We start from the raw sequence: 144,179 nt of genomic DNA, 5'->3' as shown, positions 1-144,179 counted from the left end.
CTTGCCAGCACCTTGACCTTGGACTTGCAGTTCCCACAACTATGAGGAAACACATTTCTGTTGTTTAAGTCACCTAGTCTGGGGTATTTTGTTATGGTGGGCCTAACAAACTACGGTAACGTATCCGTAAATATTTGTGATATTTCTGTATCAGTGATCTCAGATTCACATTTCATAAAATCATCAGAGCTTCTTTAAACTCTGCCCTATTGACTGGCACTGACATTGACTTTGGGTTTTTGACTAATTCAAATGATGTTGCAGTGAATATTCCTGCACTGGTGTCTTGGCAGAATTTTATAAGGAAGTGAATTTCCAGAAGTGGAATTGTTGGCTCAAAGTATAAAAGCACACATACTTAATTTCAACAGATACTGTCCAATTGCCCTTCAAAATTTTCCTTCCATCATGTATGTAAAAATGACATTCCCCCCACATTCTCAATATATCTAGCTTTTTCATTGTTATCAATCCAATGGCTAAAACTTGGTGTACTGTTCTGGTTTCTACCTATGGACAAGTCTGAACATCTTAAGGGCTGTCAAGAGTACAGGCTCAGGGGGTTGAATTCTGGTGCTGTCTTTTCCTAGCTGTGAGACACTGACTAAGTTGCCTAACTTCTCTATGTATCACGCTTCTCTTCTGTCAAATGAAGTGGTGGTGGAAACTACCTTGTCTCAGACTCCCTATAAGAACGTCATGAGTGAAGAGACATCAGGTGCTTAGAACAATGCTTGGAATATAGTCATCTCCAAATTAGTGTTAGTTATTATTATTTCTACTTAAAAAAAATTATACATGTTTACTATTTGTATTACTCTTAATGTGCCCTGTCTAACAGACTGAATATTTACATCCCTCCAAAACTTATATGTTGAAGCACTAACCTCCAGTGTGGCTGAATTCGAGATGAGGCCTCTGAGAAGGTAATAAAGGTTAAATGAGGTCATAAGGGTGGGCCCCTGATCTGATAATTAGTGTCCTTATAAGAAGAGACACCAGAAAGATCTCTCTTTCCATCCCTATACTCACAGAGAGAAGAGATCATCTGAGCACACTATGAGATGGTGGCCACCTACAAACCAGGGGGAAGAGGCCTCAGAATTAAACCTTACCTTGCCAGCACCTTGATCCTGGACTTGGCAGTCTCCTGAAATACAAGAAATAAATTTCCATTTTTTAAAGCACCAAGCCTGATATTTTGTTATGGCAGCCCAAGCAGACTGATACTCCCTGTTTACATCTTTTACTCATATTTCTGTCCAATTAGTTTTTTGCTTATTGATTTGTACGAGTTTTTCTCATCTATACTACCTTAATTTGATTTGTAAGGACAGACGTGTTGACCAAAGGACCGTGATAGGGTGGTACCTGCTAGGGTCTTCCCACCAGGAAAAGATTGAAAACGTGAATCAGGCAGCATTTGAGGTAAAATTTGCAGGCTAAACAGTGTAGATTTAAGGAGGCACGTGTAAATGGTGTTCTCGACACCAGCACAAGTGTGGCATTCCATAATCTCGTCCAAAGACTAAGTACCAGGGGACCTTCACTTGACTTTGATTCTTTTTTTTCAAACACATCTCCCTCTCTTAAAGAAAAATACAGATGGTATCAGTTACTTCTTACCGTTGTTCATTTCCACATTAAAAATCTTGGGACTGAAATGCACTTTTTCAAATTAAAATCCAAAATTATAACTTAATGCAGAGCAATTACAAGTAACAGATGCTGGAAGGTTAGCACTTTTTACTTCCACAAGAAAGATACACATTGCATCCAAATTTTGGGATATGATATCCAAACTAACTTAGGAGCTGGCAGTGAGAGATCGCTAAATGTAAGCTCAAGCATATAAGCATTAGAGCTGGAAAGTATGGGGCAGCTGGGAAACCAGACACATAAAAACTGCACTGTATTTGACAGACAGCCCCCTCCACTTGATTGGCACATCAGACTCCAAAGGTAAGGTGATAGAATGTCACGGTAGAAGCATAAACCTCAGAATGGAAGTGCGGTGGATTCAAAACCCAGACCTACCATTTAACTAGCTATGTGATCTTGACCAGGGTAATTTAACCTCTAGGATTCAGTTTCCCCTGCTATAAAAGAATGATGTTGCCTACCTTACTGAGTTGTAAAAATTCTATAAGTTAATGACTAGAAAGCACTCAGTCCCTTGCCTGATAAATGCTAAAAGTCCTGCAAATGACTAAATGTCTCTATGACTCTCTCAATACCTGAACCCTTTTATTTTCTGAGTTTTTGTGATCCGTCCAACCCAATTCCGTATTCACCAATTGACTGTTAAGTGATTATGGAGTTCTAAGTGTCCGATACTACCCATACAAGGAATAAAAGAGTAAGACCCTCGAGAAACCTCCAGCCTCATTAAGGAAGCCAAATGGGTACCTATGAAACAATTCGTGAACCAAACAAGGCTGGCAAAATCAAGTACGTCAGACCATAAATGGCCCTGGAACTTGAGCCTGGAGGTGTTTGGGTGGAGCAGGAGGAAAAGTGGTTTCAAGCTGTCAAGGTGGGAATCGGTGCCCAGGTCAGCACTGCTAACGAGCCGTGGCCAGCCGCTCCATTGACTACAATACTCCATCCCCACCAACCACTCAGCAGGACTTGCTCCTCACAAAGAGCATCCCAGGCACAGAGTGGCCGTGTGGATTCAGGCCAGTTAGGTTCCCCTGAGTTTTCTTTTCCCTGTGGCCTGGGAGAAGGTGGATTTCCTTTCCTCTGAAATACTTCACAGATGACTGTCATGAGGCATCCTATGAGGTGACATTCCTTCTCCTTGCTGCACAGGTTCCCTAGCCAGGGGCAAGGCTCACAGAGGCAGGGGAGATGCCTCCTCTTCTTTGACTCCCCACAGCCAGGAGTCCTGGGCTCCCAGTGACTGACACAGCCACAGGTAAACACCTAAACAGATACACGAATGAATGCAGCTCATACATTCCCATGTGCCCTATATCAAAGTGGGGGACAGGTAGAAATGGGATAAAACGGGAAATAAGGAAATACAGCCCCCAGACCTGCTTGTGGGAGACTTGGACACCACTTCCCAGTAGTCTATCCCAACGAGACTTGGTCACAGCCATTCTTTGTTTCTTCCATGGCTTGGGTTCCTGGTAATAAAGCTGCAGAAGCAAAAGAACATTCCATTTGAAACAGGGGTTTGTTTTCAGAGGAAGTGGCAGGAGGTGGGGAGGGTATTTTAATTGTCATGGCAGCAAAATAGGCCCACCTTAAACTTGGTGGTTTAAAATGACAGCGTCTTCTCTCTCATGATCCTGTGGGTTGACCAGCTGCAGCTGGGCGGATCCGCCATGGGGACCCTTGTGCGGGTGCAGCCTGAGGACAGCTGGGGCTGCAGCCATCCGAAGACTCCACTGGGCTGTGTCCACGCAGGTGTCTGCCTCTCCCTCCTGTACCCCGTGGCTCTCTCCTAGCCCTGCTTTCATGTGGCATCTCCTCCTCCAGGGCCTCGCCATGTGGTCTGGGTGTGTCTCACACCTTGGTCACACAGGAGTCTCACTCTCTCCGCAGCAGCCGTCCTCCAAGAGGCTGAAAGTGGAGGCTGCCAGGCCAGGCAAGGAAGGGCCATCCTAGGAGTGTCCGTGTCATGCCCGCCGTATCCTACTGGCCAGAGCAGTAGAAGGACTCCAGGGGGAGAGAAATGGACTCCATTTTCTGATAAGGGAGTGAAAAATCCACATTTAGACGCGCATGCAGGACAAAAATGCTGCCGCAGCCAGTCTTAAAGCCTACAGTGTGCCACTGTTTGCTCTCGCCACTGTCACTGTGGATGCTGCAAGAATCCCTGCGCAGCCCAGAGAAGGCGGAGAGCACCCCAAGCCCGGTCCCACTGCTGTCATGTCTGACAGCTGGAAGGCAGCAGACAAAGATGCTCCTTGCAACAAAGATTCTTCTATGGGCCCCCAGGGCACCTAACCAGTACCCTCCACCAGCCAATGAAGCCTCTCTGTGTGGATTAGACAAAGGCACCCCTTCCTCCAGAGGGGTGCACAGCGTGGGAGGGAGGCGCCTCCCTAGGGCACAGCTGCACCTGCCACAGCCCTCCCTCTAGCGTGAGGCTCCCAGGGAAGCAGAAAGGCCCGCAGTGAACAGGTGATAACAGCTGAACAACACTGCCAACAAGGGGCCCACAGAGTAGGGCGGGGAGAGGGGCTGGGTAGCTGGATCAGAAAAGAGAATTCCCCTCCCGTGCCCAGCCCTCAGCTCCCATGAGGGCACCTGAGAGCCACACCCCACAGCATCCCTCAAGGTGACGAGAATAACAGTGCATTTATAACAGGACAGAATACAGTTACATTACAGCCAGGAACCGAAGCTAATGGCAGCCGACTAATCTAGGAAAATAAAAGTAAGAAGGACTGTGTTATTTATAACCTTAGTGAGGTGACAGGGCCAAAACAATAGTGTCTAAAGTATTACCAAGGAACATAATTTTTCAGATGCGTAGTTCCTTTTTCAGAAACATATAATTCACTAGGGTGATTTAAAAACACTGCCCTTTGCAGCTGTAAATTACCATTTGTGGGTGTTTGACTTCTCTGTCGGCTTATTAAGTCAGACCTTCATTTTCCCCTTTCCAAGCTACAGCTATCAGTGTATGACTAAACTTTGGCAGGGTGTTTGCTCTGTCTTCGAGACGGCTTACAAAACTACACAAGCTGCAAGTAGAAATTTCTAGAAGTTGCATTCCTTCAAAATTCCTTAACATACAAACAAGAAAATTAACCATTTATATATATAGAAAGAGAGACTGCGGCTTCCCTGTTGGCTCAGAGAGTAAAGAATCTGCCTGCAATGCAGGGGACCCAGGTTCGATCCCTGGGTCGGGAAGATCCCCTGGAGAAGGGAATGGCAACCTAAGTACTCTTGCCTGGAAAATCCCATGGACAGAGAAGCCTGGCAGAGGCTAATATGTGTATCTATATATCAATTCTCCCTCTGCTTCTATGATCAAAAACTTGAGGGACTGTTCACTCAAAGTGCCACAGGAGCCTCTATTCAAGTTCCCCCAGAGCAGGTGGTGTCTCCTGCACCCCCCAGCTAAAAATAGGCAGTAAAATGTGCTTTCCATGGAATCTATGTAGTATCAGTTTGCATCAGGTAAAGCAAAACCAGAATCCCCAAAGCCTTGTGGGTTTGGAAACCTACCAAATCACTTTGCTCTACCCACCCAGTACTGCTAGGTATGTAAAAATGTAAATATTTTATGTTATAGTTTATATGGTGTGTTTTATAGAGCAGAGAAATCAGAACATGCTTAACGTGACACCATAAACCCACCAGGCTCTCATATCACTCGGCTCTGTTCCTCTCTTTCCTGCCCTTATCAGGGACGAGGGCAGTTCCTGCACCCATGAAAGAGTCTGACATTCCTCACAGAAGTTCCTGGACAAAACTGGGTCATTAGAGAGAGTGTGTGGGAGGGAGAAGTAAGTCCTCCCTCTCCTAAACTTGTAAACGTCACCTTAAGAAGCTCACGTAGAACTGAATGCACCGTCGCACATGTTAAGTTGAGCCAGGGTTGTAAGAACAGCTGCTGAAATTCACCATGTGCCTGGCAAGCTCTCTCTCTGCTTCATTCTCACGTGGTCTATGAGGTGGGCACTAACGGCAATAAGGGCTTCCCTGGTGGCTCAGACAGTAGAGAATCAGCCTGCAATGCAGGAGACCTGGGGTTCGATCCCTAGGTTGGGAAGATTCCCCTGGAGGAGGGCATGGCAACCCACTCTGATATTCTTGCCTGGAGAATCCCGGAAAAAGGAGCCTGGCGGGCTACAGTCCATGTGGTCACAAAGAGTCAGACATGACTGAGTGACTAAGCACAACAGCAATAAAATCCACAGTAACAGCAAATACCCTGCAGTGCTCACACTGTGTCAGGCACCGTGCTTCTTGCATATCAACTTGTGTCGTCTTTACAACAGCCTGGTGATGTCAGCAGACTTTATTCTGGTCATCACTTGATGAGGAAACAGGTGCAGGAACCTGCTCAAACTTACAGAGATAGTAAGTGACAGAGTCTGACTCTGAAGTCAGTGCTCTTAACTATGATTCTACCCATTTCACAGATGAGGAAACAGTGGTACTGAGAGGCAATGAGACCTATGTTCACAAACCTAGCAAGGGATCAGATGGGGTTTCACACCAAGTATGCCTGGCTCCAGAGCCCACGTCTTGTTGGGACTGACAAATGGAGACAGAGAGCAACCCAACTTCCTCTTCATTGAAGAGTGATTCCAGTTGCTGCTGTTGGCCTCGGCTCTGCCAACCCTGACAGTGCCAAGCAGTTTGAAGAAACAGCTTTAAGCATGGGTGAGAGGGAGCACTGCCTTAAGTTACGTGATTCAAGCTGTAAAGCATCTGTCTGGAGACGTGGGTTCAATCCCTTGGTCAGGAGGATCTCCTGGAGAAGGAAATGGCAACCCACTCCAGTATTCTTGCCTGGGAAATCCTGAGGACAGAGGAGCCTGGTGGGCCACAGTCCATGGGGTCGCAAAGAGTTGGACATAACAGCACACACGTACACGTGCCTATGTAACATGAGTTCAAGAGCATCTAAAAATATGCTCCTTCCTACACTTAACGCGTCATTCCCTTGACTTTGGGTCTGTCTCTTGCAGATGTAAAACATTATGCTACATCAATAATCTGTGTCTGAAATGCTTTTCCTCAGAGAGGGAAGAAAAAAATAAAGGCTTTGGGGGGTTGAGGTAGGAAACGAGAGCAGACTCGGACCTACTAGGCATCCGAGACGGAGCCTACGCAGCAGCGATCACCGCTGGGATTCAAACACATCTAAACAGACTTAATGAGCTCGTGGGGCCGGGCTGCCAGCAGGATATTTGCATAAAGGAGTAAGAGGCCTTCTGGGAAAGCTTTCACTCCAGTTGCGAAGAGGGTTAGCAGACAGGCTTGGCCCAGTGACAAGGCCCTAGTCACAGGGAAGCAGATTCAGTTCTGGGCAGAGCACGGGGTTCCATCACTCAGCAGTCAGTATCTGAGCGTAAGGCGGCTGTGGGGGAGATGAGGAAGTACCCCACTTGAGTGGTAGCCTGACAATCTGAGGTGAGAGAGTGCTGACTTGCTACCCATTGGAATGGAGCATGACCTAAGGTGGGGAGGGGAGTGCTCCCCCAGGTGACAGTTTGGATCCTTGAAGACCCCAGTTCATCAGTCCTGTGACTGGGCAAAAGAGACAGGTACGCAGTATCCCCTGAGGTGGCAACCCTGTCCTGGGGAAGCCAGCACCCAGCCCAGGGGCCTGGGAAGAAGATGAGTAACGAGAACCCCAAAACTCATTCAAAGAAAAGCCCTGCAGGAAACACTCTTTTACCCTGTTACAGCCCAGCTTTTAGCTGAGGACCAGGACTGATGTCAACCTTCCAATTACACATTCATTCACTCAACAAGTATTGCCAGAGGATACAGCTGTTTCTCCAGACACACCCTTTGCTCCCCACCCTTCAGCCGTATTAGCTTTCCTTCAGCTCCTTCTTTCACCCAGGCTCCACATCCCCGAACCCCCTCGACTTACGACACTTTACGCCACCTTCCCATGGTTGACTTCTCTTTGTCTTTGGTCTCAAAGTAGAAGTCACCTCCTTACAAAGGCCTTCCTGGCCCACCTATCACATGGGTCCTCTGTTATTCCCTCTCACACCATATATCACTGATGTAAGGAGGAACAGATGTGCGTGTTTCCCTGTCTGTTCCTTTTCTAGATCAAAAGCTCTACTCCATCCTCAGCACCGGTTCAGTGGCTGGCACACAGCAGGAACTCTATAAATATTTCTAGAATAAGTGTTATTGCCTGAAACCCACTTAATAAATGATTCAAGTGCAGACCCAATGGCATTGGATTCTAGCTTATCTCGCCACCTCAAGGATCTCACAGTTCAGTAGTGAAAGAGACACAGAAACACTAAGTAGAATCATGTGACTCACGTTATCATAAAGCTCCATCCAAAGTGCTGTGAAAACATGGAAGACGGCCTGATGAATCTGGCTAGGGAATAATGAAAGCTTCTACAGAGATGACACCTGGACAAGTCTTAAAGGAAGAGGTAGCCTGGGGGTGCAGAGGCACAGTGGGAGCTTGTCCTTTGCAACAGAGGTGGAAATGGCTTGATGGTGTTCTCCCTCTCTTCCTTATCAGTAAGGGTTGCTTATTCTGGGCAGCTGCGCAAAGATTCTTCCCTCATTCATACAGTAAGAGTGAATGGCACTTAGCAAAACACTCATGGTCCCTGCTTTCTGAAGGCAAAGGGATACAGAAACATGGTTGGCCCGTAGGGTCCATGGACAAAGTATTGAGAAGGTTATCAGAGGTCATATCATGGAGGATCACACTAGGGAAAATCCAGGAGATCCTGCTGACAGCCTGTCAAGCCCTAGACATGTGAGTGATGCTGTTGCAGATCACCCAGCCTCCAGGCTGCCTGCCTGTGGTCCACAGGGAAAAAGTGGGGGATTAATGAGGCTTCATGTAAAGGTTAGCCATTATTCCAGAAACAGAAACCTCAGTAAGGCTAAATGATTTATCCAGGGTCATCAGTTAGCAAGAGAGAAAAGGCTAGAGCATGGGCCTTCTACTTATGAGTCCAGAATTTATTGGGAAAAGGAAAATGAAAACTATACAGAATTCAGCTAATCCATGATGTAAACTATAGACCACGTATATCTTCCTATTAAAATGGTTAAATGTACACAAATATAAATATATAAGAAAAGAACAGGTGGTAGAGGGGAACTCCAGTATTTATTACCATCAGCTGTCCACCTACAGGTAGCGTGTCTGTGTGTGCTAAATCACTTCAGTCTGTCCAACTCTTTGCGACTCTATGGACCGTGCCCCACCAGGTTCCTCTGTCCATGGGATCTTCCAGGCAAGAATACTGGAGTGGGTTGCCATGCCCTCCTCCAGGGGATCGTCCCAACCCAGGGATCAAACCCGAGTCTCTTACGTCCCCTGCCTTGGCAATCAGGTTTAGTGGGTTTAGCACTACCTGGGAAGTCCCACCCACATGTAGGTACATTCTTAACAGAGGCAGAATCTGAGTGTCAATGTCCATTCTCTAACCTCTCACTGATGTCAGCACTTGACAGTTCTGGCTGTTCTCAAAGGATTTCACCTGTATTTCACTTGCTGGAGTCATCACTATGCAGGTCTCCTTCCAAGACACATTGTCAACTTCACTTCTAATCTGCATCCCCTTAGGTCTCAAGATGATCTGCTCCATGGTTTCTGATCTATGCAACTAGCTTGGGCAATGTTATATTTATATCCATGGGCACCATCTGGATTTGGAGGCAGAAAGTGGAGGCAAGATAAGGAAAGAAAGACCAAAAAAAAACCTTTTTGATCTGTTACATTCTACTGTAGTGACCCATTCTCTCTATACTGGTGTAAGGTCGGTGACTAAATTAGACAAAAATTTAGAATGAGGCAGCCTGCTCCTAATATTTCCAGCAGCAGTAATGCTCTTGGCTTTCCTTTCTTCATGGGTTCGTTGCCAAGCATTTCTATCAGATGAGGTGAGGAGGCTTCCTCTTAGTCAAATGCTTCCTTTTCTTCCCCAGCTGCCAATCTTGTTTCTTTCTTCTCATAGTAAGTTCCAGGAAGCAGCCCTCTTGTGTGAAAACTCATAGTCATAAAAGGGCCATCCTTTATTTGATACAGCCAACAGTTTAGAAGCGCTTGGGCAGCGCGGACTAGATTATCCAATTATGGTCAGATTTGAGAAGCAGAGCAGAGAGGTGACTGTTGGTCTTACTACAGGACAAATGGAGACGTAAGTGGTTGAGTGAAAGACGCCTGCCAAGCATTATCACGTTGCCTGGCATGTTCTCAGCATGCCTGTCTGAACTCCATACGCTAGCACACCCAGCTCTCTTACAGCCTCGACTCTTGGTCTCCTCTTGGTCTCCACTACCTCTTCAGGGGTGATCTCCTGCAGGCCTGAGGCTCTAAATGTCCCAATGTCTTCACAGCTCCCAAATCTACCATCTAGTCCTGACCTCCCCTATTAGCTACAGTCATATATGCAGTTGCCTGACGCTTCAAGTTGTATCCCCTGCAGACAACCCCAAATTCAGCATTTCCCAACAAAAGCTCATGATTTCTGGCTCTGCTTCCGCAAGCTGCCCCTCCTCCATCTCAGTGAAAGGGACCATCATGTATTCAAAAACTTAGGAGTCATCCTCAGTTATTCCCTTTCTTTCATCACCCCTGCCCTTTCCATACACACATCCAATTTGTCACCTGGATCCATAGGCACGTTCTCCAAAAGATGTCATGAGTTGGATAACTTATATTCACCTCTCCAGTTACCCTCCTAATCCAGACCACCATTCTCTTTTCCCTGGACAACTATAAACTTGCAGAATGGGTCTCTCTGCTCCCATTCTTGCCTTCCCATGATCCACTCTCCACAGAACATCCAGGGCAAAACTCTAAAATAAAACTCAGATCATCTCACTCCCCTGTGTGGCAAATGCCCACAGCCTCCCCCTGCACTTCAGATAAAATCTAAACTCCTTGTGCTGCCCCTGGTGATGGAAGGCCCTAGACTGACTGGCCACCTGTTTCTCTCTCTCAATCACCCTCCTGCTTTCTAACTACCTCCAGCCACGCTCCCAGCCCATCCTTAACTGGTGAACTTCTGCTTTTCCTTTAAGACTCAGACACTGCTTCTTCCAGAAAGACTCTTCTGAGACCTGTAGCCTGAGTTGGATGCTCTTCCTCTGATGTCTGGTGACTTATTCTCTCTCTCTCTCTCTCTCTCTCACATACATATTCCGCTCACACTGCTCACATCACACTGGATTTTCTTCTCTGTTTAGGAATGATCAACCCACCATGTCGTGAGCTACCTGAGGATGAAAATCATGTTTTGTTCATCTCTGTGGCCCTGCAGAAGTGCTGTGCTATCAATGTTTATTGAATGGAAATTCACTCCTCTTCCTGGCAATATGAGGACCAGCATGCTGTAACAGAAAAGAGGGAATTAGGAGGGTAGCCCCTGTTTTGCAAACTTTATTTCTGTCTGGACCGGTCCCCATCGGAGACCCTTTCCTCCTGTACAGGACACCCAGGCTGAGCCCACGGGATTTCTGGTCTGGAGAACCCTGGGTAGTCACTGAGCAGAGGGCATGTGTGTGGCCCCTACGAGGCTTGAGTCTGTGTGAGTCCCACCAGGTGTTCTGAAGATCACATGTGAGCGTCAGACTCCATAGTACACATGTTTTTGTTCCCATCTGCCCTGACTCAAAGGAGCAAGCAGAGAAATATATGGAAATCCAACGATAAAGAATGAGCCACGTGCCTTTAGTTGGAATCTGCATAAGGTCTCACTTACTGCAACTTTCTAGAAAATGTCAGTGAGCTTAGCCAGCCATCCTGTGGGAAAAGGACAGGTGATGTGATTGCTTTGATCCCATGGTTTACCTTAGGGCTACATCTATCAGGTTCAAAGACTGGACAGATCTCTGTCAAAGGGCACCTCGATTGCTTCAACTCAAAACCCACTTTGAAGTCATCAGAAATGGAAGACTCAGAGTCGTCTCAGTTCCCAAACAGAAATATACCTATCTGCCTGTTGTTATGGTTGTTTAGTTGTTCAGTAGTGTCTGACTCTTTGTGACCCCATGGACTATAGCCCTCTAGGCTCCTCTGTCAACGGGATTTCCCAGGCAAGAATAAATAGAGTGGGTTGCCGTTTCCTTCTCCAGGGGATCTTCCCAACCCAAAGATGGAACCAGTGTCTCCTGCTTGGCAGGCAGATTCTTTCCCACTGAGTCACCTAGCAGGATGCACACAAGTTTAAACGGTATTTAGGATAAAATGGGTTGAGGGAGGATGAGTGCCCTGTGTGGTAGCCATGAGACCCTATCTTGTAGACCTCTAACTACAGGAAGCATCATTCACTAAAGGAAGCAGCTCTGAAATCCACTGCTGCTGACACCACAGCTGTGCTGAGGCCACAGTTCCCATGAGCTGCTCAAGCATTGAGCATATCAAGGTGAACCTACTTCTGGGAAACATGGGAAACTCCTGTTCTGGTTCAGAGACCTCCTAGCAGCCTTGTCAATGGCTCCTTAGGCTAGACAGTGGGCTCAGACATTTCCACCCAAACTTCCTCCCTGTTTTCTTCACTTGGAATCAGATGAAACAAACAAGAACATGCCTTATACTGCACCATATATGGAGCTAATTCAAGTCCCATATTATCTGATGTTGTTATGATTCAGACATATTTTTATAGTGCTTTCTCTTGGAGTCAAGATGTAAAGTCAGAACACGAGTGGGGCAGATCTGTAATACCAGAAATGGACAAGCTGTTCTCTGCACACCCCCTGCCATCCCCACCCCTCCCACCAAGACTGAGATGCTCTTACGACTCAGATTCCCTGGTCCTCATGTTCTTCACCTTCAAGATAAAGAGAGTAATGTCAGGACGGGCTAGCACGAGGATTAACAGTAATATTTGAAGCGCATCTATTGCAGGTCTGGCCCATGGCTTTGTGCTCAATAAAGGCTTTTCTATTTCTATATTGTTATTTCTGGTCTCCACTTCTAGGTAGAGGTTTCCAGAGAGGAAGAAGCTGTCTTCTTTGTATCTCCTCCTTTTTTGGTTTATTGAATTATAACATTGCAAAAAAAAAAAGGGGGGGGGTTTCTATTTTAAAAAACCTAGTAGTGTCCCATTTAACATTTTTAAGGCTACACGCACAAAGAAACTATTTTTAACAAAATGCAAACAGCCTTGGAAGGGAACTGTTGGGATAGCTACTTGCTTGTTCATTTATTCAATGTTTATTTGAGAACCAAGCATTGCAGACACAAAAATGAAAATGACACAGCTCTCCTTTCATGATGATTAATCTAAGAGGAGGCACAGACAGAACAAATCATGAGATGCAATAATCACTACAAAGAAATGTAAATAGTGCTATGGAGCATGGTGCGGGGGCAGTGATGCATGCCCAGGAGAGTCAGAGCTGCCCCAAAAAAGGTACAATTTGAACTGGTGTTTTGAGGGAGAAATAGGAGTTCACTAGATGGAAGAGGAGGGATTAATGACTAATCTCAAGTATTCGACCTAGAAATCATAAATAATCGGGAGGGAAAGTTTAGTTACTACACTGAATCACCAGATACGCAGAACGGTATCTAGTTAAAATAGTACGGAAATGGGGATTGTGGCTGTCGTTATTACCATCATCATGACCACTCTCTCTCTCTCTCACTTCACGGTTCGCAAGCCAATTTGGTGGCACCCAAGGCAATCAGCCCCTCACTAGGAAACAACTTCGCTGGTGGCTCAGCTGGTAAAGAATCTGCCTGCAATGTGGGAGACCTGGGTTCGATCCCTGGATTGTGAAGATTCCTTGAAGAAGGGAACGGCTACCCACTCCAGTATTCTGACCTGAAGAATCCCATGGACTGTGTAGTCCATGGGGTTGCAAAGAATCAGACAAGACTGAGTGACTTTCACTTTTCAGGAAACAGCACAAGAGCTGAGTTATTATTTACATGGTCTGAGTGCTTACTGGCAGAATGAGAAGACAAGATTCTTGAAAAGGCTTTTCAAGACGATGCCATGAAAATACTCACAGTTAAAACATCTTCTCAGTGCAGGGGTCCATATAAAAGCCCCATCCTACCAACCACCTTGTAGCAAGAAAAGAAGAGTCCCCTCGGCAGTGAGAGCTGGCCATGTGATCACTGGGTTCAGAAATGTGCTCCCACTTCCATAGTCCCACAGTTCAGAACACTGCAAACCTCTGGAGGAGAACAGTGTGTAAACTATGATATACTCTTTGAGAAGAAAGGCAAACCAACCAGTTAACACACATTCAATAATTTCCCCTATCAAATCCAGCAACTTGTGAAAGTGGAGGAGGTTCTCTGGAACTAGGAGCTGAGACAGTGCCATCTTACAGAATCTAGGGCTCTGCAATGTAGAAAAACCTTTCCTGGAAAGCCCCTATGCAGTGGATATGTCACACTGGGGCCAGCAACGACTCGTACCGTAGTAGAGGGTTTATCAGCTGGAGACTACAATCATTTAGGAAATCTAAAAGTCAGTTAACCCAACCAGCTTTTCTACAATGATGAAATAGAATGGAATGGAGCAGAATGAAACATGATGGATGGAATGAAATAGAATAGCACATAATGGGACAAAGTTGCATCAGGTTGAGTAGAGTTGAGTAGAACAGAATAATAGACTCTATGAAAAGTTCAAAACATGTAAAGCTAATATTGCTTTGTCAAATGTTGTGAACCCAAGGGCACCTGTGTGTGCACATGCGTGCGTGCACACACACAATCTGAGTATTAAAATGTATTTTTAACTTGGGTTTCCAGGCAAAAGAAATTCTATACCCACTCTCTCAGCATGCCTTCTCAAACTGCAGAGACTGAAAAACTAAAAATGGTATCTCCCATAATCTCTTGTAGCTAAAGGCTTCCCTGGTGGCTCAGCTGGTAAAGAATCCACCTGCAATGTGGGAGACCTGGGTTCGATCCCTGGGTTGGGAAGATCCCCTGGAGAAGGGAAAGGTTACCCACTCCAGTATTCTGGCCTGGAAAATTCCATGGACTACACAGTTCATGGGGTTGCACAGAGTCGGACATGACTGAGTGACTTTCACTCCACTTGCAGCTAAAATTTGAACATGATTTAGGTTGGCCAACCATATACACCTGCCTGACATTTGTTTAGTGTTGTTGTTCAGTCACCAAACTGTGTCCAATTCTTTGCAACCCCATAAACTGCAGCATGCCAGGCTGCTCTGTCCTTCACTGACTTCCAGAGTTTGCTCAGACTCATGTCCACTTAGTCAGATGCCATTTGATCATCTCATCTTCTGTCACTCCCTTCTCCTCTTGCCCTCAATCGTTCCCAGCATCAGGGTTTTATTCCAATGAGTCAGCTCTTTGCATCAGGTAGCCAAATTATTGGAGCGTCAATTTCAGCATCAGTCCTTCTTGAATCTTTAGGGTGGATTTCCTTTAGTAATGAAGGTCAAAGTCTCACTTCAGGTCTTTCTGATGTTGCCACTGATCAGCTTCATGGGGGCACTGTGTTGCCTGCAGTAGCAATGCCAGAAGGCCCAGTGTCCAGCTGCTGACCTCACAGAGGTAAGAAAGAGAGTTCTGGGGTTCTTGTTTTGCAGAGGGGGATCTGGAAGTTATAGCATCATTCTGAAGGCAGTGGTTGCCTTGATTATAACTCAGACAGTGGGTCCCTGGACCCATCATTGCTGTGTCTGACTCCTCATCCTCTAGCTTCATGACTATTGCTGAGGTGGCAGCCTCCCCAATGATCCTCCTCCAGGATCATTCTGGAGTCACTCCTGAAGTCTCAGGCCACTCTTTCAGACATTCACAGATTTTATGAGCACCTAATTCCCTTTCTGATTAAAGGGAATAGCTAGGTTGGCTCACGTTAGCTGCCATGGAAATCCTGTCTGATCATGGAAAACATTCATAGGCATTAATTAATTCACCCAAAGTCTCATCTCTGAGTTGAATTCATGGCAAGGCTGGTACTAGAACTAAGTTCTTTCAACACTAAGTTCTCTGTCCTCAGTATTCACTCAACTTTCTAGTCAAGGCTGTGGTTTTTCCTGTGGTCATGTATGGATGTGAGAGTTGGATGGTGAAGAAAGCTGAGCACTGAAGAATTGATGCTTTTGAACTGTAGTGTTAGAGAAGACTCTTGAGAGTCCCTTGGACTGCAAGGAGATCCAGCCAGTCCATTCTGAAGGAGATCAGCCCTGGGATTTCTTTGGAAGGAATGATGCTAAAGCTGAAACTCCAGTACTTTGGCCACCTCATGTGAAGAGTTGACTCATTGGAAAAGACTCTGATGCTGGGGAGGGATTGTGGGCAGGAGGAGAAGGGGACGACCGAGGATGAGATGGCTGGATGGCATCACTGACTCGATGGACGCGAGCCTGAATGAACTCCAGGAGTTGGTGATGGACAGGGAGGCTTGGCGTGCTGCGATTCATGGGGTCGCGAGGAGTCAGACACGACTGAGCGACTGAACTGAACTGAACTGACACACTGTAGGAATGGAAAGAAGGAGTGAAATTAGCCTAAGGGAAGGGCTTAGGTTTGGGGTGAGGTTTAGTATCCAAATCTTACTCCCAAAGTCCTCCTCCCCTCTGGAGTTGTTGGCTGAGAAAGCATTCACACAGCAACAAATAACAAAACACTATTGTTTTAAAAACATTAAAAAAGAACAAGCCTCTGAGATTCCCATTATGTGGCTTCTTAGGTAAATTGAGGCTTTCCTGTTGGCTCAGACAGTATACAATCTGCCTGCAATGAGCGAGACCTGGGCTCGATCCCTGAGTTGGGAAGATCTCCTGGATAAGGGAATGGCAACCCACTCCAATATTATTGCTTGGGGAACTCCATGGACAGAGGAGCCTGGCGGGCTACAGTCCCTGGGCTTGCAAAGAGTCAGACACAATTGAAGGACTGCTGCTGCTGTTGCTGCTGCTAAGTCGCTTCAGTCGTGTCCGACTCTGTGGGATCCCATAGACGGCAGCCCACCAGGCTCCCCTGTCCCTGGGATCCTCCAGGCAAGAACACTGGAGTGGGTTACCATTTCCTTCTCCAATGCAGGAAAGTGAAAAGTGAAAATGAAGTTGCTCAGTCGTGCCCAACTCCTAGTGACCCCATGGACTGCAGCCTACCAGGCTCCTCCGTCCGTGGGATTTTCCAGGCAAGAATACTGGAGTGGGGTGCCATTGCCTTCTCCGACTGAAAGACTAAGACTTAGGTAAACTAGAGAGGCGCATGAAGTTTAGGCTTCTTCCCATTCCAACAGAGATGGTAAGATCTGTGACTAGACTCCAAGTGTCTGACCTGAGCACCCAAATGGATGAGGATGAACCTATAACAGGGGTGCTTGGGTGTGGTTACCACCTGGGAACAGGACCCACAGGAGAGTTTACCACACACATGGGAATCAGGCAGAGAGAGAATGAACCATGAGCACCATCGATTCCTCAGGCTCTGACTATCCAGGTGCAGCTCTTTCTGCAGTGAGACAAAGGAAGCTAGAAAATGGGTGGAATGAAGAATGGAAGGGCAGACAGTTCTGCGCCGCTATTGGGCAGAAGTGAGAAGATCCTGAGCTTCAGCTCCTCTCCCTACAGAAAGGAGACCTGATGGGGAACTCCAGGTCCTGGGTACCCAGACAATCAGGGAAAACCTGAGGGTACCATGTTCTAGAAGAACTGGAGGAAAATGTTTGAGGAGAGAAAGGTTAACAAAAAAAAATGCAGGGCATTGCAAAGATCACTTGCCCTGTTTCACCATCACACTCAAGAATCTTTCAGAATTTAGAGCTCTCACATCCCGTGGCTGTAACACCACCTAAATGTGGAAACGAGCATCTTCTCTGGATTGGTGTTGAGGAATGCAAACCTCTTACACCTCTTGCTGGCCCAGTTTAGCTCCATTCCCTTCTAAGTGACGTTTGCTAATGGGCTGGCATTCATCTTACTCTGGTGAGTTTATTTTATCACAGACGCACTGAGGAGGGAAAAAATTGCAACTTACCACAATAAAGTAAATATCATAAGATAAATGATATTGTTGGAATGGAAACCACTTAGGGACTCAGAATGGTCAGATGCAAACAGTTTTTAGACTATTAGCTGTTAAAGGTTATGCCTTACGTCACCCAAAAGGGTTTTTCCCTAGATTTATAGTGTGATCTCCAGGAAGATTTATTGCCTTCTTAATTTTTTTCCCCCATTTTAACTTTATGAACCGTCAGCCTGGAATTCCTTCTAAGTCATTTAGGAATGAGGAGTTGCTGGTTTTAAGAAATGCTGGTGGTACATGTTCTGCAAAGTTAATATTCTTATCATGAAACTGATTATGATACCCTTGAGTAAGAACTGAATCATCTTCCACTTGCTACTCTAGATTTACTTTCCAATGTTTTCCATCCCACTGTCCTTCCCAGGAAACTGACCAGCAAAGATACAGAATAAGTGTCCCTGCCTTTGGTTTCCAGTAGGGTACAGACATAGGAAGGGCTGGCCAGAGATAGCAGGGAGGCAGGTGTTTATCCTCCCCCTCCCCTACCTCGCTGCTCTCTGCTCTCTGGCTGACTGCTCCCTTGCTGCAAAGTCACAGCTCCTGTCAGACAGCTGTCTCCTCATAGTTCTCTCTCTCCCTCTCTCTCCAGTTTCCAGTAATCACTCCCTCCCCATGATCAGTTGCACCGTTTGTTCACAAATTGTTTGTTTTTACTCTCAAAAGTGTAACCTTCTGCTGATGCTTTTGGACTTAGCCACTTGCTTTGGTCAATGGAAGGTGTACAGGTATGACATTCGTCTCATCAGAGCAGAGGCATTCTATGTGCTCCTGCATGGATTGGCTCTGCCCTTCTTATTCTGCCCTCAATCCTGAGAACAGTCTCAGTGAAAGACTACTCTCAGCCTGGGTTCTCAAATAAGAAGACATATGGAGGTCACCCAAGCCTAGCTAAGCTCTGTTGAGCCCAACTGAACCCAGCTGAGGCCAGCAGAGTCGAGCAGAAGCACCACCAGCCTACACTCTTCAGGGAACATGCTTAACACATGGACGCTGGTTGTCATAAGCTACCTAAATACTGAGGTTGTCTGTTATCACAGCAAAAATCAACTCATACTCCACTCTCATTGTTCCTTCAGGTCACGGGGTTTGAGCTAGTACCTACTGTTACTAGGTTCAGAGATTTGCCATACTCCTTGTGGTTGCCCTACACCCTGCCCAAGACTTTGTAGCTTATTTATTTAAAAATACCTCAATCTGCCTTATATGATTTACATGATGTTTCTTGCTGAGAAACTGGTACATGTCACATTTAGAGCTGAGAATATTTTTTAAAAATCACAAAGAAGCCTGATATGGAGTAATATTTACCATACTCTAAGAATAAACAATTAGGAAAAACAGACAGGTGAGAAGGGAGAAGAGGAGGGGAAGAACACAAGAAGTAGGAGGAGCAAGGAGAGGAGGGGAAGGAGAAGGAGGAGGAAAAGAGGAGAAAGACGGTGGCAGGGGAGGAGGAAGGCAAAGGAGAAAAACAGAGGAGAAAGGAGAGGTGGAGGGAGGGAGGGGAAGAGAAGGGGCAAGAGAAGAAAGCAATTACTGAGGTTTCACTATGTGCCAGACACTGCACTGAGAACTTAGAGATAATCGCATTCTGTTTCTACAACAATCCTGCTGCTGCTGCTGCTGCTAAGTCACTTCAGTTGTTTCCAACTCTGTGCAACCCCATAGATGGCAGCCCACCAGGCTCCCCCGTCCTTGGGAGTCTCCAGGCAAGAACACTGGAGTGGGTTGCCATTTCCTTCTCCAATGCATGAGAGTGAAAAGTGAAAGTGAAGTCGCTCAGTCGTGTCCGACTCCTAGCGACCCCATGGACTGCAGCCCACCAGGCTCCTCTGTCCATGGGATTCTCCAGACAAGAGTATTGGAGTGGCTTGCCATTGCCTTCTCCAACAACAATTCTAGGTACTATCAATTATGCCCTTTTACAAGTAAAAAAATTAGATGAGAAGAGAGAAAGTAGCTTTTTCAAGGTCACCCTCAGAAAAGTCCAGATAAATTCATCCATGGCCTCAACAAAAAAAGCAGAACACACATAGTAATGGGTGATGGGAAGGCCTCCTGATGAGAGCATCTTGGAGTGATGCAGGCTATCCAAAACTCTTGACCAAGGGAAATACATCGACAAGTATAATTTGCAAAACACCAACAATAAGCAAGCCAGTTCTTGTCTTTATAAAATGTAAGTCTCAGAGTAGAGAGACTCATGTAGATTCTGAGAATTTTGTGAAAGAAGTTCCATGAAACTGAATACGTACACAGGTGAATTCTTTGTGGTGCTGGGGTCATCCACGGGATCATCCACTGCAAAGCTAAAGAAAGTGAATCCCAGGGCTCTCCTCTGAGTGAGGGATTAACATACAAGCTCCAATTGTCCCTTAGGGCTTTATTTCTGCCCCAAGGGTGTCCTCACAGAGGTGACGGTTTGAAAGAGGCTTCCACTCTGCATGGAAGTCTGGTGGTTCAAACAGTAAAGAATCTGCCTGCAATGCAGGAGACCTGGGTTCGATCCCTGGTTGGCAAGATCCCCTGGAGAAGGGCATGGCAACCTACTCCAGTACTCTTGCCTGGAGAATCCCCATGGACAGAGGAGCCTAGTGGGCTACGGTCCATGGGGTTGCAAAGAATCGAACGCGACTGAGCACGGCAGAGCACAGCTGCCTCTAGAAATGCAGGCAGATCATTCAATTCCAATCCATCTTTCAATTCTAATAAGTCTTTTGGAGGAAGCCAGGCATAACTAGCTCTGCAGCAGCACCAATAACCACTTACAAACCATCAACATGTTATCTACCTGCGGATTCCACTGTTGGATCCTTTAATCTTTCATTCCTATCAATTTTGTCTCCTTGCCTGTAAAAGGGCTTTCAACTACCGGTACATCTGCCAAACTCCTTCACCTTCAAAAATGCAAACTCCTCCCTTGTTTAGTGTTTGCTGAGTTGGGATGAATGGCTAGTTGAGAAACACGACATTTCTTAACTGCTCGATACATGCAGCCCTGTATCTACAGTCTCCCATAATTCTCAGCAACGCTGAGAACAAAATATTATTACTCCCACTTTACCAGTGAAGAAGCAGGATCAAGGGGTTAAATAACCCCTTGGTAATACAGCTCTTAGTCTTAAGAAATCTGGCTCTCTTCCCGTCTAGTGTTTCTGTCCTGGTATAGACCACCTGGAACCAGCTATCTGCCAGCCATGCCAAGGCTAGAAGTACCTCAGGGAATGGTGAAGCCTCATGGATACCTGCTGGCTGTGTTCAAATATAATGATATTCAAAAGCATCCAATGCCCTCCCTGAGGGAAGATTTACTTCCCTGCTCTGCTGGCAGCAGCCTTGGCAGGACCAACTTGATTTTGCCAGAGCACAGTGATGAGCAAAGGAGATGTGTTCCCGTTTCCAAGCAGAGACTTGAAGAACCAGCTGAGAGTTTGCCACATTCTATTTTTCTTTCACTACAAGTAACACGACTTTCAAGGTAGAGGCTGCTCGCACAGTCTGAGTGACAGACTGAAGCCGCCCACAGTGGACACAAAGCATGCGTGCAAGATAAACCACTGGTTCACAGGTCACAGAGATGGTGTCACATGTCACTGCAGCATGACGGATGAGCCTGTTCAGAGCTCTGAAACTCCAAGGGGCAGGTCCACTGCCCCACGGTTGTTAGCTTTCTAAATGTGTGACAAATCCTCGAGTGGCCATGGGCCTACAGTCAGGAGTCGGGAGTGAATTCTGACCTTTGTCATTTACAACCTGGCCGTGTATCTTGGTGATTTGCTTAACTTTTCTGAGCGTTCCTTTCCTTCCCAGGTGGCGCTAGTGGTAAAGAACCTGACTGCCAATGCAGGAGATGTAAGAGACATGGGTTTGATCCCTGGGTCAGGAAAATTCCCTGGAGGATATGGCAACCCACTCCAGCATTCTTACCTGGAGAATCCCCTGGACAGAGGAGCCTAGCAGGCTACAGTCCATGGAGCTGCAGAGAGCTGGACATGACTGAAGCGACTTAGCATGCAAAACTGAGAATAATGAGGACTTCCCTGGAGGTCCAGTGGTTAAGACTCTGCGCTTGTCAACTCATCCCACCTTCTCCTTCCCCCACTGTATCCACAAATCTATTCTCTACATCTGCATCTCCATTCTTTCTCTACAAACAGGTTCATCAGTATCATTTTTCTAGATTCCATATATATGCATTAATATACAATATTTTTCTCTTTCTGACTTACTTAACTCTGTATGGCAGACTCTAGGTTCAGCCACATTAGTACAAATGACCCAATTCCATTCCTTTTTATGGCTGAGTAATATTTCATTGTACATAGATGGCTGTTGGAAGCTGCTGTATAGGACAGGGAGCTCAGCTCAGTACTCTGTGATGACCTAGAGGAGTGGGATGGGGGGTGGGAGGAAAACTCAAGAGGGAGGGGATATGTTTGGTTTCCTTTAGGCCTTCAGTCCTGTCTGACTCTTGTGATCCCATGGACTATAACCCACCAGGCTCTTCTGCCTATGGGATTTCCCAGGCAAGAATACTGGAGTGAGTTGCCATTTCTTTCTCCAGGGGATCTTTCCTACCCAGGGATCGAACCCGGGTCTCCTGTATTGCAGGCAGATTCTTTAACAACTGAGCCACTAGGAAAGAGGGAGGAGATATATGTATACATATAGTTGATCCCCATTTTTGTATGGTAGAAACTAATGCAATATCATATAGCAATTAATGATACTCTAATTAAAAAAAAAATTTTTTTCATGTTTCCACTGCTGGGAGCACGCGTTCTACCCCAGATTGGGGAATGAAGATCCCACATGCTGCTAAGCATGGACAAAAAAAAATTGAGAAGAATGCCTACCACATACACATTTGGAGTGAAATGTAAAAGAGATAACAAATGTCAAGACCCTCACTGTCTTTCTGGTCATCCGTAAGCATCCCTCCAGCCAATCGCCATCCTGAAGTTCAACCAGGACACAGATGCGATCACACGCACCCAGCATACCTTCTCCGAGTCCTCGTCGCATTCCCCACCCCGTGAGCCTTTTCTCCCGTTCCTGTCCTCATCCTGTTATGACCAGTGTTTAGACCATCCTGCCTTCCCTTACACATCTAGACGTTCTCTCCTTTTCCCCTTCCCTCTCTCCAGCACCCCGCCATCTCCTGCACCCACACCTAGACACTCACCTTCCTTCTGAAACCTTCCCTCCCTCCTCCAGTAACAACTGCCTTATTCAAGAGCCTCAACCTCCTTCCCTGCATCTGTAATCATCACTGACATGCTGAACACAGCTGGATTTTCAAAGCCAATGGTTAATTGCAGGGAGCTGAGGGTAACCCAATGGCGGTTTCAAGTATTTAGAGTGTAAAATAATGAAGGTACTAGTGAGCAAACAGCTGAAAATCATCGTACAACCCCCTGAACAGCTTCCAAGGGTTCTGATGAAAGTGCCTCTCCGCAGCTGGTGAGGTTTGTGCTTGAGCTTAGAGGCAGACAAGAGCCAAAGGCCACCCCAGGGAGGTGCACAGTGGGGAGAGAGTAGCCTCAGACCTACAGGAGGATGCTGATAACTTCCCCAGTTACCACGGCAGCTGGGCTCAGAAAGGATTACGCAGGAAGTAAGCAGCGAAGTCTTTAATGAGGTGATGACCTTGAGGGGCTGAGTCTCTCCTCACCAGACACAGCAGTCCTCCCCACCGCATCCCTATTAATGAATGACCCCCACTAACACCCCTCACACAAAGAATAGGCCTAGCCTCCCATGGATGAAGAGGGAACCTGATCAAATATGCCATAGCCCAGCTGAGAGGTCTTGAGAACAGCCATTCTGTGCCCCCACCATGCCATTTATTTAGCTGCTTGTTTTTGGCTGTGCTGGGTCTTTGTTGCTGTGCACAGGCTTTCTCTAGTTGTGGCGAGCAGGGCCTACTCTGTAGTTGCTGTGCACAAGCTTCTCATTGTGGTGGCTTCTCATGTTGTGGCACCATGGGCTCTAGGTGCACGGGCTTAGCTGCCTTGCATCATATGAAATCTTTCAGACCGGGGATTAAACCTGTGTCCTCTGCACTGGCAGGTGGATTCTTAACCACTGGACCACCACGGAAATCCCCTAGTATACGATTCTTTGCCTAATCTGCAAATTTTCAGACCGCAATGGATAGATAACATCCAAGAGTTATTAATATATTACTCTACCGGCCATCATGTAGTTGTATAGATTTATCTACACGGAGGGAAGTTTCCTGAAGAGTCTTCAACTTTTAAAATGCAGTTTTTTAAAGTATTTACTCTTTGTCAGCCCTGGGGACAAAGCAATGAAAAACTCAAAGCCCCTGCACTCAAGGAGTTTATGGTCCAAGGAGAAGAAACTGAAACAAGCAGTTTTAAAGTGAGGTAGGACCAGCAAGAGTAGGGAGTGGGGAAATGAGAAGTTCTTGTCTTGTGACAAGTGCTCAAAAAAAGATTTAATGTAAATGAATTTTTTAACTGTGGAAATAATCAACAACTGGAACAAAGCACCAGGTACCTCCCGAGGACAGAGCATTTGTACCTTCTGTTCCTCTGCTGGGAATACTCTTCCCCCAGTGACCGATGTATGAGCTTCCTGTTGCTGCTGTAACAAATTTCTATAGACTTAGCAGCTTAACACAACATAAACACATTCTATGACCGTTCTGGAGGCTGGAAATCTAAAATCAAGGGATCAGGGACTTCTTCACCACTGATCCAGTGGTTAAGAATCTGCCTGTCAGTGCAGGGAACACAGATTCCATCCCCGGTCTGGGAAGATCCCACATGCCGTGGGGCCATTAAGCTTGCATGCCACGACTGCTGAGCCCATGCTCTAGAGTCTGTGCTCCACAGGGAGAGAACCCACTGCACCGAGAAGCCCACAAACCACAGCAAAGACCCAACACAGCCTAGAAAATAAAATAAAAAATCGTTTAAAAGTAAATATTTTTTAAGAAAATACATAAAATCAAGGAACCATCAAGGTTGCATTCCTTCTGGAAGCTTCAGAAGAGAACCTGCCTCCTTACCTTTATCTGCATTCCTGGCCCCTCTGCACATCTTTCCAGCATCTTACTTTGGTAAGATCATATCTCTTACAGGTGACTCTGACCTTTTTGCTTCCCTTTACAAAAATCCTTGTGATGATCTTGAATTCACTGAAAAACAAACAAAAATAATAGCCTCAAGATAATCTCCCCATCTCAAATCCTTAACCATGTTTGCAGAGTCTGTTCCACCAGCTAAGGCAGCACAGTCCCAGGTTCTGGGGAACAGGGTGTGGACATAATTGTGAGGCCATTATTCAGTCTTTTGCAACCCTCATGACTCCTGTTCTTAAATTCTCTGCTTAGACACTATTTACTTTTGAGGGTTTCTTGGCCAATCTAGCATCAAATAGACATACTACCTGTACCTATGGCACTCCCTATCTTCTTTACCCTAATTGATTTTTCCTCTTTATTTATCCCCATCTGAAATACTATGTCTTTACTCATTTATTATTTATTGCCCCCCATCACCACCATCACCACTAAAATATAAGCTGCATGAAGGCAGGAACCTTGTTGACCCTGACCTCACCAGAGCCTAGAACAGTGGCTGGTACTCAATATGTCAAATAAATGAAAGACAGTAACCTACAGAAGAGATAACACTGATAATAAGATGTCAGCCAGACAAAAGGGTAGTAAAGAGAAACCAGGGGTAAGAGAAAACATGAACCAGGCAAGACGCTCGGTTAACTCCAGAAACATCACTCTGAAGTGGACACTGCTGTGCTCAGCCGCTCAGTCATGTCTGACTCTTTGCCTCCCATGGACAGTAGCCCATCAGATTCCTCTGTCCATGGAATTTTCCAGGCAAGAATACTGGAGTGGGTTGCCATTTCCTACTCCAGGGGATCTTCCTGACCCAGGGATAGAACCAGCGTCTCTTGCATCTCCTGCATTGGCAGGCAGATTCTTTACAACGAGCACCACCTGGGAAGCTGGACACTGATGGTTGCCCAAATAATAATCCATTCTTCCATTTCCCTTCAGATGGAGCCACAGTTTTGAGCATAACCCACTACTCAGGTACACACAGCCCGTACACATTGACGTGATGCTTTGCTCTTTGTCACACAGCCCCTGGCCCCAGGGAGCTGCATTTCCCAGCTTCCACATCAGCCATTGACTTGACCCATGGAGGTGCTGGTAGGAGATAGGAAGTGTAATGGATTAAATTATGTCCCTTCAAAATTCGGATGTTAAAGCCCTTACTCCCAGAGTGGCTGTATTTAGAGGTGGGGCCTTTCAGGAGATAATTACGGTGAAATGAGATCAAAATGGTAGGGGCCCTAATTTGATAGGACTGGGGTCCTTATAAGAAAGGAAGAGATACCAGAGTGCAAGCCCTCTCTCTGCACACACAGGGGAAAGACCATGTGAAGACATTGCAAGAAGGCAACAGTTGGCAAGCCAGAGAGAGGCCTCACTAGGAACTAATCTTGACAGCATCTTGATCTTGGACTTTTAGCCTCCAGGACCATGAAAATAAATGTCTGTGGTTTAAGCCACTCGGGCTGTGACATTTCCATTATGGCAGCCTGAGCTGACTAAGACAGGAGGGAAAGAGAAAGAAAAAGCCAGGGCATTTCTCTTCCTCCTTCCCTGACCCAGGCAGCTTTGTCTCATCAGTGGTTCCAACTGGACAGGCCCACATGGCCCCTGCATCTGCCAGGTGACTGAGGTCCCATCTGTGGCCTCTGTCCCTATACCTATGACTCTCTGCTAACCTCTGGCTGGCCACATCATCACTGTTGACTTTTCAGCTCTTCTTTACCTGTCTGATCAGTTCCCTGCATTGAGTCCCCTCTGTTTAAGAATGCACAAGGTTTCCTATCTCCCTGGTGGGGCCCTGCTTGACATCTCTTATGGCATAGAAGGAAGCAGCTCAGAGGATGTTAGAGGGCACGTGGGGGCCGGTTCACCCCTTGACCATCAAATTGCAGGGGGCAGTGTCAGAGCTCAAGGTGGGGCATAGCCAGGGAGCAGTGGGAGCCAACACAGAATCATTTGCAGGAAGAGGAGGGCCATTTTCAGGGCTCCATTTTAGAAAGATCACATTACAAAAGGCATCTACTCCTGCACCTGGAGAATTATTCTCTGTGGCTTACATGTTCCACATGGTTTTTCTAGCACTGCATAGACACTACCTAAGATTTCTCTTCCAAAAGGAATGACAGCGAGAAGGAGAAAAGAGACAACATATTGTTCCGAAGGTGACAGCTGGCCCTCCCACTGGCTCTGGACTAGGCATCTGACTCGTAAATTGTGTCTAACTCCTAAATCTTGCCTGAACCACAGCTGACACAGTAGGTCATGCTGTGGAAACTCTTGTGTCCCCATATACACCCTTCCTCACTTTGCAAACCCCAAATTCTTGTGCTTAAAAGCCAAGAACAGTAGGGGCTGAGACATGCAAGTCAGAAACTCCCCAGTCAGCACTTTGAATACAGGATTTATCGATTCCAAGTAAGGGGGTCATATGGGTGATACAGCACATACCAGCTGGTAGCTGTAACTCAAGGGCCAACATCTTGATCTGCTCAATCAATCATACGAAGCAAGCAGAGGCCTGGTTGTTCGCTATCATCCTTTAGCAAAAGTTCTCCAGCTTTTCTCCCTCTCTTCCCTCAACTCTCTCTTCCTTACTTTTTGTTTGTTTGTTTGTTTGTTTGTTTTTGAGTATTCTTGGAAACTCTTCTCTGCCAATCACTGTCAGCAGCTACTCAGGCCCGGGGAAAGCAACAGCAGATGCACGATGCGATGGACTGACTTGGAGATGAGCCACGGGGAGTGCGTGGGAGGCAGTCCTCCTTGGGAGAAAGAGCAGATAAAACACTAGACGCTAATCCAGCCCCAAACACATTCTAATCTAGTAAGACTCATTCTTCAGGTGCGCAGACAGGCAGACAACGGAACTGAACGCTTCATCAGGCAGAACTGATTTCTTGTAATATTAGAAACGTTATTTTCCTCCAAGAGAAAGCTGCTGAGATTGCTATGCGTTGCTAATATATTTGAGGCAGAAGAGGACAAGACAACAGCCTCCACCAGGGGCACGGGAAAGAAATGGAAACACACAGTGTCGGAGCTCAAGGTGGGGCCTCCTGTCCCCAGAGGCCAGGAATCAGCCGAGAAGCTCTAATGACAGATGTCCTTGATTATCAAGGTCAGAGGGTCCAGCTGGGGTGAACAGGTGAAGGGAAACAGGTTTTAAGGACACTGGCCTATTTAGAAATCAGCTAAGCTTTGTAGAGTTTAAGAAAAGCCATGGATTTCAGGAAGAGGTTCAAAGGAAATTTGGAAAATCTCCTGGTCCCTCTCCGTCAACACTGATCTCACAAATCTGTTTGTCAGAGCACAAGAGGCACGCTCCATTGTCTACACAGGGTCACTTGCATACCAAGGGCTCAGCAGGGCCCGTGGCTGGGAGCCAGCAGGCTTGGGTGGATAAGACATCATTGGTCTAATGCTGGGGCTTCTGCTGTCAGTTTCCAAATATTAGAGTGTCACAGAGCATCCCTGAGACACACTCACAGGACTAACTTCATAACCTGTTTTGGTATTTCATTAGTTTTAATACAGGAGAGGTGACTGGGACCTCTCCCCATACTGAGAGGCCCTTGATATCAAGGACTTGATAAGATCTCATCAATAGTACCTGCAAGTCCCAATGCTCCCCCTAAGGAGCAGATAGACTCAGGCTTCCTTGATACTTTATACATTGGGTTGGGCTTCCCTGGTGGCTCAGCTGGTAAAGAATCCACCTGCAATGCGGGAGACTTAGGTTCGATCCCTGGGTTGGGAAGATCCCCTGGAGAAGGGAAAGGCTATCCACTCCAGTATTCTGGCCTGAAGAATTCCATGGACTACAGTCCATGGAGTTGCAAAAAGCCAGACACGACTGAGTGACTTTCATTTCACATTGGGTTGGCCAAATGTTCATTCAGGTTTTTCTAGACTATCTATAGAAAACTTGAATTTTTTAGCCAACTCAATACAAGGTTTCAGTTGGGTCTCCTTAGAATGTATGCTTGGGATAGGAGTGGGGGTCTTTTTCCTGGAAAAAAGGATAGAAACATTCATTTCCAAAGGACAGAACATGAGGAATGAACAGGAATAATTCTTTTTTAAACCCTAGAATTTCTATGACTTTTTCAGACATTTCCACCACCCCTCTCCCTCTCTCTCTCTCTGGAAGGTCCATAGCCCCAGACTCTCACTCTCTCTCTCTCTCAAATACTCTTCTAGCCCCTCTTTCCCTGGCAACTACTGCTTGTCTTTCCAACCTGAGCCCCAGGAAATCCCTTCCTCCAGTGAGTCTTCCTGACTTTCACAACAGGCTCTTGCAATGTCACCCTGCGGCCTACTATACTTCTCCATGGCTCTCATCACAACTGCAAGTCACTGATTGCTTTTGTGGCTATGTTTAACGCCTGTCTCCCCCTCCAGACTGTCAACCCCAGGCAGGCAGTGACGGCCCCTCAGGTCTCCTGCTGCAGGAAAGGTGAGTGACCACAGGCCCCAGCAGCCATGCTCATCTGCATCCACCATGGTGTTAGGACAAGACCTCCTTCCTTCCCGTGGGCTGTTTCCAGCCACTGACCAAGGTCAGCTCAGAATGCTGGCCATTCCTGCCAGGTGTGGGACTCCTCTGACAGGCGACTTCAAGGGTTCCCTGTTCACTCAGCCAAAACTTTCTCAGAAATGGGCTGCAGTCCGAGACTTGCTACCCAGACTCCTTCCTTCCCTCTCCTTCAAAAGCTCATCGGAAGGCTCTCCCCTACCCTTTTTTCTCTCTTTTCCTCCCCTTCTCTTTCCTCTCTCTTCCTAAGGACCCGGAGGACTCGCGCTGACACCGGCAGTAATTTCTGCTTTTTCCCCAAGGCCTGGAACGAGGTCTGGTGTACAACAGGCACTCAGTTACTATGTGTAAAATGAATACATGCTCTCAGAACAGGGGAAGATCAGCCAAAAGTGTGTGGATGAATCAGCATGGATTGAACTCATTCTCTGGGAAAATGGCACCAGGAATACACCCTAAAGAATTGATACTAGCGCCCCATTATTCCTCAGAGCCGTTCATCATGCACCATGCAAGCTCCAATCATCATGCTTTCCTCAGAGCCTTTGTATTGAGACTGACCATATCAATGGCTAGAGAAAGAAAGCTGTTCTTAACACTGCATCAGCACCAACATAACTACATTTCACTGAGCATCTCATGTGTGTTGGGCATTGACCACACAATTTATAAGCATAGATTTACTGAATTCTCATGATAGTGGTACAACTTTACTCCCATTTTACAGATAAGAAAACTGAGGCTTAGTAAATCAGGATATGGTTTAAAAAAAAAGTTGAAAACTATTTTTGGCTTAAAATCATTGTATGTAAATACAAGTGCTATTCCTGACACTCCACGCTTCCTTCTAGCTTTCAAAGGAGCTGATAAACCTTTTGAACAGTATCAGGTGCTGAGTCTGACTTCTGCATCTGAGTTCCTACTTAGCTTGGACCTTGCATCAAACAGGAATACCCATGACTTTCTTGATGAAGTTGGGCTTCAGGGACCCCAGGTCGTAGCAACAGACATGCTCTTATACAGACACTCCAGTTCTTACCAGTTCCAGGAAAACTAATTCAGTTGTCTTTCCCACAGTACAAAGCCCACTTGCTAACCTTTCTTGTCCCTGATAAAAGCTGGCATCAGCCCTTTCTAAGATGAGGCATTTTATTATTTTTAGTCTTCACATTATCTCTGTGACTGCATCCAGAATCCCCTTACTCTCAGCTTACTGTTTTAGCCAGGCAACTAGGAAAGAGTCTATTTTTATTTCAGCTTTCCTTTTCTTTTAAAACTAATAAACATGAAAATCTCTCTATCTCCTGACAATTTTTAGACTGACTAGTTATCACAAGTGACCAAGAAGATTTGGTTGAGCTTCCCTTTCAGCAAATATCGAGATGGGCAAGTTACAAAACCAACAGATTCCCTTTTATTTAATTTCCCCCAATACAAAACTAAACCATAATATTACAAAGTGTATTCAAACAAAATCTAACACTCCCAATTCTCAAACCCCACTGTGGATACTGCTGGAAATCCTGCTGTGCCCACCCAGTTGGTTCCCACTCCTTAGTAAAACTGCCAGTGACAAGTGATATCACAGCCCTCCAGATGGGAATTCCCAGGTGACATTAGTGGTAAAGAACCTGCCTGCCAGTGCAGGAGACAAGAGATGCAGGTTCCATCCCTGGGTTGGGAAGATCCCTTGGAGTAGGAAATGGCAACTTACTCCAGTCTTCTTGCCTGGAAAATCCCATGGACAGAGAAGCCTGGCGGGCTACAGTCCATGGGGGTGCAAAGAGCTGGACACGACTGAAGTGACTTAGCACCCACACGCACTAGTGGGAATCCATTTGGTTCCAGGCTTATTTTGCCCCTGTGAGACCACCTCAATACGAGCCACTCAAGAGATGGAAGAAACCAGCTCACGAAAGAAAGGAGACCCTGTTCCCACATTGTCCCGCTGGTCTTTGACAGACTGCAGCCTTCCGACTCAGAGCTCTGAGGCTGCCAGACTTCTTTCGCCCTGAAGCCACATCTGGTTTCCTGATTCAAGTCTCTCCTTTGTCAGAAAGGGTTTCTCTCCCAGCAGGGTCTCAGGTCCTTCTAATGCCTCTTAAGCCTAATTGGAGTCGGGGGTCTGAGACGTCTCAGCCGCAGTGGAGAGTCAGGTAGTCCCAGGGAGGGAGACCTTGGTCCCATTCCTAGGATTCGCCAGTTGTGTTGGCCAGGATCCTATGACCAGTGAGGTGAGCCAATCCCATAACCAGTTTCAGTACCTCAGTTTCCCCACTCATAAAATGTAGCTCTGGGACTTGGGAGTCTTAATGAGCATTGGCCCTTCCTGGATAAATTAACCAGGTGCCGGAAACATCTGTGGCTGAAAGCAGAGTCTGCTGTATAAACAGAATATAGTATTCTTATACACAGAACTGGAGCTAAAGCTCAAATACCAACTAAGCCTGACTTCATCCTTAGTCCTATTTAGTGAGCCTCTCGGGAAAAGTCAATCGCTTCTCCTCTGGACTAGGTTATATTTGAAGAACTCACCTTCTCATTTAGCTCACTCTCTTAGACTCAGGACAAAGGGTTTTCAGTAAAAAATAGAGGAACCAGTCATAGTTACTGCACCACTCTCCATTTAAATCATATAAATATGTGTTCCAAGGACATGAAGAATATCTGTCTTATTCACCATGAAATCTGCAGAGTATTGATTCACAGAGGATACAAAAAAAGGATTATTTGAACAAATAAATGCATAGATAATAGCCCTAGAAAACGAATACTATACATGTTTGCATAGGAATTAGACTGGGCTTCCCAGGTGGTGCTAGTGGTAAAGAACTCGCCTGACAATACAGGAGACATACGAGACACGGGTTTGATTCCTGTGCTGGGAAGATCCCCTGGAAAGGGAAATGGCGACCCACTTCAGTATTCTGGCCTGAAGAATCCCATGGACAGAGGAACCTGATGGGCTACGCTCCACGGGGTCACCAAGAGTTGGACAAGACTGAGCGGCTAACACTTTCACTTTCACGGCATCTCCTTCCATGCTGTCTTCTGTTTATGACTTGTTACGGCAGAAAATACTTGATAAACCAGTGAAGGCTCAACAAAGTCAACTAGACACAGCCAGCAGCAGATCAGGTCTCCAAATACCCAATTCAGTCTTCTTGCCTTTAGAACTCATTGCTTTCCTTTGTCTAAAGTAAAGATCAGAAAACGATAGCCCTGGAGCCCAATCCAGGCCATTGCCTGATTTTTTTGTAAGTAAAGTTTTGTTGGGGCACGGACACACTCATTCCTTTACATATGGTCTAAGGCTGTTTTCCCACTACAGAGACCACATGGCCCACAAAGCCTAAAATCTCTATCTAGCCCTTCACAGACAAAAACTTGCTGACCTCTGCTCTCTAATGACCTTTGCCTGGAATCCCATCCGTCCTCAAGGTGCTGGTAGACAGCTGCTGCTAGACAGCATATTAAAAAGCAGAGACATCACTTTGCCAACAAAATTCTGGACAGTCAAAGCTATGGTTTTTCCAGTAGTCATGTATGGGTATGAGCGTTGGACTATAAAGAAGGCTGAGTGCCAAAGAACTGATGCTTTTAAACTGTGGTGCTGGAGAAGATTCTTGAGAACCCCTTGGACAGCAAGGAGATCAAACCAGCCAATCCTGAAGGAAATCAACCCTGAATATTCAGTGGAAGGACTGATGCTGAAGCTGAAGTTCCAATAATTTGATCACCTGATGCAAAGAACTGACTCATTGGAAAAGACCCTGATGCTGGGGAAAACTGAAGGCAGAAGAAGAGGGCAACAAAGGATGAGATGGTTGGATGGCATCACCAATTCAACAGACATGAGTTTGAGCAAACTCCAGGAGATAGTGAAGAACAGGGAAGCCTGTCGTGCTGCAGTCCATGGGGTCACCAAGAGTTGGACACAACTGAGCGGCTGATCAACATGGAGTTACTGGTAGAGACAAGGCCTCTGGGATCACATGATTCTAGTCACACAGCCCACACAGTCAATCCACCCTTCAGGAATGCTTGCTCCTGGGAGTGCAAGAAGCTTTACCCACGTTGATTTAAAACAGACGACCAGTTATTTGTCCAGCAAAAATAGGTTTATTTGGGATCAACAAAGAATTGCAATGCTGCAACCACAGAAAGCTGTAGGCAAGTCTCCACAGAGCAAAGAGAAAACTCTTTTACAGAGGGGGAAAGGAAGTTGGAACGGCTGTAGTGAACAGAGCCACTGGAGCAAGTTAAAGTTCAAAGTATAGTGGCTTTTCACTGGCTGAGTTTTGACAGCCTTATTGGCTGAACTCTGGCCAGGCAAGAAGAGGAAGTCCCTCTTCTTCCTGTTGCTCTATGAGAAGGCTTGACCATGATCCTAGGAGGTGACAGCCCCTCTTCCGACCTCCTGACTCTGAGGGTTCCATTTATGTATTTTTACACATTATCTTATTTAATTCTCCCAACTGCTATGAGGTATGCATGTGTGCATGCTAAGTCACTTCAGCCATGTCCAACTCTGTGTGACCCTGTGGACTGTATGTAGCTCACCAGGCTCCTCTGTCCATGGGATTCTCCAGGCAAGAGTACTGGGGTGGGTTGCCAGGACCTCTTCCAGGGGATCTTCCCGACCCTGGGATTGAACTTGTGTCTCTTCTGCCTCCTGCATTGGCAGGCAGGTTCTTCACCACTGGCGCCACATGCATAGTCATATAAAGACATATGATGCTAATACCACTGGACTGAGCAAAATGAAACTGCTAGTTTTTTGTAGGTCAAATGTTGGCAATTTCATGTAGGTCGATCAAGTCAATACTCTCCATTTTAAAAATGAGAACACAGGCGCAGCTGGCCCATTGGCACTCAGGCAAGTGTTCAGATACTAACCAGCTCTTTGGCTAGAGCAGCCACTGGCTATACTGCTTCTTCTTAAAACTACACTTTGTGTACCAAAGGTTGTGCTAATACTGAAGTAAAGAATTAGTCTAAGGCTATTTAAACAAAGCTTTTTTCAGATTTATTTGACCAGAAAAGCTCTGGGATCTTACACCCTTTCCCCCTACCACCAAGTATCACCTATAAACATCCCACAGAACTAGTCTTTCTTGGCAAAACACATTTTAGGAAACACCTCCACTCCCCCCATCCTTATCAAGAGCCCGCAACACCTCACAAGCATTGCCTTCCTCAGTATTCTGGCTGTAGCTACCTCCTGCCTCTTCAGAATGCCCACACAACTGCTCTGGGCATGCCCAATTTAAGACATGCTGTACCTTGCTCCACAGGCAAATGGAACTTCATTTTCACTAAAATAATCTGAATAGTTCTTGCTGTTGCAGGAATAGTTCTTTCCTGCTAATTCCATTTGCAGGAACAGTGACGCTCCATCCTTGGGTGACTTTGGATGTTCATTTAAATACACTTTCATCATCCCATACCTCCTATTTGTAATGCAAATAAACTGCATCTTCCATTAAAACTGCTTGCTCTCCCTCTAAATCCAAATTCTTTATAGGATTTATGTGCCGAATCAGGCTTTTTTCCAAAGGCAGAATCCAAAATCTGAGACTGCCTTTTAGTCCAGGTCAATCAAACAATGTGGTATTGTATATATACTCAGTAGAGTTTTCCTTTCTGCTTTTTAAAAGAAAATAATGGATAGTATAAAGTTTACAGTCAGGGCCTCATTATAAATTTTCTTCAGGAATACTATAAGTCCATAATTGTGACATGCATTCCTCCCCTGTCCCCTCTTAAAATATTAATTTGATGAGGAGGTTAGAAATCTATCATAACCAATGACAGCCATCAGGGCACAAAAATAGCAAGGCTCGAGTATAATATTTTATTGCCATATTTTGAAACAACTGGTTAGGCAGATGCTACTGTTATCTTCCAGTTACTTCTCATTTTTCCAGAGTTTTAAATGCAAGCTGTGACAAATTAAATTTCTATATGCTTTTCTTAAAAAAAAAAAAAAGACAATTTCAGAAAACACTGCACACACAAAAAAGTTGAAATAGAGAGGAAGAAAGGGACATTGGCAGCAAGCAAGATGAGAAATCTTTCAATGTCTCCAATGAGTTGCTTCGATGGCCCCAAGGCATGTAGATACGCCTTCCCCACGCTGGCCATGCAGTCTCCATCCAGAAAAGATTCTTTGCATCCTACAATTTGCAGTTGCTAAAAATGCACTCTGCTGGCTAATTTTATAAAGGTGCTTAAGAAATCCCATCACCAAATGCTGAATCTTTCTCATACTCTGGTGTAACACTTATATATTATATCATCAACTCTCAAAAGATATAATGGGTCACATTTCGGAGCTATTAGCTCAAACAGAATTGTGCATGATTTCAATTGACCATGGAGAGAGTATACAAGGTGGTTATTTTTTTCCCCAACATCAATATGCTTTTCATCACCAACTATGGGGTCACTGTTCAGCAATTATATTTTTGCTAGAAAAATATATTTGAATCACATTTTTTAAAAAAAATCTGACTCCTTGACCCTAATTAGGGGGAGTTGGGGAAGAAGGTAGAAAACAGATTATCACGATTCTTTTCCTTCCTCCTGCTGGGATTAAAACCAAAATTCAGTCACCCAGCCTTCACTCAGTTCCAGGATGTTAGGTGGCACAGGCTTGTTTCGTTTCTCTGAAGTGTTAATACCACTGCCTCTAGGTGGCCGCTGCCGTCGGGAGTCAGGTAAACAAGCCCTGCTATTGCTACCCTCTGAGCTCCCTGTGCATCTCACCTGCCTTTGTCTTCCATCCCTCTTCCTCCTTTTCCCCCACCACCTCCTTCCCCTTCTCTCCTACCTTCTCCTCTGCTGGTTCTGGCCAAGCATGGCTGCAGGCTTGGCTTCTCTCTGCTCTGTTCAGAATCCTTCTCCAGGACCTGACACCACTATTACTCTTAACCTCTAAAAAAGGTGGCTACTCTAAATTTATTGCATTATTTCTTCCCAAAATCATCTTTTAAAAAGTTCCCCGTGCGTATTTCAGACCTGAATTTAAACTCCCCAGGCGATAATGACACACAGCCAGATTCAGCCCCCATTGTTCCAGAGGAATCTTTCACAAGGCTCTGAATCCCCTGGATGCTTGTTAAAACACCAGTTCAGCTCCACCCTCAGAACTCCCAATTCCTAAATCTGGCGGGAGGCCTGCAAATTTGCATTTCTGACAACCTCACAGGTGATGCTCCTCCAGGGACTACACTTTAGAGAACTATTGCCCATGGCTAAGTCCCTTAGGGTCAGGACTGCCTGTAATTCCAGCCCCAGGGTCGAGCACCAAGTGCTACACCTGTCTGCTGAATGACCACCAGAAAGTGCTCCAACGTTCATATGTACAGTATGGAGGAAAACACACAACAGTCACCATGTGGAAAGTGTAAGTTTGTGATTCTACTTTCATCCCACAGTGATGCTCCATTGATAACGCTAAAACCTACTTGCCTGTGGTGCTGCCAAAGACTCTTGGGAGTCCCTTGGACTGCAAGGAGATCAAACCAGTCATCTTAAAGGAAATCAACACTGAATGTTTACTGGAAGGACTGATGTTGAAGCTAAGGCTCCAATACTTTAGCCAACTGATGTGAAGAGCCAACTCATTGGAAAAGACCCTGATGCTGGGAAAGACTGAAGGCAGAAGGGGATGACAGATGATGAGATGGTTGGGTGGGTGGCATCACCGACTCAATGGACATGAGTTTGAGCAAGCTCCAGGAGACAGTTCAGGACAGGGAAGCCGGGCGTTTTGCAGACATGACTGAGCAACTGAACAACAACAAAGTTAGACACAGAGAGGGATGCAGAAGAGCTGAACTGATGGAGTAAGGAGCACTCAATTCTTTTAAAGGAAAATGCCATTCTTAATTGGTTGGCTGGTTGACTTTTCTTCCAAAGGATAATGAAGCAGGCATCCAGGGCTAAGAGCATCAGGAGAAAAAAATCATTTTGTCCGAGTATGTTTAAATGGGGAGCAGTAATTTACTGCTCACGCTAAATATATTTGGAAGCTATGGAGGATGTGCATAGCCAGCCCCTGATCCCCTTTAGCAGAGCAGCCCACAGTTGCCGCAGTCCGTGCACACAAGATGGGAGACTGTCATCTGAGATGTGTGAGCAGGGCTTCGTCAAAATGCAAGATAACACCTTCCCTTTCTCCTTCCCTTACCCCAGATGATTTCTGAATTTCTGTACATTTGTGAATTCACAGCAGCAGCAGCAGAATGACATGAACATCACAAATGCAAATGTCTTTGTTTCTAACAAATTGCTCCAGTTCACTGCTCTCCCCTAAGTATAGGAGGAAGAGGGAGTGATCTCCACAGACCATTTCACCCTAAGATCTGAAGGCAAAAGCAAAGGTAAGTTGTGGCATTCCAACAGACACACACACACACAAACACACACGCCCTGTCAAGTATCCTTTTCTATTGTTGATTTGTACTTTTAATAAGACTGACGTCTGCATCTCTAAAGAAATATTTCACTGTCAAAAGAATCTAACTTAATTTTGTTTGCTTGAAGTGTTTTCATTTCAGACCAAATTTAGAATCCCCAGCCACCTGTTTACACCGCTCATCTCCAGCAAAGCGGCAAAAGCTCACCTCTGCCATCCTCTTCCGAGCTGGAACAGTCAGGTTGGGGGAGAGATAGTTATCAAAGGTTGTGAATTAGCCCCTAACATCTTGCTCTTTCTCAAGAATGTGTGACCATAGTGCTCCAAATGCTTCAGAGGACACACCTAAACTCCACGGGGCATCAGAGAGCATCTCACAAACAGCAAGGTGGGAACACGAAGGGACAACACGTAACACTCAAGCTCTTTTAAAAATGTCAAGACACAGAATAATACAAGAGAAGAATGAATGATCTAGGCTATTTTGGAAACAGTATTTAAAGCTCTTGGAGCCTGTCTCCTCATCAGTAAATAAGAGTGTGTGAGGTGGCCAACAGCTCAGGCTGGGTTCCCTCCTGTTCTAGAATATTATTAATGTATCTGCAAAAGAACTTTGATTCCTCTATTACCTTGCAAGGCATTCTCAAACCCACTAAGACCTAATAGCAAATAAGCCTTGGTATATACACGAGTTGGATTAGGTATTTTGAGGTTAAAAGGAACAGAAACCAACTCAAATTTGAAGAGGGAAAAAAGGCAGTGTTATTAAGAAGATTCAAAAGTGTTTTTCTAAGACCCAAGGGCAGGAATACAAACAGGCTTCAGAAAAGGACTGGAAATAGAAAATCCAAGTGTTAGGAACTTGGAAGCTCTTTCCCACCTTTGTACCTTTCTGCTTCTGCCTCCTAAGCTCCTCTCTGCTACTCACCATTTTGTAACCTATACTACAAAATGTTTAACAAGAGGTTAGATAGTCTTGTGAAGAAATGAGCCCAAATGGACATTAGAATCCTTTCATCTGTTACTATGTACCAGAAAAGGATCACTAATTGGATGAGGTGTCCACCCTGGTCTAATTATAAGGATGTGGGGGGTTCACCAGTGGGATCCTACGAATTTAGGGGGTGGGATAAATTAGGGGGAAACAGTTCCCCAAAATTGGTGGAAGAAGGGGAGAGAATGGCTTACCGCAGCAGAAGTGAAGATATCATACAAGCGGGAAGCTGTGTGCGTTGAAAACGATTTTCCTAGTGTTGTGTTGAGCAAAGAGGTTGTGCCAAGTACTCACGAGAGAGCTTAAGACCTGAGCTCCAGTCTTGGTCCTGCCACCTAGGAGTATGTGAGCTTTAACTAATCATACCTTTTTCAAGCTCGATTTCATCATCCCTGAGCAAAAACTACCAAGTACCAGATACATTGGCTTCGTAACACATTTGTACACCTTTCCTATCCTAAATGAGAAAACACACGAACAAGTACTTTGCAAACTGTAAAACAATTTATTAATGTAAGAAATTGTTTTAAAAGCTGTTTCTAATGCAATGTCATTAGTCTATTCACTTTCTTTTCCACGTGTCTGGAGCTTTCGCCTCCAGACAGGCAGGCATAGAGTATCAGAGGGACCAGAAGCCAAACACCACCACCCAACGATTAAGACCAGACTAGGCATCTTGTGTAGGAGCACATGCATTTTCGTATTTCTCAAGCCCACTGCCTCCTGAGAGTGCATTTGTGTTATAGTACAGTGGGCAAGAAGTGGGAATCATCAGCTGCAATTCTCTCTGTATCTCGTTAGAGGCCTAGTTTCCCCTTAATGCACATGAAGACCTTTCATTAGCAGTAATGGTGGCTGCACAAATCGACGAGAAAAATAGACCCTCACCATTTTGATCTAGGAGATGAGGTTACTGGGACACTTGCCCGACTGGAGAATTATGACATTCAGAGATGCATGATTCCATCAGGGGAAAAAAAAAATTAAAATCTTTAAGAATGAAGTGCAATTTTAAAAGCCTTAAAACAGAGAAGGGCAAAAATCAAAATCAAAGAATTACAAGCAGATTGAGTTTAGGAATGGGTTAAGAAAGTGAAAGCCAAATGACAAGATAAACAAAGGTGGGGAGAGATTACTCAGGGGATCTGACAAAATAAGAACAGTTTCCAATACATACAAAGTAAAACGTTGGCAAGACGACGACTCCGGCCCAAGAAGAAAAGGCAAGGACCATTTACCGTCAGGAGCAGTAAACACTGCTGAAAGTTAAACAAATCCTTTGCCTTCAGGTCTACAAAGGAAGATGGAAGATGCCAGAAATGGCTGCGCCCTGGAAAAGGGTCAATGAAAAAAAATATCACTGAAGGAAATAAAAGTGACATCTGGGTTTATGCCTTGAGGTTGACACAAATGCTAGAAGCAATAAGAATATTTTCCTACTGCAATCAACTGTAAAGAAGGCCTCTTGGAAATCGGACACCCTGCATTGTTAAGGGTCTGATGAAGCGGCCCTTTACCTTTGTCCAAATGTAAAAACAGCAATTTTTGGATTAAAACAAGAGAAAAATCATTTTTACCTTTCTTCACAGTACAGCATCCGTGTACTACAATTTCTTTATACAGGGGAATTAGAGGGTTGGTAGGGGAGAAGGCACATGGAAAGACACTTTATCTGTTCATAGGTTGCATCTAGTTCAAGTCCATGGGTTCGCTAAGAGCTGGACACGACTGAGCAACTGAGCTGATGGAGTACAAGTCCTAGAGTAAGCATGGATTCAGCATCCCACTGCCATCCCCTCAACTCACAAAGGTTCCTTGCAGTACTTAAGTTAGTGAGGTTCTGAGGCTGCACCCAGTCTTTGGCAGTCTGCTGGCCATTGATTTAATGAAAAAATTGAAAATGGGCTGCCTACCTCATAGTTGTAAAAAAAAAAAAAAAAAGGCAATTGACTTCAAAATCAAGCCCATCAAATCAAATTGGCAGTTCTATTAAACTGATCACATGAGTTCATGTGACAGCTTAACAGCCTCTGAGAACAAGGAGGATGTAGGTATTTAAAGAATTATCTGGGACAGACCAAATCCCCATAGAAAGGCCCAAACTCTGCAAGTTAGGGGTGGAGGCTCTTTGAAACCATTCCACATAGAGGGACTGTATTCCTAAAATGATGATGAGGTTTCAGTATAGCCATCGTGGGTTACACTGCAGAGCGAAGCAGGCTTACGATGCGTCTGGGGACTTCCCAGGTGCCGCTAGTGGTAAAGAACCCGCTTGCTAATGCAGGAGACTTAAGGGACCTGGGTTTGATCCCTGGGTCGGGAAGACCCCCTGGAGGAGGGCATGGCAATCCACTCCTGTATTCTTGCCTGGAGAATCCCATGGACAGAGGAGCCTGGTGGGAAACAGTCCATATGGTCACAAAGAGTCAGACACAACTGAAGTGACTTGGCATACACCCACATAGGGAGTATGCATCTATGTAATAAGAAAGCTCAAGGCAACGGGTATTAGGCCACACCTGTTTGCTTCCACAATCAGCAATTTCCCAACAGCTCTGGCTCCCCAGGCCTCCTTTTCTACCTCAACGGGCCACATCAATCCCTGTCCCAATTGGTCTGAAGAGGCTCACTCCAGTCTGGGAGTCACTGCCAGATAAGTAGATTCGAACTTCTCCACAGCACATTCTCAGGCTACAGGAAGCAGAAACCATTCATTGCTTTTCCTGTCTTTATTAATACTGACAGACTCAGATCTTTAGCCTCCCCTTCATTATGTACCTATTAACCACCCCTTCCATACATGTCAAATAAAGAAGGAATCCTCTGCTCGCAAAGATGACTTAGTCACGCCCTCTATAGATGGACACTTAAGTTATTTACTAAAATAAGCCCTAGCAACCATTTGAAAAGTTAAAAAGTCACACAGTCCATGTCTGACTCTTTGCAACCCTACGGAATGTAGTCCATGGAATTCTCCAGGCCAGAATACTGGAGTGGGTAGCCTTTCCCTTCTCCAGGGCATCCTCATAACCCAGGGATCGAATCCAGGTCTCCCGCATTGCAGGCAGATTATCACCTGAACCACAAGGGAAGCCCAGGAATACTGGAATGAATAGCTTATCCTTTCCCCAGTGGATATTCCTGACCCAGGAATCGAACTGGGGTCTTCTTCATTGCAGGTGGATTCTTTTACCAACTGAGTTATCAGGGAAGCCCACGAACTATACAGTCCATAGAATTCTCCAAGCCAGAATACTGGAGTGGGTAGCCGTTCTCTTCTCCAGGGGATCTTCCAAACTCAGAGATCAAACCCAGGTCTCCCACATTGCAGGTGGATTCTTTACCAGCTGAGCCACCAGGGAAGCCTCATCTTGACCCAATTTGAGTATTATCAGCCCCATCTCTGATAGAATTATGGTAGAAAAAGATGCCTAATGAGAAAACTGATGAATGGTATATTCATATTTAATTTGAATGAGAAATGTTTACTGTAAGATGGAATTTACAGCTTAAGTAAAAAATTCTTTCATGACATTCTCATATCCACACCAGAGTTTAATGCCAGCATGGTCTGAAAGTAAAGTTGACATAGGTTTTCCAAAGAATGTTATAAAAACATACTGTGAATAGTGTAGTAACATTTTAGAAGACACTAAAATTTAAATATTTAGATGTTGTACATGAGAAATTACTGTACATGAGCTCCATTAATGAGGTTAACATTAGATAACCACATCTCCATTTCCGAGCTTCAAAAAACGAAGACGAAAGTTCTTTTAGTTTTACCCCCATTTAAAAAGAACAAGGTATTTTGGGCAGGCTAAAAGATTCATTCTCTTAGGCATTTTTTAAGAAAAACGCCACTTTTTCTAAAGCCTTATGAAACATTATCTATGATTATGGGGTTAATATCAAACAGCTTTTGCTTTTCTTGGCTTATAACATTTAATTTTCCATTGATTAACATGCTAGCTTTTTCTGTTCTTTTTTGTTCTTGGGTAAGTAAATGATTTAGACCCGGTACTCAGTTTATGAGCTTTTCTCATTTCAACTTGAAGAAACTGCAAATATTTATAGACGATGAACCACATGTATTTGTTCCTGAAAAATGTCAGAATATAGCACTCAAGTCAAATGCTGAACAGAAGCTATTCCCTAACACTACATACTGTGGAGATTTAATTTCCATTGACATGTTTTCCTAAACAGTTTTTCCCACTACAGTAATTCCTAACTCAAAAACTACTGAAATCTCCTGTTAAGTCTATGCTCACATATTACTGAGTTATGGGCACCTAAATAGTCATACAGAACTTCAGAAAGATTCCCATCTTTAAAAAATACAATAATGAATGAATGAATCCGTTAACCATACGCCACAAGGGAAACATTACATAAGACTATGTTTGAACCAGCTTTCCTTCTTTTTAGTTTGCTCTCTGATACTTTAAGGCCGCTTCGCTTTTATTCACAAGGAAATTCTAAATCTAGGCAACAAGAATTCGGGAAATGAACCAACAGTCTACCATCCACAAAGGCAGGGACTGGCTCTATCAATAATCCCCTCTGCCTAACAGTCAAATTCAAATACATGCTCACTCAAATAAGGAATCACCATGGAGGGACTGAAAAGCAGTATAATGTTCCTGAAGGTAACATGGAAATAAAAAGCCTCAGAATTGTATATACCCTCTGACCAGTAAGTCTGCTTCTAGGAATTTATCCTAGGAAAACAAATTACATGTGAGCAAAAACCAATATCCTCAGTGGAGAGCCGCGGAGCACAGCCTTGTCAAAGCTCCCACTCAGGCTGCTCCGCACCCACCATGGCCCCCTACAAATCTACCGGTGCTCACACCACTCTACAAGTAACACACCTGCCTCCTCCTCTCATCTCCTCTGGACAAGCAGAGTCAGGCACAACCTGTCACTAGGCAGTATCCAACTCTTTGCAACCCCATGGACTGCAGGCTTCCCTGTCTTTCACCACCTCCCGGAGTTTGTTCAAACTCATGTTCATTGAGTTGGTGATGCCATCCAACCATCTCATCCTCTGCCGCCGTTTTCTCCTTTTGCCTTCAGTCTTTCCCAGCATCAGGGCCTTTTCCAATGAGTCAGCTCTTTGTATCAAGTGGCCAATCTGCCTAAGGACACACTAAAGGGAAAAGAGCCAGGGTGGAACCCAGCTGATTGATCCCAGGGTCCCAGTGCTGCCTCCAAAATAGTGTTGCAAAAAAAAAAAAAAAAATGTCCCTTCTTATCTGTTACCCATTCCTTTTGACTATCTTTCTAGAGGCCATGTCTTCAAAGGGAAAATCACAGCAAGAGTCTCACAGGCATACCTCCACCATCTTGGTGACTCACTGATTGTGGTATACAAATGGCAGGATTTTTTAAAATTTTCTTTCAAACGAAAAATTATTACAACAGTCCTTTCCTTCCTAATGTAGTACTTATTTCTCAATTCCTCTTTCTTCACTCATAAAACTTGCTATTAGCAGAATTATTAATACATTTCATGGTATAAAAAAATAAACATGAAGTCCTCAATTCAAACACACACACACAGAATGAATTTCATTTTCACACAAAACATGGTCCTTTAGCAAAATGATTTTTTAAAAAAATTCCTGTCCCCAGTGAACGGCCTATAAGCATGGGGACTGGCCAACCATCATCTGAAGAAATGAAAAGCCAGCCATCAGGAGTACACCAAGCGATCCCAGGCCTGAGAACAAGGGGTGCCAGGGCAGGAGCAGGAAGCCTGGGCTCCAGGTGCGCCCGCTGGCAAGCAAAGAAGTCCGAGAATTCACAGTAGGTGCCAGGGCCTCCAGGGCAGGAGTCAGGACAAGCAGCACTGGGCTGGGCGGTTGAAATGTGGCACCGAAAAGGTAACAAATGTGATGAAGCCTGTAGGTGTGAACTGGTGAAACTTTTGGTCGGGCCTGCTTTATCTTCGGAAATACATAGGTGAGAGCAAAACAAAAATAAGAAGCTTAATATAATACATATATATATATATATATATATATATATACACACACACACACATACATATTGTCTAAAACCAAATGAGCAAACAGTCAAGATTGGTTTATTTTTATTTTATTAATTGCTAGAAAGGCTTTCCAATATTCAAATGTGCTTCTTCTAGGAGTTGCCCCAGTGTGATCTTAAGAGTCTATGTTAACTTCTTTTTCTGGAAATTTCCTCTTCTTAGTTGTTGTATTCTTGAAGAGCCTGGGCCATGAAGAGCTTGCCTAAGTTCTGGGCAGTGAACTCCTTGATGTTCTGGCAGTAAGTGTTAATCTGGCCTGTGCATTCAGGAAAGGGAGAAAGAGTCATAATGTTCCACAAACTGCAAAATGACCTAGAATACTAGTCACATGATAAACTCAGCATAATACAGAATCATCGGAATTTTATTATGTTTTGAATCAGTAACAAAAAAGAAGCAGACTCAAAGATATAGATAACGCACTACCAGTGGAGAGAGGGAAGAAGGGAGCAGTAACACAGAGGTAAGGGAATAAGAGGTACAAACTATTAGGTATAAAATAAGCTACAAGGCTACACAACACAGGGATATAGCCAATATTTTATAATCACTACAAATGGAGTATAAACTTAAAAAAAAACTGAATCACTAGATTGCACACCTGTTACTTACATAATATTGTACAGAAACTATACATCAATAAAAATTGTTTTAAAAGAGTTAAGAATTCTATTCACTCATAAGGGATAATAAACAATGTCAGTTGTTTTGAAGATAAGCTATCTTCCATTCTCGGTTACATGGAGAATGAAGAAAAATGACAACTTTTTAAAAGATAATCAGCAGTTACTAGCACATGTTAGTTGTCAATCAAAATGTACTGACAGTGCAGATCAGACCAACACTGTAACTAAGAGAAGTGAGAAAACAGCACTAGCTCTTCTCAGTCAGGTAGAAAGGAGACACCGATCAACGCACGGTAAACTGACCAGATCCCCCTGCCCCAGATGTTAACAACTACAGGAGTTTTCAGTCCATGCTCTGGAAATATTAACAGCCTCCTGCTGCAACCCCAGAGCCAAGACAGAGCCAGAGCGGGGAGACCACGTGAGGGGAGGGCTCCATTACTGCCCCGAGCCCTCAAATGAGTGATCTGATCTGATGCGACAGTCACACATTTCTTAGAAGCGTAAGAAATACAATTTCGCTTAAACTGGACCTTAGGTAAGAAATGTGTCTCAGTTTTCCAAATTTAATTTATACGTGTACCAGGAAGCTTTAAGGAATTTGGAATTTCCTCCTGCTCTAAAATATGTCAACAGAAATGAGAAACTGTAGAGGATCAGCTTTTCTGTGAGTAGGATTTTCACACTAACAAATCTCTTGGACAACTGGCTGACTGAAACAAACAGTATTCAACCACATTTACACACAAACAAGTTATACAGCTAAGTAAGAGCATGAATGTTATACATTCAACATCAGGTCCTAGCACAGGACACAAGGCCTCCACTACCTTAAGGCAGTGTTAAATGTTAGGTATCCCCGGAGAAACTCCATCCAGAGTTACACTCATGTTGCTACAAGACGAGTCACAGTAAGGGAGACGCTTCTTCGAGTCAAAACTACAGTTCATTTCAGGCACCCACAGTCAGGCCAGGCTCAATCAGGCCACGGCACCAAAAGAAAGGGGTTCCAGCTAAATGGGCTTTTCCATTATGGGACAATAAGCACTTTTTCTTGGTTTCCATGTTAGATGATCCACAATAAAAACTTTCTCATTTTAGAAAGTTTATATAATCCCACCTCACCGAGGGGAGCACTGAAAGGACCTTAGAAATAACAAAGACTGACAAATTCTTAAATTTCAGAAATTACAGGTGCCAGATTCAAGTTCATCATTCCACCATTTTAAATACACTATCTTACTGTTAGTGAACCTCCCACCGTCTTCTGCTTCCTAAAGAATAAAGAAAACCAGCCATGCTCTGCACGGGCCAGCACTACCTGCAATGAGCAGAGAATCCATCCTGGCAGGGGGCTGGTGCGGTTTGAAGAGTTTGGACAGATCCTCCTCAGGGAGCGGGGGTTCTCCTCGGCTCTGCCGCTGCATGTTCTCCTGCTGGCGACGCTGCTGATACTAAAATTCAGACGGGGGACGGCTGGGTTACTATTCTCTACCCGAAGAGAAAAATAACACCTCCCTCACTTATGCGATCAGCAAAAATCCCACTGCTTTGAATTCCAATCTTGGTTTTATAAACGCAACGCTTTCTAATCCTTGCCTCTAAAAGGTTAAATATGGCGATGGTCGCGACGGTCAAAGAAAACTTTGTTATAAACTCTAGTGTCATTCTGAGTTCTAAGGGTCTAATCTAACTAATGATTTGGAAAAGCAAAGCTGGTTATGTGAGGGGGCTTCAAAGGCAAAGAAGCTCAAGATGAGTGAGCAAAAAGGGAGGAACTTGACCATTTATGACAACAGGGTAATAACAGCACAAGTACGATTCATCCTAACTTACAGAACTACGTAATGAAATACCACAGTGTAGAAGTTTTTCAACTTTATCTCTATTGACCAAAAGAACAAAAATACTGATGATGTTACTATTATAACATCACTATAACAACATACTATTATTATAATAGTAAATACTATTATTATTCTTAACAACAGATAATCATCTGTGTTTTAGCACCACAGCTGAGAATGAATATTAACTCAGATAACACTTCAAAAACTTTCAAACTCTGGATTCTATGATTTAACGCAGAAAACGAGGGAGTATATATAAAGATATAGACCAACTATAAACTTACATTTCTAATTACAATCAACATGCTGCTTAAAACAGCAAATGGAGTAAGTCCATGCACAGCCTTAGGTGGTCAGGCAATGGCAAACCAGGGTAGGCTGGTAAAAATTTTAAGTTCTTAGGTTCCTAAAGAAGGGAAGTAACTTGCCTGGAGAAGATTTCTATTTAGTATGAGGCATGAGAATAGAAGTTAGACAAATCTAAAAAGGGTTATGAATGGTGCTAAGAACAAATGTCAAGTGTAAAAATTTATGACAGAATTAAAAAAAAAAAAAAACTCTCTTAAAATTGGTTCCCAGAATCAACTGTCTCATTGGTGACAGATTCTCACAACTTGATCTTCCAGTGGAGCCTGGACTATAGGAAGGGCCAGTAGGAGAAAGGATCAAAATGGTTTTACTCTCCCCAGAGACATTCACCATTACCATCTTCATCACCATCTTTTCAGTTAAAAAAAAAACAAACGTATTTTATAGACATATATGTGCTTTTTAAAATTTTATGTATGCTGAAACAATGTATTTTAAATTTCAGTAAATATATGAACACTGAAATTTTTAAATAAAATACTCTCAGAACCACTTAGTTGCGCTTAGAATTCTATAGTTACCAACACCTAAAGTACATTGTAATGAACACACTAGTCAAACACTCGCATGGATATACATCCTGGAATCAACTATCTATGAACCGAATGCTAAGAATATTCTGGAGCAATATAGTCCAAAACAGTATTCCACAAACTGTGAGAATCAATCATGCGGCCTTCAGGCAACACTGACAAAGAAAAGTATGATTGGCCAGAGCACTATGGATGTGCATATGAGAACATCCAGGTAATCCTAGGGTTTTTTCTGTGTTATACTATCTATTTCACAGCAGTTGGTCTATTATTTCCTATCAAAATTGCCTGCTCTTAATCACAATTGCTCAGTTTTTTAACTGAACTGAAGATTGCTAACTGTACTGCAATAAGCCACTAGCAGACCTAATTGTTACTAAAGAAATGAGCTGTGACCCTCCAAAATCTCTCTGCCTGATTTTCTCAATAAATGTTGCCCTTATTTGCATAACCTTGGCATTACCATCTGAGCTTAAAATATTAGCTCTCTTCAAGACAGGTATTTTTAAGTACAACTTGCAAATAATCTATTAGGAACATACTATATAAAGAATAATCTTTTAAAATATGATACAGAGTTCCCAGCTAATAGTCAATGATTTATTAATTTAGGTCATTTTGAAGATGACTCTTCAAGCATCACACTTAGAAATGAATTCTATGTTAGCTGAATTTTCCCAAATACCAACCTGATGTTTCTGCTGCTGCTGTTTACTCGTGTTCCTCATGTATGTGTTATATTTAACTATATCTTGGCTCATTTCATCCACTCTGTCCATCAGCAGCTGGAGTGTCTTCCCCAAGTGATTGCTGAAATATAAAGTACAGATACTGACATGTCGAACTTTTAAAGTTAAAGCTCGGCCACTGCTCTAATGCGATCTGCCATTTGCTTAAAAAAAAAAAAAAGCACCCACATACAAGAAAGCAAGGCGGAGGCAAGAATGTGAGTCAGCATGTTATTAAACTTTTTGTATCAAACCCACAACTATAACTACAACGGTATTTGAAATAGCTCAGTTTCTTACTGTCAGAGCATACACACGTCAGAGCAGTAAGCAGTTAAAACGTAGCAGCAGCGGGTTATCTAAAATGTGTACTTTTGGAACAACCAAGTTTAACCTAAGCTCAGTACTCCTGAATGCACTTCCTTAACCCCACCATGGCCCTCCCAAACTGTGCTCCAGATATTCGGATCAGAAGTCACAGAAAGGAAGAACCAGGCAAAGAGACTTGAGACTTCTGGCACGTGATTTCTCTACCTAGCTGATTCTGAAAGAGTAACAAAAGCATTATTCTGCAAGGCCAAATGAAGAGGGCTCCTTTCCCTCTATCCTTCCTAGAATCTGAAATATAGTCATTTTTCATCTTTTCTTCTCCAGAAATTTCGACTGTAGCTTACTTACCAAAATCTTATAAAGTGATGCTAACAGTTTATACAGTGCCCATCATATTCACTGATTTCCTCCTGCAACCATCTCCTACCATGGTAAGGCCCTCTACACAGAGATGTAATCTAAAAATAACTAGCTGACAAACAAGATTCATTCATTCATTCCAAAAGACTATTTACTAAATTACTATTATGTTCCAGCCTCAGTGTTGTTAACAAATAAGGAGACAACAATGAGTGAGACGTTCCTAGTCTTGGTCTTCACTAGCTTACAGTTGACAGGAAGAAGGGAAGAGATGAGATAGACACTTACACAGTATGGTCAGAATATTTCTTTTAAAAGATGACAGGCTGAAAGCAAAGGATTAGAAGGCATCAGCCATGCAAAAAGTATTCTAGGTGGAAGAAAGCACAAGTGCTGAAGGCCTGAGATGGGCAACAACTAGACAGATTTTAAAATATGGGGGCCTGGCATGGGAGGAACACAGAGACAGGTTAGGGAGGCCAGACAAGCACATATGAGGAACTGTTGGCTGTCCATGCAACACTCCAAAAACATAGTGTGAATGAGACCCTGTGACTCTAACATGAATGGTGCCCTGGTGACATGTTTTGCCTTAAATTTTAAAATGACCACCCTGGCTGCTATACAGAGACTACACTGGAGAGTAGAAACCAGAAAATGATAAAGAGTCAGAAAACCAAGATCATGGCATCTGGTCCCATCACTTCAAGGCAAATAGATGGGGAAACAAAGGAAACAGTGACAGACTATTTTTTTGGGCCTCAAAATCACTGCAGATGGTGACTGCAGCCATGAAATTAAAAGATGCTTGCTCCTTGGAAGAAAAGTTATGACCAACCTAGACAGCATATAAAAAGCAGAGACATTACTTTGCCAACAAAGGCCCATCTAGTCAAAGCTTTGGTTTTTCTAGTAGTCATGTATGGATGTGAGAGTTGGACTATAAAGAAAGTTGAGCGCTGAAGAACTGATGCTTTTGAACTATAGTGTTGGAGAAGACTCTTGAGAGTCTCTTGGACTGCAAGGAGATCTAACCAGTCCATCCTAAAGGAAATCAGTCCTGAATATTCATTGGAAGGACTGATGCTGAAGCTAAAATTCCAATACTTTGGCCACCTGATGCAAAGAACTGACTCATTGGAAAAGACCCTGATGCTGGGAAAGATTGAAGGTGGGAGAAGAAGGGGACAAGAGAGGATGAGATGGTTGGATGGCATCACCAACTTAATGGACATGAGTTTGAGTAAACTCCGGGAGTTGGTGATGGATAGGGAGGCCTGGTGTGCTGTAGTCCATGCGGTCATGAAGAGCTGGACAGGACTGAGCGACTGAACTGAAGTGATGGAAGTGCTGGAAAGGATGAAGAAAAATTAAAACGCTCATCCGTTTGTGGTGAGAATGTAAAACGGTGCTGCCACTATGGAAATCAGTTTGGTGGTACCTCAAAGAGTTAAACGCAAAGTTATCATATGACTCAGCAATTCTATTCCTAGGTGTGTGTGTGTGATATACACACACACAATCAAAAGAACTGAAAAATCATGCTCGTACAAAAACTCACATGTGTATATTAATACCTGCATTATTCAAAACAGCCAGAAAGTGGGAACAAGAAAAGGATAAATAAATTGTGATACATCCATATAATGGAATACCACTGCATGATAAAGAGAATAAAGTATTGATCCATGAATGAAACTTAAAGGCATTACACTAAGTGAAAGAAACCAGACACAAAAGGCTACTTATAATATGGTTCTATTTATATGAAATGTCCAGAAGAGGCAAATCCACAGAGACAGAAAGCAACAAGTGACTGGAAGGGGGTGGGGAAGTGAATTGGTATTGATTGCACAATGCTGCAAATATATTAAAAATGTGTTCCTTAAAAATGGTTAAAATGGTGCCTTCATCTTCTGTGAATTTTACCTCTACTTTTAAAACTGCATACGTACATGCACGAAATATACCGTGGTATTCGACAGCAGCAGTAGTGGCATGGACTAGCCAGTGGCAGTCAGCATGGAGGAAAGTGGGCAGAACTGAGCGCAGCATCAAGGCTGACTCCCTGCTTCCTGGCCTGAGCAGCTGAATGGTTGGTTACAGCACTTAGGAGAGAAAAGAGACTGAGGAAGAAACAGAATGGGAATCCTGGGAATGAGTAAAACTAAATCCAGCTAAAATGCGAATTCTATATGGATTCCATCTGTAACCTAAAAAAAAAAAGAAAGCGTTGACTCTTCATCTTAAATAGTAGAAAGAGCATAGATCTGGTCTCTGTGGATGTGTGTAAATTAATCTTTTAATTTTAGGTCTGGCACTACCTACCTTACCTTGATATAGTAGCTTGGCCTAATGACTTAACCTAAAAATGAAGTGCTTTTGGCCAATTAAATCTTATTTCCTACTTATCTTATTATAATTTTGTGAATCACCTTTAACTTTCAGACATTTCTTCTTCCTTGGAATCAGATTAAGTATTCATTTACTGTTTTGTTTTGTTTTGTTTTTTTTCAAATTTCTTAATAGTCTGATTTTAATTCATCTGTAATTTGAGCTGATAGTGCAAGATGAGGATTAAAAATTTTTTCCCCAATATCTAATCAAATGTCCAGATCGACTGATTATTTACACTGCTTTCCAAATAACTTCTGAAATTTAACAACACTGTGTCCTCTAACATGCATTCTTTCAACATACATTACTAAGTACATACTTACTTTCCCAGTCACACTCAAAACATTCTACTGAGAAGGGAACACAAAGAGAGAAGTACAACACAGTGGGGGGAGACTCTATGATAGAAGAGAAGCATAGAAGATAGTTTGATAGGATCAGATTATGTGACAGTTGAATTCTGAGTTTTTGAAGGAGCTGGAGATGGGAGTTGAAGACAAGCAACAGGGGGAGGGATGCTTCAGCTACTGTGTGTAGGAAGCCTGTTCAGAGACACTGGCGTGAGAAGTGTGACCCATCTGCAGAACCACAATTACCTCAGTCCATCAGAAGCGCGGAAGAAGGGCAAGATGTGGGCAGAAGGGGAGCAATGAGCTGAAGAGGCAAACAGTCACACAGCAGAGACTCTTGGAAGCCAGGGCTAGAAGTCTGGATTCTATTCTAAGGACAAAGGGGACTCAGCCAAAATTCTAAGCAAAGGAGTAATGTGATCATACACTTTAGTTTTAGCAAGATAACTGCAATGAAACGGGAAAAGGTCAGAAGCAGGAAATTAAGAGACTGTGAAAGTAATCAGGAAAAGAAATAATGAGGCCCTGACCGAAGGCAGCCACAGACAAGGATGTAGATGAGATTACCCCAGGAATCACTTACAGGAAGACAGACCCCAAGAAACACATATTTAGGGATGAGCAGAGGAAGGCTAACTGTGCAGAAAGACAAGTAAGCCAGTAGTAGAATCCTAGACTCAAAATATTTCAGGAAGAAGCTGTTATCAACACATTAAATGCTTAAGAGTCTACCAGGTCCAGCAATACAGTGATAAAGTCATCCTGTATGGCTTGAGCAAAAACTCTATCACAGAACAGATGGAACACTGAGTGTTTAGGATACGTGGGAAATGAGTAAATACAGAGAGCGACATGCAGAAAATCCTATTAAAAAGTTTGTAAAGGAAAAAATCAAGTAAATGATGAAAGGAAATGGATAAACTGATATAAGGTCAAAAGGTGTTCTTTTTGGAACTTCATCTTGTAAGATGAGAGAAGCTTAAACAAGTTTAAATGTCCTTACTTATTCTTAGGAGATGCACGTTCAAGTATTTAGGGGTTAAGTATCAGGTCTGTAATTTACTTTTAAATGGTTCAGGGAAGAACCCATTTATGTCTACAAAGAGAGTGGGTGCAAAGGTATACAAGTAAAGGTTTATGCGTGTTTACTGTATGATTTACCATTCTTTCAATTTTTCTCAAGAGTCGAGCATTAAAAAAAAACAAACTTTTTTTTTTTAATGGGGAAGGCCAGTCAACAAATGTAACAGAAAAGAACCAGCACAGACAGGAACTGGAGATACTCAGGAAAAAGGGTGCAGAAAAAGAGAGACCGGATGAGACCTCATAGAGACCGTGAACTCTCATGTTCACCAGTGAAAGAACTGAGGCACCAAGAAATATGAAATACTGAAATTCACTACAGGATTATTTGTCATATAAGACATTTATATCCTGAAGTGCAAAGAAATTCAGAGAAGGGAAAGGTCAGCCCCAATCCTTGACTGGGTGATGGAAGAGAGAGTAGAGACACAGGAAAAAGCTACTGAGGAGAATTACTGCCACTGCAGAGAAAGATTGAGTATTTGTTTCCAGATCTCGTATCCACGAGTCTAACCACACCGATTTCAGCAACAAGAAAGGTACTACCAGAACAGACCTTCCCTCACCACCAAAAACTGTCTTTCCTGTAAAGTACTAACATCCCGTGTTATACAGGTACATGTCATAGTGGAAGAGCGCGAGCACAGGTATGTGGACTGTGAACATATCATAACATTCTATTACCACAGTGCTCTTAAGAAATCTAGCCAGCAAGAAATACCCGAAAATCTGCACAGTTCAGGTCTCGAAGGGCAAAAGGAATTAACAATAACACAGAACTGTTTCACAGATAACGTTCACAGGGAATCAGGTACATTACCAAGAGCAACTTTATGGGGATCTTTTCAGTACCAGTGCAACCAGAATATTGAAACAGAGCTACGGTTCAGAGTCTCAATAATATAGTCTTTTCTTTTATTGCCCAGGAAACAAAGAACTGGAAGCAGAGAACTTAAGCAGCTGTGAGCCAGGACGCACAGTGACAAGCCTGCTCCGGCTGCAGTGTCAGTTTGTCCTTACTGTCCTTCATGTATGCTGCCCACACTTAGTTTACTTTTTTAAAGAAGAAATAAAAGCAGAATTTTTTTTCATGTGTGAAAAACTGAAGGCTTGGGTAACACATTTTAAAAAATTAATAAAGGCTGTTATGAAATACCAAAACTTCCATCTAATAAAATTGAGAATCAGAATTTTTCCAATGAAAGGGAATGTAGTATGTTTTATTCATAGCATAGAGCAAATGTATCAGGTAAATCAAAAAACTGATACACACATATGGGTTGTGAAAAGCAAGACCAAGCACAGTGTTTACGGAGCTGCTTCAGAATGATTTCTGAGGCAGTTTCTTAGAAAAAATTTGTATGGCAAATGATGATTAACATCATTGTGCTACTAATGTTAGAAATTAAAATTTGAGAGGCACGAAGGTTACATTTATTTCAGTGTTTTAAATTAGTATTATCAATTCAGGTCAATGTAGCAGTCCATTAATATAAGCACAGCTTCAAGGTTGCTTCTTTTTTTCTCCCCAAAGGAATACCAATTTACTGTTTTAAATAGCTTCACATGGAAAGCTAAGGCCTTTTCCTATTTCACATAAAATACAGAAGATAAAAACTATAATAAAATAAATATTTGTCCTGATCTTAGTTGCTATGGGAACTATGAACAGTTTCTTGGCTATTATAAACGCTACTCTGGACAGACAGACATTGCAGACCAGCTCACTGGTAATGGGAAAGCAGAGAAGGGCTGTATTTGTTTTGTATGATCAATGAAGGAAGCTTGGGAAAAGGTGAAGACATAAATTATATAAGCAAAAGCTTTCACATAGTAAATTCAAAATTATTATATAACTATATACTTAATACATCAAATTGTAACCTTGCATGTTGAAAAAGGTTCTTAGCTCAGTGCTTTAAATACAGGTGTGCCGAGTGTGTTTGTGAAAGCAATGAAGAAAAATATGACCTTCTAAAAGAGACAAATTAAAGGACTATTATGAATGTATGTTTGCAGTCCAACAGTACACTCTTTAGTGCCAAATGAGCCTTACAACCTGGCTGTATTACTTAGCACTCCGTTTACCATCCAGTTTCCATCTCCTTCCCCCGTAAAGACTTTCTAATGGTCTCTGTGATGAGTTCATGCAATGGGAAGGTGGTTCTTCAACCACAGCCGCACCCATCCTGGTGCGTGGACAAGAGCACTGGGCACACTGTGCTTCCGGGTTTATCCTCACTTGTCTTACACTGAGGAAGCACAAAGCCTGTATATTCTTTTGTAAAGCTTCTATCTGGGATAACTAAAAATCTGATGAATACCTGAGCTTCTGTTCCAAGCTGGTTGCTTTAAGAAAACACACCTTGCTTTTCTCAGCCATTCAGCAACTGCATATTCATAGTTTACCTACACCTACCTACTGATAGCTTCCTTCCAACACAGAGAACAATCACTAGCATCAAGCTTAAAGAGCATTTAGGAGGAGCTATATATTATGTATATATAGTTGACTCTGTTCATATTTCTGTTAAAAGCAATAAATGAGGGGAAATGAAACATTAATTCCATAAAGGAAATACCCTGTTTTGGCACACCTCAGTCAGCATTTTACCAATATAATAAATAGTATCTTAGCAACTAGATAGCTAAGGCAGTCAGGATGGGGCAAATTATGTCACCACTGTCTAAGCAAAAACCAGTGTCAGGTTCAGAAAATTCTAATTTTGGTTCAAAATTCAAGTTGAAAGTTTACTGCTAAACAGAGTCTACATCTGAACAAGGGCAAGTGCCACAGTAAAACAAACAAGCATTTCTGGTTTTCTCCTAAGCATTATTAAGTATCCAGACATAACACCATAGCCTCTAATGTCGGTATACAATAAATAAGGCCGAGCCACATCAAAAAACCCCTCCTCCATGGGCATTTACCAGCTCAAAGCAAAAATGACACGGCAAGGGAGCTGTCAGCTACAATGACAAGAGGTAATTAGTATTCAAACCTCATCTCACTTTATCAATAATCATGGTGCTCTTCCAGGCTTCCCTCATGGCTCAAACAGTAAAGAGTATGCCTGCAATGCCAGAGACCTGGGTTCAATCCCTTAGTCGGGAAGATCCCCTGGAGGAGGGCATGGCTACCCACTACAGTATTCTTGCCTGGAGAATCCCATGGACTGAGGAGCATGGGAGCTACAGTCCATGGGGTCGCCAAGAGTCCGACACAATTAAGAGACTAACACTTTCACTTTCATGGTGTTCTTCCTGGGATTTGAGCAGAGCTGGACAAGTACTACGTGCTGTTACTATGGCTTAAGAACCTCCCAACATGCTTAAGTCATTTTTACCCCCTTGTTTCACAGGTAAAGTCTAAGTTAAAAAATCTTTTGCAGAAAGTGATTTAAAAAAATAAAAAAAAGGGGGGGGGGTACTTTTCATGAGACAGGGTTGCTTACCTGCTAGCAAGACTGAGCAATTCATGTTTGTCTGCTACAGCTGACTTCTTCTCTAGCTCCCACATTAGAACGTTGATCAGATGTGAATTTTTAATTACAATCGGCACTTCTTCAAACATGTGCTCAAAGGTGATATTTCCCTTTTTCAATCTGCAAAGCATGTTAAAAATACTTTATAGTCTGGTGGTCAGAAGTAAGTGTTAAAGTGACTATTTCATACATTTTACATTATTCCTAATTACAGGCCCTCTTCAGGGTTTTTGTTTCATTAGCAATCTTTAAAAAAGGGAGAAAAACTAGAGATCTACAGATTCAAGCACAAGTTGAGTGATTTGAACAATTCGGACAATGATGTGAGTTGGAGCTGTAAGACCAGAAAATAAGACTCTTAGCCAAAGAAACAATTCTTTCTTCATAATCAGCTATCTTTGAAATTTCACATACTAAAAAATGCAAATGTCATAAGAAATTATGCTATATAATCTATATCTAAAATATTTAAAATAAACAGCTAGAAAAGAGAAATACTCTCATTCTTGGAAAGTTCACTTTAAAAGCCAACTGAACTCAAAGAGATTAACAATGAGCAGGACACTCACAGGCTATTCCACACACAATGGTTGAAAACACAGGAAGAATGCAACTTCTCACAGTTTAATTATAATTACCATACCCAGGAGATGTTCATGAGTTAGCTTTTCTTTTAAAATTCTTTGTATCTTAATTTCTTTAGGAGCCAAATGGGAAATCAGTCATGAACTGCCTGTCCCAAATGAAGTCAAAGCCACTAACTTTAATTTATTAAGAAATACATATTCTTATAATTAATAGAAAATTAAAGAATTCTGAATTTTAGAAAATTTTAATGTAAATATCCCAGTGCCATTATGCAGGATCACAAAACAGCTTTAATAATTAGTTCTCTGCATTCCTGCCATCCATGAAATTTCCCAAAAGCCACACTCCTTACTAAACCCTTAAAATGTTGAATCTTTCCACACCCCGTCCCCCACAATGAAACAGGAGGTCAGAAAATAAGACAAACGGCTCACAACCATTCTGACGCAGAGCTTACAATCTGACAGCCGCTGAACACTCATCCCATCTCCTTTTATTTAATCATGCATTTCTTCAAATCCAGTAGCTAATTAATTCTCATTCTAACTGCATTCACCCATGGTGAGAACAACAGATGAGACATTCCATAAAGAACAGTTTAAACATGGAAAGGGAGAGATCAAGGGGCACTCAGCCATGCAGACACTTCTACCGTCCACATGGCAGAAGCATTACCGCACCACCGCCAAGGACTCAATACATGTGGCAAACTAGTATCTTAAAAGAAAAACACCAGTCCTTAACATGTGCCTTATAGGCCCCCAAACACTTACGCTTCGGGAGAAAAATCCTTTTCTTTACAAACTTCCATCAATTTAGGAGTCAGTCTGTATGCCTTTAGTGAGAGAGACCCTTGGGCAGTTTTTATGGGATCTCAAATAAAGAAAAGAGAAAGAAATTATTAAGAATCTTGTCACTACCAGTGCTCAAATGACACTGGTTCTGAGCACATTCTGTTAATTATTGTACAATCTTGGCAAAATGAAGATCAAAATAAACATAAATGAAGAATAAAATAAAAATAAATGAAGATCAGAGCACAATCTGAAGCAGATTCAAAGCAATATAGCAAACGGTAAGTGAAAAGGCAAAAAACTATCATCCTACTTATACTAGGCAGAATAACTTCCTCCTGAAAGTATAAATATAAGATACAAAATACAGTTATTTTCAAATCTACTCAGCTGGAACCAGCAATCTTGACAAAGATTAAATACAGCATATGTTCCATACATCTTATATATATCTTGCATAATTAAAAGAAAAATACTAATATTAAACATGAAAACTCACTGGATGCACTTGTGTATTTCCTTTGTCCCTAATTCAAATGAATGGCCCTGCAAACAATTTATCTATCCGAATAATCACTGTTCACATTTTTTTAGTTAAAGTAAATTCTAAAAACAAAACCATTAAAGTCAAGGTGCAATCACAAGTGTCTTTTTAGTTTTAGAGAAACTAATTTTGTCAAAACTAACTGCTTAAACACTCCAAGAGTAAGGGAGCTTAGCACTTGCTGCATGATAACGGCTCCGGCATGCCAATATTCGCCTAAAACCTGTGTTAACATTCATGTTGCCTGAAACTTAACACAGTGAAACTTTTAGCAATAGGTGATAAAATGAAAACCAAAATAGATTGAAACAAGTGGAAAATTCATCAAGGTCTGATGATGCAATGTTTCCAGCCAATATAAGTACACTTTAACAACTTGTTCTTTACTGTAATCCAATTGTTAACATACTGAAACAATTTGGGGGCAGCTCATAAGATTGATCGTATTCATTAGTATTTTTTCTGACAGATACTCAGGACGTTACATTTACTTCTCAGCTGGAAACTATATGCAAGTCTGCCAGATATGGCAAACTGTGAGTGTTTGGGGAGGGGGAAGGCTATAAAGCTGTTAAATTGCCTACAGTTCTGATACAGCACAGAACATCTGGTCTGGAGAGCTTGAGGAAACACCATTAAATAGGCCGAAAAGAAAAAAATCTTTGTGCTAAGAAACAGTCCAGGTTTTGTACGCTGCTGTCAGAGGTATAAAAAAAAAAAAAAAAAAACTTGGCACACTGTGTTATGATTGGTCAGTCACGTACAGAGCCAGACACTCTAGCAATCGGGGTTTGTTAGACATCTGGTCTAGTTCCACCAGCCCCTTCAAATGAGGGAGGGGAGATGGAGGAATAAAAATGAAGCAGCTACTCCAGCATTCCAAAATGTACACATCAGGGCTCTGATAGCAAGAAAAATAAACAGAAAGAAGGAAACCCTGTCTAGACTTAGCTGCTGCTGAGGCTGCTGCAGAAACAGGGTTGGTATTTACTTGGGAAGGCCTGCCAGGCTGCTCTTAGAGGCAAAAAGACAGAAAGCAAAAATAGTAGTAGCAATAATATTAAGGGAAGAAAAGAATAATAAAGGAAACTCCTACTAACCGTAAATGAGAACGACAGATTCTTCAATGGCATGCTGGTAACTGAACTGAGAATCCAGAAGGGCCCGGGTGACGAACGAGCCATAGTATGTGGACTGGTACCAGCCCACGTGGAGGTGGTCGATGTTTACATGGCGAAGGCTCCGCATCATCTCCATCTGATACTGGACTAGATGATGGGCATGAGAGGGACAGAAGAACAACTGTTTAATGACATCACCCATATGAAAAAACAAGCCTTTTTGGAAACAAATTTCTATACAGCTATTTCTTATCTAAAGGGAACATTTTTCCAGATTTTTAAATTCATTCACTTTACACATAAAGAAAACAAATTAAGCCTTCAAATCATTAGGGCATTTCTTTTCTCATTAACCAAAAAACATTCTGTAGAAACAGTATTAAAAATAATATTAATAGTAATAATAGTATATTAGTAGTAATATAATATAGTATATATTATAGTATAATATTATACTACAATATATACTATATTATAATATTAATACTAATATTAACAAGTAATAATAATGCTTTATTGCAAACAAGTAATTATGTGGTCTCTTTTAAGAAGAAATTTATGAATTACTAAATTGGTTGGCTGTAAGAAGTTTTGTTTGAAAGAATAAGTTAAGAGCAGTTATCACTGTTTTCAACAAAGCTTTTAGAACTAAGAAGATAAAACAATCAAGAAAACTAACGGGGAAACAGTTAACTACTATACAATTTAAGTATGAATGGGACACAAGCTGCAGCTGATTAAAAATATAAGAATTCATTTTTGCCTTCGTCTGGTGCCCCCTGCTGCATGTGCTAAACTTTAAAAAGAATTTTTTTCTTGTCTAAGAGTTCCTTTAAGTTAAGTAATCAATATTATTTATTAGATAAGTCATATGCTAATCACCATGTATGGAACAGAACAGTTGAATTAACTTCTATTGTTAATGACTATAATGTACATTATTAACTCAAAGCTGTATTACTAGGAAAATCAGTGCAAACTGACAATACAATAAATAATGTATTTTAAAAAGCAATATAGCCCAATAATGAGTAGCAAATATGTAAAACAGGAGAAAATTTTATAGTTAGTGTAATAGTCAAGCTATTTCTGTATAATAAATGCACTTAAACATAATTGTTTAACTCAAAATCCAACCATTTCATTTTTTAAATTTTTAATCAGGTTTCAGCAAAAGTGGGTTAAATGTCATTTCCTTGGTCACAGTGCTATGGTTTTACAAATCAAACAAAATTCAGGATCAAATATAAAAGAAACTTCCTCAGATGGACATGGTCTTTTCAACACCTGTTACTAGATAAAGAAATTATAAATCTGCTTATTCCAAAGAAAGTTGTATTTCTCATGATAAAAGATGGCAGCCAACTCATCAACTATTCAGAATTAAGTGCTTTTTGAATTTTTCTTTTTATATACAGCATGATGGTCTCAAAAAGCAGCAGTATAAAATTAATAGGTGATCCTGTATCTGTTATCTCTTAATTTTTTCACTCTCAAGCATATAAGAGATTCCCTTCCTAGCCAGTTAAGAGATTTCTATCAACCACATAAAACTAGGATAGAACCACTACTGTGATCTCTATTTTAAAATTTCACAACTCTTCTAAAGTAAAATCACTGATTTGGCTAGTAAAATTTAATCAAATGTAATTTATGAACGAAAAATTCTAACATTACCAGTAAAACAGGAGCCAGAGCTACTAAATTTAGTATTTATTCTAAACGGATAGGGATCAATTACAAGCAACTGACAGTGCAAACACGATTGTACAGGATGAGCTTTTTTTAAAAACAGGAACTTCTTAAACATCTGTTAATGTACAATTTAGACAAAATAAGCACAAATTTCTACCAACTTGCAATAGTAATAAAGACAAGACTTGGAATCTAGCAATCTAGGTTCTCATGTTGGTGCTGGGATTTCTCTCACGGGGAATCTTGCTGTCCTTCTCTGATGCTCAGTTTTCCCATCTCCAAAAAGATCTGAGAGCTCATCCCAGTCAAAACGCTCTGACTCCACACTGCTCACTGGATATGCTACTTGTAAGTAATGATTTTTCTATAAACTAAAGCTGGGCCTCTAGCAGGCATTAACAATTAAAATAAAAATGCCATCTCTAAGAAATATTCTTTAATCTTACTGAGTCAAACAGCCTGAATACAACAGATTTAATAATAGCATTTTTAGGAAGCATGAGTAAAACATCTTACAATTGGTAGCAAACAACCAGATTCCTTCTTCATACAGTCTTACCTACCTCAAAGCCCCCTGAATAAGGATAAGAAGGAAAATGAAGTATTTCTCTCAGCTAGAAAAGGGACTAAGAGATATGAGTAAAGCCTGTTGCCTTATGGATTTGCCATTGTAATAAAAATTTATTTTTAAGGTCACAAGAGCTTTCATATGATGAAAAAACAAATTTAAGGGTTAAGAACAATGACAGGGGAGTTAATAAAACTGCTCTTGAAAAATCTACAATGAACTGAAATTTCACTACTACACAAAAAATACGTGAAGTTGCAGGTCATTCTTCATCTTGGCTTAGACTTTAAACCATTCATTTTTTAAATTAAAAAACACATTAAAAAAAATGAATGTCTTCTTGGAGGTATCACAGGGAAAGAAAGGATCTAAAAAGACTGCAAGTGATCCTTGAAAAGGTGAGGCCAGGGGTGCCAGAGCTCTGAAGTGAACCTGGGGTGCACTGAGGCCCAGTCCCTGCTGGAACTACACACATGAGGCTCCAATAAATGTACAGTTTAAACAGTGGTGGTCAGTCACTCAGTCGCGTCTGACTCTTTGCAACCCCATGGACTGTAGCCCGCCAAGGTTCTCCATTCATGGGATTTCCCAGGCAAGAATACTGGAGTGGGCTGCCATTCCTTTTCCAGGGAATCTTCCTGAGCCAAGGATCAAACCTTGGGTTTGATCCAACCAATGTGTCTCCTGCATTGGCAGATACATTCTTTATCACTGAGGTACCAGGGAAGCAAAGCTTAAAGAAGCTACTTTGATTTAATTTAAAAAAATTTTAAAGAAGTCATATTTATCCTATTATATGCAAGCAAGAGACAACTCAAAAACAGCCAAGGCAATTTTTATCTCTGCAGCCTTTTAGGTCTGTGTCCTTGTTCTAACGTTCACATAAGACATATGACCGTTGGCTCCTTTCTCAGTTTTTCCCCTCCTCCTCCAACCCAGGTTCTCAAAAAGTACAAAATCAAACCCTACAAAAGCTAAACTGTCTCAAAACTGTGCTCCCAACACTCCCACCAATCAACGTAGCTGAGCTGCCACACCAGCTGCCACACATTTATCCCTCTGACACGGCAGCAAACTTCACACAGGAAATAAGGGATGGTCATTCCAGATTCTAATCTTCCAGGCAAATGCCACTGCTTTAGTGGCTTTGCTGACGCCCCTCAGGAGTTATGCTGGAGGTGAAAGGGAGAGATACTGGAGGTGGGCAGGTGAGGGATGAAAAGGGACCAAGTTTAGCTAGGATACTGGATGAACTGGGATGAGAGGGGCTCATGTTACCTGGAAGGGACTGTGAGGACAGTGTCCCAGCCCACAGGCTTTGGCGAGTGGGGACTGCTGCTATTTCCTTCTCGTTCCCAGCCATCCTCACTTAACACCCCCTCACCCCCTGCTGGAGTTTTAAAAGAGCGGTAGAAAAAGATGCAACTACACAGGGAGATAGGTTCACTCCCAGGCAGGGACGGCCTCACACCTCCGGAGGAAGAGAATCAGCAAGAAGAAACACAGGAGCAGGAAAAGAAGACCAGAAGCTCCTTGATACAAAGTGCCACAGCTCCCTACTGTGGAGCTAATGCGGATTAATGAAATAATAAACAAGCCTTTACTGGCAACTTTGCCGAGTTGGTTCAGGGTTACAGACACTTTCATTTTTGTTCTCAAGTTCTCGGATTTAACAGAAGCCCAGGCAGCAACTTCAACCAATGACACTCACTTCTGAGTTAATGGCTAAATATTTCTGGAGAACTTCCCAAAGATGAATAGCAAGGAAAAACCTTTTGGGAGAGGGAAATACTTCAAAATTTATTATAATACTCAACAGAAAGGCTCAGAATTGTGTAGTGAAAAGTTTATGAAAGAACATTTTAAACATTGTTCATTTAAAAAGCAAACACACCCTCCTGACTGAGGAGAAACAGTGCACAGCAAATGAATTTCAAAGACAAACTGGAAGTTACTGCTAAGCCAACTCAAATTACTAATACACAAACTACACTCAGATGCAACTGAGGTGGTGCTACAGAACTTGGAAGGTTATAAAAATGAGGTGAAGTTTTATAAATCTCTTCAACCTCTACAATCATCTTAATTGGTTAAGCCTCTCCCAAGCAAAGGACAGCATGGTTTACAATACTGAATAACTGTTCAGTTTGGCACCAGTATATTCATATTCACTTTTTCCAGATATCTTCTTTGCGAAACAGGCAATTTTAAATTGCCTAGAGCTAAAACTGTCTTAACTGAGGCAGGCTGCCCAATAGTTAACTATTCCTTTCACAAATCCACCACATTTGTAGGGCTTTCCCTCGTTTTTATCTCCAAATATGAAAACACTGAAAATAATATGCAGTCTTCTATTTAAATGCTATGCTGGGACTCACACTGGCTAACAACCAAGTAAGACTTTGAGTTCTCCTTAAGACCACTGGGAAGGATGGTGGCTTAGAAGATTTTCAGTTCAGCAGAATAATCAATTAGTATTTTTTTCACCTCCAATTTTTCACCATTTTAAAAACCATCTTTATTATTTTCAGTGAGCTCTCATGAATGCAATTTATCATCAAAAACACAGGAACAAGGAATTAACACAGTTGGCCAGATGGGGATGAGCTGAAAGAAGAAAACTGAAACATACTCTAAAACGATCTGTCTGGCAGATTTGGGGGTGAGGGGATGCACTGGGGAGAGCTTACAGATGTCTTATTAGAGAACAATTAAGGAACTAAGGAATAATCTAATTTAAATTTAAAAAATTAAAAACAATTTGACAGACCTATTATTTGACTACTTAACATTGTAGCAAATAAATCTAAATCTTTAAAAAAACTCCCAAAAAACCACATTTTAAAATGTGCACATGCACTGACATAGTGTGGAGAAAAAGGGAGAGAGCTCGGCAACAGGAAAGGAACCAGCAGTTAGTGAGCACTTACTAAGTCAGCCTTCCTGTTAAGAGGTCTACACATGGTATTTGACTTTATTCCTCAGGATGCCTCTAACGAGACAAGCATGATTATTGACATCTTTTTTAAAAAGTTGTGTATTGCAGCTTGTGAAGGGGCAGGACTCAACTGGACTTCAGACTTTCTGACTCCGAAGCCAGGCAACCACCCATTTACAAGATCTCATCTCTTATTAGTAAAGTTGAGAAAATTATTTCTGAATCAATAAAGCATAACAGAGATAGAGTAGAAATACACAATTTCTAGGTTTTCAGAAACCACAGCGTGTGCATGTTTGATCACTAAATTAACCAACAATTTAGCACTATCAGTAAGATTTTAAGTGGTAAAACTACCATCAAGGGTTTTTAAATGTCAAAGTTGAGAATTATCATAAATATATAATCAACCTCCTAAGACACTGCATTCTATGTTAGCATTTGAAACTTCTGCCAAGATCACTTTGTAACCAAGCACTGGCTCAGATCAAAGATGCACAAACACATCAAGGAAAGGAACAGAGAGAGACCAGATGTAGTATACATGCTCTTTGCAGCAAAGAACAAACTAAGCTCAGGCAAGAGATGCAAATAGCTTTAAAAGCAAACAAACAAAACCCCACAACTCTGAAACAAATCCATGATTACCACAAGCATCACAGGGATATGGAATACATCAAAATCTCCTATCTGTCCTGGCATTAGGGCTGTCCTAAGGAGGGCTTATAAGAAAATTATCACAAGCTTCCCTCCCAGCAGCGCCACAGGCTGAAACGAGCGCAAAAGGGTTATCAACTGTGAGGCTCTACCCCAACAACTCGGTGCTTTCCCCTTCGTATCAGATTTCCTGCCAAGCCACACATACGTTTCAGGAAGTGTTCAAAGCTAGGAGCAGATGTAGATTTAAGCAAACAGAATGTGCATTTGAAAAAAAGAATTAAATAAGAGTCTACTTTGGGTAGGAGAAGGTAATGGCACCCCACTCCAGTACTCTTTTGCCTGGAAAATCCCATAGACAGAGGAGCCTGGTGGGCTGTAGTCCATGGGGTCGCTAAGAGTCGGACACGACTGTGTGACTTCACTTTCACTTTTCACTTTCGTGCTTTGGAGAAGGAAATGGCAACCCACTCCAGTGTTCTTGCCTGGAGAATCCCAGGGACAGGGGAGGCTGGTGGGCTGCCATCTATGGGGTCGCGAAGAGTTAGACACGACTGAAGCGACTTAGCAGCAGCAGCAGCAGCTACTCTGGGTGGAGTACACATTTCTTAAAACTTCCATACTCTCTCCACCAAGTATGCATTTATGTAATCATCTGTTTTCCCTCAGTTAATATACCTGTTATTAAGGTCACTCTGGGATTGCTTAAGAATTATGGTAAGAGCTCAGTTTCTCACAATAAAGTGTCCAATATAAATTGTCCTCTAGACATGAACCTATTCTATTTAAAATGAAATAACCAAAGTACTTTCTTAATCTTACCAGAAATATCCTTTAAATTGTTCATTTGTCCTGGGTGGTTTAATTCCTTCTTTAAAGTATTTATAAATTCTGACATGAAACTTCTTCTGTATGCCAATCTAGGAATGGGGGGAAGAGGATGTGTGTGCTACTCTACCTTTTAAAACCAGCAAGTGCTTAGAAAACTATTGGAAGCCAGAGGGTTTTTTAAGAGGTTTTAATGTAACTCAGGAAGTATCCTATGAAACAATCTGGATTCTTCACAGAAAATACTGTGATATATTGCAACAAATTGATATAGTTATGAATTTGTCCACAGGGGTTCTTCAGGCAAGAATAGCAGAGTGGGTTGCCATGCCCTCCTCCAGGGGATCTTCACAACCCAGGGATCAAACCTGAATCTCTTACGCCTCCTGCATTAGTTGGCAGGTTCTTTATCCCTAGCGCCACCAGGGAAGAAGTCGCCTATGAAATAAACAGGATTCTTCACAGAAAATACTATGTATATACACAACAAATTCATACTGTTATGAATATGACTTGTTACAATGAAGAGCACAAATGTTAGAAGACCAAATGAGAATCTCTGGATTTAGAAAAATAAATATTTCATGCTCTTTTCATGAGGACAAATAACGCTCCAATATATTTACAGATATATATACCATGTTCTTGTTTAATGTTGGCACAAAGTGAGGTACTAACAGAAATATTTCAAAATTGTGATTGTTGTTAATGTACTAGGGAATGGTCACAATCATTAAGAAATTATACATATATAGGTAGATGTTGCTGTTTACTAAGTCGTGTCTGAGTCTTTTGCGACCTCATGCACTGCAACCTGCCAGGCTGCTCTGTCCATGCGATTTTCCAGGCAAGAACACAGGAGTGGGTTATCATTTCCTTCTCTAGGGGATCCTCCTGACCCACGGATCAAACCTGAGTCTGCTGCACTAGCAGGCGGGTTCTTTACCACTGAGCCACCAGGGAAGCCCCAGATAGGTAGACAGATAAAAATCGATATATCTCCATCTTAGCATGTTCATGAAGCACAGAGAGTAGCTTGCATTAAAATGTAATCAGTGAAATCACACCTAAGGAAAGTAAAATTAAACAAGGTGGAAATTAAAGGTGAGGCAGAGACCTGAACAAAGTGAAGCAAGCCACAGATATTTTGGTTAAACTACACAAATTTAGCTCTGAGCACTGGCAATCAGTGGAGAAGGAAATGGCAATCTGTTTCAGTATTTTTGCCTGAGAAATCCCATAGACAGGGAAGCCTCGCCGACTACAGTCCATGGGGTGGCAAAGAGTCAGACACAACTTAGTGAGTGACTAGACAAACAACTGGCAATCAAAGCAAAATGGAAAACATGATGATTTATATTATCCAAAGGGGGTAAAAAAACCAAGATCTCAAAGTAGATTTACTCTACTTCTTAACCCTAAAATAAAATTTTCACGTGGGGTTTTAAAGGAAAACTATTATGCAGCTTTTTGAGACGCAAAAACATTTTTCTAATAAAACAATTACAACTGATTTACCTTTAAAAAAAAAATCTAGGTTTTTAAAATAAAACAAGGACTGTCTCATGATTATTTTTTCATAAAACAGATAACAGTTTGTACAACTTAGCAACAGAAGAAGAACAAGCAGCAGCAGAGGAAGAAAAGAAGAAATGGCCACTGAAATGAATCAGCAGTCTCATCCTCTAAGAAACTACCTAACACACTACTAGTAGCAGTCCAACTACCTATTGAACCACTGTTAAAAAAACAGACTGGGATGCATCAGGAGTAAGCACTAAATACTTTAAATAAAGAACAAACGATCCTTTCTGGAAGTATTGTTTGCAGTGTAGGAGCAAAACTGTTCATTCTGAAACCATTTACTGAGCATCACCTGTGCTGGGAGCTTGACGAAGTTATGGTGACACGATCTTTAAAGACAGTCCCTCCTTCAATACAAGCTGTTGGTTAAATATGCATTTGTCTCTCTAAACCTTCATTTCCTCACCTAGAAAACAGTGGTTTCAACTTCCAACCAACTGATGATGGCAGTTTTAAAAACATACCTCCAGTTTGGACAGCTGCTTGCTTGTAACGAGCATTTTCAAGGGGGGAGTTCCATAGGTAATGCGCTCTGTAAAGGCATGCACTGACTTTAATCAATCCCACCCTCCGCACACACCTACTAATTCTGTTTGCTCCCTCCCTGAGAGGTCCTGAGTCATCAGTCTTGACCACCTTCTCCCATACTCAGCTCAGATAATACTCTACTTTCTCAGTAGCTCTCAAATCTGTTTACTCCAAGGCAAAAATCACTTAGAAGTTTTCTAGAATTTTAACTGGGAAACTGCTTATGAGAGGCCAAGAAGAAAAAATTCAAAAAAGCACAACATGTGTAAGTTGCTCCCTCCTCCTAAAGAGAAATACTAGAAAGAAATATGCTGAAATGGTAAAGAAATACGCTGAGATGGTAATGGCAACAGTTCTCCAGGGTGTGGGATCATAGATGATTTCTGTTTTCTTATTTATTCTTACCTTCATTTTCCTTGGTTTTTGGCAAAAGAAGTGTAAAATACGTATGATATTTAAGGAGCTGCTGCTGCTGTTTAGTCACTCAGTTGTGTCTGACTCTCTGAGCCCCATGGACTGTAGCCCACCAGGCTCCTCTGTCCATGGGATTTCTCAGGCAAGAACACTGGAGTGGGTTCCCATTTCCTTCTCCAGGGCATCTTCCCGACCCAGGGGTCAAACTCATGTTTCCTGCTTGGCAGGCGGATTCTTGACCGCTATGCCACTTGGGCTGTATTAAAGGAGCACACACACGTATCAATAGAGTTTTCTTTTGCTGGCCAACTTACTACATTTAACAGAGTCACCAAATAGTCTGGATACCAAAGCTCCTAAACTGCGGGAGCAGAGAATTCCGCACACGATTATTCAGAATCTCAAGTGGCCAACCTGGTCTGAATGTTGTCTGCTATGGACTGAAGTGTGGTCACCCAAATTTGTAGGTTAAAGGTTGCAATGTGATGGTATGTGGGGACAGGGCCTTTGGGAAGGAACTGGTTTTAGCTGAGGTCATCAGAGTGAAGCCTTCATAATAAGGGAGTAAGTGCTCTTATCAGAAGAGATACCTTAGAGCTTCTTTCCTCTCTCTCCATCCATGGGCAGTACTCAGTAATGAGGCTATGTGAAGACACAGTGAGAAGCTGGCTACAATCCAAGGAGACAGTGTTCACTAGACACCAACCCTGACAGCACCTTGACCTTGGACTTTCAAAGCTTAAACTGGAAAATAAATTCCTGCTGTTCAAACCATCCAGTCTACAGTATTCTGTCATGGCAGCCCAAGCCCAATAAGACACTGTCTAAATTTAACACACATTAGTTGTGTGACCTATGACAAATTATCTCAGCCAAGGTGTCTGCTCTTGTAAAATGAGAATAAATCAGTATCAACCTCGTGAAGTCATAAAGAGGATTAAATGAAAGCCTTTGCAACAAAGCAAAGGCCTTCTGAAGATTACTGAATATCCTCAAGAAGAGTTCAACAGGTATGCACTGTCACCTATAATTCAGAAATGTTATTTATAATCTAGAGCCTATGGAACTTATCTGAATCACAAGTTTTTGAGAATTGGGTTTGGTTAACTTGGTCTCCAAGTATTGCGTAAATTCCCCATTTTGATCTGCATTTTGGGAGGACAGAGAAATCAGGAAACTGGGGAAGAGAATCAGAGGTGGTATCCATGAATTTGTAACATCAACTTCATGAAAAAGAATTCACATGTGCAAATATGAATATGATCAAAAAACAACCTACCATGAAAAAGGATTACAAAAGGAAAAAAATACTTCTTAGATACTAAAACTATAAGCTAATTATATTCAGTACAATAAAGAACAGATTCAATAAAGAAAGAGACAAGCTACAGAAATTAGATTTCAAGAAAAGGTAATCTTGGGTGTTCTATTATTACTGTGTATATAACAATATAATTGCATTGTACTATATAAGTTTCTATCTCCTGATTCCATTTGTAACTCTTCGGAAGGAAGGAAGGAAATCAGCTTCCTTCCCCACCCTGCAACAGGTGACTTTACAAACTGCACTGAGAACAGGGGTGGAAATGGGAAGCAGACTGAGCAGCAGCGTGCCCTGTACACAAACACTGACTGGGCACACTGCCCCGCCAAGTGACGGGGCTAGACTCAATTTCAATATAGCACACACCTCCCTCATGTGCCATCTATTGCTTACTGGGGTGATCCACTCGTTTACCTTCAAAGGTCAGGACAAGTGGATTAGATCATTCGTATTAAAGATGTTCTCAGAAGAAAGGGGCTTCCCTGGTGGCTCCAATGGCAAAGAACATGCCTGCAACACAGGAGACCTGCGTTTGATCCTTGTGTCAGGAAGATTCCCTAGAGGAAGGAACGGCAACCCACCCCAGTATTCTTGCCTGGAGAATTCCAGGGACAGAGGAGCCTGGTGGGCTACAGTCCATGGGGCCTAAAGCTTGAAGGATACAATCTTGTAAGAGTGTCCTTAACTACAACCCAAAGAAGGGAAAGCTGGCAAGAATGGCAAGTGACAGGAGTTACCAAAAAAAGCAAAGGTTAGGAAGAGGAAATAATTTTCTACAGATTAGTTACATCAACAAAACAGAAGTACTTATAACCATAGCCTCTATCCACCCCTTTCTTGCCCATCTCTTTGCCTACATGCTCAGTTCAGTTCAGTTCAGGCGCTTAGTCGTGTCCAACTCTTTGCAACCCCATGAACTGCAGCACGCCAGGCTTCCCTGTCTATCACCAACTCTCTACACGCTCAGCTTCATCCAAACTTATTTTCACAAGGTAAGGAATAATGAGGTGTATGCTGAGAACATGACCAAGCAGAAACCCTCATAGCCACCACAATAAATCTGAGGTTTGGTTCTCATGGTTTGTTTTCAATGAGGCCATGTTACTTCCCTGTTACAATCTCCTTTTCCCAAAACCATATGAATATACACTTTTGTGGAGAGAGGGTGTAAAGCTTTCACTAAATTCTCAAAGGGGCTAAGATCCAACAAAGAGTAACAAGCACTGAGATACAGTGGAGAAGGAGCCAAACACGATCCTGGCTCTCAGAGAACTTCCATTCCTCTTAAGCATGCAGTGGAGGGGGATGAGGCAGGGCGGGGGTGGTGGTAGGGAGCAATGGGGAGAGACAAGATGAGAAGTAGCAATCAGTTTGGTTCAGGGGCAGCCAAACAGATCACCAAAGACACACCATCAGAAAAAGTAGAAATGACAGGCCAAAGTTCCCAAGAAAACACCAGTTTTCAGCAGGACATGCAACAGATGGTCACTCTTACCCCTGTCCTACCAAGATCAGGAAGTCCATCATGGGAAAAGGTGGACAGAGGCTTTATCCAAACTACTCTGCAATTTAGATTAGTAATTCTCAGGGTGGACACGAGAAAATACTCGCGTTTACCCACCAGGTGATATGACCAGAGCTATTAATAGTAAGCTAAGACTGGTCTAAAGGTAAGAAGTGAAAAAACAATAATAATAAAGGCAAGGAGTGGTGATCCCAACACAGAGGTAACCCTTCTTCATTTGAGATGAATACACACTCTGGGGAAAGCTGGTCTCTAGCAAAAATGTTACATTCTAAAAATAAACAGCACAGACTGTGTTCTGCTATGTTACAAACGTCCCTTGGAATACAGTTCTAGAGTCACACACACTAAAAGCCTTCCTCAAGCAACCCAGTGATCCTGTTGCCTTTGGCAGCTTTCACAAGGAAACCTCCAGAAGCCATTACTGAGGCTGCTCCAATCATAGGCCACTATGTAAGCTGAGGCTCCTGAAGATGGTTTTCTATGGTGGGCCTCTCAGATTAGACAGAAGATGAAACAGAGAGTACAGGTGAGAAGTAAAAATCTTTGAAAGGGAAAAAAAAAATTATTACAGAAAGATGCTGGAAGGCTACAAAACAGACCAAATAATTCTCTTGCACAATTGGCAGGCAAGATCCTGCCAGATGTTTGAAATAGAATTAACCTCTATGGGCTACACTGATAGAAATAAACCACACAACTATAAATAAATAAATACCTAGGGAAGCATAAGTAACTACCTAGGGAAAGGCTATCTTTGTTTTACTTTCCCTGAACTTGATTGTTCAGCCCTCACTCAAACCACACACACACACAAAAAAAAACACAAAAAACTGTCCCTCACTGCAGTATCCAGATATAGAGCCAGCAGCTTGTGCCGAGGCTTTAGAAAACGTGCCAAAGGCAGATCAAACAATACCTACTTACAAAGCTAATAAGTTTAATCAGAGCATTTGCAATGTTTCAAAGCATTTTCAAACCAGGTAATATCACCTTAACAACAAAAGCCCTCTTTTATCCCCAAAGGATATGTATCTATTCCTTGCAGAAAAGACTATGATAGTCAGATAAAGGCAATACAAACAGCTTACAGATGCTTCCTTCTTCTATTTAGGGGAAGAAAAATCTTGAACAGCAAATTCATCCCTTCATATATTCACACTGCAAGTGTATGTATCAATCTGTAATGTGCTTGTCCAGAAACAGGGCGAAAAAGACAGAAAAGGTTCCCACAGCTGACATTCAGAGGAGCGGATATGACACAAGGGGACAGCTAGCATTCCTGGGTCTACTCAAATGCTCAACGTTCCCTAAAGAGAGTAACTGGGTAATCCCATACAGTTCTCTGGGCCTTTAAAATGAACAAACCAGCTCTGTTAATAACCACCAGGAACTGGTGGTTGAGACTCAAAGGTCTGGCTACTTACCTTGCACATAATACAGTGCGAAAGAATAGTTGCAGACTGAGAAAACAGCAGACTTGAATTGCTCTGCCATTATATACAATAAAATGAGGCAGAGGAAAACCTCCAAACAACCAAACTGCCCTTAAAAATACAGTTTAAAAATCATCTAATTTTTAATTTACCTCAAATGAAAAAGATGATTTGGATTAATGCTTATCACATGGTAACAGTAATCACAGTAAACAGTGGCAAAATGGCAATGATTACCCATGTGAGAAATCTGACATTTTAAGAGTTAAGGCATGGACCAGCTAAAAATCCTCCATGAATAAAATTTCAAGTGTTCCTTTCCCAGCTTTTTAAAGTGGAATCAATTATCTCTAATGTGCCTTTGGGTGCTAATATTCCAGAGGTAAATGGGAGGGGGGTCAGTTTCACTAAAAATATAATCACGAAACCCTAACAAGAATGGTCAGAAGAAAGGGAGAAGTAACAAGAATCAGAGTTTAAGACGTGACAAGAGTGCTAGACTACGGAGGATATGTGGGCTGCTCACAAAGAAAACAGGCCTCAGGCTGATCTCTGAAGGAAGGAGGAGAGGGTCGAAAAACATTAGATTTTCCTCCCAACACAATTTCAGTTCATACTAAGAAGCAATGAAACAATCTCACACTTGAATCATTTGTAGAACATTTAAACGGACACTGGCACTCAGAAAAACCACCAATTTTGAGTTTTTAAAACATCTTAATTTTAATTACATAGATAAAAGTTTAAATAAAATTAAAAACTAAACAAAACTGGTGTATATCAGTGACAGAGATGATCTGCACTGACCTCCAGGGCTTAAATATACAGCCTGGAGATGGATGACGTGGAGTACAGGTTATATATCTAAGAAGTCTCTTTTCTCCTTCTGTTTCTACTCAATTCAGCAGTTCAGTTCAGTCGCTGTCATGTCCGACTCTTTTGCGACCCCATGAATCGCAGCACACCAGGCCTCCCTGTCCATCACCAACTCCCAGAGTTTACTCAGAGTCAAGTCCATCGAGTCAGTGATGCCATCCAGCCATCTCATCCTCTGTCATCCCCTTCTCCTCCTGCCCCCAATCCCTCCCAGCATCAGAGTCTTTTCCAATGAGTCAGCTCTTCTCATGAGGTGGCCAAAGTACTAGAGTTTCAGCTTTAGCATCTACTAAATTAGCAGCTCCTTAATCAGACTTGTAGGTCATGAGGAAAAGCAGCCAGCATTTTTACTGTCAGATGATCCTACATTTATGAATGAATGTCACAGACTAGATTCTAATCCTTGATTTCACCAAGTTCCAGAGCTATAGATGAAGTTTTTAAAACAGGCCTAGCTATCTCTTCACTTTCTTCCTCTAATAAACTAGAACTATCAAGGCTCAGTAAAGTAGGAACACTTTACTCTTCCCAGTATCATAATCTCAATGATTAAAAGTGTGATATTTTTACTCAAAATTAATACTGTAAAGCTTCTCATGGTATTGTATGTTTAGCTAAAATATGCCGTTTAACAAATTATTTGAAGGAAGAAATGGAAATAGTTTTTATTGGCACTTACTACAGTCATAGAGAAGGCATCTATGCAAAGACTCCAGCAGGCATCTTTCTCCTTACATGCAGGTTAGAAAAGCAGGGTCAGAGTTAATCTCCTGTCCCACATTTTTCATTAAATATAAAGATAAATATTGAAAGACTGAGATTTTAATTTCATTATTCTCATTATTTCCTTCCATACTAAATTAAGGCTAGAAAGCATAATAGCATTATTTTATCAAGTCTAAAACTAAGCATAAAAAAGAGAGCTGGCAATTTTAATTCCAAGACACCATGGATTAAAAGACACCTAATTTCATAGAAGTTCAGATGCAAAGCCAATGAACCTGTTACCTGTAAATAAAGCAGTGCGTGGGCAAGCACTGTGGCAACAATGCTCTTTTCTTGTCAAAAATACAATTGTATTCTATCAGTATAATATACTTTTTCTGGGCTATATAACTCACAAAATAGTTAAGTAAAAACTCTCTTCTCTTTAATCAAGGATTTCCCATGATAAACACTAAAATCACCTGGCACCTTCATCCAAGAGTAATATATATGCTAAGACTGAATGCTTTTGTGCACATCAATAGAGAGGCTGAGTATCTAGTAACATGCACATATGACAGGAGTCCTTCTGCACATTCTATAGGATTGGAAGCACACAATGTAACTAGTAGTCATTTTGTAAAGGGGAGGATATAGGTTCTCCACTTTCTCTCCAAACAGCATTTCTCATTAACTTTGCAGCCACTTTACAAGGTTCTTTGCAACAGTGTTGACTTCTCCTTGTGTTACTTAAAAGAAAAAAGAAGAAGTGCTACTTTGAACGCTGCTCTGATAGATGGGACTCTCGTCCAATTCATTATATTTGGAAATAATTCTTTGGAAAGTAATACTGCTTAAACAACAATGAAGAAAATCATTCAATAATACAATAATTTAATGTAATATAATATGAAAGATAAAAAGGGCATTCCTGGTAGCTCAGCTGGTAAAGAATCCACCTGCAATGCAGGAGACCTAGGTTCAATCCCTGGGTTAGGAAATTATCATAATATAATATGAAAGATAAAAAAGGTAAAGACACTCTAAAATTAAAAATGGTAAACACAGTTTAAAACCTTAGAAGGAAATATACCAAATTATTAACCATCAGTGTGTTAAAGATGTAAGACGGATTTCTTCCCCTTTTCCAAATTCTCTGAAATACTGTTCTATTAATTTTTTATAATTCAAAGAGTGTACTTAAAATGAGAAAAACTTAGCAAGGGCTGAAAGTTCAAATAGAGTACATTCTGTTCTCTAATTCATAACAAAATCTGCATGCTCACAAAAGTGATAGTTAAGTTTAAAGATATAGATAAGAAAGGAAGAGAAAAGGCAAAAAAGAGATGCAAGATTTTGAGTTCAGTAACAGAAGCATTTCAAGAAGTAAACCAGATGTTCCTACTATGGAACTTCAGCAGAGGGTCCATGAGACGAATTCATAATGTCAAAGGCTATATTCAGATCAAAGAGCATAAAAATAGGGTCCATTTGCTACAGAATTGTCCATGACACTGAAGGGATCAAGTCACACTAAGCTCTCAGCAAAACTCAAAATCAGCCGAAGGCTGTTGAGAAGGAAAGCAATGGAAAGATGAGAAGACTGCTTCTCGAACATGTCACTGGGAAAAGGAAGCCCCGCAATGGGGTCAAAGCACAGAAGTCAGAAGTGTCTCATTTGAGGCCATAAAAAAACTTAGTTACCAACAGTAATTAGCAAATATTCATTTTATGTGTTTTTACTGCCACAAAAACAGTAAAAGCTTTACTTTACTTCTTTCTCCCTAAGCATCTCTCTTCTACTTTACTGTTCTATAGATCAAGTAATATTATAGTCCTTTCTCCAGGACTTCTCAAAACCAAATGAAAAAACTCTTTTAAAACAGACATCCTTGTCTTCAGAAGCACCATGGATCAAATGTCCAACTTTACAGGTCACATTTAAGAGGGCAGACGATGCATACTCTGACTAAATTACCTGCAGTAAGTAAACAGCAAACATTATTCTAAGTGCTTGGTCTATATCTAATAAATTTACCTTCCCTACAAAATTAAAATGGAATCTTATTAAAGACCTGCAGGGTGGCATGAAGCCACTTCAGCAGGAAATGTTTGATTTCCTGGAAATAAGTCTTAGCTTCCAATTGCCAGTTACTTCGATTCAACAACCTCATCAAGAGAATATATAAAAACGAAATGTTGATATGCTGTTTGCTATGGCTGTGATGCACCAACTTTTCCCAGGACCTCTGCTTAGCTGATAATCATCTGACATTGAATTATGACTAGTACACTAAGTGCCTGTCCAGAGAAAATCAGCTACACTCACATGACTGTTGAAGGTCAAAAACATCTCAGAACACCTACCATCCACAAACAGTAACATCTTACAGATGGTGTCATAAAACAAAAATTTCAAAACACATCTGCTCTCCTATCAGGAATAAGAACAGATAGGGCCATACTCCAGACATTGTCACAATGTCCTCAATACCTAATTTCTCTCTTTAGTATCGGAGATCAGCCTACTTCCTTACATAACTTCTGCAATTCTGAGTGTTCCTTGTGTACTAACCTGCTCGGGCTGCCATAACAAAATACCGGAGAAGTTTACTTACTCATGGCTCTAAAAGCTGGGGGACCCAAGACAAAGTGTTGGCTCATTCAATTCCTTGTGAGGGCTCTCTTCCTGGCTTGCCAGCCTTCTCCCTGGGCCTTCACATGGTAAAGAGAGAAGGAGAGCAAGCTCCTAGAGGGACTCTAATCCTATCAGACCGGAGCCCCACCTTCATGGTTTCATCTAACCCATTACCTCCCAAGGCCCCATCTCTAAGTACCAGCGGGGGTTAGGGTTTCAACATATGGACTCTGGAGGCACACAGACATTCAGTCCATAACAAATTCTATTTAAATTTCTCAATTTGGAAATGCTGTGTGTGGACAGGGGTGTATGACAAAAGCAAAAATGTTTATTTAAATCATAAAAAATTTTTATTAAAAAAGACTGACATTAATATTCATAAAAAGAACTGTAAGGAAACAATACCAAAATTGGGCAGAAGAAAAGATAAAATCTCTGGTTATCACAAAGATGCTGTTCTGCAAATGCTCTGATCAAAACAGTGCTCAATGATTATACAACCCAAGCAGGTTACATACATTGAATTCTTTTAACTTTTGCCATCTTTATTTTTTCAAAGCCACAAGATGAATAATAATAGTCTACATTTATCAGTAGCCATTCCAACAGTTCTATGGTATAGGTATTATTATCTCCATTTTACAGACAAGGAAAGTTTAAGAACCGTCCATTACGGTAGCACAACTTTAGAATGTAGAGTTTTAAAGAAGAAAATAAGACCTGTCTCTAATAATTCTCTATCTGGAAAAAGGACTATTCACAAATCTGTAGCCTTTCACTTTTATATTAATAAAAAGAGCCTGTCTTTGTTCTGCGTTTTAATCTCAAAGAGAAGCTATTATGCTACAACCACTGGAGAGAGCCAAGATGAAACTGGGCAGAAAAGATCAAGTTTTCACCAGATGGAAGTCCTGCAGACATGAGGGCTTTTTCCAAAATATTTGATTGAAAGTAGGAAGAAACAGAGTGTATCTTCTTAAATGCACTATAAAACTGTCCTTGCTGGATCCCCCACTAAAGTGAAGATGCAGAATGAACACGAATAAAGCAACGCTTCCAAAAGAGAAGACGCCAGATTCCTCCCTTTCTTCAATTAATACTCATTTTTAATTACCTTGCAGCTATTATATTCATATTATTCCAAAGAAACAAGATGATGCATTCTTTAACAAGATCACTACTTTTACAAAGTTAACACTCCTAACATTAACATAAAACTGCTAAACCATTATGGATGGGAAGGAAAAACACAGAAATTTGGAATATCATGAAATCTTTTCCAGACTCAGAATTATGACCAGTGGTAAAATTCAAAGATTGAAGGAAATAGATAAGAAAATAATTCTTTTGAACTGTAAGCATACACTACAGGAAGTATGCATAGCATGAAAATATTTTATAGTGTTTATAAATCAACATCCTGCAGATGTTATGATTAAGAATATCCACAATTTGTTCAATTATAAAATGTTTTAAATTGTCAAATTAGCAAGAAACTCACATTTGCTTCAAATACTTTTTGGGAAGGAATATGTAAATCATAAATAGTCGTTGCACAACCAACAAAGAACACTACTTTACTGTTCACTGTTCATTTCATAAGAAATATATTCTTGAAATATGTATTTTCCCAAACCTTTTCGTGCAGAATATACACACACAGTATCAATGACAAAAGTATAAAGTGTGGCTGTAGGACAATTTATTTGATATTATGCAAATCACCCAGTCTTTCAGGTTATAAATGCCTGTGCCTCTTCTCTTATTTATAAACAGCCACAGTCTGCGTAAAATGAACTTCAAATTCTGATTTCTTAAAGAGTGACTGATATAAGAAACTAACCAGAAGTTTGCCCTAAAGAGAAATGGAACATCTGGTGAAATGTGTACATGCTTCAGGACCTCATCTGCTGCTAAGGTTAGTATTCCAATGTGATGGCTGTCATCTCCACGCTAAGTGGTAAAAGCCTCACGTACTGAAGAGGCATCTTCTTCAACCGCAGAGTGCGTTCTTTTTCTCAGCAATGTGCTAACAACTGGGCCTCACAGAGTACTCAGAGAACTATTTCTGTAATAAGTACACCCTTCAGTTCAAAACACAGACCATTCAATAGACTGCTTTCACCATGGGGTTGCTGATTGCATCCCTCTCCCACATATTTTAACCTCAGCATTAATCAAGTCAAAATGTGCGCTACTTCTTGTCTGTGATCCATCAATCTATTCTTTTATTTTTCAATTCACCAATAAGAGAATCCAGAGAAGAAATGGAAGAGGAAAACTGAGAGAAAGTCCAGGTGACCAGGAGAAATGGCATTATTAATTCGAAAAAGAGCCGCTTTCGCGAGCACACCATGCTCAGTAGCCTTCCTCCTCCATTTACTTTTAACTTTCAATTTTCTGCCATAAACAGCAACAACAAAATTCTACACTTACAGCAGTATAAATTGCCTTACATTTGTGACACTTTTAAAAGCCCCTACTGTGCCATCAAAGGTTCCCAAACAAGGAAAGATCTGCACAGCAGGAGAGGAACCCACTTACATTTTCTAACAGCTGTGAAGGATCAGTCCCCTCGGGTAACAGAAATCAAATGCAAACTGAAAAGTGTTTAGAAATAAAATGTTTCCATCACCTCACACTATCAGCTACTTCCATTAGTATCCAGGAAAGGGACACGGATTTTACTCAACATTTTAATACAATAAACTTTACTGACAGTAGAAAAGAGAACACAATTACAGACTAATCCTACTATTAAACACAGGAAGTCATCAATGAAGAAAATGAATACTAAACTTCCCATTTCAGCCGCTTCTCTACTGGACTAAACAACGAATCACAAAAGCCTTAGGGAAGAGTTTACAAGTGTTATTTATGAAGCTTATTTGGAGTTCCGTATTCTGAATTAAAAACATATTACTTAAAATATAAGACATTTAGCATCACATCAGGAACTGATTTTACACCAAGTTCAAAGCCGATGATGAAGCCCTATGGAGGGAATTTCACATTATTGTGATGGTTCTGTAAATATCTTGACTACCTACTAATCAGAAAGGATAACACAGTCTACAGATCCTGGAAAATAAAAGATGAGTGACCAAATGGGCTCAAATCATCCAAAATACACTAAAAATAGAACGATGTGAAAAGATATTCAAACATCACTACAGAGTGAATCCCAACTCTCCAGTTTCAGATGACTTCCGCCTGTTATTTCTTGAGCACCTATCTCAACTTCCAGACACAAAAGTAAAAGTTGACAGCCAGCTTTAAATCAGGACATAGTCCTTGACTTAAAGCAGCTCAGAGTAGGTAAGAAAGCCACATTAGCAATGTGTGTGTTAGTTGCTCAGTTGTGTCCGACTCACTGGAACCCCATACACTGCAGCCTGCCAGGCTCCTGTGTCCACGGAATTCTCCAGGCAAGAATACTGAAGTGGGTTGCCAAGCCTTCTCCAGGGGATCTTCCCGACCCAAGGACTGAACCCAGATCTCCTGTATTGCAAGTGGGATTCTTTGCCCCTAGCGCCACCTGGAAATCCCATTAGCAATACCACACGATAAACTGAAGGTGTGTGGGTTGCAGAGTTAATACAAAGGGGACTACCGGGACGGGCAAAGAAAAGGCTTTACAGAGGTTCAAAACCTGTGCTGTTTTGAAGGATGGGTAAGAGCTTGCCAGGCAGAAAAAGTTAAGAGCTACAGCTGAGCCTGAGGAAACCATCATGCAAGGTATAGAGTGTAAAAGACTCCAAATTTTTAAGGAGCTCTATAAACAATCTCTATAATATGCACAGGGAAAGGAAGAAGAAATAAGGTGGAAACCACACTCCTAAGCCAAATCTCAAAGTGTCACAGGCCAGGGAGACACAGGCTTTACTCTGCGGGCACAGAGGTGCCAGACAAGGGTTTTAAAGTAGGAAAGTGACACTCTGAGACTTCAAGTTTTTTTTTTTTTTTAAGGTATCACTTTGGAGGGAAAAATGGACTAAAAAGGAAAGACTTGGGCAAGAAACCTGTTAAAAGGCTACCACAATAATTTCAGCAAGAGATGATAATGAAAGCCTGAAGTTAGGTAGTAATGTAGACAGAGTAGTTAATATGAAAAACGGAATATGCTCAACAACTTTACATGTTAACTTTAAAAGGGGCTTGTGCAAAAAATTTAAAGGAGCCACCAAGAAAACATCAAAATTCCAAAAGGCATTTTAGGCTGTGTACTGCATTAAAGTAATACTGTAAAACAATTTAGTTAGTAAGAATCAAAGTTTACACATTCAAGAAAGGACTAGAAATACACATGGTGCCTTTTCCAACCTCGGCATTCCAGTAAAAGACACAACTTACCAAGTGTTATGACAAAATGCATTAATCAACAGTACTAAAATATACTAAAATATTCCAAATTAATAACTGCTATAATTTATAATTACATTATTTGTTACTACACTATACTACCTAGAAAAAAATAGATGTAGAAATTCAAGAGAAACTGTTTCAGCCATTTGATGCGTTTTATGGAGTATTTTTTACTTGGCTCAATTTTTTTTTTCCCAAGTGAGAAGGGCCAGGAGAACTTTGTTTAATCTGGTGCATTTTTACAGGGTTTTAAAACAGCATCATTTCCAAACTGCTTTTCCCATGACTGCTTTCATTCCTGGAATGATTTTCAAATATACTGAAAATCACCTAAATTTACAAAAATCTCTAACAATGAGGACTGCAAAGTTATTTATGTACTGTACGATTCCTTTTAAAGATACTTGTAATAAAAACTTGGTCACAAAAGCAATCAATCATTCATCCAAGTAAGAAACCTAAAATGCCCAAGACACTAACCTCGCATGAATCAGGTCTGACTACTGCCTACATATACTTATACTACAAGTTCTCTCTCTTTTGTCGCTAAGTCATGTTCGACCCTTGCAACCCCATGGATTGTAGCCTGCCAGGCTCCTCTGTCTGTGGCATTCTCCAGGCAAGAACACTGGAGTGGGCTGCCATTTCTTTCTCCAAGGTATAAGACCTTCCCGACCCAAGGATCGAACCCAGGTCTCCTGCACTGCAGATAGAGTCTCTACAACTGAGCTACGAGGATTAACACAAGTTAAGGTTAGTTAAAAATATAGTGCTTCAGAAAGTCAAGAGACACCTTCTATACACAGCTTAAATGTAACACAAGAAAATGTTACTGTCAATGCAAAGCAATAAATAAATAGATAAATAAATACTATATTTAGTCAGCCCAATTTAACCTATAATTTTCCTCACTTTTATCTGTATGATAGTCACATAACTTGGAAAAACTAAAGAAACATTTGAATATCAAGGGAAAAGTTTCAAAAATTCTGAAAGCAGCAACATCAAACTCACCACAAATATATTAGAGAGTAGGGAAATGCCTTTCTCTGAATAAGCTCAAGTACTAGCTCTAAACACAGAATGGTGTCTAATCTCTCTGGTATTCATATCTTAAGGAAAGGTCCTATATGGCCAACTTCAGCATACAAAACATTTTGACATATACAGTGCTTTTAAAAACCAAGACATTTTACATAAAAATTGGAAACAATTCAATAGCCCACTGAGGACAGAATGAGTAAATAAAATGTGATATTCACACAAGGCTGCTGCTGCTGCTGCTGCTAAGTCGCTTCAGTCGTGTCCGACTCTGTGCGACCCCAGAGACGGCAGCCCACCAGGCTCCCCCGTTCCTGTGATTCTCCAGGCAAGAACACTGGAGTGGGTTGCCATTTCCTTCTCCAATGCATGAAAGTGAACAGTGAAAGTGAAGTCGCTCAGTTGTGTCCAATCTTAGCCACCCCATGGAGTGCAGCCTACCAGGCTCCTCCGTCCATGGGATTCTCCAGGCAAGAGTCCTGGAGCGGGTTGCCATTGCCTTCTCTGATTCACACAATAGGATATAGCAATTAAAAAATGAATGAGCTACAGAGGTTGAACCTCAGAAATATAAGGCTGACTAAAAGAAGCAAAACAAAAAGTTCAAAGATAAATAAAATCAAATTAATAATACATTAAAATACAGCTAGTAAAAACTATACAAGATAAAGCTTCATGAAAAGTCAGAATACTAGGTATTTCTAGGGGAAACTCAAGGGAGTTGTGATCAGGGAGATTTGAGGGGTTGTGTTATATTTCTTAACCAAAGTAGCAGTTCCGTGGATGTTTGCTCTATAATTGTTTATCAAATTGTGTTTGTTTTCTGTACTTCTCCTGCAAATAGATGTAGGAATTCAAGAGAAACTGACCCAGCCATTTGATGAGTTTTATGAAGTATTTTCTACTTGGCTCTTAATTGTGGGTTGTTGTTTTTTGTTCTTTTTTAACATTAGAATGGCCAGGAGAGATTTCTTTAATCTAGGGCCTTTTTACAGGCTTTTTAAAACTGTACATATTCTTAAAAACTCAAATACAGTCAGAGGCCCTATCACATTAAAAAGTAAGATTCTCTGTATTTTAATTAAAACTATTACAGGTAAAATGAATCACATCAGTAGGAAAGTATATATAACATGAACATATCTCAGAAAATCCAGGGGGATCTGACATCTTAATGCCGAATCTACTCCTCCCACATATGATAATATATTTCTACCCAAAATAATCACTATCACTTTAACAACTGTTGAAAAGCATTTCTATTTTCACAATTACTACTAAAAGTCAGTCTTACTAGTTCTTAGAAAATACTAAGCCCAGGACACCTTCTTACTGGCCCCCACTCCTTTTTGTTGTTGTTTCCTAGAAGCAAAAAGTCAGCTAGAAACTTGGAGCTGACAATTCTCTGACACATCACTAACTACTGAGTCACTTGTCTATTTTCTGAATACACAGCAACCTGAAACAATCAGATGGAGGGCAATATAACTAAAAAGAAAAACAGCTCATCTCTTTCTTTATCCCTCAACTCCACCACAACAGCACTTTAAAATATAAAATGGTGGGGGGGGGGCAGAAATTTTAAAAGAAGTTCTAACTGAGCAGAGGCAACTTACTTTGCTTGCTAAGTATTGCAGACACTGAACTAAGATTGCAGACACTGAAGCCCAGGAAAGGGTGTACTGAAATTATTAACTCTTTCGACTGCTGATAACATTACTTTTGATTCTGACTACCATTTCTAGGTTAACTTACATTAGGGTCTAATTATAACCTACTTTTCTTATCATTCTCAGCGTGTAAAAGAAAAATGTCTTAACATAATAGATACAGCAAATATTCGAAGATTAGTTCTGTTGCATGTATTCACGTTAAAGATTTAAAATACAGGTAGAAAATGCTTTAAGTATATTTGCTAAATTAAGCAAGTGACTAAGAAGAAAGCCACTGTTCTCAACATATTAACAGCTCTGACAAATGTGAGAATGATATGAACAAGTATCATATCTAAGGCAAAGCATTTACACCAAAATTAGTGACAGTGTTGTATCTTTGAGAATACCCTCAACCCCAATGCGCACTCTTCAGGTAAACACTGTTTCCTAGTATTCATAGATCCAGCTCAGTGCCATCATCGTTCAGTCGTGTCCGACTCTTTGGGACCCCATGGACTGCAGCACGCCAGGCCTCCCTGTCCATCACCAACTCCCGGAGTTCACTCAAACTTATGTCCATTCAGTCGGTGATGCCACCCAACCATCTCATCCTCTGTAGTCCCCTTCGCCTCCCGCCCTCAATCTTTCCCAGCATCAGGGTCTTTTCAAATGAGTCAGCTCTTCACATCAGGTGGCCAAAGTACTGAAGTTTCAGCTTCAACATCAGTCCTTCCAATGAATATTCAGGATTGATTTCCTTTAGGATGGACTGGTTGGATATCCTTGCAGTCCAAGGGACTCTCAAGAGTCTTCTCCAACAACACAGTTCAAAAGCATCAATTCTTCAGTGCTCAGCTTTCTTCACGGTCCAACTCTCACATCCATACATGACTACTGGAAAAACCACAGCCTTGACTAGATGGACCTTTGTTGGAAAAGTAATGCCCAAGAGGCATTTAATAAACAATCTTAGTGGAAGCATGACTTATTACATAATAAGCTTGATGGCAGCTTCTAATGAGATCAAACATTTACGTTAGGAGATATAAGAAAAACTTTCATTTTCTATTTTAAACAACAACTGCATCCACGATACACATACATACCGCACTTTGAAGGAAATGCTGCTAACAGTGAGCAGAGCAGACTCCAGTTCAAGACCAAATGACACCTTTTGGTTTTGACCATCACTCCCCCTCTACTCCCTGCAGACCCAGCATGGGCAATCAGCGGGGTGGGGGGCGGTGGGGGAGGGCAGGGGGAGGGAGAAGGGAGACACACGCTTAAAAAGCCCCAAGGACACTCCGAATAATGTATTCAAGTGTTCTTTCTTTTGGTTGTTTAATATGTACTAAATCATCTTGCATTTCTTGCCTGCCACACTCTATGCACTTTTCAGTTATTTAAATTTTAATTTTGCTTCAGAACACTACTGCCAGGAACTTTTATTAAATAAAAGAAATAAACATTTTAAAGGCTACAAAAGAAATGCCCTTCCATTAAAAATAAAAAATGAGGAGGGGGATGTACAAGTTTCTATTTTCAATTTTAAGGTTTGGGCGATTAGACACAACGGCTTCCCTGGTGGCTCAGAGGTTAAAGCGTCTGCCTGGAATGCGAGAGACCCGGGTTTGATCCCTGGGTCGGGAAGATTCCCTGGAGAAGGAAATGGTAACCCACTCCAGTATTCTTGCCTGGAGAATCCCATGAATGGAGAAGGCTGGTAGGCTACAGTGCATGGGGTCGCAAAGAGTCAGACACATCTGAGTGACTTCACTTTTTACATTATTCCTCTTGGAACAGAGGTTGCTCACAGCTAGTGAAATCACCAATAGAAAATTCCCTTTTCTCAGTGCTCACTTCTTAACACAGCAGATAAGGTCCTGTTTTCTAAATTAACAACCTGCTAAGAAATCCTCCACAGTCAATAAAGCAGAAATAGATATTTTTCTGGAACTCTCTTGCTTTTTTGATGATCCAGAGGATGTAGGTAATTTGATCTCTGGTTCCTCTGCCTTTTCTAAAACCAGCTTGAACATCTGAAAGTTCACGGTTCACGTATTGCTGAAGCCTGGCTTGGAGAATTTTGAGCATTACTTTACTAGCGTGTGAGATGAGTACAATTGTGCGGTAGTTTGAGCATTCTTTGGCATTGCCTTTCTTTGGGATTGGAATGAAAACTGACCTTTTCCACTCCTGTAGCCACTGCTGAGTTTTCCAAATTTGCTGGTATATTGCGTGCAGCACTTTCACAGCATCATCTTTCAGGATTTGAAACAGCTCCACTGGAATTCCATCACCTCTACTAGCTTTGTTCATAGTAATGCTTTCTAAAACCTGCCTCTATGCAGAGTACATCATGAGAAACGCTGAGCTGGAAGAAGCACAAGCTGGAATCAAGATTGCTGGGAGAAATATTAATAACCTCAGATATGCAAATGACACAACCCTTATGGCAGAAATGAAGAGGAGCTAAAGAGCCTCTTGATGAAAGTGAAAGGAGAGTGAAAAAGTTGGCTTAAAGCTCAACACTCAGTAAACTAAGATCATGGCATCTGGTCCCATCACTTCATGGGAAGTAGATGGAGAAACAGTGGAAACAGTGTCAGACTTTATTTTGGGGGGCTCCATAATCACTGCAGATGTTGATTGCAGCCATGAAATTAAAAGATGCTTACTCCTTGGAAGGAAAGTTAGGACCAACCTAGACAGCATACTGAAAAGCAGAGACATTACTTTGCCAACAAAGGTCCGTCTAGTCAAGGTTATGGTTTTTCCAATGGTCATGTATGGATGTGAGAGTTGGACTGTGAAGAAAGCTGAAAGCCGAAGAACTGATGCTTTTGAACTGTGGTGTTGGAGAAGACTCTTGAGAGTCCCTTGGACTGCAAGGAGATCCAACCAGTTCATCCTAAAGGAGATCAGTCCTGGGTGTTCATTGGTAGGACTGATGCTAAAGCTGAAACTCCAATACTTTGAATGCCTCATGTGAAGAGTTGATTCACTGGAAAAGACTCTGATGCTGGGAGGGATTGGGAGCAGGAGGAGAAGGGGACGACAGGATGAGATAGCTGATGGCATCATCAACTCGATGGACACGAGTTTGGGTGAACTCCGGGAGTTGGTGAAGGACAGGGAGGCCTGGCATGCTGTGATTCATGGGGTCGCAAAGAGTGGGACGTGACTGAGTGACTGAACTGAACTGAAGAAATCCTCCTAGCATCCCACTCTAACACCACCCTTTTTACTTATAGGACTGAACTAAATCTAAAGGACTAGAGGGATAAAAGCACAGAAAGATAAACACATAATTTTGCAAGCACTTTGAAAGGCTCTCAAAATCCAATAAAAGTTTACAATGATGTCAATAATATGAAAGAAACTAATAGAAACTGGAGAAAAGAACCATTCCCTTCATAAAACTTACCTAAGATTCCTCTTAATGGCAAATTCTCAGTGCATTTGAAAAGACTGTTAGATGTGCAAACATACAAACTACGTACTTTTTCAGGACCTCAATTATATATAAGGCATCAATGCAGTAAGGACCAATTAAATTTCTCATTTACAGAAAAGACCGCCTCACTTATTATCTTGTATTAAAAGTAAATATTGCTTTAAAATCTAACCGAAGTGGAACTTAGGCAAAACATTTAGAGAATGTATTGGCATAATGAATGACTAAGAATCGAGACCACACCACAATTAAGGGAGTCTCAGGAAAAGTACTGTTTTTCAAAAATCCTTTATCTGATACTCTTACTGAATCTATATCTTATATAGTAGCTCTGAGACTTTAATGAGTACCTCTCACTCCTATGACCTCTGACATCACCACTCTTCCTGGTTTTTGAAAATGAAAGTCGTTCAGCCATGTCCGACTCTTTACTACCCCATGGACTATACAGTCCATGGAATTCTTCTCAGAATTCCATATTCATGTATTGAATAACATATACATGTCGTATATGCATATGGAATTCTCCAGGCCAGAATACTGGAGTGGGCAGCCTTTCCCTTCTCCAGGGGATCTTCTCAACCCAGAGATCAAACCCAGGTCTCCCGCATTGCAAGCAGATTCTTTACCAGCTGAGCCATAAGGCAAGCCAAAGAATGCTGGTGTGGGTACCCTATTCCTTCTCCAGCAGATCTTCCTGACCCAGGAATCAACCAGGGTCTCCTGCACTGCAGACGGATTCTTTACCAACTGAGCTATCAGTGAAGCCAAATAAGCAACAGTCATGAATAATAATAATAAAGACTTGATATAATAAAGTAATAATTAAGACTTGATAAAAGATCAGCATATTTCATGACTACATCAAGAAGGAGATCCCAAAGCACTACACAAATTCTTTCTGAAATAGTTTATTATTTCTGCCTGAAATATACGGTCCAATGACTAGGGCTTCAGAATACTTACAATGGAGAGGGATGGGGTGATATTAACATGATATTAAATTTCTACTACATGCTTAATCCTTGTATCTTGCTTAGTCTTCTTGAGAAAAAAACATATAATTCAAGAGTAAAATTAATGAAGTATAAATCTGACTATAAAATATGTGAGGCAGAACACCCTTGCTCCAAAACTAGAATGAAAAGCCAAAAACAAACAAACAAAAAAAACCTTTTGAAAGAAGACAAAGCAAATGAAATAAAACAGAGACAGTTAAGGCATGCAGTCAAACAAAAAAGGCTAGGACACCAAGCCTGCCTGTGTTACAATAAGGGCACAGACACAGTAGTCTCACTGTGGCTTTTCCAAGGAGCCAGATCATCCCTAGGGAAATACTTCGCCTGGATGAAAATTTTTTATAAGAAAGAATTAAAAAAGGATAGAATTTTAAGATTTTAGAAAAGCATTTTAAAAAATGCATGCCTATTTATATACATCTGGATGTGTGTGTTAGTCGTGTCCAACTTGTAGTAACCTCATGATGGCCTGTGGCCCACCAGGTTTCTTTGTCCATGGAATTCTCTAGGCAAGAATACTGGAGTGAGTTGCCACTCCCTTCTCCAGGGGATTTTTCTGACCCAGGAACTGAACCGAGGTGTCCCGCACTGCAGGCAGACTACCAACGGAGCCACCAGGGAGCCCTAGTGGATACTGAATACTGAAGACATCTGGGTACTGAAGATCTATTGCTGCCTTCACCAACCCAAAGGCTGGCACATTTGCTCACTTTCCTCCTTTGTTCTACTCCCAATAAATACCTTGCTACAAACTGGGAACAATATGGGGCTTCGCTCTACCAGTGAGCTTTATGAATTAAACTGGAATTACGATGGTTCCTAGGTGATGCAGTGGTAAAGAATCGGCCTGCTAATGCAGGAGACGCAAGAGACATGGGTTAGATCCCTGGGGCTGGGAAGAGCCCCTGGAGAAGGAAATGGCAATCTATTCCAGTATTCTTGCCTGGAAATTCCATAGACAGAGGAGCCTGGCAGGCTACAGTCCATGGGGTCACAAAGTTGGACTTGACTAAGCACACAGCACAGGCACATACAAAGAATGCCCACAGCCCTCTATTGTCTATACACAAGCCACTCTCCCTACGCCTTACACTTCAAACAGGTGGGGCTCCTTCTGCATTAGGTTACAAACATTTTTTTGCCCCCTTTATTAGGAACCTCTTTCTGAGCCTATCCTCCTCACACTGAATTAGTACTAATGGTTTACGTTTCTTCCCTCAGGGCCTAAATCTTTATTTGTTCCTATTAAATATCACACTGTTTAAAAATCTCCTAAATTTCAACTTGCCCTGATTAGTCTGAATTATACAATGCAAATTAGACCTCTCAACAAGGCTTGATCTTAAAATGCAATAAACATAATCGCAACTGATTAAGTTAAATTATGCTACCACAGAAGGTAGACTTTACATATTTCATATGCTTCCAAGCTATAATGAACTCAAAATTGTACCCCAAATGTACCCAGAATTATGCTTTTGTGAAAAATACGGTATCTACCACTCATTAAGTGTTTACTATGAATCAGGTACTATCTTAATGTTTTACATGCATTCTTACTTAATCCCCAGAACAACCCTAAAGGTAGATGGTATCTATCTATCAAGAGCGGATCACATTCGACTGTAGCAAGATCCTATCCCTGAACCACCATACTAGAGAGGTATGATCATGCTATTAGGTATCTAAGGTTTCACATGCAAAATAATTCCAAGAACAGTTATTATTACCATAGCTTTAACATGTTGATCAATGTGATATAAAATAAATTTGACATGGCTGGTTATTCAAAAAAGTAAACCTATACATTTCCTACACATTTAATTCAAAATTGAGTTTAAGGTGCAATTTTCTAGATCATGTAAGTCTAGTCTACAAGTCTAGACTTAGTTGTCACTCACTGATGCAAATTACCCAGAAGACATCAAATTTCTCATCTCTACCCCTCTGGTCACTGCCACCACCAATGCTCAAGCTGGTCTTCTTGCAGTTTAACATTTTTTCTTAAACCAGATCTGAACATTGTTAAAATACAAAAAGCTTGTATAGCTGCCCACTGTCAGTGGTACAAAGGTCAAACTTCGACAAAATGATCAAAAACTAATATACCCTATGTTGTAGATATCAATTGTCTCCATCTTACAGAGGCAGAAACTAAAGCTGAAGGACTAATTTTTTTCCATATTCCACATCTATCTATCAGTACACTGGTCATGCAACAGCCTCTATTTCAAAACCTCTTCCCACAATCACCCTCCTTCCTCATTTTGAGAAGTTCTAATCTCTCATGTGAACTCCAATTCTTTAATGCTGCCAAGCCCTAAATTTCATTATGATTTTTTTCTACCAAGAGATGCAAGACATTGTTAGTATCTGTGGCTCATCTTAGCAAAGGACAGCAGTGGGGCTGTTAAGAATTTACACATATTTCACATATAGACATACATACATTTATTTGGGTGTGTATGTCTAAAGTCACTGAGCTATACGTTCCATTTTACTAATTAAAATTGATTTGGTAACATTTGTTTACATTTCCATCCATTTCATAATTTTACTTCCCAACAATTTTTGTCATCAGTAAAACACTTGACGTTTGACTCCTCTAAGTTCAACAAACTTTTCCCTTATATTTCACCAAAATGGTTAATTTAAATGAGCACATATGTGCTATCAGTATTTTCTTCTAAGAGCAAGGGCCAGTAAGATCAATGGCAAATGACAATGTAGTTTGTTTTCTTAATGAAAATAATGAAAGAGAAGACAGCATTTTAACAGTCTCAAGTAGACAATGATTATCTGGCATTGGTGCAAGACTGCTTAACTGTCTAGAAGGTAACAAAACTCATCCTGAGTAGGATGGTGGCAACAGCAGCGGAAACAAAAGACTAAAACCAACTATCAATTTCCTTAAGCCTTCTACTCCTTAAAGAAAACTCCTCTTCACTTTTTAGTCACTACTTAGCAAAACCATCAATGGCCAAAAGCAAGTATAGTTTATTGTTCCTGTTTTTAGTGAATCAACCAACATTCTTTAAAAAAAAAAAAAAAAAGATTTATACAGTCTGAAGGGAAGGCAGAGCATCCATAAGTAAAACTGTAATCTAATATGGAAGTTAAATTTAGCATGCTTGGAGTTCAGAGAGTCCATTTATAAGGTAAAAGTTAGGAAAAGTTAGGTTAAACTTAACACTGGTACTTTTAAACACCTTTTTTGAGAAATGGGATGGGATTTTTCTATCACTGCTAATTTACTTAGAAATTACATGCTTTCCCAAGTTAAATCCACCCTTCTAAATACAGAGTATGCTCAAAACATTCAACCAGCTACCTTTAATCATATAATAAGACTTCTGGTCTAAATTTATTTTGTTAAATTTCTTTATTCTAATCAGTTGTCCTTCAAAGCTAAAAAGAAAAAATACTTTTTCTAAATATGTTCAAATCAGGGAAGAATATATTCTTTAATCACAAACAAAATTAAAACTAAGAAAACTAGAACACTAAAAATTTTTGTTACATTATTCAAACACTGTTAATACTATTCCACTACCTAAAGGATCAACTTAAACTAATTTAGCTTTGTATGTAATTTACAATCTCCCTTTTTTGGTTCTAGCCATTCAACATTTTATTGCGCATTTACCCTATGTCACTGTTCTACATATAAGGGAAACAATACATCTTAGCTCCTGAGCTCAGTAAACATCCAGTCTAATAAAAGTGAATAAAAGAAAAAGGTAATTAAGATTAAGTCTGACAGTCCTCATAATATTTACTAGTTACTAAAGCATTTTCATTTATCTCCAAAAATTCTTTGCTGCTTTTCCCACCAGGAGGCAGAACTTAACTCTCCCCTTAAGCAGTAACTTACTTCTAGGGACAAATATTAACTATTCGGTGGAGAAACCTGGCCGTCACCCCCTAAACTGAGTGGCCATGGTTAGTCTCAACAGTACTAAGACATGCTGAGATGATGGCCTTCCCAGTATGATGTGATTAGAAAGGCATTTCTCCTGTATCCTTCCCCAAATTCCATAACGTCAATCGAACCATGAGAAAGCAACACACAAACCAAACCAACAGACAGTGGAGAACAGACCTGGCAGTGCTTCCCAAAATGCCAGTCAGGAGAAACAAGGAAAGGCAGACTGCAGGGGACTAAAGAAACGTGACAACTAAATGCAACAGGCATCCCGACCTGACCTCTGAACACAGAAAGAATGTAAGCAGGAAAACTAGAGAAATACAGATGAAATCTGTAGTTTACCTAATGGTGTTGTGCCAATTCTTAGTTTTGACAAAGGCACCGTGGTTATAAAAGATATTAATAATAAGGGAACCTAGGTGAAGGTTATACAAGGACTCTTTGCAATTTCTATAAATCTAAAATTATTTCAAATTAAGAGAACAGAATAACCCACTATCCAGGAACAAGGCAGATTTCGGTTTGGGCAGAAGACAAGTGGTTTAGTACAGCTGGCATAAAGCGGGGGAGAGGCGGGAACTGAGGGTAATGTCGCAAGAGAGAAAAGCAGGAACCACGTATCCTCAGGATTTAGCTCAAATTCCACTAGTTCCAAACTACTGCGTAAGTGGCTTCCTCTTCTGAAATCACTTCCTATACAGTCAACTGTACATAACCAAGTACCACCTGGGAACAGTACAGAACTTAAGTTCATAAAGTAGCCATGGGGATTATATTTAATGCATGCCAAGTGCTCAACACAATAGTGAAAGTGAAGTCGCTCCGTTGTGTCCAACTCTTTGCAACCCCATGGACTGCAGCCTACCAGGCTCCTCCGTCGATGGGATTCTCCAGGCAAGAATACCGGAGTGGGTTGCCATTTCAGTGCTCAATAAATGTTAACCATTACGACTGAGGTTGTAATGTTATCATCACCAATACAATAATAATGACAACAATGACGATGATAATGACAATATTCAAAGATTACTGCCTCCTCATGGCTAGTTTTCAAGACTTTTACTTTTCAGTGATCTTTCCCAGTTAAAGAGAGAAAAATGAAAACTTCTTGCTATGTTCTTACTAATAGCTAGGAAAAATACCTATTTTACTAATAATAGCAAAATTTTTATGTACAATTGCTTTTTCCCCCATACAAAGAGCCATAATAAGGTTAGTCAACAGATATGAAGAGATACTTGGAGTCAACAATCAAATAGAAGTTTAAGAACTGCAAAACAGGGAAATCAAAGGGATGTCCCTGAAATTTCAAAATAATCAAGCTTCCAAATCTCCCATGTTTCACATATCATCAACTGCAGATTGACAGCATTCAAGGAAGGGAAAACAAAACTTCCAAAAAGTTCCAAAATAAGAATATAAAAGATAGGAACATGAGCATCTGTGGATTCTGGTCTTCACTGACTGCAGGGGCCCTAGCAGCAATCCCCCTTGGGTACCAAGGGACAGCCGTACATCCTTTCTTATTTTCTTAACTGGGAAGTTAAGTATCTGAAATGTTTCAAACATCCCAAAGGAAAAAACAAGCTATTTGGTTTTCAATTATTTCAAGCATTTTTTCTTCATCTCTTAATTTCACCAACTGTATGTCCATGTGAAGCTCTCATAGTGGTAGTATACGCTATACTGGCGGTCAAAGTTGCGTTGACACCAAATGTGAAAGTTTGAAGAGGTCCTTTGTACATAAGATATTTTGCAGTGTATACAAACTATTGCCAATAATACTGTGTAGGACCACACATGGGAAAATGTTAATTCCTGCATCAAATATTCCTGATATTGAAGTTCTGGTGAGCTATAATGAATGTTCTCCAACATCCAATTCATATTCTGTAAGAGATGAACCTGAATCAGCCAGAATAAATTTAGGTACTCAATAGTATGTCTGAGATGGCACAGTGTAAAAGTAAAAAAAAAAAAAATTCATCTAACTTATGTGAAAAGTTACAGCACATTAATATACAACTCTGCCCATGTTGTTTAGATATTAAACTATTAGAAGTAGACAGTAAAGTTGCAAAGTTATCTGAGTTGTTTCTTCCAAGAGAGAAACTCTTTTTCAACTGAAATATCAATGTTCTAACATTTCTGTAAATTATAGAGATTTCCAAGATAGAGTGATAATTCAAAAAGGATACCAGACACCACCTTATCCAAGTGACCAAAGTTAACATCACCAGTGATGTCATGTGGATAACATTCTACCATCCAACAGGACGTAGTAAAAAGAGCACTCACCATTGTGGGTTTTCTCCTCAAAACTCTAATCACGAAAAAATGTCTGACAGACCTAAACTGAGGGACATTTTACAAAACACTTAATTGGTACTCCTCAAAACTACCAAGATGAAGGAAAACAAGGGAAGACTGAGGAATGGCAATAGACCAGAGAGGACTATGGGCGACACGACGACTAAAAGTAACGTGGAATCCTGGACTGCATCCCAGAAAAGCTAAGGACACTAATGGAAAAACTGGTGAAATCTGGATAAAGTCTGCAGTTTAGTTAACAGTAATGTACCAATGTTGGTTTCTTAGACTTCTGTACCACAGGAATGTTAAGATGATAACATTAGAGGAAGCTTGGCTGAGGACTATAGAAACCTCTCTAAACTATCTCTGCAAGTTTTCAGTACACCCAACATTATTTCAAAATAAAAAATGTAATAAAAAAATAAAAACTCCAGAAAAACTTGTTTATAAAATTTATCTAGGAACAAAATTATGGCTGCCAGGGGTGTGGGGGCTGGGGGGGGGGACAGTTAAGGAATTGTGGATGGGCATGTAAACAATGCTATATTTAAATGGATAACCAACAAGGACCTACTGTATAGCATATGGAACTCTGCTCAATGTTATGTGGCAGCCTGGACAGGAGGGGAGTCTGACGGAGAACAGATACATGCATGTATGGCTGAGCCCCTTCCCTGTTCACCTGTAACTATCACAACATTTGTTAATTGGTTATACTCCTATACAGAACAAAAAGTTGAAAAAAAAAAGTTATCCAGTAGCCACAGATAAACCTTCTCGAAATGAACATTATCACTAATGCATTCAATCACCAAGCTAAGTTTCATAAATATTTCAAATACACCACCAAGAAGAAAAATCTGAGATTGAGTCACAGTATTATAAAGAACACGACAGTCAATTAACTCAATTACATTAACTTAAGACTCTTCAGTTCAGTAACTTCTTGATACTTACTGAACAAAACCCAAATTCCTATAAGGCTCTAAATGACAGAGCCCCTTGTTTCTCACTCAGCAGGATTTATTCAGATAGCCAAGCTTTCCGAGAGTTGCTAGACAAACGGCAAGCTCATTCCCACCTCAGAGCTGGCCTTATGCACTTGGTTTTCTTCTACTCCTGGCTCTCAAACAGCTGAATGCACCTCAGTACCAGGGACTCGGAAGGAACCCATTTAAGGTGGGATACCACCTGCTACAGTATCTGTTTATTTCTTCCACACTACTTCACACAATTTATAATTATTTCACCTGGTTAACTATCTTATGTTTCTCTCCTCTAGGTGTTCACTAGATTGTCTCTAAATATCTGGCAAAGTTCCTGAAATAGCTGGACTCAGTAAATATCTTTCGAATGAATGAATGAATCTACCAACTTGTAAAAACTATTCTCAAGACAGGACATGACTGTCTAAAGAATTCCATCCCATGAATGGACAGTTCTGTCAGAAGAGTGAAGTAAATCTTCTTTACTCTTTATTTCTATTTTTAGTACATCTTAGTTCTGTCCTTTGGAGCTTTAATCCTCTCTTAAGACAGCCCTAAAAATATTAATCCATAGCTATATCACACTGACTCTTCCAAACAACACATGTACTTTTCAAAATGCCCCCCAAAGCTCCTTGAATTGAAAAATATCTAATATTTTAGTAAAGCTTGTATTGTGCCCTGGTGGTTATCAATAGCTCACATTTACCTTACCCACCTGCTCTGTCATACACACCAGTATCTCAGAACAGATGCTTTTCACAAATTATGCGAGAGGAAAAGGGATGACAAACAGGATTTAATTCTTCTAGAATATGTCAGATACTAAAGCTATTTGATACATGAGGTCAAGCCCTGAAAATGTGTGTATAAACCTGAACTCAACCTTTTGCCATTTCTTCCAACTCTTTAGTATCACCTTTTCACTCTTATTGCTACTGCCCACATTTCATTCAAACCCCCATTATCCATTTTGTTTTTCCTGCTTCTAGACCAAGTCAGACAGATAAATTTTATACCCTCATACCTCTGCTGGGGCACCTAGAATGAATGACACACAACTGCTTCAAGTTTAAGCCTCTTGTTTTCAAGCATTCTGTCTTCCATAATCTGACTCTATTATTATTTCAGACCATTCCCCCAAACTAAGTGACAGGCCTCATTTTTCTCTGCTTGTATCACCTGCTTGTTCCTAAATCTATGCCTCTGCATTTTATATGAGTTCACCTTTCCTCAATCAATGGGTTACAAACCTCTAAAACTTAAAAGCACTACCTACTTTCTAAAATAAGAATGTTACAAAGCTCTTGCTCAGCAATTTTTCCAATGATCAAATATTTTCCTATTTTTAATAGTTTTTCCTTTGTCTTATCATGGAAAACAAAAAGGCTGTTGATTGACTAACACTTCCATATGCTTCTTTCAATACCAAGGGCAAATCAGGTACATTAAAAGAAGACGATTATAGTCTTAAGTGCCTTTAACCACTTAAGGCTTAAAGTTATACTGAGACATGGAAACTTCAAGCCAAACTAACAACAGTTGTAAGAGTACTCAAAACTCAAGACAGTGAAAATTAATAAGCACATCAATAAATGTACAAAGCATTTTACATGTAAATTTTCAAAACAGCACTTTCAATATGCTAAGGACAATAACATCTTAAATTATTAAATCTTCCCTGTCCTCTCTTTACTAATCAAAATGAATATTTATGTCCCTAGGCCAAAACATTGTCCCTAGGCCAAAACATCTGATTAAGTATCATACTTAACAAAGATACTATTAGGTACTTGTGAAAGACTATTTCTAAAATTAGTAGAAGGAATATCTGTTGATTTTAATGACTAAAAATTTCATTCATCTATATCAACAGGCTAACTAAAGTTTAACATTTCAAGTTCAAAGACAAAAAGCAAGACAATTTATCAAATTCTGTGATTAGTATAATTTATTCATTATGGGTGAAGTAGTTTAAAAATCTTTCCATAAATTCTCAAAGATGCTCATCAAAACCACTTAATACCAGCTGAAGGGAAACCAATAGCAGTACCACATTCTCAAAACATGAATATATATTTTAAATGCATGTATTTATATCAAACAATAATTAACTGAATTATGCCAAATAGCATTATAGTGCCCCGCTACTATATGATAAACAAAAGTGTAATTATGATCCAAGTAAAAATCTAAAGAGAAGCAAAGTCAGATGAACTCGATACTCAACTGCTGTACTTTCAAGCTTTTAATTTTGTTTAAAAGCTTTTCTCGTTCTAAGGATTGCTGAGCTGTTGAACTTGCACCTCCCCAGAATTTCAGCTTGGCCAGGGCCTTTCTTTTCAAAAATCTCTCTGCAGTGAAAGAAATTATGGTCTAAATCACAAAGATGACAAGAAACCTTAGCAATTTAAATAGACAAGCCTTGAAATAATATTGTGATCAAAGTATCAAGCAGCCTAATAAAACCCAGGTGGCTCAAGCTTATCATATATGGTACTCATTACCACAATTGCACTATTTAATCTACTTCCTGGTGTCAACAAAAACTTTCTGTTATTAATTCCCTCCAGTTATGGATCTGCTTAAGTTACTGCAGTTTTCTGATAAGACAGCTCTTTGTCCAAAAAAAATTTTTAAAAGAGGGAGCGAGTCTCACTTTAAATGTTTCAGAACTAGAGCCATGGCTGGTCAAAACCACAGAAACCACAGTGGCTTTGTATTATTATTAGTCATCGATATAAGGTTATGTTAATTCCTAAGGAGGTACCAGATGACTCATGATTAACACAATTTTATAAGGGCTCCTATGTTTACATCAAAAAGGTAACCATATGCATACACAAAGAAGGGCTTTACAAGTTATAAGCCTCAGATTCAAACAAGAGGTTTACCTACTGACAAAGCTATATAGGTTAGATTCTGCCAGTCAATTCCTTTTACCCATATACAACTTCTCCACCATTCACATGGTTACAACTTGTAAGATTTTGAAGCAATTTTCTCATTTATAGGTCTTACTGACCTTTTAAAAAAGTATTTAAATGTTTCTCAGGAAACTTGTTTTATAGTATAATTTCTTTCCAAAAAGATTCCATTTAGGCAAAGTAAAAATGCTAGCATTATTACATCTACCTCAACAATGGTGTCAAACCCTAAAGCAGCATAAAGATTCTATCCCCCCCCTCAAAAAAAAATTGAGAAAAATATAACAGGGTGGCAAGATCATGGTTACTGTCTTTGGATTTTCTACTTGGTCTCAAGCATAGGTACCACAATATCCACAAGGTGAAGCTGAGAGCTGAATGTGTTTCAAGCCTCCAGTTTACAGACAGCTGGCTGAACTGGGTACAAAGAAAAACCACTCACCGCTCAGCGTGTCATGAGTGGCACCCAGTGTTCACACAGATTCCTTACAACTAACACATCTATTTCCCTTCCACACTCTCTTCTCTTTCACTCTGCTTGCGCAGATGGCAGGCACAGCAGACTGGAAGCACCGCACAGCATACCACTTAAGCATACTGTGTACTCAGTAAAGAAGGAAATTCACGTGACAGGCTTTATCAGTATTGTCTGTTTAAGTCATCTGCAAAGCAATGTATTGTAGAAAGTCTTCCTGTGTCATCAGTCACAGACTGATCTCCAAAGTTAAATTAAACCATCTATTCAACCTATTGTTTGTAACCTCTTTCGACAGCATTTAATAAGAACGTATTTTTCCTCCCTTAACCTAACCAGATCAATTTATACTTTCAATTAGGTCCTTTTAGCATTGAAATGGGCTTAAGAGTGCCTGAGCTGACTGTATATATTCAACTATCACTAATTTTCTTTTGACCTGAAGGTTAGAATTGCCCTTCATTTTGACTTAATACCTCATATACCGGCACAGACTTAAGAAACTTTGTGAATCTAGTGTTAAATTCAACAATCCAGCTGTGCTGATGGCAATAACACCAAAAAGTCACCTTTAAGTAAATACATCATGCCTACATGTCACAACTACATGTATCTATAGCCCTCACTCACATCGATTTCAACAAAACACTGGGAATATGGAAAACCCTCCTAAACTGTGGTGAATTAATAGATGAGCAGAGTGGAATTTCTAGTTCTGGATTAGCCACTTAGTTTAAACTTGGGCCTCTCTAGGCTTCAGCTTCCCATGTGTACAAAAACAATTACAAAAGTTCCTCTTGTGATCCACTCTGCAAATGTGAAAGCTGAGACTTAGAGACTCACGATTACAATTAGTAATAAACCAGAACCTTACCAGAACTCCATCTAAATTTATGTCTTTCAGAACGTTTACAAGATCTGTATATAAATGATTCAAAAATTTTTCTCAACCAAGAGCTATAACGGTAAATGTGTCCACACACCATTTCCACACGTGTAGAACTGGCTGCAACTTATTTTTTATCAAGCTGCCTGTAGGATGAGGAGACAAGAAACAAAGAAAGATAAACCTGGATTCTAGCAACACATCAGTCTCACGGTTAATCATGTCAAACATCTGAAGGAGCAGGGAAGTAACCCAGACATGCTTACAGTGATTTTAACATTTCACAGTATGTCTAATACCATCCCATTCCTCATTCATTTACCAGAAAAAATGGCTAATACCCATAAAGGTGTTACATCACTCTTCATATAACCCTTCACTCTCTTCTAATAATGAATCTCTGCAATGTTTCTCTCTGTTTCAAAGTAGGAATGGTGGTAAGAGTGGTATGAGGAGGGAACGAAGAAATTTCTAAATTAAGGAGAAATAATTCACCTTAGCAAGAGTCTTGCTCACAGACTTTTAAAACTGAGTATATTTGTTTACAGATTAAATTATTGACAGAGGAAGTTTTACCTAAAGATTTGGGAACCCCACCCAAGTGATATCAAAAAATAAATATAAATATTTCTAAGACAAAAATGAAAAACATGGCAATTTACAAATCTTGAGGAACCATGTTATTTTACAAGATAATGGAATTACCCTGAATCGCAAATCCATAGATGTGTAGATTTACAGACACATATTGATAATCCTAAATCATTCAACCACACAAAAAATTTCCAGAGACTTCCACCTGAATAGCAACATAATCTTCACTTAGTATACTAACAATCTGATTTCACTAACATAATGTGCTAACAAATCTCCCCACGCTTCAAGTCACAAACATTGCTCAGAACAGCTAGGTTCTTGAAATAATGAACACCTCAGAAAACATCTTTAGCAGGTATAGACACGAAATGGCCACTGGAAATGCCTGGCACATAGTTCCCCCTGAAATACTGACTTGATGAGTGAATAACACAGGGATAAAGAAAGAAAAGAAAAGGAGAAGGTAAAGTGAGAACAGAGCTACCTGGAAGCTACAGTCACTTGAGGACAAATGCTATTTGTGGAGGGACTGCTGCAGCCGCCTTTACTGCTTGCTGGGGTCATAACATGTGCCCCAAGTCCAAAGCCCCCATGAGGACTCTGCTGCGGGACTCTTACAACCACTACTGCTGCTTGTGGGACTAGTAAGTAGCCTGCCACCCACTCAAGGTCCTCACCCATCCAATTCTACAAAACAGAAACAAGACAGATGTATTTCTGCAAAGACCACTGAAATAGCTGTAATCCTCTCACCATTCAAGGAGGAAAGAAAGGTTGTCTGTATATTAAAAAGTCTGTAGGTTAAATATTAGAGAAAACAAAGGGTGAATGTGTAGAGGGTGAAAAGAGGGGCGATGCAGGGTTGCATTATAAACTCATGCCATTAGATTGTTACTTAAGTCAAAATAAATATCGCCTTTGTTTTCAGAAATATTAGAAAGCATCTAAAATGTACTGAGTAAAAATTACTGATAAAAAAAAACTCAGCCAATAATCCTCATGTTGAAACGGGATAAAGGTATGAAAAGATCAGTCTAAAACTGATAATAGGTAAGTCTTGGAGAGTAATCTCAAACAGATAAAAGTTTCAAGAGCTACAAAAATTTCACCTAGAGAGACGAATACAAAACAAACAGAACACTTCACTCTTAATATAAAGGGCAGTTTGCAAAACACAATTATTAGCACCAAAACATCAAACCTAACTATAATTGATCTATCAATCTATAAAACTTTCAGGTCAGATAATGTATTGAATTGGGGGGGGGGGGGGGGAAGCCAGGTAACACTTCTGGGTAAGATAGAAAGCTAGCTTTAACTATGATGACTAGGACAATTTTTAGTAAAACAGAAATAGCAAGGATCTTTGGTTACACACTAACTGTGACTTTTTGACATTTTAATTAGTGCCCAAACAGTTCATTTTTAATGGTTATTATCTTAAAGTTCAGTAATAAATTCAAATATCTATACCTAATGTCACTGTGGTCCAAAAGTAAGGCTATTTTTATTTAATTAAAATTTAAACCATTGGGAATAGTAATTTAAGGATTACATTTTTAGACTTGGGAAACAGGAATTTTAAATACTATTTAAGTATTGTATCCACCTGTAATTTTCAAATCTTAAAGTATTACTTTAAGTCTGCACAAAATTTGAACAGGTTTTACTTGGCTTCTTTCCAAACCATAGCACTTACGCTTCAGGGACCAAGGGAGGGTACAGTGTAAAGCGCTTTAATTTCTTAAAGCAGAAAAATCTTTTACCTTGACCACATTTTCAATAGTATATCCTTCCATGCACAGGAGTCTCTCAATTCACTTAAAAAGTGAGGGGAAAATCCTAAATTTTAAAACATGAAGTAAACACAAAAAATATTTTTCAAGCTTTTAAAAAGAAGTAGACTTTGCTCCTACTCTTGTATTTTAAAATCTTCAGACACCCAAACTGGAAGAACAAAAAAGGCATACAAATATCAGGATTGAGGCTTTATATCTGGATTTTACTTCTCATATTCTAATCACCTTAATAAGCCAAAAAACTAAACATATAAAATATGGTTAAGGTTATTAAGTTCGTTTCAAATCACAAACCATAGCTTTATGAGTGATCAAAATAATTTAAGTAAGCAATAATCTAAAGTTCATTACCCTGAATATTCAGCAATAAATCACTCAGTGTGAAGGATTTAACATTTTCAAAACACTACCGTGAATAACCACCAAGGATCAGTACCCTGGAGAACTGCAGCGCAAGTCAAGAGTGCAGATTCTCTCTAGTTATCTGACCATACAGTATTTCACTGAAAATGAAACATATATGAAATAGTTTATCAAATATTTAAGATTTATTAAGCATTCTATTTAAATACCTATTAAATATTTTAAATAGAGCTAAATGAAGCAAGGGTCCTGAGTTTCTATAAACAAAGCACTCAATTACCATCGGGCATCTTTTTATGTATCAAAAGAACCCAGATGTCAAAGACAACTTCACTACCTGATAGAAAATCAGCAACAAAATTTGAAAAATACTATCAAGGGACATAACCAGCTCTGAATAATAAAGATGCCAAATTGAATATATATTAAATAGTTTGTTCTTTGTTTCTAGAGATGCTTGTGTTATGGATGAAGGCCCAAAAATGCAAATAATTTAAACAGACTCACAAGACATAACTTTCTTAAAAATTACTTAAAATGCAACTGATAATCAACTTTACCTCCCCTGTAGCTGTAAAGTCATCGCCCAAAAGGAATGAGTAGCTCCTATCTGAGTGTTGCCATCATTTTTTCCTCACTCTAAACTTACATCAATTCTATTTCACAATTCTTTACACACTTAGCTCTCCCACCTAAAATCTTTCAAAGCAGTAACTAGATTTTGTATCTTTTTCACCACCCACTCAATGTAATTTGCTGGATAAAAGCTGAAAAGAAATTTTTTCCTAAGATATCGGAAACATTTTTATCATACCTCCTCCACTTAATGATTTGACGGCACAAAGTAAACTTGCTCCTACCTTCTCCAATAAGTTTCAAAACACACTCCAATACGGTCTACATAAACTTTCAATATTTCTACCAAGAAAAGTTCTTTGGGAGGAAAAATAAAGCAAGAAAAGAAATGGTTTTTTTAAAAAAACTGAATTTGTCCAACAGATCACAGTGATCGCTGACTGTTCATACAGACAGAAGATAATACAAAATAATAACTAAACATCATGTCTTTTCACAGAATGTCCCCATAGGCCTGAGAAAGTATGAAAAGCTTTCTCTATTCTGACTCGGTGCTTCCCTGAACTCAGAGGCAACACACAGCTGAAGCAGTAACCACCGGCCAGGTTTAAAGCCATTTTGCCCTCACCGTGTGGGCTGCAAGCAAAGGAGAAGGTGAGACTTCAGGAAGCAAGCAATTAAGCAGAGACTTTCTCCAATGTAAACTGTGGCTTAGCAAGGCAGAAAGTAAGGAAAATAATGTAACCATACAAACCCACTCTCTCTGAATCCAGTGATACCAAAATAACACCTATGCCATGAAAAATCACTGTGATTACATTTCATTTTAATTACATTTTGGCCAATCTATACTTTAGTCTTTAAAAAGTCTGTTGAAGGCTACACTGCTACCTTTCTTTTGGAAGCTTGATGATAAAGTGATAGCATACGGCACAGTGTTAAGTAGTGTTTCTTGCTCTAACACTAACCTTAAGTAATAAAAAAGAAAATAATTTTCAAGTACCTGAAAATAAACAGAAAGGTTAAGAGCTATATGGGTGTGTGCGTACTGCTTCACTGTGTGAAATTAGTTCAGTAATTACAGTCAATACAGTCTCAGTTAGGCATCATCTCATTCCCCTGACTCCATTTTGGTAGCACAATAGTCTTCATGCTTCATTTCTCTAAGAAACTTATTTGAAGGCCAAGGATCATCCTTTGTGCCTGACTTAATAGGAGCAAAATTTTCAAAATTGTCTATTCTAAATAGGAAAATTATGGATTTGGCTCTGATTCAGAATAAAGTAAGCTTCTTATATCACCTGCAATATTATATTGATTTAGTTGACTGAAAAACAAGACAGTGAGTTATTGGATCTGTGTTTAATTTACTGCACTTTATAACCGTATTTAAGGAATTTGATTATATAAAAAGTATCTGAATCTTATCAGATGAAAATATTTTTCCCTTTTAGCAAGCCTCAGGTTGCGTGTCTGAGAAAACAAATTAGTCTCTAGTTCTCCTAAGCTTGATAATAGTGCCCCCTAATGGGAATTTTAATATGAGTTTTTCTACTTAATTTTTAAAAAATCATATATTCTCTAATATGAGCACATTATCTCTCTAGAAAGTAAATTCTGTAACATGAACGTGTATCAAGATTTAAACCACTCAAATGAGAGTTATCACATATGCAAAAAAAAAAAAAAAGTGAAACTTCACGCCAACAGTTTCTTATTTTCTGAATCACCTTACTGTAACATAAATCCACTGTAGCACTACTCAAAATGTTAACCTCGTAAGGAAATTCTCCTTCAGCTATGTTCCGAGTATTCAGTAAGTGAGCAACTAATACGTGCTTGATCAACCAGTCAGATAAAAACTGGTTCAGAAATGAGTTATCCAGAGTCCCACAGATCCTAACTATAGAGCTGAGATTTCCACCTGAGTTTTCTGGCCTCATACCACTCTCTTTCCACAATACCTGGTCACAAACCTACAACCATATCGAAAGCCTTCCTTTCCTACTATCTACAGATGCGTGTCGTGAGCTCAGTCAACTCAGTTGTGCCTGACTCTTTGCAACCCCACGGACTGTAACCTGCCAGCCTCCTCTGTCCAGGGGATTTTTTAGGCAAGAACACTGAAGTGGGTTCCCACCTCCTCCTCCAGGGGATCTTCCCTATGCAGGGATCAGAACAGCGTTTCCTGCGTCTCCTGCACTGCATGCAAATTCACCACTGAGCCATCAGGGAAGTCCATTATCTACAAACAGTTCTCCCAAACATCAGTAATTCAATGTGTGGGTTGTTTGTTTTGTTTTGTTTTTTTTTTTAAAAAAAAAGGAAAAATGCAGTAAAATTAAAGCAAAAACTACCATTCTGATATTTTCAGGTGCACCAGTGAAACAAACACTCGATAATACCAGCATTTTCATTATTGTGCCCACAAACAGTCTAGACTGAGAGTCAGAGTCAAGGGCAAAATCTAAAAGAAATAAACAAAAAGCCATCAATTCATGATAAAAAGAACTATCTAACTTTATGAGTGGGAAAAGAATAAGAAAAAGATATATATAAAAAAGAAATGGTCCATTTTTCTTAAAGAACCAGACAGTAAAAAAAACAATTTCAGGCCAGGTACCCATATGATCTCTGTCACAACTACTCAACTAAGCCACTGTAGCAGGAACACAGCCACAGAAAATACACAAGTGAATGGGCATGACAGTGTTCCAAAGAAACATTACAACCCGGATGGGAGGGGAGTTTGGGGGAGAATGGATACATGTATATGTATGGCTGAGTCTATTTACTGTCCCCTTGAAACTATTACAACATTGTTAATCGGCTATAGTCCAGTACAAAATAAAAAGTTCAAAAAAATTTTCCATATGCAAAAGCAGGCCCACAGATCACAGAATCTCTAGTTTACACTGGGCGCAATAACAAACCGAAACAAACAAACAAACACAACGCAATACGTAAAAAATTATTAAATGTTTGGTGAGTGTTTTACTTCCTTAGGGTGAAAGTCAGAGCAAAAGATCCTTCCCTGAACAAATATTAGTTTCAGCAAGCATAAAACAACAGAAAAGCAGTAAGCAAAACAACAGGCCTTTAGCATGATTTAAAATAATAAACATGCAGAACTATAACAAAAAATTAGCTTTTATCAAGTTTGATAAAAATCTAATGGTGACTGCATACTAATATCCATTAAGATAAATAAACAGATTAAATGAAAGAATCTAAAACTCAAGAAGAAATACTGGGCACTGTCTTAGATTTTTCACATATACAAGAAAAATGGCAAGTCCTACTAGTTTCCAAATTAGCTTTCCTCATCTGGAAAATGGAATGAATAAAACCTTCAACTATGCACAGTAAATGATTATAGAAAATGCACATTTAATACACAGCAAACAATGTCCTATAATATTTTTATTATTTAATGCTAAATTGAAGTCTGTTGTTACCTCAGTGTTATTTTTTAATGAGCTTCTTAAAGCATATGTTAATGAAAGGCACACAGGCCAATTATCTCAAGTCCATAAGAGAAGTTAAGCATCCAATGATCAAGCTCTTTGGTTGGTTCATCTACCATAATTGCACTAAACATTATTCCTTGCTCATATTTCAAATTCAGAATTTTAGGACTTCCCTAGTGGTCCAGAGGTTAAGAATTTGCCTGCCAATGCAGGGAACACAGGTACGATCCCTGGTCTGGTACCATTCCACATGCCGCGGGGTCACAGCTACTGAGCCTATGCTCTGGAACCCATGCTCTGCAACAAGAGAAGCCACCACAATGAGTAGCCTTCGCACTGCAACCACAGACTCCCCCGCTCTGTGTAACTAGAGAAAGCTCACACACAGCAATGAAGAGTCAGTGCAGCCAAAAAGAATTCACTAACAAATAAACTGAGGATTTTATAAAACAAAATTAACTACTTGAGAAAACCAGGAGACAATGTAAACTCTTTAGGAATGGATTCTGCTCCCAACTGTGCCACTAACAGGGAAACTGAATAAGTCATTTCAAATGAACCTCTTAGGCTCACTTATAAATCAAGGAAAGTATGCTAGTAAGCCATGGTCTTCCGAATCTAAAATAGTTATTACTGAATTATAATTGTGAATCTCCAGGTAGGGTGGTGAATATGGGAATCAGTTCAGTTCAGTTCAGTCGCTCAGTCGTGTCCCGACCCCATGAATCGCAGCACGCCAGGCCTCCCTGTCCATCACCAACTCCCGGAGTTCACTCAAACTCATGTGCATCAAGTCGGTGATGCCATCCAGCCATCTCATCCTCTGTCGTCCCTTCTCCTCCTGCCCCAAATCCCTCCCAGCATCAGAGTCTTTTCCAGTGAGTCAACTCTTCGCATGAGGTGGCCAAAGTAACTGGAGTTTCAGCCTCAGCATCAGTCCTTCCAATGAACACCCAGGACTGGTCTCCTTTAGGATAGACTGGTTGGATCTCCTTGCAGTCCAAGGGACTCTCAAGAGTCTTCTCCAACACCACAGTTCAAAAGCATCAATTCTTCAGCGCTCAGCTTTCCTCACAGTCCAACTCTCACATCCATAATGACCACTGGAAAAACCATAGCCTTGACTAGATGGACCCTGGTTAGCAAAATAATATCTCTGTTTTTGAATATGCTATCTAGGTTGGTCATAATTTTTCTTCCAAGGAGTAAGCGTCTTTTAATTTCATGGCTGCAATCACCATCTGCAGTGATTTTGGAGCCCAAAAAATAAAGTCTGACACTGTGATGGGACCAGATGCCATGATCTTAGTTTTCTGAATGTTGAGCTTTAAGCCAACTTTTTCATTCTCCTCTTTCACTTCCATCAAGAGGCTTTTTAGCTCCTGGAATCTATTAATAAAGGATTGAAAATTATCTCTCAAAACTAAAGAAGCCTAATTTTGTATCAGTTCAGTTCAGTTCAGTCGCTCAGTCGTGTCCGACTCTTTGGAATAGAGATATCCAAATACTGCCAGAATAGACTGAAGTGAAATCCCAACCATAAACTTCTGTTTTACACACATTTAATAGGCATGTTATAGCCGTTCAAATGAAACAGGGAGATTCTAGCTGGCTTAAGATAAAAAATTTCAAAACTTTAATAAGTTTTTTAAAAATTCAAATACTTAAGTGCCTAGAATGAAACAGCCTTGGTTAGTTTCTAAAAGTACTACTTCAATTAAAAAAAGATGTGCAGATCAAACTGCAATATCAAGGTATCAACCTCAGTAAGAATATACTTTGTGTTACTATACGTTCAAGGTACTATGAGGACATGAAGTCAAATGAGATAACATTTTACCAAAGTTAAAAGTGATCAATAAAATGAATGAAAGGAATTTAAAAAACAATCACATTTACAATAGCATCAAAAAGAATAATATACTTAGGAACAATGCAGCAAAACACTTATATGCTGGAAATTACAAAACATTGCTGAAAGACAAAACAAAAGGAAAGGACATCCATCTCGTATTCCTGAACTGGAAGATTGAATACCGTTACACTGTCCATAACACCCAATGTGATCTACAGGTTCAATGCAATCCCTAGCAAAGTACCAATGAAATTTCTTTCTTTTTTTCTTTTTCTTGCAGAAATAGGAAAAAAATCTATCTAAATTCTTATGGAATATCAAAGGACCCTAAATAGCCAAAATAATGTTGAGAAAGAAAACCAAAGTTGGAGACCTCACACTTCTTGATTCCAAAACATACTATAAAAGCAACAATAATCAAAAGAGTACAGCACTAGCATGTAATTCCTAGAAGAAAATATATGGAAGAAACTTCGTAATACTGGAACCTTCATAACACTGGTCTTGGCAATGATTTCTTGGAGATTACACCATAAGCACAGGAAACAAAAGCAAAAATAGACAAGCTGGATTGTATTAAAGCTTCTGTGCAACAAAAGAAACACCAAAAGTGTGAAAGATAATACCTGCAAACTATATATACAAAAAGGAGTAAATATGAAGAATATATAAAGAACTCCTTCAACAAAGCCCTAAGAAATTAGCAAAAGACTTGAGAAGACATTTCACCTTCTAAAGAAGACATAAAAGCAGCCAACAAGCATATGAAGAGGTGCTCAATCACCAATATTAGGAAAATGTACATCAAAGCCACAATGAGAGACTGCCTCACACCTGTCGGAATGGCCATCATCAACAAGACAACAAGTAAGTGCTGACAAGAATGTGAGAATTCGGACAACCTAATTTTCAACTAGATTTTTTTAAAAATCCTTTAGGATGCTGACCTTGGCCTTTGGTAGGATCTTACTATTGGCCTTCGCTAACAAAGCAATTACCCCTGCAGCACAAAGATTCTGAAATGCTCAAGGAGTATCTTCTTTCTCAAGTAGACAACTCATCTCTTCTTAAACAGTAAGTCAAAAAACTACGGAAGGAAATGGTTGTGGGACATAGCAACGATTTCTGTCCTTCACACTGTAATTGGTAAGCTGCTTTCACAATGAGAAAGTTAACATCAGCACAGCTCCTACCCAAATTATCAGAATCACAAATCCCGAATAACTAAAAGCCAAACTAATCAAGTTTTGATAATACAACTTCATTTCAGAGAATCTGTAGAATCTTTTTCAAGAGATGGAGAACTAGGTTACTCTGATGAACTCCCGGTAACAATTATCAAAGGTTACGGCGAACACTGGATCAATAACCATTTGTGTGAATACCCTTACCTTCATCAAAGTCAGCATCATCTTCAGTGTGCTGAGGGAAAGGAAAGCAGTTGGTAATCTCAAGTCGATCTTCTACAACAAGGCCCAAAAGCACTCCTTGAACCACCTCAGTTCCTTGTCCTTCTTCCTGGTAATGTTTGATAATCTTTAATACCACCTAAAAGAAAAAAATAAAAGTTTAAATATCACTCTTACAGTTTACACTTCCTTTATTTCAAAGAAAAACTAAAACTATACTGATGAACCCATAGTTATATGACAGAACTGACCAAATTTCTTACAAACCATTTCCTTTACCCTTACATAAAAAAAAAAAAAAAATCTTACATAGTCTAAATGTACACCTGAAACTCTTGGAATCTGAAGACTTGTCAGAAATGTCCATGTGGGCTTCCCTGGTGGTTCAGTGGTGAAGAATCTGCCTGCCAATGCAGGAGATCCAGGTTCAATCCCTGATCCAGAAAGATCCCACATGCCATGGAGCAACTAGGCTGGAGAGCCACAGCTACTGAAGCCTGAGTGCCCTAAAGCCTGTACCCTGCGACAAAAGGAGCCACTGCAATGAGACGCCCCCCACAGCACCAGAGAGCAACCCCCACTCACCGCAACCAGAGCAAAGTCCGAGCAGCAACAAAGACCCAGCACAGCCAAAAATAGATTAAAAATAAGTAAATAAAATTATATTCTAAAAAGTGTCCATGTAGAACACTCACAACCTTTAAGTCAAAGATGCTTAAAGGTCTGGCATCCAAGAATTCCTTCAGTTGAATCTAACATTACCACTTCAACCTGAGACTATTACAGAGAAAGTGACCCTGCTAACCTTTGTTAACAGCAATATCCTGCCACAAATGATAAAAATATCAGTAAGACACAGAGATAAAGATCTCAATTATCTGAACATCTAAAAACAGAACCCTCTGACAAACTCTCAACACCTCAAGATGGTTCCTGCACAGAGCATCTCATTAATCAGAGGAAGCAACAACAGGAACACGTATCCAAGAACTTGCTTGGTAACAGAGAACATAATGACAGCCCAGTCACCAACACTACCTAATTTTTCTCAACAATAAGGATATACCAAATAACCTCTAATGGAATAGCCAGCTCTTCTATTTACTCTCTCCTTTAATATTGCCATTAAAATGAAGAGGTACACTGCATGACTGAATAGGCAATTAATTTAAAAGTTCACAGTAACAGTCATGATTAATAATAATTCCTACAACATGAGACTGTTAATATATTAATGGGCTTTGAACAGTGCTTGGCACATAGTATTATTAACAGAAGCAGTCTGTATTATTCAGTACAAGGACGTGGCCCAAAGACTAAAGGGCAATATAGTCTAAAATACAATGGAAAGCTATCAGAGGGAAAAATAAGTCTAAGAACAAAATGGGAATTAGAGTTTTACTGATTAGTGTTTAATTTAAAACAAGTATATTATTGATAGAAATAAATCATCAGTAACCAGTTAATAATACAGGTTACAATTATTGAACATCATGTGCCAGGCAGTATTCTAATTATTATACTGGTATTATCAATCATGGAATCCTCATAAGTACCTCAGGAAAAAGCATTATATTATACTCATTTTACAAATAAGAAAGCTGAAGCAGAGAAAAGTTGAGTAAATGGCTAAAGATCATACATCCAGGAAATGGCAGAACCAAGATTTAAACTCCAAAGCTTATGGGCATATTTTAACAAGAAGATTATTCTCATATCAGCAGCTTAATTATTAAAACCATGAGTTAGGAACAGACATGAAGCAAAGACTCTGTGATGAATGGATTCAGAAAGACTTTACACCAGTTTAAGATCCAGACCTTCAAGAACAGCAAGCAGTCAGCAGGGAAGAGCTTACTGCAGGACACCAACTAGACCGGCAGACCTTCAACACTGTGAAGTGGAGAACGTGCATAAACCGCACACATTTCTGTATAAAAGATCTCTCCATTTCTTGAAAGGCACAAAAACAGGCTCTAGGGGTCATGCAGGAAGAGGAAGAATGGTTTCCAGCTCTAGCATTTATTAGCTGTGACCTTGGGAAAGCTATTTAATCTTCCCAAGTCCTAGATTTCTGACTTGCAAAATGGAACCATTTCACAGCATTACTTAAGACTATTAAAAATGAGAAAAATGTACAGTTAATATTTCACACAGGATCTGCCCTGAAATAATGCTTAATCAATATTATTGACTTTATCGATAAAAAGAAAACAGAACTGTTTAATTCCCATTCAACTTAACTCTGCCAACAACAACCATTTTCCCAATTAAAAAATAAAAGAAACATCGGTGACTAAGAAGGAATACACAAAACTGATAAAGAGTTATTACAAACACACCTATCAGCTTGCCCAGGTTACCTAATTTCCTGGATACTGAACTCTATTAATGAACCACAGCTGAAATTAAAGTAAATGAGAGATGCTAGAAGGTAACTGAGCTTAGTGTGTATCTTTGCACCAACTGATTCCTAACAGCTGATTCCTACATGTGGGAAACGGAGTATTGATGACTCAGCATAGTTTCACCAGAAGCCAGACCAAAATAACCTTATTTCCCTTTACAAAGAAAATAGAAGTGAGAAAAAAACAATTATTATCTTTAAAAACAAATTAGCATAGACTGTCTTACTTTAAACAAAGTAAACTGTGAAGGGGTTGGGAGCAACACAACAGAACAGCATGGCAGCCTGATATGCCCGCCCCAAGAATCAGTGCAATTTATACAGTATCCACAGAAGCACAGTCCTCCAAGTAAGAGAAATTATTATCTCGCTCTTTGCTGCATCACTGACCTGCTACAGCCAGTTCTCTACAATGACCAAGAGAAAGGTTACAAGTAACAGTATTCACCTGAGTAATGGAAAAAGCAGTGGTTTAACTTCACTGGCTAAAGACAATGAACATGAATAGGTGTACCCCCTAAAGGACTAATTATAAGAGAGAAAGTTTAAAACCCTGTGATGAGAACCAGTTCAATGAATTAAAACCTCTCTACAGGCTAGGGACAATCACAAAGAGCACTGTCCAAATAGTGAGGCAGTAGAGAATGTGTCTTACTTTGAAAAGCAAAGGACGCACCACAGGTGACAGTTTCAGGAAAGAGGGTATCCATTTTAAGGATGAATTCTCTCTAGCATTTTTAGTTGACAAAACAGAAAGCTTTAGGAAAGGCCTGGTGATCATTAAAATAATTTCCAACTCTAACATTTATGATCTTGCCAATTTAATAAAGTCAAATATAATAACGCATTCAGAACACAAAAACCTTTTAACAAAACTAAGCAAACTCATTCTCCATTTTGACATTTTATAGCCTTCCTATTTCCTGCATACACACTAACATCTCAATTCTTTAGTTCAAAAAAAAAAATGTAGTGGAATTGCATTACAAACTTCCGAGGACACTTAGATGTCAGAAGGCAATTCCTGAACAGAAGCAACCCACTGACACATAGGCTTCTGCTATTCTATACAAATAATGAAGAACTTACTATATCTAGAAAAACATTCTGTAGATTATCGGTATTTATGAGTAAGACAGAATCCATGTACTGCTCATGGTCTATATACTCAAAATGTATTTGCTAAAGGAATTAATGGTAAATACCGGTCAATTATTTTTGTCAAAAGCACTCCACTAAGTGCCTCAAATGCAGTTACTCATTAAATCCTCACAATCACTCTACAGAGTCAGTAATATTATTTTCCCATTTTACAGAGGAGGAAACAGATAATCTGACATAGATTTACTACGGCAGGGAGGTGAGATCTGACTTCCGACACCAAGGTGTATTTAATTACTTCACAATAACTGAGTAACTTGAGGCTCCAAATAGGTTTTTTTTAACAGAACTGAAACTGAATGTGGTGGCAACAGCTCCAGAAGTCTCCATAACAAAGTTGTAGGAACAGGGTGACTACATAGAGTAAAAAAGTTCAGAGAAGGGTTTACAGGGACAGGCGGCAAAAAGACTGAGGGAATGGTGCTGGTGGTCACATTTTTTGTGCCCTAATCACGGGAAGTCTAATAGCATGAACAACAGCCCCTAGTTGTGTAAATTCGTACATAACTAAGATAAAGAGGTGCAGCTCTGTATCTTTAGCAGCACTGTCCTCACTAAGCCACAAGATGGGAATGTTCCACCACACAAGTCCTGTTCTCCTGCTCACGGGCCTTCCATTGTCACTCCCCCGAACCACTCATGTTTCTGTCCACAAAACAGTGCTGACAGACTCTTAATTAACCCTGCTTATTAATGTCACGCTCCCTATTCTTACTCTTGAAAACAAGATACACAGGGAGTTTAATAGGTCTCCAAACAAAAGCACACTCCTCTATTATATTTTGTTTATAAGTGTCACAGATGATCCCACATGCTCAGGAGCTCTATATCATTTGTTCCTAGCTTATCAAAATGACCAGGGGAGTTTTTTTAAATAACTGAAGAGCGGTCTTTACTCTGGTGACATATTACAGCCATTAGTATTTTAAAAAATACAGATACCTGAAACCCAATCTCTGAAAATCAGAGGTAATTAACCTGGCCTGGGGTTCCTATCCTGTATTTTAGGGTTTGGGGGGATGTGGGATTTCTTCTTTTTTAGGGAGGGAGGGGTGGTTTCTATTTTCATTTTTATATTCTCCAGTTGATTCTAACATCCTGCTGCTGCTGCTGCTAAGTCGCTTCAGTCGTGTCTGACTCTGTGCGACCCCAGAGACAGCAGCCCACCAGGCTCCTCCATCCCTGGGATTCTCCAGGCAAGAATACTGGAGTGGGTTGCCATTTCCTTCTCCAATGCATGCAAGTGAAAAGTGAATGTGAAGTCGCTCAGTCGTGTCTGACTCTTAGCAACCCCATGGACTGCAGCCTACCAGGCTCCTCCATCCATGGGATTTGCCAGGCAAGAGTACCAGGGTGGGTTGCCAACTGCCTTCTCCGCCTAACATCCTACTTCATTCTAATTTTTAATGACGTAGCATGGACCAGCCTTTGTTTCTGCTCTAACACCTCAGGTGATTGCAATGAACTCAACTGATTAAACCATAAGTCTCCTTCTTTAAGACTCCTTGTGTTGCTAAAAACTGGGTACACTGAGAAATACAGATCCAAGAATGAACCTTTTATTTACAAAAGTATAAAGAGAAACTTAAGCCCTAATTGGAAGGATCTCCACAGTAAAGAAATGAGAGGAAAGATAAAGTGAGCAGTCCAACTGAGAAGCATTCAAGTGCCCTATCAGAGTTAAGATTTATTCTTTATAGCTTGACCCCCTAATTTACAACTACTTATGAACTTGTGCCGGCCAGGTTACTTTATCCTGTATATCAGTGGGTAAATGAAAAGTCTTCTATAAACTATGCCCTAAGGGACAGAAACAAACTAACCAGCAGAATCTGAAATTACCAAATTCTTCTACACCTCCCTAACACTGTCATATTCTGGGTCTGCTGCTGCTGCTGAAGTCACTTCTGGGTCTAAATGCTTATAAAAAACTTCCCTGATGTGACCTACACAATCAGTATTGTTCTTGGAATAGGTGAGCAGTCTCTAGAACCATCTCCTAGCTTTCTTAAGTTTGCATCTTCTCAGGATGGGCAAATCTTAGTAAAGAATTCCAACTTGCAGGACAGTAAACGGATTTCCTGTCTGCTGAAAATACCTGAGAGGAATAAATTCTTTTTTCCTTACTATCATTTATTATTCAGTGTGGGCAATCTGAAAAAGCAAAACAGACTATCTGTAATCTACAATGAACAAAATACTATTTAAGTGTCTGGCATTAAAAAAAAAAAAAATGAAAACCTAACTTTGTCCAAAGGCTAAAAGCAACAAAGGATTTAACTTCCATGACAGAAAATATTTTTTATTATAAAGTATTCTGTATTTATTATAAAATACAGAAAGTATTTTATAAGTAAAATATAAACAACAATCTAAAATACACAAATAAATTATACTAGAAATCAACTTTGAGTTAGTTAATAAGCATGATGGGTAAAATCTTCCATCCTTCCTAGAAAGGAATATTTAACAGAATCTCTAACCAAAATCGCATCAAAAACGTTCAGTTCCATATCAGGGAACAATTAAACCTGGCCAAAATAAAGATTATGCTTTCTGATGAACTGGAGTAATTTTCTATCAAATATGATGTCTGCAAAAACCGGTTACTTTAGAAAAACTTGAAAGCCCTGTAGAGAATTACCAGAATTCTATAATTGTCATTTTCTTTCATTCATTCATAATCTGTTCACCCAGATAATTCAGTGATTTCCACAGGCCAGTTTTACCTCTGCCAGGCCCTACGAATATGAAACCAAATCAAATACATAAGGTCTTTACTTTCATGGGACTTTTATTTTAAGAACACCAGTTCTCAAATTTTTTGGTCAAAGGGCCCCTTTTAACACTCAAAAATTATTGTGGGCCTCAAAGAACTTTTACATTGATATTTCACACAGAAATTCAAACCAAAAAATGTTCAAAATACTTTATTCGCTTAAAATTTAAATTTTAAATTTAAATCACGACACTAATTTAAATTACGACATTTTTCACACTTCTGTAAACTATTTACCTTTTCAAAAAGAAATTTTAACCAGGATAAAAGAGTGACAGTGTTCATAGTTTTGTAAATTCGATTAATGTCTACTTTAATAAAAGACAACTGGATTCTCATATCTGCTTCTGCATTCAATCTTTTATATAACACATAATGGAGCATCTGAAAACCTCCATTAGACGTTCATGAAAGAATGAGAGTAAAAAAGATGAATAATGTTTACTTATTATTACAAAAATAGTTTAAACCTCAGAGAGTGCTGGGAGTCCACACTTTAAGAACCGCTATTTTAAAATGAAAATTAATAAAGTTAATGTGCTTATAGATTGTTTAAAGCACCAAGAAAAAGACAGAGAAATGTGCTGTTAAGCTGGGGCGATCTGGTAAAGGCTTCTCTCAGATGACACCTCCGCCGAGGGCTGATGAACAAGCACCCAGCCCTGTGAAGACCTGAGTGAAGGAAGAGAGTATGTGCCAACTATGATTTTAAATACTAGTTTAGCAAAAGAGACACAGATGTATAGAACAGTCTTTTGGACTCTGTGGGAGAGGGTGAGGGCGGGATGATATGGGAGAATGGCACTGAAACATGTAAATTATCACATATGAAACGAAATCACCAGTCCAGGTTCAATGCATGATACAGGGAGTTCAGGGCTGGTGCACTGGGATGACTCAGAGGGATGGGATGGGGAGGGAGGTGGGAGGGAAGTTCAGGATGGGGAACACAGGTACACCCACAGCAGATTCATGTCAGTGTATGGCAAACCCAATACAATATTGTAAAGTAAAATAAATAAATAAAACTGAGATTTTAAAAAATTACTAGTTTCAAAGAATAGTAATATTTGCTTTTCATAAAATATACAAGTTGTATTTTAAGGGTACAAAAGGGCCTAAAGATGGATGAACAGCAGGGCAGCAGGAATACACTCTCAGGCTTCTGCTAAAAGCACTGATACATCAATAAGAAACCCAATCTGTAGACACAGATACTACTGCATAAGTCAAGACTAATAATTTCACATCGTTTTTGTTGATATAAATCCTTTTAGAAAAGGTTTGCCATAACTTTTATAATCAGCAATATTTCTAAGACCAGTGTCAAGGTTATTTTACTTGGTAGATATATGTCTATGAAGTTACCATCCAAGATTCGTCTAATGAAAGTGGCAATTTGAAGTTCACAGTTAAGAAGCAATTTAAGAACTGTCTCTGGAACTTTCAGGCCTATAAAGTACCTCAACCTTCTCTGTTCTGTGTGCAGGTAGAAATGTTAAATAAACTGCGTTTCGGAAAAGCTTAACTAGCCAACCAAGCTAGAAGAGAGAACTCACAAACCAGAGCATTAACTCTCTGAGTTAATACGGCAATATCCATAGGTACATCACAGATACAATCCCCAAGAGCAAGGAGCTGGGCTGCAGCCCAGTCTCAGTCCTGGGTCAGCAAATGGGGTATTGGCCTTGTTTGACTCAGAAAAGTGGAAACTGAGATCTTTCCAAAAAGCTTATTGCCAAAATCAGACTCAAATTGAAGAAAGTAAGGAAAACTGCTAGACCATTCAGGTATGACTTCAATCAAATCCCTTATGATTATACAGTGGAAGTGAGAAATAGATTTAAGGGCCAAGATCTGATAGAGTACCTGATGAACTATGGAATGAGGTTCCTGACACTGTACAGTAGACAGGGATCAAGACCATCCCCATGGAAAAGAAATGCAAAAAAGCAAAATGGCTGTCTGGGGAGGCCTTACAAATAGCTGTGAAAAGAAGAGAAGTGAAAAGCAAAGGAGAAAAGGAAAGATATAAGCATCTGAATGCAGAGTTCCAAAGAATAGCAAGAAGAGATAAGAAAGCCTTCTTCAGCAATCAGTGCAAAGAAATAGAGGAAAAGAACAGAATGGGAAAGACTAGAGAAAATTAGAAATACCAAGGGAACATTTCATGCAAAGATGGGCTCGATAAAGGACAGATATGGTCTGGACCTAACAGAAGCAGAAGATATTAAGAAGAGGTGGCAAGAATACACAGAAGAACTGTACGAAAAAGATCTTCATGACCCAGATAATCATGATGGTGTGATCACTCATCTAGAACCAGACATCCTGGAATGTCAAGTCAAGGGGGCCTTAGAAAGCATTACGAACAAAGCTAGTGGAGGTGATGGAATTCCAGTTGAGCTGTTTCAAATCCTGAAAGATGATGCTGTGAAAGTGCTGCACTCAATATGCCAGCAAATTTGGAAAACTCAGCCGTGGCCACAGAGCTGGAAAAGGTCAGTTTTCATTCCAATCCCAAAGAAAGGCAATGCCAAAGAATGCTCAAACTACCGCACAGTTGCACTCATCTCACATGCTAGTAAAGTAATGCTCAAAATTCTCCAAGCCAGGCTTCAGCAATACGTGAACCGTGAACTTCCTGATGTTCAAGCTGGTTTTAGAAAAGGCAGAGGAACCAGAGATCAAATTGCCAACATCCGCTGGATCATGGAAGAAGCAAGAAAGTTCCAGAAAAACATCGATTTCTGCTTTATTGACTATGCAAACGCCTTTGACTGTGTGGATCACAATAAACTGTGGAAAATTCTGAAAGAGATGGGAATACCACACCACCTGACCTGCCTCTTGAGAAATCTGTATGCAGGTCAGGAAGCAACAGTTAGAACTGGACATGGAACAACAGATTGGTTCCAAATCAGAAAAGGAAAACATCAAGGCTGTATATTGTCACCCTGCTTATTTAACTTCTATGCAGAGTACATTATGAGAAACGCTGGACTGGAAGAAACACAAGCTGGAATCAAGATTGCCGGGAGAAATATCAATAACCTCAGATATGCAGAGGACACCACCCTTATGGCAGAAAGTGAAGAGGAACTCAAAACCCTCTTGATGAAAGTGAAAGAGGAGAGTGAAAAAGTTGGCTTAAAGCTCAACATTCAGAAAACTAAGATCATGGCATCTGGTCCCATCACTTCATGGGAAATAGATGGGGAAACAGTGGAAACAGTGTCAGACTTTATTTTGGGGGGGCTCCAAAATCACTGCAGATAGTGACTGCAGCGATGAAATTAAAAGACGCTTATTCCTTGGAAGAAAAGTTATGACCAACCTAGACAGTATATTCAAAAGCAGAGACATTACTTTGCCAACTAAGGTCCATCTAGTCAAGGCTATGGCTTTTCCAGTGGTCATGTATGGATGTGAGAGTTGGACTGTGAAGAAGGCTGAGCGCCGAAGAATGGATGCTTTTGAACTGTGGTGTTGGAGAAGACTCTTGAGAGTCCCTTGGACTGCAAGGAGATCCAACCAGTCCATTCTGAAGGAGATCAGCCCTGGGTGTTCTTTGGAAGGAATGATGCTAAAGCTGAAACTCCAGTATTCTGGCCACCTCATGCGAAGAGCTGACTCACTGGAAACGACTCGGATGCTGGGAGGGATTGGGGGCAGGAGGAGAAGGGGACGACAGAGGATGAGATGGCTAGATGGCATCACTGAATCGATGGACATGAGTCTGAGTGAAATCCGGGAGTTGGTGATGGACAGGGAGGCCTGGCGTGCTACGATTCATGGGGTCGCAAAGAGTCGGACATGACTGAGCGACTGAACTGAACTGAGAGCTCCCTGAAAATTGCTGGTGGAAAGACAGAAAACAGTAATTGAGGTATCTTAACATTAAATATAAATTTACTACATGACCCAAATTCTGACTCCTCAGAATTTACCCAAGAAGAATAAAAAATATTCACATAAAGATATGCTCACAAATGTTCACAGCAGCACTATTTGTAATAGCCAAAACCTGGATGCAAACCAAAGGTCCACCAAACATAGATGGATAAACAACTACAGTAGTATATCCATTCTGTGGAATACTACTCAGCAATAAAAAAGGAACAAAGGATCAATACAACAACAGGTGATCTCAAAAAACATTGTATGAGTGTTAAGAAGTCAACAAAACATTACTACTGGGTTGGCCAAAAAGTTCATTAACATCTTACAGAAAAACTCAAACGAATTTTTGGCCAACCCAATACTATATGACTTCCTTTATGTGGAACTCTGCTGCTGCTAAGTTGCTTCACTCGTGTCTGACTCTGTGCGACCCCAGAGACGGCAGCCCACCAGGCTCCCCCATCCCTGGGCTTCTCCAGGCAAGAACACTGGAGTGGGTTGCCATTTCCTTCTCCAATGTGTGAAAGTGAAAAGTGAAATTGAAGTTGCTCAGTCGTGTCTGACTCTTAGTGGCCTCACAGAGTGCAGCCTACCAGGCTCCTCTGTCCAGGGGATTTTCCAGGCAAGAGTACTGGAGTGGGGTGCCACTGCCTTCTCCATAAATGGAACTCTAGAAAAGGTAAAACCACAGCTGACAAGTGGTTGCCTTGGGGCCAAGGTGAGTGGGAAGATACTGAGAGCAAAGGGGCACTAATAAGTGTGTAACTGGTGCCCAAAATACAATCCATTTACAACTAATAATAGTAAAGTTCATCAAACTTTACATTTAAAATAAGTGGGTTTGGACTTCCCTGGTGACACAGTGAACAGGAATCTGACTGCCAATGCAGGGGACATGGGTTCAATCCCTGGTCCAGGAGGATTTCACATGCCAGGGAGCAACTAAGCCCATGTACCACAACTAATGAGCCCACGCGCCACAACCAGGGAAGCCTGCTCACCTAGAGCCCGTGCTCCACAACAAGAGAAGCCACCACAATAAGAAGCCCGCACACTACAAACAAGAGCAGCCCCTGTTCACCACAACCAGAGAAAGCCTGCGCACAGCATCAAAGACCCAGCAAAGCCATAAGTAAATACATACATAACTAATTTTAAATGAGTTTTATCATATATAAATAAACCTTAACTTTAAAAAAATGGACATACTTTTACAAAGTCTATTTGATGAAGAAATAATTCGTATGTATCCACTCCAAATTTTATTCTTAATTTCAGAGTTCAAAGATCCTAAGGAAGGTCCAGGAAATTAGATTAAGAACCACTGCTACATTCTGACCTATATACACATATAAAATATAAGCTCAAGTTTATAATAAGTCTAAATAATCAAAATAAATCTGTATTATTTTAGAAGCCAAGTATAATATTTAGACATTTTCCTTTAAAGTATTTTAGAATTTAATAAGATTAATTAGGTAATTAATACATAATTTCAGTTACCCAAAAATATCTGTTTAGGAAAAACTAATTCACCACAAATCGGATGTTTAAATGTTTACAAACATGCACACATGCCCCATCAAAAAAAAAAAAAAAGACATCTAAAATCCACACTATCCAAAATTCTACATTAACAAGTATACTTCTCCAAGTGCATAAACCCTAAAAGCAAACATTCAAACCTGAAGGTTGCAAAAAACTAAAAGAGATCTAAGAAGTTCTTAAAATCGTATGCAATATTTTGTGTGTATGCACTTAAGGGCATGTTCTTGGAAAAAAGACCCATGGCATTTGCTAGATTCCCAGAGGCCCAAGACACACAGAAAGTTAGAAAGAGTTTTTAAAATTACATAGTACTAAAAATGTATTATATATATGCATTTATGTTTATATGAACAAGAACGGTGTGGAAGGACATACATTTTATTAACCTTGGTATTATTTATTTAGTTCTAATTACTTACCTAGTACTAAGCATGTATTTGTTTTTAATTCAGAAAACACTGAATAAAGAAAAAATTAAGGGAAAAGATTTTGATGTATAGAAATCATTGCAATTTATTGCATGGAGTTGCACAAAGAACAAACTAATTTAATTTCCTTTTTTGACAGTGCTACTGAGTTGATGGAATGCTATGGACATAAGGTATGTCTTGATTTTAGTATGTTCTTTAGGGTATATTAAAAAAATATATGAACTGAATGAAGCATGGTTAAGTGGCTTTGAAAAAGGGAGAAAAAGAAAAAATCCACACACTATAAGCCTGAGCACCTGCTGACTTTAAATTCTAATCTCTTGCTGATACAGTTACTCTTCAACTCAATTCACAGATGTTTCTGCACACACATATACAAATTACCAGAAAATACCCATATGTACATACAATCAAGGCAAAAGAGGTAACTTCTAGATATATACACCAGTTTTCAACAAGCAGAGAGATCTGTTTAAGAGAAGTCTAATCTAAGCCAATTATAAATCAGCAAAAGATCAATTCAAACTTTGCACAAACTTATCGTCATAAATCTTCCCTAGGAAAAGCAGCAGGTTTCCCACTGTCTTTGTAATACACATAAAAAGGATCTGTTGAAAGCCCAGTTTAAACGATTTGGGACCAAACTAGTTTCAAATTGTTAGAACTACACCATCGATCATTTTTAACCTTCCTTACAAAGCTGAGCTCATAAAGAATGCTCAGAAGTTGCAACCTGTGTTGTGCACCTAAGCAGTGAATCCACTTGTTCAGCTTGATAAAAGAGTTCACAGACCAAGAAATGCTGACATTAAAATGGTTTACCATGAAATCTAATCATAAAAAGTAAATCTAGTGGTATTTAGCAATTACAACATTACTGAGATGCTGGTTATAGGAAGATGCTATTATACAGAATAGGTATAAAAGTTGCTAATTTATAACTGTGCTTCTCAAACTACAAGTGGTAAAGAATTCATTTTCCTCCAGTCCACCACAGACCAAAATTTCAGTCAAAGAATAAAAATTACTTACTAGAAAGCAAAAAAAAATTTAACAGACATGAGAGAATACAAGCCCAGGGATCACAAGCCTGGCTACATAGCAATATTAAACTGCTGTCAAAGCTTCTAAAGACCGAGTCTCAACCCCACGCTTATCTCAGGCAGACCAGGGACAGACAGGTCAGGGACCACACCTCACACCTTCCAACAGCACTCTGGTTTACAGACCCTGTAACATTAGGCAGGTACAGTTCTCTCCCAACGTCAGGAGTGGAGCATTCAGGGTTTCTAACCAAACACTTCCTAATTTACGTCACTGATAATGAAGTCTCTCAAAATATAACAGCACCTCAACAGATGTGAGCTCTAAACTGTGTAGCTATCAAATCCATAGCTTTCTCCAACCCTTGGTTGCTACCAAAGCAGACAGGCTCCCGCTGGGGTTCTGACCACTACTATTAGTTTTGATTCTATTCCGAACATTGTATTTTTTAAGAAAGGTAAAAAACAAAAAAACTCATTTCAGCAGCAGAAGCTGACTTTGAATCACATGCTCTGTAAGATAGAGTTGAGACAGTGAATTATTATTGAGTAAGCCCAGCTGAAGCCCCAAAGTGGGAACCTTGATCTGCTGTCTTCCATTTATTGTCTAGTACACAATAACTCTAGAACTAATCTTTATTTTTGTCAGGAAAAAAATAATGCTCAAGTGAGAGAGAAAACTTTAGTAAAAGCTTAAAACTTAATTCTTATAAGTACACACAAATGTGAGTTTCTGGTCTGTACAAACTGGAAAATCATACAGCATAGTTAAGCCTGAGCACTAGAATTCAAAATCAAGTTTGAGTGCCAGGTCTGGGGCCGTAGGCAGGTTATCATATCACTTATCTTATTACCTGGGCTTCCCTGATAGCTCAGATGGTAAAGAATCTGCCTGCAATGCAGGAGACCTTGGTTGATTCCTGGGTTGGGAAGATCCCCTGGAGAAAGGAAAGGCTACCCACTCCAGTATTCTGGCCTAAAGAATCACATGGTATGGGGTCACAAAAAGTCGGACACAACTGAGCGACTTTCACTTTCATTTATCACCTCTCCTGTGAAGATAAATGAGTCATTCAGTACCTATCTCAGAGCATCCTTTGTTCTGCTGCTAAGTTGTGTCTGATTCTGAGACCCCATGAACTGCAGCCAGCCAGGCTTCCCTGTCCTTCACTATCTCCCGGAGTTCGTTCAAACTCATGTCCATTAACTTGGTGATGCTATCCAATTATTTCATCCTCTGTTGCCCCCTTCTACTCCCACACTCAAATCTTTCCCAGCATCAGGGTCTTTTCCAATGAGTCGGCTCTTCGCATCAGGTGACCAAAGTACTGGAGCTTCAGCTCCAGCATCAGTCCTTCCAGTTAATATTCAGGGTTGATTTCCTTTAGGATTGACTGGTTTGATCTCCCTGTATCTTTATGAGGACCAAAAAATCATTCAGCCAAAATACCTAGCACACTGTGCCTGCTGCTGCTGCTAAGTCGCTTCAGTCGTGTCCGACTCTGTGCAACCCCACTGACGGCAGCCCACCAGGCTCCCCCGACTCTGGGATTCTCCAGGCAAGAACACTGGAATGGGTTGCCATTTCCTTCTCCAGTGCATGAAAGTGAAAAGTGAAAGTGAAGTCGCTTAGTCGTGTCCAACTCTTAGCCACCCCATGGACTGCAGCCTACCAGGCTCCTCCGTCCATGGGATTCTCCAGGCAAGAGTCCTGGAGTGGGTTGCCACTGCCTTCTCCAACACCGTGCCTGCTGCTGCTAAGTAGCTTCAGTCGTGTCCAACTCTGTGCAACCCCATAGACGGCAGCCCACCAGGCCTCCCTGTCCCTGGGATTCTCCAGGCAAGAACACTGGAGTGGGTTGCCATTTCCTTCTCCAGTGCATGAAAGTGAAACGTGAAAGTGAAGTCGCTCAGTCGTGTCCGACTCAGCGACCCCATGGACTACAGCCCACCAGGTTCCTGTCCATGGGATTTTCCAATATGACAAATATCCCCATGGCGCTTACACTTGTCTCCTCAGAATGTTTGGTCTATTCCTTAGAGATCTTTTTCAGCCTTATAAGAAACAAATATGACTTATTAAAACTCAGCCATCCAACACCAAACTTCCATTTTCTGTTAAGACGTATAATACACTTGTACCTAGAGCTTTATTTTTTGTTGTTATTTAGTCATATCCAACTCTCTTGTGATCCCAAGGACTGTCGACTGAAAAGCTCCTCTGTCCAATGGTACCATCTCTTGTAATAATCAATACCACAGGGTTTCAGGACAAGATTTTTTTAAATCTGCATTAAAAAGTCAATGGTCTGATTAAACTGATTTATTCAAAATATTGCACGTATGTGTATGAACAGATGTTAAGTTTCTTTAAAAACATTATTATCCCCACTAAAAATACATACTAGATCCACTACTAGAGTTTCTTAAAAGTTTGAAACAAAAAGGCAAAGTCCAAACTGTTCCAGTTGCTGGCCAGACAGAAGAGGTCAGACAGGATGCATGATTCTTAGCTGGCTTTATTCCAGTTGTATAGATTCTGGGAGGTAAGGTCCACAGCCTGAATTTCTCACATCAATCACCGTCAAAGAACAACTATTACAGTAAAAGAATTTAAGTCTCAGAGAAATTGTAATGCCACAGAATCTCCCCTTAGCATATTCGGTAAAGTCAATATCTAGACTTTCATTTAATTCTGGCTTCTCTCACTGACTGATCTGTGAACTTGGCAGATTTCTTATTTGGTTAAGCCTGGATCATTTTTTTCTAGCACTGAACAAAGAAGGTAGTTACTGCCAAAATGTAAATTCAAAAAGCAGAAAGCAGCATTAGTCTTAAATTTAACACATTTTATGGCTCAAGTGGGATGGGGTTTTATTTCATAAAGGGCTGAGTCAAATAATAAATAGGATTTAAATCACTGCTGTTAAGTTTTGATGTGAAAGAAATTCAAGTAACTTCAGTAAGGGAAAAAAAGATATTTTGCTCCTGACACATATGGGATTCGTTACAATACACTTAATCAATATCATTTCTATAATACTAGAGTTGAAAAACATTTTGTAATTATTCTCCTGTACCAATGTTCATTGATGGCTCAGTTTTAAAGTTAAATCAACTAATAACTATTGGGCAAAGGGGAAGGACAATGCAACCTCAAGAAAGTCAACAGAACAGCTCTGCTCTCATCATAAAAACGAGTCATGAGAAAGTACAATGATGCAACTGAACATACAAATGTATAATTTCAATTAAATGGTAACTGATAAGGATGTTTAACTTATAACATTAAGTTTTTACTTTACCAACTCAATATATATAACTAATCAGCCAATTTCCCCACATATAGCTAACAGATAATGTTCCTAAGGTAAAAGGCTTAGATGGAACAAAATTTCCTCCCATACAAAACAAAAAAAAATTTCAAAGTTCTCATAAGCTGTCTGCTTCCTAATACAGTTTAATTTTATTATATCCAGAAGCATGAACAACTGCTTAATCAGCAAGCCTTAAGGTGATTTTTAGGTGCTTCTATTACAGTTTATTTCTGCTTCCTTAACAGGATGCAATATTTGCTAAAATAGGTCCAGAAAGAAACATTAAAAAAGAGCAAATAGGATTTCCCTTAGGAAGAGGGTGGTTGAAAATAGAAATGAAAGTGACAATTTCTTTTCACTACCTATTCTTTTTTGCCTTTTGATTTGTGAACCATGCATACCCAGCAAAATGGCTGTTTAATGAAATAGGTTTAATATATTAAAAACACTTCAATTTTCCAGCATAAAAAGTATACCACAATAACCCCGGGAGGAGGTGGTTATTCATGCTTTTTATCCTCAAGAGGTCCTTTAGAACAAAACTGAAGATGATGCATTTCTGTACAAAATGTAAGAGGTTTTCTTCTATCCCAAAGGAAAAGATGCTGGTCTTGTTTTAAGGTGAAAGTCGCTCAGTCGTGTCCGACTCTTTGCGACCCATGGACTATAGCCCACCAAGCTCCTCCATCCATGGGATTCTCCAGGCAAGAATACTGGAGTGGGTTGCCATTTCCTTCTCCAGGGGATCTTCCCGACCCAGGGATCGAACCCAGGTTTCCCACATTGCAGGCAGACGCTTTTAACCTCTGCACGGTTACTCTTAAACCAAACTTGAAAGCAGTATACCTACAAGTCCTTGTTTGAAGGCTGTGAACAGAAGATAAAGAGTATCTTCAAAGTCAAGCTGTAAAGTTTTGATTTTATTTTGTGTAATGACTTTTTTCCAAAGGGCTTTTGCTACTAAGTAAGTGATCTTAACAGAATTCAAGGGAAACTCTAAGGAACAAAGATAACACCAGAAGACTGGGTGATCTGGGGATACATGTGAGTGTTATCATTATCAGACAGGAAATATTTACCAAACTGCTGAATCACACTGTAACAAGCATATTAACAGGCATATTTAATTTTAAAAAGAAAGATTAAGAAACCATAACTTTCAGTTGGCAGTGGTGCCAAGCAATAGCACTTGATACTTGTAAGTGGGAAAGCACACTGAACTACACAACTATTTTAGAGAGCAGTTTGGCAACATGCTTAATATGCTTAAAAACATGCACAACCTTCTTTAACTCATTAACTTTAATGATAGGTATTTATTAAATACCTATTTATTTTTACAGGTATTTTATTTTATCCAATTTATTAAAGCATTGGAAAAACAGAGAAATATTAAATTACAAACTCTTAATGGTGTAATAACCCTCAAGTCATGAGCTTATAAACTAACTACCTTTGTGTTTTTTATATTTCTCCAGATTTTTATGAATGTATATTTTTGTTTTCTAAAACATCTAATGTTAGTAATTATTGTTATCCCATATATACAACAAACATCTGCTACTTATATGAAATGAAAACTAGTTGGAGACAAGGATAGAAGCTAACAGTATTGAGAAAAAAAAGTTTCATATTAATAATCAGGATACAATGAATACCTATAGCATTCAGGTACTTGAGAGAAAAAAAAATCCTTAAAATTTTATGTCAAAGTACAGTTAATATTCAGACTCAAAGAGTAAAAAAGCTTTATACTTTTATTAAGTTAATACTCAGCTACCACTATTTCACTGAATTCTTTTGTTTTTTTTCTTGTATGCTTGGGCTTGGTACCAGAATCAATAAACTCCAGAATATGATGCTTGTATATACCAGTACCACTTTAGCCCTTTCAGTTTTGATGAAACAAGTAGTTTTCATCAAATAGATGGCTTTGTAAATTATACTGTACTTTGCTATCAAGTCTAATCTTTACAGGAGATAATCATTTTATAGAATGATCCTGTACAAACAGTAGTTTGCAGAGAAAAAATAAAGCTATTCTGTATTTTCCCATGTCGAGCCAAATGAAATAATATTCAAGTACCACAATTTATTTTTTCACTTTACACAGTTTAATTCATTGATTTTAATTGGAGTATCATTACTTTAAAATATTGTGATGGATTTTGTCATCCATCAACATGAATCGGCCATCAATAGGTATACATGATAAGTGAAAGTGAAGTCGCTCAGTAGTGTCTGAGTCTTTGCGACCCCGTGGATTGTAGCCTACGAGGTTCCTCCATCCATGGAATTTTCCAAGCAAGAGTACTGGAGTGGGTTGCCATTTCCTTCTCCAGGGAATCTTCCCAATCCAGGGATGGAACCTGGGTCTCCCGCATTGCAAGCAGATGCTTTTACCATCTCCAATATGATATTTTACAACAAAATTATGAACTAATTACCCAGAAAAAAAGCAAATGCAACCAAGTTTTCATGTAAGTGCCCAAATCAGAAAGTTTTATCTAAAAGACTATCTAAAGTCAGCTTGGTAAGGTAAGAGAATCTGACCACAAAAAATAAGAACTGACAAACACCGTCTTCGAAGCCTAATGCTTTATAGAGGCTTTTCTTCCCAACACTGGGGCTAAAGGCCCAGAAAAGGGTTGCCAAGGCTGGAAATAGCTGGATAAACTTGTGAAATCCTGTACATTAAGATCAGAACTTCTAATCATAACAGAGATGGTTGAAGCCAAAGGTGACAAGAGAGCAAAAGATAAGAAATCAGTAGTCTACAACAAATGCTAAAGGAACTTCTTTAGGTGGGAAACACTAGGGGAAAAAAAAAAAACCTACAAAAACAAGCCCAAAACAATTAATAAAATCATAATAGGAATATGCTGCTGCTGCTGCTAAGTCACTTCAATCGTGTCCAACTATGTGTGACCCCATAGATGGCAGCCCACCAGGCTCCTCTGTTCCTGGGATTCTCCAGGCAAGAATACTGAAGTGGGTTACCATTTCCTTCTCCAATGCACGCCTGCATGTTAAGTCGCTTCAGTCATGTCCGACTCTGTGTGACCCTATGGACAGCAGCCCACCAGGCTCCTCTGTCCACCAGGCTCCTGGAATTCTCCAGGGAACAGAACTGGAGTGGGTTGCCATTTCCTTCTCCAATAACAGGAATATACATAATGATAACTACCTTAAGTGTAAATGGGTTAAATGTTCCAACTAAAAGGCACAGACTAGATGAATGGATACAAAAACAAGACTCATATACACACTGTCTACAAGAGACCCACTTCAGGCCTAGAGACACATACAGACTGGAAGTAGGGGGCTGGAAAAAGATAATTCATGCAAATGTAAATCAAAAGAACGCTGGAATAGCAACACTCATGTCAGACAAAACAGACTTTAAAACAAAGACTATTACAAGAGACAAGGAAAGACACTATATGATGATCAAAAGATCAATCCAATAAGATAAAACAACTATAAATATTGATGTACCCAACACAGGAGCGCCTCAATACAAAAGACAAATGCTAGTAAGAGCCATAAAAGGGGAAATCAACAGTAACACCGTAACCCTGGGAGATTCTAACACTCCACTTATACCAAAGGATACAACTGCACTCATCTCACACACTAGCAAAGTAATGCTCAAAATCCTCCAAGCCAGGCTTCAACAGTACATGAACCGTGAACTTTCAGATATTCAAGCTAGATTTAGAAAAGGCAGAGGAACCAGAGATCAAATTGCCAACATCTGCTGGACCTTCAAAAAAGCAAGAGTCCCAGAAAAACATCTACTTCTGCTTTACAGACTATGCCAAAGCCTTTAACTATGTGGATCACAACAAACTGGGGGAAATTCTTAAAGAGATGGGAATACCGGATCACTTGACCTGTCCCCTGAGAAATCTGTATGCAAGTAAAAAAGCAACAGTTAGAACTGGACATAGAACAACAGACTGGTTCCAAATTGGGAAAGAAGTACCTCAAGGCTGTATATGGTCACCCTGCTTATTTAGCTTATATGCAGAGTACATCAAGAGAAATGCTGAGCTGGATGAAGCACAAGCTGGAATCAAGACTGCTGGGAGAAATATCAATAACCTCAGTATGCAGATGACACCACCCTTATGGCAGAAAGTGAAGAACTAAAGAGCCTCTTGATGAAAGTGAAAGAGGAGAGTGAAAAAGTTGGCTTAAAGCTCAACATTCAGAAAACGAAGATCATGGCATCCAGTCCCATCACTTCATGGCAAATGGATGGGGAGACAGTGAAAACAGTGATAGACTTTATTTTTTAGGGCTCCAAAATCACTGCAGATGGTGACTGCAGCCATGAAATTAAAAGATGCTTGCTCCTTGGAAGAAAAGCTATACCAACCTAGACAGCATATTAAAAAGCAGAGACATTACTTTGCCAACAAAGGTCTGTCTAGTCAAAGCTATATGGTTTTTCCAGTAGTCATGTATGGATGTGAGGGTTGGGACTATAGAGAAAGCTGAGCGCCAAAGAATTGATGTTTTTGAACTGTGGTGTTGGAAAAGACTCTTGAGAGTCCCTTGGACTGCAAAGAGATCCAACCAGTCAATCCTAAAGGAAATCAGTCCTGAATATTCATTGGAAGGACTGATGCTGAAGCTGAAACTTCAACAGTTTGGCCATCTGATGAGAAGAACTGACTCACTAGAAAAGACCCTGATGCTGGGAAAGACTGAAGGCGGGAGAAGGGGATGACAGAGCATGAGATGGTTGGATGGCATCATCGACTCAATGGACATGAGTTTGAGTAAGCTCCCGGAGTTAATGATGGACCGGGAAGCCAGGCATGCTGCAGTCCATGGGGTCACAAAGAGTTGGACACGACTGAGTGACTGAACTGATACCAATGTATAGATTATTCAGGAAGAAATAATACGGAAACACAAGCTTTAAAAGACGCATTAGACCAGATACACTTAATGGATGTTTAGAGGACATTCCATCTGAAAGCAGCAAAACACACTTTCTTGTCAAGGGCACATGGAACATTCTCCAGGACAGATCCCATCTTGGGTCACAAATCAAGCCTCAGTAAATTTAAGAAAATTGAAATCATATCAGGCATCCTTTCTGACCACCCTGCTATGAGATTAGAAACCAATTACAGGGGAAAAAAGACCATAAAAAACACAAACACATGGAGGTTAAACAATATGCTACTAAATCCACTCCAGTATTCTTGTCTGGAGAATCCCACGGACAAAAGAGCCTAGCCAGCTATAGTCCATGGGGTCACAAAGAGTCAGATTCAACTAAGCAACTAACACACACACACACACACACACACGCACACACACACACCCAGAGATCACTGAAGAAATCAAATAGGAAATGTGAAAAAGCCTAGAAACAAATGACCAAAAAAACACAACAAACCAAAACCTATGGGATGCAGCTAAAGCAGTTCCAAAAGGAAAGTTTATATAATAGCAATACAATTCTACCTCAAGAAACAAGAAAAGTCTCAAATAAACAATCTAACCTGACACCTAAAGCAACTAGAGAAAGAACAAATAAAACTTAAAGTTAGGAGAATGAGAGAAACCATAAAGATCAGAGCAGAAATAGATGAAACAGAAACAAAGAAGACAACAGCAAAGATCAATGAAACTAAAAGCTGGTTCTCTGAGAAGAGGACCAAAATTAATAAACCTTTAGTCAGACTCATCAAGAAAAAAAGGGAGAGGACTCAAATCAATAAAACTAGAAGTGAAAAGGAAAAAGTTACGGCTGAAATACAAAGGATCATAAGAGACTAATACAGGTGAACAACCTGCAAAATATGGACAAATTCTTAGAAAGGTACAACCTTCCAAGACCAAACCAAGAAGAAATATAAAATATGAGCAATCAATCACAAGTAATAAAACTAAAACTGTGATTAAAATCTTCTAACAAACAAATGTCCAGGACCAGAAGACTTCACAGGCAAAGTCTATCAAATATTTAGAGAAGAGCTAACACCCATCCTTCTCAAACTCTTCCAAAAAACTGCAGAGGGGGAGGAACATTCCCAAGCTCATTCTAGGAGGCCACCATCACCTTGATACCAAAACCAGACAAAGATATCATAAAAAAAGAAAATTATAGGCCAAATATTACTGATAAACATAGATATGAAAATTCTCAACAAAACACTAGAAAACAGAATCCAACAACACATTAAAAGGATCATATACCATAATCAAGTGGAATTTATCCCAGGGATGTGAGGATTCTTCAATATATACAAGTCAATCAATGTGATTCACCATATTAACAAACTGAAGAACAAAAACCGTATGTTCATTTCAGCTGACGCATAAAAAGCTTTCAACAAAATTTAACACCCATTTAATGATAATAAAAAACTCTCCACAAGATAGGCATAGAGAGAACCTACCTCAACATAAATAAAGGCTATATATTATATTACAAACCCAGAGCAAACATCATCCTCAATGGTGAAAAACAAAGCATTCCTCTAAGATCAGGAACAAGACAAGGGTGCCACATTCACTACTATTCAACATAGTTTTGGAAATCTTAACCACAGCAATCAAAGAAGAAAGGGAAATCAAAGGAATCCAAACTGGAAAAGAAGTAAAACTGTCACTGTTTGTAGATGACATGATAGTATACAGGGAGAATTCTAAAATGCTACCACAAAACTACTGTAGCTAATGAATGAATTCAGTAAAGTTGCAGGATACAAAATTAATAAGCAGAAATCTCTTGCACTCCTATACTAACAATGAAAGACTGGAAACAGACATTAAGGAAACAATTCCATTTGTCATTGCAACAAAAAGAACCAAATACTTAGGAAAACCCTATTTAAAGAGTCAAAAGATCTCTATGCAGAAAACTATTAAGATACTTATGAAAGAAATCAAAGATGACACAGACAAAGATATACCATCTTCTTGGACTGGAAGAACCCATATTCTGAAAACGATTATACTACCCAAAGCAATCTACAGATTCAATGCAATCCCTATCAAACTACCAATGGTATTTTCCACAGAACTGGAACAAAAAATTTTACAATTTTTATGGAAACACAAATGACTCCAAACAGCAAAATCATCCTGAGAAAGAAATGGAGCTGGAGGGATCAGGCTCTCTATACTACAAAGCTACAGTCATCATGACAGCATGGTACTGGCACAAAAAAAAGAGAAAGATCAGTGGAGCAGGCTAGAAAGCTCAGCCATAAACCCACACACCTATGGTCACTTAATCTATAACAAAGGAGGTAAGAATAGAAGGATGAAGAAAAGACAATCTCAATAAGTGGTGGCTGGAAAACTGGACAGTTACATGTAAAAGAATGAAATTAGAACACTCCGAACACCATACACAAAAATAAACTTATAATAGATTAAAGATCTAAATGTAAAGCCAGACACTATAAAATTCTTAAAGGATAAAAGAGGCAGAACACTGTTTGACATAAATCACAGTAAGACCTTCTTTTGACCCACCTCCTAGTTATGAAAATTAAAAAAAATACACAAATGGGACCTAATTAAACTTAAAAGTTTTTGCACTTAAAAGCAAAGGAACTGCACAGAGGGAAAAGAAAAAAAAAGCAAAGGAAACCATAAACAAGACAAAAAGAAACCCCTCAAAATGGGAAAAAAACATTGCAAACAAAGGATTAATCTCCAAAATACACAAACAGCTCGTGCAGCTCAATACAAAAAAACCAAATAACCCAATCACATGTTTAGAAGATCTGAAGAGAGATTTCACCAAAGACACACAGATGGCAACAAACACATGAAAAGGTGTTCAATACCACTAATCACTGGTGAAATCCAAATCAAAAATATAATGAGGTATCACCTCACTCCAATCAGAATGGCCACAATCAAAAACTCTATAAACAATAAATGCCATCAAGGGTGTGGAGAAAAGTGAACCTTCTTACACTGTTGGTGGCAATGTAAACTGATACAGCCACTATGGAAAACTAAAAACAGAACTATCACATAACCCAGCAATCCCACTACTGGGCATATTATACCCAGAGAAAATCATAATTCAAAACAGACATTTAAGAAGAAGACCCATAAACTCCAATGTTCACTGCAGCACTATTTCCAACAACCAGGACAGATGCAACATAGCTGTCCGCTGACGGATGGATAAAGATGCTATGGTAGATATATACAATGAAATAATACTTAGCCATAAAAAGGAATGGATGTGACTCAGCTGAACTGAGGTGGATGAACCTAAAGTCTGTTATACAGAATGCTTCATATTACAATATGTAAAACAAATAGCTACTGGAAAAAACTGCTGTGTAACACAGTAAGTTCAACCTGATGCTCTGTGACAACCTAGGGGGTCAGATGGCTGGGGGCTGGTAGGTGCTGGGAGAGAGGTTCAAGAGGGAGAGGACGTATGTATACTTCTGGCTGATTCACAGTGTTGTATGGCAAAAACCAATACAACACTTACAGCAATTATCCTACAATTAAAACTAATTTTTAAAAAATTATTTAAAAAAAAAATACAAGCACCCCACTGTCTATTGCAGCACTGTTTACAACAGTCAGGACACAGAAGCAACCTAAACATCCATCAACAGAGGAACGGATAAAGAAAATGCGGCACACGAATGCAGTGCAATGTCACTCAGTGACAAAAAGAAACGAAACTGGGTCACCTGCCAAGAAGCAGATGAACCTAGAGACTGTCATACAAGCAGAGTCAGAGAGAAAAAAACAAATATTGTATATTAACACATATGTGGGACCTAGAAAAGTAGTAGAGATGATCTTAGTTGCAAAGCAGACACAGACATACAGATGTAGAGAAAAAACTTATTAATAACAAACGAGAAGAGGGGGTGGGATGAATTGGGAGATCAGGACTGACGTATATACACTTGTGCTTTGTGTTTAGTTCCTCAGTTATGTCCAACTCTTTACAATCCCACGGGCTACAGCCCACCAGGCTGCTCTGCACCAAGGAATTTTCCAGCCAAGAATACTGGAGTGGCATGCCATTTCCTATTCCAGGGGATCTTCCCAACCCAGAGATCGAGGTGGGATTCTTAACCACTAGCACCACATGAGAAGCCCAAATATACACTAGAATATATAAAAGAGACAGCCAATGAGAATCCACTGAATAGCACAGGGAACTCTACTAGGGCTCCATGATGACCTAAATGGAAAAGAAATCTAAAAAAGAGGGGACACGTGTTATGTATACATATGGCTGATTCTATGCGATACAGGAGAAACTGACACAGTGGTGTAAAGCAACTATACTCCAAAAAAAAGAAATCCACTGCAGCACTGCTGACAACAGCTAAGACAGAGAAGCAACCTTTTAAAAAGGCAATGGATTTCACAAGCTCTCTGACCTCAAGGGCAAGAAACTATGGCCAGGATGTCTGCAGATCATCCAAGTCTTGAAAGCAACCTGAGATGAAAAAGTCAGATGGACTTACGTTTGCCTACATGAGTCAGGTAACTTCACTTAGGGATACCTGCTAGTACTGAAAGAGGAACTCCCCAGGTCGGTAGGTGCCCAATATGCTGCTGGAGATCAGTGGAGAAATAACTCCAGAAAGAGAGAAGAGACAGAGCCAGAGCAAAATCAACACCCAGTTGTGGATGTGACTGGTGATAGAAGCAAGGTCCGATGCCGTAAAGAGCAATATTGCACAGGAACCTGGAATGTTAGGTCCATGAATCAAGGCAAATTGGAAGTGGTCAAACAGGAGATGACAAGAGTGAATGTTGACATTTTAGGAATCAGTGAACTAAAATGGACTGGAATGGGTGAATTTAACTCAGATGACCATTATATCTACTACTGTGGGCAAGAATCCCTTAGAAGAAATGGAGTAGCCATCACAGTCAAAAGAAGAGTCTAAAATGCAGTACCTGGATGCAACCTCAAAAACAACAGAATGCTCTCTGTTCATTTCGAAGGCAAACCATTCAATATCACAGTAATCCAAGTCTATGCCCCGACCAGTAATGCTGAAGAAGCTGAAGTTGAACGGTTCTATGAAGACCTACAAGACCTTTTAGAACTAACACCCAAAAAAGATGTCCTTTTCATTATAGGGGACTGGAATGCAAAAGTAGGAAGTCAAGAGATACCTGGAGTAACAGGCAAATTTGGCTTTGGAGTAGAGAATGAAGCAGGGCAAAGATTAACTGAGTTTTGCCAAGAGAATGCACTGGTCATAGCAAACACCCTCCTCCAACAACACAAGAGAAGACTCTACACATGGACATCACCAGATGGTAGATACCAAAAACAAGATTGATTATATTCTTTGCAGCCAGAGGGAGAAGCTCTATACAGTCAGCAAAAACAAGACCAGGAGCTGACTGTGGCTCAGATCATGAACTCCTTACTGCCAAATTCAGACTTAAATTGAAGAAAGTAGGGAAAACCACTAAACCATTCAGATATGACCTACATAAAATCCCTTACCATTATACAGTGGGAATGACAAATAGAGTCAAGGGATTAGATCTGAGAGAGTGCATGAAGAACTATGGATGGAGGTTCATAACACTGTACAGGAGGCAGGGATCAAGACCACCCCCATGGAAAAGGAATGCAAAAAGGCAAAATGGTTGTCTCACGAGGCCTTACAAATAGCTGAGAAAAGAAGAGAAGCTAAAGGCAAAGGAAAGACATACCCATTTGAATGCAGAGTTCCAAAGAATAGCAAAGAGAGGTAAGAAAGCCTTCCTCAGTGATCAGTGAAAAGAAACAGGAAAACAATAGAATGCGAAAAACTAGAGATCTCTTCAAGAAAATTAGAGATACCAAGGGAACATTTCATGCAAAGATGAGAACAATAAAGGACAGAAATGGTATGGACCTAACAGAAACAGAAGATATTAAGAGGAAGAGGCAAGAATACACAGAAGAACTGTACAAAAAAGATCTTTACAACCCAGGTAAACACGATGGTGTGATCACTCACCTAGAGCCAGACATCCTGGAATGCGAAACCAAGTGGGCCTTAGGAAGCATCATTATGAACAAAGCTAGTGGAGGTGATGGAATTCCAGTTGAGCTATGTCAAATCGTAAAAGATGATGCTGCGAAAGTGCTGCACTCAATATGCCAGCAAATTTGGAAAACTCAGCAGTGGCCACAGGACTGGAAAAGGTCAGTTTTCATTCCAATCCCAAAGAAAAGCAATACCAAAGAAAGTTCAAACAACCACACAACTGTACTCATCTCATATGCTAGCAAAGTAATGCTCAAAATTCTCCAAGCCAAGCTTCAACAGTACACGAACCAAGAACTTCCAGATGTTCAAGCTGGATTTACAAAAGGCAAAGGAACCAGAAATGTAATTGCCATCATCCACTGGATCATCGAAAAAGCAAGAGAGTTCCAGAAAAACATTTCTGCTTTATTGACTATGTCAAAGCCTTTGACTGTGTGGATCACAACAAACTGTGGGAAATTCTTAAAGAGATGGGAATACCAGACCACCTAACCTGCCTCTTGAGAAATCTGTATGCAGGTTAAGAAGCAACATGGAACAACATGGAAGAACAGACTGGTTCCAAATTGGGAAAGGAGTACATCAAGGCTGTATATTGGTACCCTGCTTATCTAACTTAGACGCAGAGTACATCACACAAAATGCTGGGCGGGATGAAGTACAAGCTGGAATCAGGACTGCTGGGAGAAATATCAATAACCTCAGTATGCAGATGACATCACCCATATGGAGAGATACAAATGTATAGAACAGACTTTTGGATTCTGTGGGAGAGGGAGACGGTGGGATGATTTGGGAGAATGGCACTGAAACATGTATACTATCATGTAAGAAATGAATTGCCAGTCTAGGTTCAATACAGGATACAGGATGCTTGGGGCTGGTGCACTGGGATGACCCAGAGAGATGATATGGGGAGGGTGGTGGGAGGGGGGTTCAGGATTGGGAACTCATGTACACCCATGGCGGATTCATGTCAATAAAAAAAAGAAAGAAAGAAAGAAAGTGAAGAAGAACTAAAGTGCCTCTTGATGAACGTGAAAGAGGAGAGTGAAAAAGTTGGCTTAAAATTCAACATTCAGAAAACTAAGATCTTGGCATCTGGTCCAATCACTTCATGGCAAATAGATGGGGAAAGTGGAAACAATGACAGACTTTATTTTGGGGGGGCTCCAAAATGGTGATTGCAGCCATGAAATTAAAAGATACTTGGAAGAAAAGCTATGACCAACCTAGACAGCATATTAACATGCAGAGACGTTACTTTGCCAACAAAGGTTAGTCTAGTCAAAGCTATGGTTTTTCCAGTAGTCATGTATGGATGCAAGCATTGAATTATAAAGAAAGCTGAGCGCTGAAGAATTGATGCTTTTGAACAATAGTGTTGGAAAAGACTCTTGAGAGTCCTTTGACTACAAGGAGATCCAACCAGTACATAAAGGAAATCAGTTCTGAACATTCATTACAACGACTGATGCTGAAGCTGAAACTCCAATACTTTGGCCACCTGATGTGAAGAACTGACTCACAGGAAAAGACCCTGATGCTGGGAAAGACTTAAGGCAGGAGGAGAAGGGGACAACAGAGGTTAAGATGGTTGGATGGCATCACCAACTCAATGGACATGGATTTGGGTGGACTCTGGGAGTTGGTGATGGACAGGGAATCCTGATGTGCTCCATGTAGTCCACGGGGTCGCAAAGAGTCAGACACAACTGAGCTGAACTAGTACTCTTCCTGACTCTCCTTAATATACGTAGACCATTCATTAACAGCATATGATCACATGCCAAGATGAGTAACACAAGTTGTCACCATAAAAATAAAAAGTTCAGAGAAAAGAAGAAATTGATGTGGCCCAGAGCAGCACTGCTCGAACATTAAAATGTTATAAATCACCTGAAACAACAGATCAAGAGAAATTCTGAGATACTGTGTTTCTGTCTTTCTAACAAGCTACCAGGAAAGGCCAATTCTGCTTGTCTTGCTGGTCCTTGGACCAGACCTGGAGCATAAAAAGTGTAATATACATAAGAAAGGTTAAGATTCAGACTGGTTTAGGGGGATCAAAGAGGGTTTTTACGTGAAAAGTCCAATAGGAAGAATTAGCTTGATCTTACCTAGGAATTAAGAGATCACCTGACTACAATGACAATTCACTCATCCATTCTATAAGGATATACTGAGTACCGACTGCACAACATACAATAAAAAACTGGCTGTCAAGTCTACTGGAATGGACAGTTAACATTACTGAGAGATACCATTTCACACAAGGAAAGCAAGTCATCTCACTGTCCATTAACATGTAGAAGAGGAAAATTATGTTCTACTCATGCAATGAAATGCTAAGTAGTAATGATAATGAATGAATTAGAGCTCCTCAATCTAGAATAGAATAATCTCAAGATCATGGTGTGAGATACATATATATATGATTCAAGACACAGGTGAACATGCACTATGATTTAACTAACACTTCATGCTTTTTATTAATATAAACACACCAAAGTAAACAAATCGTTTGGGAATACTCTGTGTGGTACAGCTATAAAGAAAACCAAGAAATTACTGAAACAAAGCTCACAAGAGTGATTACAGGCACAAACAAGGGATGGGAGAAAAGGATGAAATGAAAAGGACTTCAAAGAGACTAAAAATTCCATTTCTCAAGTTAAAAGGCAGGTAAATGGATACTTATTCTGTGATTACTTAAATTATGTATTAAAGACATTATTTTACATGTATATCCTGTTGTTTTACAGTTCTTTGCTAATGTTATCAATCATCTTTTTAAAAACTAAATCAAGAAACTGGTGATGGCAGATTCTAGTAGCACTGAGTTGAAGAAAGAATGGAAGGCCACAAATACAGATGAATTGTTTAACCACTGACATCAAAGGAAAGAAGTGGGGACTAAGAACGAACACAAATGAAAGCCGTTCAGTCGTGTCCAACTCTTTGCAAACTGATGGACTATGGAATTCTCCAAGCCAGAATACTGGAGTGGGCATACTTTCCCTTCTCCAGGCAATCTCCCCAACCCAGGGATCGAACCCAGGTCTTCTACATTGCAGGCAGATTCTTTACCCGCTAAGCCACAAGGGAAGCCCAAAAATACTGGAGTGGGTAGCCTATCTGTTCTCCAGCGGATCTTCCCAACCCAGGAATTGAATCAGGGTCTCCTGAATTGCAGGTGGATTCTTTATCAACTGACCTATCAGGGACGCCCAAGAATAAACGACAAGTGCTAAGTAAAAAGAGACAGGGCTGGACATTTTAATATGGAAAAGTCTGACAATCACCATGTGTTAAGAGAAAGGTAAAATTAAAGATTGATGAAACAAAACTAAAGGTTCGAAAAGAGAGGCTCAAGAAGAAAAGGAAATCTGGCCCTGGCTATCACCAAGGTGCCAGAAACAAATGTGATTAAACATCAGACTAAGCAAATTAGTCCTGTGTGGCTGGAATGAGCCATTCCTACGAAGCATGGAAACAGTGGCAAGTTAACCTGAACACAAATGCCAAGGACATCTTGGTCAGCCTTGAATTCATTGCAAAGGCACTAAAAACATTTCAAGAGGGAAGTTAACCATGTCTGAACTTTCACATTAAAGTGCATGTTTTAATAAAAGTATGAAGGATGGACTGAAGCAGGCTAAGAGAACAATTCAAGATGCTATGAAAATAATCTACAGAAAAAGGTATCAGAACGTGAAACGGAAGAACTACAAAAAGAAACTAAAATACTTCATTCATCAATTTATCCTATCTCAATTAACTGATTCAGTTTTGGAACGTAACAGATGAAAAGTCATAATACCTGTCTGCCCTCAGTAGCTTGCATTCTACTGGGAGAGAAAAACAAGAAAACAAACCAGACAACTGCAAGTAGTGGAAAATGCTATGAAGGAAATAAAGGTGATGTAAGGGAGAGTAACGGGAATGAAGCTATGTTTTACACGGTAGTCAGGCAAGGCCTCTCTTGAGATGCTGACACTTAAGCCAATACCTTAAAGGCTCAAAAAAAGCCACGGAGTAGGAAGATATATTTGTATTTCAGGCTGAGAAAATAAAACACTGAAAGTTGTGACTGAGGCCTAGAAGAAAGTATGAGATGAGTCTGAAGAAAGAGACAATAGTAGCAGGGCCTTGAAGACTGAGTAAGAATTCTACATTTTATTTTAAGTGGATATGGTCGGTGGAATCTAGAAGAAAAGCAAAGGAAATCTGATGTATTTTGGACGTAGAACCAACAGAATTTGCTCAGGGACTGGACGCCAAAGGTAAAATAAGAACAAGCATACATTAATGCTCAGGTTTTGACTTTTCAAACAGGTAGATAGCAGTTCCATTTACTAAGATAGGAAAGAGTGAGGTAAGATCGATGCATGGGAGAGAAGCAGGGCAAGGGTCAAAAATTTTATTTTGGACACATTAAGTTTGAAGTTCCTATGAGATATCCTAACAGCGACAAGCAAGATGCATAAGAGTCGCATTCAAGAACCACGTCTGACAAGAAATAAACCTACGAGTTATCAGAATACAAATAATATTTAAAGTCTTGAAAAGACTGCCTTAAAGAAAGTCTACTACTATAACTTTTGCAAATGTAACAACAGCAGCTAAAAGTACATGTTAACACCTCTTACTATTTAACTTACCAAGCACGAAGAGATTAATAATATGCCCGACGTCATTCAGCTAATTTTAGCGCTGGATTTCAAGACAGGCCGTCTGACAGCAGAGTTGCGCTTTCATCTGCTTTGTCAAGCAGAGACCAGGTGGAAGGACGCCTAAACCCAAATCCCAAGGCACTCCAATATTCACAGAGAGGGAAAGAAGTCAACATAAGGTATTTATTCCAATAACGCGGTTTCACGTAACCGCTGAACCACAGGCTCAAAAGTGGCTACAAACTAATCTCCACTTGGAAAGTTACAGATGTCAGATCCCAAGAGGGAAACAAACTTTACTCTCCCCTTCCAAAAGCTCTATATCCTTCTCGACACCTCCGACACCTACTTGCCTCCCACAATAGTCATTCTCCAAAAACCCTGTCCCAAGTATCTCAAAACAAGCCCCCAAGAATCTGTCACACACACACACCCGAGCCCAGGTGCACTTTCTGAGTCCTCAATTCCCTGATGAGACGGCAGAGAAGGTAGCCGCGTCTTCCGAACATAAAGTGAAGATAAAGAAAGAAAGTTTTACGGGAAAACCTTGGCCCAGCTTCAGCAAGCCCAGAGGGGAGACTGCCGGAAAGCACGCCTGGCAAGACCGGGCTGGGAACTGAGGGCTGGGAACCCACGTGGGCTGGGAGAAAAGGAACCCCACTCACCAAGCCATCTATCTGCACTTGCTTCACGGCTGAATCTCCGGATCCTCCTTTGCCTTTGCCTTTGCCTGCAGCGCCGGTGGTAGAGCTGGAAGAGGCGGCGGAGGAGCCGGTGCCTTCCTTGCGGGACGCCATCTTTCCAGCCGGACAGGGAAAGAGAAACGTGAGTTGCCGGAAGCGGAAGTAAAGTTTCACTTGACGTCAGGCGCAGTCTGGCGTTCGAGGGGCGGAGCTGTTAGGAAAGGCCGGCAGGGGAAGCCCCGCCTCCCTTCTCTTTTCCAGCCTTTCTTCGGCAGTGAAACGCCTTGCGCATGTGCATTGTGCTTTGGGGGGAGGGGTGTGTGCTTCTTTCGTTTAGAAAGCTTTAAGAAATGCAAAAAGAAATTTTTGAAAGTGTTTTTCCCTTTATGTTTAATCGATATGCA

The 144,179-nt window shown here is 40.4% G+C and overlaps 1 protein-coding gene and 1 long non-coding RNA gene across 2 annotated transcripts in view; both read right to left on the bottom strand.

Moving 5' to 3' along the window:
- Nucleotides 1-6,630, bottom strand: part of LOC132657224 (uncharacterized) — a 13,538-nt gene extending 6,908 nt beyond the window's left edge. Inside the window, exons 1-2 of the long non-coding RNA XR_009595074.1 lie at nucleotides 3,254-6,630; nucleotides 1-3,146 (exon numbers count right to left, since the gene is read on the bottom strand). The exon at nucleotides 1-3,146 is cut by the window's left edge and continues 6,908 nt beyond it. This is a non-coding gene — a long non-coding RNA (uncharacterized LOC132657224). The remainder of the gene's footprint in view (nucleotides 3,147-3,253) is intronic.
- A 38,200-nt stretch (nucleotides 6,631-44,830) lies between these two features.
- EIF3H (eukaryotic translation initiation factor 3 subunit H) lies at nucleotides 44,831-143,913 on the bottom strand. The gene is made up of 8 exons (XM_004011773.5): nucleotides 143,758-143,913; nucleotides 110,780-110,936; nucleotides 59,937-60,104; nucleotides 58,272-58,371; nucleotides 56,881-57,030; nucleotides 48,867-48,987; nucleotides 46,747-46,879; nucleotides 44,831-45,055 (listed from the first exon to the last, which is right to left on the bottom strand). The coding sequence occupies exons 1-8, from the start codon at nucleotides 143,887-143,889 to the stop codon at nucleotides 44,958-44,960; spliced, it is 1,059 nt and encodes a 352-aa protein (XP_004011822.1). The 5' UTR covers nucleotides 143,890-143,913; the 3' UTR covers nucleotides 44,831-44,957.
- Nucleotides 143,914-144,179: the final 266 nt, after the last annotated feature.

Source organism: Ovis aries, chromosome 9, assembly GCF_016772045.2.
Source record: "Ovis aries strain OAR_USU_Benz2616 breed Rambouillet chromosome 9, ARS-UI_Ramb_v3.0, whole genome shotgun sequence".
In the NCBI taxonomy this organism is placed as follows: Eukaryota; Metazoa; Chordata; class Mammalia; order Artiodactyla; family Bovidae; genus Ovis; species Ovis aries.
Note: the sequence above shows the minus strand (reverse complement) of the source record. Positions and strands in the feature narration are given on the sequence as shown.

Bases quoted from the DNA above. Each gene is read 5' to 3' on its own strand.
- EIF3H (XM_004011773.5), bottom strand. From the start codon at position 143,889: ATGGCGTCCCGCAAGGAAGGCACCGGCTCCTCCGCCGCCTCTTCCAGC. The intron at 110,937-143,757 runs GTGAGTGGGGTT...TTTTTCTTTTAG, and splicing joins AAGTGCAGATAGATGGCTTG to GTGGTATTAAAGATTATCAA. The intron at 48,988-56,880 runs GTAAGCAACCCT...TTTATATTTCAG, and splicing joins TTGCTCAGTCTTGCTAGCAG to CAATCACTTGGGGAAGACAC.